The 144,179-nt window shown below is 44.3% G+C and overlaps 1 protein-coding gene and 1 non-coding gene across 6 annotated transcripts; both read left to right on the forward strand.

Annotated features, from left to right (window-relative positions):
- The first annotated feature begins 671 nt into the window (after window positions 1-671).
- Window positions 672-59,397, forward strand: LOC121289795 (tumor necrosis factor receptor superfamily member 6-like). Of its 5 annotated transcripts, XM_041209609.1 has the most exons (14): window positions 681-791; window positions 1,437-1,633; window positions 1,851-1,955; window positions 35,799-35,994; window positions 37,448-37,579; window positions 43,197-43,305; window positions 46,373-46,443; window positions 47,643-47,732; window positions 49,250-49,281; window positions 49,923-49,941; window positions 51,199-51,218; window positions 52,447-52,453; window positions 55,720-56,029; window positions 58,869-59,397. In XM_041209609.1, exons 3-13 carry the CDS (start codon window positions 1,878-1,880, stop codon window positions 56,025-56,027), a joined length of 1,062 nt encoding a protein of 353 aa, XP_041065543.1. In that variant the 5' UTR covers window positions 681-791; window positions 1,437-1,633; window positions 1,851-1,877; the 3' UTR covers window positions 56,028-56,029; window positions 58,869-59,397. The 5 variants fall into 5 exon arrangements, with proteins under 5 accessions (XP_041065540.1, XP_041065543.1, XP_041065545.1 ...); XM_041209606.1 differs by lacking the exon at window positions 58,869-59,397 and having other exon boundaries at window positions 672-791; window positions 55,720-58,110; XM_041209611.1 differs by lacking the exons at window positions 52,447-52,453; window positions 58,869-59,397 and having other exon boundaries at window positions 55,720-58,110.
- Window positions 11,442-11,547, forward strand: LOC121290262. The gene has a single exon (XR_005945741.1). It is a non-coding gene; the product is annotated as a U6 spliceosomal RNA (small nuclear RNA).
- Window positions 59,398-144,179: the final 84,782 nt, after the last annotated feature.

Below are 144,179 nucleotides of genomic sequence, written 5' to 3' on the forward strand. Positions count from 1 at the left end.
TAGTGAACCAGATGGGTTGTTACCACAACCTGGTAGTTTCATGAGCACCATGAGGCAAACTTTCCATTCCAAATTTATTGATTCATCGAATTTAAATTCCACCAGCCACCAGGGTGAGACCTGAATTCATGTCTCCGCAGCGTTTGTCTGGTCCTCTGGATTACTAATCCAGTAATGTTAGCACTATGTGACCATTTCTGTATATTCTCGTACAAAATCGGGGGCTGAGTGAGACTTCCCTGCACCTGTAGTGGCACTCCTGTTCTCCTTGGATACAGCACTGGGGACAGTAATATGTACTTGTAGCTGCCTGAGAGTCAGGCAACGCCAAAAATTTCTATATCAGAATAGCAACTTCCTAGTCTGAATCAATGGGGTACGTTTTCATCTTGAAATTGATGGAGATGAAAATGGACAGCCCATACTGCTTAGGCGGCAGGGTCTCATCCAGTAGAAATCAAAAGCGAAAGGTTTCTATTACGAGCTGCTGATCTGTATTCTCTACTGCAATAAATCGGGCTGGATTTTTGTGTTGGGCTCATAAAACATAAATCGGGACAACTGCCAACTTCGGAAACACAGCACACATTCTTCCACACCCACTTCCAGCTACATGTCATCTCAGAGAGATTAGTGTTCAGGCCTGGGTGTGGACCCGGAAGAGCTTGGTTGGCGAGGCAGGTACTTCCTGTCCTGTGCACAGTAAAAGGACAGTTCATGACGCAGTTCAGGATGTTCCGCCTAGATCCAAGCCTGGGAGGTCACTGGAGGAGAACTCTGACCTTTGCACTGTGAGTACTTACTTTTATGTGACTGCTGGCTGAAAAGTTGTTTCTCTGTGAAAGCTGGTCCATTAAGAGCATTCCCTTAGTGTACTCATTAGCTATCGCTGTGTCCTCTGTTCAAATCAAATCTACCCCTTACTGTGCACCCGGCTGTAACAATCTTTTGTTTCTCACTCCTGAAAGACACAGCTTTTAAAAAAAATCTTTATGCAGCAGCTCACAATGCTCTGTTTGGCCACAGCAGTACATTTCAACTGTTCTACCCCTCACTTACAATTCAGACCCTCTGACACCTACCACACCCATCTGATTGCATGCCCCATCAGATGAGGCAGGACACTGAATATTCCCATGACTATTCTAGAAGTACTGCAAAGCAGGAAAGCACCTCGAAGACCTTGGGCCTTAACTGCATTGGTATTATAAGACATGGCTTACCACCCTGTCCCTTGCCATGCAATGCTGAGACATGGCTTACCACCCTGTCCCTTGACATGCAATGCTGAGGCCACCAAGTCTGTGCTGTGCAATCCCTTTCCTCAAATGGCGCATGCAGAGCAGCAACCCCTCCGCTACCCATAAGGCTAATGACAAGGAACACCATGAGTACCACACATCGTGACTCATGTCCCTTGTATCCCTTTATCTCAGGCTGGCAGACTGAGGAAGTAAGGAGGAATCCCTGGAAGCCTTGCTTCTTGAAGCACAACCTGGACATCCTGTTCCCTAAAGGACCCAGATTCTCTCCAACCATCACAAAAGGAGCTTGGGTGAAGATATCTAAGGACCTGGAAAGTGCTTCAGTGACCTTCTACACTCCGGCAAGGGGAATGAGATGTCCCTACGAGGTATGCAGCCTGGCATTGCTGTATACAGCATGCCAGACATCGGGCGGACAAATGGCGCATGATGGTCAGGAACATGTGCCCATCGCAAAGGTGCAGCAAGCAATGTCAATGATAAAGGATGGCAGTGATGAAAATTAACTGTAGAACACTTGGAATAATCTCCAATCAGCATGGCTCAATGTGCTACCACATCACCATTTCCCTTTTGTCTTTGCAGGAGAAGAGGATGCACAACCCCTGAACAATGGAGGACAAGGAATGGGACCCCAAATCTGTGTGCGATCCAACTTGTGGATTACGGCCATGGAATGTGTGGGTGATGGTGAGTAGCATGCAGCAAGCTATGATGATATGGGGAAAACCAGGCAAGAGTGTATTGTAGAGAACCCCCGAGTGAACGAGCCATCTGAACTGCATCTTGAATAGGCTAATCTGTTCAGTGAGAGCCCTTGTGTGAAGATGGCTTTCATTGTATCTCTGTTTGTGGCCTCTGCAGGGATGTGAGTAACCACCTTCTCAAAGGATACCCTTTATGCCTGAGTATCCATCCATGTAGCTGAGGGGTTTGTGTGAATATTCATGGCAGCCCTGATTCACAAAGACGAAAAGAGTCATGAAAGCAGCCAGGGAAATAAGTGCAGACAAGAAGGAATCTCTTGCAATGTTCACAGAATGCTTGTATATTCACAGAGTGGTAGCCCTTTTTATGTCGCAGTCTGCAATCTGCATGGGAGTCCTTATAGCAATGTGCATGCAGTTATCCATGTCCTGCACCTGTGAAAAACCAGCGAGACGAACCCTGTCACGTTCTGTGTCTGAGATGCTGTGTCAGTGTCACAAAAGATGAACCAGGCCACCCTGTTGAAAAGGGGCATTGGTCACAATGAGAATACACGCTGTGCACAACTGACTGGAAATGCCATGCAAGACAGCCATGAAGCCTTGGAAGGAGCATGTCACAAAAAAGTTAAGGGCCATGGTGAGCTTCAGTGCATGGCAGAGGTAGTGCATGCTTCTGGAGTGACCTTGGCTGAGGGTCTTTGTGGAGAAGGATGCACAGCTTGGGCACGATCTCTCTGGAGAAATGCAGCCTCTTCCTGCATTGTCTCTCAGTCATGCCTAGGTAAATGAGCCTGTTTCTGTACACCCTTTGCGGTGGGTACTGCTTCATTCTGTGGATACTCAGAGTTGAGCTTCCTCCTGTCTGCGGGCTCACGACATTGCTCATGCTGCTACTGCTGCACCTGAGCCTCTATGACTTGGAGGTGACCTGGTGTTGAACCCATAACAAAAGAGACAATTGTGAAGGATTGGCTGATTGTTTTCTGGTAGCAGTGACCTGTTGCTGGCGGGTATGTGGCTGTGCTGGTTGTGGCCTCAACTGACTCCTTGGTCTCCACCCTGCCCCCTGGCAGAGAATTAGTGCTCTTGCAAGCATTCACTTTTAGAAGTTGAAGAAAAAGCTTACAAGGAGTGGTTGACAACCTTTCCTGAACTTTTACCAATCTGGCAGAAGTGTTCATGACTGAATGAAGGAGATGCATTCTCAGAAACCTTCAGAAATGCACACGAGCAAAAATATTGGGGAATGAAAAGGTGATTTCCCATGGGCTTTATCATGGTGATGCTGATATCAGTGGAAGTGCAGGCAGCATCGTGACCCAAGTCTCTTCTGATCTTCTTCCCACCTTGAGGAAATTGTGTGGACTTATTTCTCTTGGAAAAATTCATAATTGCAGAAAAAAACCTAAGTTCTGGCGATTCCCGACCCCGTTCCCAAGTCCAGGAGGACACGAAAATCCAGATGTCAACAAACCCCACACCAGAACTTGAGTACAAAACCTAGACTGACACTCTGCTGCACTGTTAATGATGGTAGAGGTTTCTTCATGCCTTCATTCAGGTAAGACAGTCTGCCTGGAATGATGGTTTAGCTCAAGGGCTCTCAACGTTTTTGCTTTTGAGGCCACCCGCCTTTCCCATATTATAACATTCCTGGGATGCCTGTAACACAAGTGCCTTTTGACTAAAAGTTAGTTTTATAGTTGCAGAGCAACAATTCTATCAATATGTCGCGATGTCTTTGACAAATACATGCACTTGTCATGGCCAATGTTTATCCTGGCTCAATACTTAGTTTTCATTGATGCGATTGCAAAAATAGGTTGCGTTAAATGGGACCCAACACTTTCAGTGAAGCAGTGCTGTATCCATAAGAGCATTCACGGCAAAATGCCTCCAGGGGCATTTCACTAAATTTGATTCTGAGGGATCTGTCTGATGAAATGTCAATGAGCTCTTTTGATAGCTTCAGTGGGACAGAAATTGGCAGCTTAAGGTTTGTAGCAGATTTCTCCATTGTGAGTGCTGGAAAATATGTATTAAATTTGTTTTGTAGACCAGAAAGATTGAGGTCTTGTGGAGCAGTTGTAGTGTCCCTGCTTCTGAGCCAGCAGTTCTAGGTTCCAGTCCCATTCCAGGACTTGATAGTCAAGGAAGGTGCATTCATGGCATAGTCAAATGAGTTGAGTATCAACCTGTAAGTCTTCTCAAAATATGACAACAGCAGGCAGTAAAAGTGGGAGAGATTCCTGGTCAGCCATGTGATGAAAAAGAAAATTGGAGCCTCTACCATCACTATCCATGGCCCTGGACTACAGCATGCATGTAAAAGTGCATGATGCCACAGCAACTCAGACTCCTTGTGGGCAGGATGGATGGATGGTGCAGATAGAATTGATGTCAATAGCATGGGCTGAAATGAATTTGGCTCCTTACTGCTTGTCCTTGTTTGTGGGTTGGACCTAACTTTGGTTGGAGGACTGAAGAAAACCAGAAAGATGTGCTCCCAGTTGTGATTTGATTATGCCCAAATCAATGTTTTCTTCTTGTAAGATAAAATTTCAAACATACCCCCAGTTTCAACCCCACTGCACCCCCCTCCCCACAAGGCAGAACTTTCCAGATTAACAGTTGCCTTTTGAATGTCTCAATTCTTTCATGCCAGGCAAAAAAAATGAGTTCTTCCACCTGGGTGGAGTTTTATTCAGCTTTATTCATTTCATTGAATAGGCCTGTGAGGTAAACCAGTATAGACAGCCACAAGTCATCATTCAGCACCTCAAAGTTTAGGTTTCTTAGCAAGTATGTTTTTCTTCTTTGAGATTATGCAGGTTTGCATTCTGCCTAGAGATAGACATCTCACCTCTGTACGCATGAACATGGGATTGTGCAATTCGAAAATATCATCTGACTTTTGTTGTTGTCTTGAGCCCTTTGCAAAGCTAGAAGTGTATTTTTAGTTCCTCATTCCACACATGCTGAACATGGAGGAGCAGACAGGAACTTTGAGAAATGTCTGTGCAGTCATCAGGTTATACAGCAAATTCATTGTCATACACTTAATCAATGCACTCCAAAACTCAATCCAGCATCTGACAGTGTCATTTGACATTGGTATTTTTATCCTTGGCCTTCTGCTCTTCAAATATTTCCCTTACAATCTTAATAGCATGTGACATTATTAACTCCTAGCAATTGGATTCAATTTTTTTGCTTTGGCAATATTTTGAGCCACTGTGTAGGATGAGACCAAAGATTTTTATCAGTGGTAGTTGGGAGTTTCATTATTGCTTTAGTATCAACCAGTTCCTTAGCTTTTCACTCAAAAATGAATGCTGTTTGTCTTTATATATTTCATGCATGGTAATGAAATGTCCCTGTAATATGATGCGGTGGGGGTTGGTTTTAATGATTCGAATGATTTTAATGATTAATTTAATTAATTGCTTCACTTGCACCTCCTTCAATTTGGTCCATTGCATTTGCTACTCCCAATATGGTCCCCTCTATACTGGGGTGACCACTTTGCGGAACACCTTCAGTCTGTCCGCATGCACGACCCAGAACTTCCTGTCGCTTGCCATTTCAACACACCACCCTGCTCTCATGCCCACATGTCCGTCCTTGGCCTGCTGCAATGTTCCAGTGAAGCCCAATGCAAACTGGAGGAACAGCACCTCATCTTCCGACTAGGCACTTTACAGCCTTCTGGACTTAACATTAAGTTCAACAACTTCAGAACATGAATGCTCTCCTCCATCCTCACCCCTTTTATATCCCCTTTCTTCAATATTCATTTTTATTTTTTAATTCACTTATTTTTATTTATTTTCATTTTTATTCATTGTTTTATCCTCACCTTTTATCCTATTTTTGATATTTTTTCCCACCACCGTCCCCTCACCCCACCCCACACCCACAAGGGCCAATCTGCCACTTGTTCATGTTGTTCTTTCCAAAGTGCTTACCCTTGCCCTGCTATTACCACATTCTGCTTTCTGACCTTAATGCCACCATCTGCACCTCCTTTAGTTTTGTTAGTGACATCGTTGTCAATTTCTCCTTTGCCTCCATCTATCGCTAGCCTTCAATCAGGTTTCACCTGCTCCGTACCCCCCCTTAAACAGTATAAATTTCATCACGTTTTTACTTTTTAGCTCTGAAGAAGAGTCATATGGATTCGAAACATTAACTTTGTCTTTCTCTCCACAGGTGCTCTTAGACCTTCTGAGTTTTTCCAGCATTTTCTGTTTTTGTTTCAGATTCCAGCATCTGCGATAATTTGCTTTTATCTTAGCATTTAATTTACTGCCACTTCTCTTCCAGAAAAGCCTACCTTGAAGTACTGCTTTTCTCCGATAGGATTTCCTCTTGTCTCTTTTGCCCTCTTCACCTTCATTGCTTTCTATTCCCCTCCTGGTGTTTGACAAGGTGTTTACTAAAACTTACTTTCACAGCCATGTTTCCTTCCTCAGCAACTGTCTCCATCTCTGACTTACCCCACGTGGATTCGAACTGAAGTTCCATCCCTCGTATTTTGAATCCACCCAGGATTACAGTTATCTCTGGGACATACAAAGCTCCTCGGACTGCTGTTCTTGTCACATCCTGAGATCCACACTCAGTGTCATGCGCTGCCATACGAACGCAGTCGACCTCTCTCTCCAGCAGCACCGACTCATCCTATCTCAAAGCTGTCCTTGTCCCCAGTTTCATTTTATTCTTGGTCTCATCCGACATCTTAACAAGAAACTTTGTCTCTTCCTTTCAGGTGTTAAGGAATGCAAGCTCCAAAAACCCATGATACAAATGTTCATCCAGGACCCTCCACCCCTTCCAGTCCCTCTGATCCCATTCCATTTTCTGATCCCAGCCCTTGCTGTGTATTCACCATACCCTCTGACCTTCCCCTCTCTAATGCTGAAAATTCAGTACTCAGTAAAGGACTCAGTTTCATACCCTTACGCCCTCACCTCAATGAATTCCGGGCTCGGCACGATGCTGAACTCTTCTTCCGCCGCCTTCATCTCTGTGCTCACTTCTTTGGGCAGGAGTCCTCCCCCAGTTCAATGGATCCTTTCACCCACCTCCAGTATTCTCCCTCCACCTGGACCCCTCTCTCTGGCTTCTTACCTGCTCTTGATCTTTTCATTGAGAACTGTCAGTGTGATATCAGTCGTCTCAACTTCTCTGCTCCTTTCACCCACTCTAACCTGTCTCCTTCTGCGCTTGCTGCACTTTGTTCTCTCAGGTCCAACCCTGACAAAGGTGGTGCTGTTGTTGTCTGGTGTACTGGTCTCTACCTTGCAGAGGCTGAGCACCAACTCTCAGACACTTCCTTCTACCTACCTCCAGGTTCATGACCCCACCATCGAACATCAAGCCATTGTTTCCAGGACAGTCATTGACCTCAATCTCCTCTGGAGATCTTCCCTCCACAGCTTCTGACCCCATGGTCCCCCAACCCCGGACAGCCCGCTTTTACCTCCTTCCTAAAATCCCCAAACAGGGCTGTCCCGGTAGACCGATTGTGTCAGCCTGTTCCTGCCACATGGAACTCATTTCTTCCTACCTCAACTCCGTTCTCTTTCCCCTTGTCCAGCCATTGTTTCAAAGACTGTCACTGACCTCATCTCCCCTGGAGATCTTCCTTCCACAACTTCTAAGCTCATAGTCTCCCAACCTCAGACGGCCTGCTTCTACTTCCTACCCAAAATCCACAAACTGGACTGTCCTGGTAGACTGATCATATCAGCCTGCTCCTGCCCCATGGAACACATTTCTTCCTATCTTAACTCCATTCTCTCCCCCCTTGTCTAGTCTCTTCCCACCTACATCCACGATTCCTCTGATGCCCTACCTGATATCAACAATTTCCAGTTCCCTGGCCCTAACTGTCTCCTCTTCACCATGAACGTCCAATCCCTCTACACCTCCATCCCTCACCAGGATGATCTGAGGGCTCTCTGCTTCTTCCTCGAACAGAGGCCCGAACAATCCCATCCACCACCACTCTCCTCCATCTGGCTGAACTTGTTCTCTCACTGAACAATTTCTCCTTAAACTTGTCTCACTTCCTCCAAATAAAATATGTGGCTATGGGTACCCAGTTATGCCTGTCTCTTTATGGGGTATGTGGAACATTCCTTGTTCCAGTCCTACTCAGCACCACCCCTCCCCCACAACTCTTTTCTCAGTACGTCGATGACTGTTTCGGTGCTGCTTCATGCTCTCGTCTGGACCTGGAAAAATTTATCAATTTTGCATCCAATTTCTATCCCTCCAACCCCCCTCACATGGTCCACCATTGACACTTCCCTTCTCTTCCTTGACCTCTCAGTCTCAATTTCTGGCGATAGCCCGTCCACCAATATTCATTACAAGCCCACCAACTTCAACAACTACCTCGACTACAGCTCCTCACACCCTGCTTCCTGTAAGGGCTCCATCCCATTCTCTCAGTTTCTTTGCCTCCATCACATCTGTTCTGATGATGCCACTTTCCAAAACAGTTCCTCTGACGTGTCTTCCTTTTTCCTTAACCAAGGGTTCCCCTTGACTGTGGTTGACAGGGCCCTCAAACATGTCTGACCCATCTCCTGCGCCTCTGCCCACGCACCTTCCTTTCCCTCCCAGAGCCATGATAGGGTCCCCCGTGTCCTCACTTTTCACCCCTACATTCTACATTCAAAGGATCATCCTCTGCCAATTCCACCAACTCCATCATGATGCTTGCGCCAAACACATTCTCCACCCCCCCACCGCCCCTGTCGGCCGCCGTCAGCATTCCGTAGGGACTGTTCCCTCCAGGACAGCCTCGTCCTCCATCACCCCCTACACCTCAACCCCCTTCCACGGCATCTTCCCATGCAATTGCAGAAGGTGCAACACCAGCCCCTTTACTCCCTCTCTCCTTACTGTCCAAGGGCCCAAACACTCCTTTTAGGTGAAGCAGCACTTCACTTGCACTTCCTTCAATTTGGTCTACTGCATTAACTGCTCCCAATGCGGTCTCCTCTACATTACAGAGACCAAATACAGACTAGGTTTGTGGACCTAGACCTTCCTGTCGCTAGCCATTTCAACACACCATCCTGCTCTCATGCCCACGTGTCCGTCCTTGGCCTGTTGCATTGTTCCAGTGAAGCCCAATGCAAACTGGAGGAACAACACCTCATTTTCCAACTAGGCACTTTACAGCCTTCCAGACTTAACATTGAGATCAATAACTTCAGTCCACGAACTCTCTCCTCCAACCTCACCCCTTTGTGATCTCCTTTTCTCAATATTCATTTTTATTTTTTATCCACTTATTTTTATTTTCATTTTTACTTTTTGGTTTATCCCCATCTTTTATGCTACTTTTGATCTTTTTTCCCACCACCGTCCCCTCACCCTACCCCACCCCCATAAGGTCCTTCTGTCACTTGTTCATGTTGTTCTTTCCAGAGTGCTTACCCTCGTCCTGCTATTATCACATTCTGCTTTCTGACCTTAATGCCACCATCAGCACCTCCTTTAGCCAGTACCACTACCATTAACACCTCCTTTGTCCTTTTGGTAGTGACATCTTTGTCAATCTCTCTTTTGCCTCCCCCTGTTCCTGGCCTCCTATCCAGCTTCACCTGCTCCACCCCCAAGAAACAGTATAAATTTCATCACATTTTTACTTCTCTTTCGCACTGAAACGTTAGCTCTGACTTTCTCTCCGCAGCTGCTGTTAGACCTGCTGAGTTTTTCCAGCATTTTCTGTTTTTGTTTCAGATTTCCAGCTCCGCAGTATTTTGGTTTTATCTTTGGGCTATGCTTATCCACAAATTACACCTTGAAGTTGAGGTGTATTTCCACTTCTGGTACGAATACAAGCAAAATTCATTTAGTTGTCTTCGTAGCCCTATAGCTTTACAGGGTTAATGGCAGCTTTATATTTTTTACCCAAACCTCAAGCTTCTCAGTATTTGGTAGTCCTAATGGTTGAACTTAACGAAGGAAGTTCCGTATCATCGCTCTATTTATTTGCTGTTTTAAAGTGGATGGTCTCATTAAAAATTTATTCGTATCTTGTATTTATTGCGTTTACAACTGTTTTTCTTTTTTTTTTCCCCAATTTTTCACTGCTGCTGAAATAGTTCCTTTAGTAGTGAAGAATTTATTAAGTCCTACATTTATATTATGTGCATATTGTCACCCATCAGCCATTTGCTTAACAGGAAATGAACCAGGAGCAGCAAGCACAGTGCCCCCAAAAGGCCTGTCTTGTGCACACTCAGTTGCTCTGAACCAAGGAAAGAAATCAAAGACCCTGGCGCTTCAGCTGCTTCTGGACCTCTTAACCTTCCCCGTCACATCCCTTGGATGCCCAGAATTGGGAACCGTTGTCACAGTGGGGTTGAACTGGTTTATAGAGCCTTAGCAAAACTTATTGGCTTTTGTACTCTCTGCCTCTAATTATAAAGCTCATCAAAAGCTCGGGTTTCAGTGTTACTTTACAACCATTGTCAGACAATTACACACAACTTAGTCATTCATGTTATACAACCAGCTCCACTTCCTTGAACCTGGCCCTGTGCAATATCTGGACAGTGACATCCAAAAGACTTGACCCTCACAAACACTGCAGGTCCACAATCAACAATTCTATGTACAAATGAGAATATCTTGAACTATCAGTGATGTATTCTGTTGGCACATGACCCTGGTTTCAATTCCAAGTTTAAAAATGGCAAAAAATCTTGCAGTAAATTAGCACCAACCAATTCACCTGCAATAACTTACTATTTCTATCCACTCAAGTGGACTTTGTAAAATATCAATTTTCTGTTAACATTGTGTGATAAATATTTTCTCATTTTAAATTGAAACTTGCCATACTTGCAAATGTCCAGCATGAAACATATAATAGGAGAGCAAAGTATTGAAAACCTGAAACATAAACAAAATGCTGGAAATACTGAGCAAGCCAGGCAGCACCTGTGGAGAGAGCAAAGAGTCAATGCTTCACACTCTGCACTAGTTCTGACAGAGTTACTGACCTCTGTTTCTCTCTGCTCAGATGCTGGCAGATGTGCTGAGTATTTTCAACACTTCTCGTTATGATTGCAACAAAAGTAACCCTTTTTGCTGGCCCACCAAAAAGTAGTCAGTTCTCTTGTGAGCCTCTCCTTCCCCTTCAGCAAGAAACCCAGCAGCAGCTGCCTGAGATCTGGTTCAATGCAACATTAAACATGAATTTCAAAAAAACAGTTAAGGTATAAAGAAAACATGTACAACCTGCTGAGCAAAAAAATCAATGTGAAAGCAGTAAATTGGTAATTTTAAAAAAAGCAATTGATAAAATGGGTAGCACTTGTACCTCTGACTCAGAGTTCAGGGTTCAAAACCCCCTTCAGGACTTGGGCACAAAAGTCAAGGCTCATGCTCCAGTGCAGTACTGAGGGAGTGTCACACTGTCAGAGGTACTGTCTTTGTGCTTGCTTCAGTGGAACATATACTAAATTGGAATGATATAGAAAAGATTAGCATAGCCCCTGTGCAATGATGACATGCAAATTAGTGAAGTGTTCCATATTTTAAAAAAAATTCTGCCCATACTCTCTCATGCATACTCGCTCTCCCTGACACACATATACTCTCTGTCTCACACACACACATGGGGCTGGATTTTTCATTCTGAACGGGAGTAAGAAATTGTGCGATGACTTCGGCCGAGCATCCCAACATCGTCGCGCACTGTTGTGATCTATCGGTTGGTGGGCATGAACGGGTGCCAGAGTGGCACCCGCCACTAATTAACAGGCCACTTAAGGCACTTAACAATGCCATTGTCTGAGATTTTTCATTGCCTGTGCAATTTTCTGCTTGTCACACAGGTAAAACAGACAGGCGGCCGGCCGACATTTCCACAAACCTCAACCACAGCCGGGATAAAAGGATCAGCAGCATTGCCAGTGTGAATATTGAGCAGTTTTGGAGATAGTTTTCAGCTGGTTGCTTATTGGTACTTGGCAGATTCATCTCTGTTCAGGGCTTCATTCTTATGATTTCCAGGACTCATTTCAGGTCTCACTGGTGTCTGCCGACCCCTGGAGGATTCAGACCATGTGGCCCCTTCCAGGTATCAGACAGTCTTCTGTTACCCTGATAATGGGGATTGTGCTCTCTGCTGGGGGCACCTCTGAGAAGGAAGAAAGGAGCAGAAGGGAGTGGAGGCCAGGTGTCCCAATGCAGCCTTCAGGGGAGGGACCTATGGGAGGAGAGGCTCAGGCACAAGGGGTGCAAGGCCAGCAGGTAGTCCAAGGTGGAAGGGGCTGCCAGGGTTTACAGGCGGCAGTGCATTACCTCAATATGTCTGAGATGCAATGCTGAAGGAGGCTCCGCCTCCAGGGAGACCATGACCTCCATTTGTCAGATGATTGGGCTGGGGATCAGCTCCAACTTTGTGGGTGGACACTCCATGTCAGTGGCTCTGAAGGTCACAGCAGCCCTCAACTTCTATGCCTCCAGCTCTTTCCAGGGCTCAGTGAGGGGATCTGTGTGGAGTCTCCCAATCAGCTGTCCACAGTTGCGTCAAGCTGGTGACAGATGCTCTCTTCAGATGGGTACTGACCTTTATTCTTTACCGTACAGATGAGGCCAGTCAGGCTGAGCCTGCCAGAGGCTTTTGCAACGATTGCTGGGTTCCCCTGCATCCAGGTTGCCATCAACTGCACACATGTGGCCATCAAGGCACCAGTGGGTCAGTCGAGTGCCTTTGTCAACAGGAAGGGTTTCCACTCCATGAACGTGCAGATAGTGTGTGACCATAGGATGCAGATTCTGCAAATCTGTGCAAGGTACCCAGGCAGCTCCCATGATGCCTACATCCTCAGACACTCCCAGGTGCCAAGGCTCTTCAGTGCTCTGGTCCGACTGGATGGATGGCTGCTGGGTGACAAGAGCTATCCGTTGAAGAGGTGGCTCATGAGGTCTCTCTGCCACGCAAGAACAGAGGTAGAGAAGCGTTACAATATGAGCCATGTTTCCACAAGGGCGGTGGTAGAGAGGACCACCTTCTCAAGATGCGCTTCTGATGCCTGCGCCGTTATGGGGGAGCACCGTAATACTCCTAGAGCGGGTGTCACTGATAGTGGTTGCATGCTGCGCTCTCCACAATCTGGCACTGGGAAGGGGGGATCCACTGGAGGAAGAGGATCTTTATACAACTGCTCAGCACAGATGATAAGTCCCTCTTGTGCTCATGGTGCCTTCATCTTACGATTGTGGGTGCTACATCCAGGTTCTCCCCCCTCACTCGCACCAGCGTTGGAGACAGCCTGCTGACTCTGATGTCATGTTGGCCTTGATGACCTTGGCAGTTGCCATCTGGCCAGTGAAGCCTGTGATGGCCCCGACTGGATTGGAGCTGCCAGTGCCAACGTTGGCATCTCCCCAGTTGCCACAGCCTTATCAGATGCCATGGTCACTTGTGGAGGGCTGGAGGAGCTGGTGCCATCATCCGGAGTGCCATGAGAGGAGCCCGCAGAGATGACAGGCAGCTTGTGTGCCAATGTGAGGTTGCTGCGGACCTCCCTGCTCACCATTGATTGAAGGGCACCTATTTGGGATACTGGGTGTCTCATCTATCTCCCACACTAACACTGACAACCTAAGGTCAGTGCCTGTGTGAGGGTTTGCAGATCCGAGTGCAACCCCAGGAACATCTGATTCTATCCCTGGAGCTGCCTCACCATGAGAGTCACCACTCTCTCAATGGAGGAGGCAGTGCGCTCGGCCATGATGGTCAATGCAGTGCTCATGCTTCGCATAGACTCCTCCATCATGGAGACCATGGCACGCATACCCTCTTGGATCTCCGCCAGATGCTCCTGCACACCTCGCTGGACACCCAGCCTCTGACGACTCCAGAGGCTCATCATCTATCTTCAACTGAGCATTGTCCTGGTCCCCAGCAGTTCTCCAACTGCCAGTGCCCTGGGCACTCTCTGCCTCCATCTGCATCTCAAGCGAGTGTGAAGTGCCTGAGATATTGGCTACCAATCTAAGGCCCACCGAGGTGCTGGTATCTATGCTGGTGCCTGCTTCAGAGAGCGGGTGTGACACAGGTGCAAGTGAAGCCCAGTGGTCCTGTGGCGTCAGGGGTGGCCCTTCAGGGTCTGCAGATCGGGCACCTGCTGGCGAACCTGAAAGGGAGAAGATGAACATGTCATTAGTTAAAGTCATCACACTGTCACTGTGCATGCCAGGCACCTGGTGAGAAAATGGAAATCTGCATCATGGTGCCATTGTCTTTCAAAGATCACTGGAGACTCCAGGTTTGAGGCTCACATCAATGAAGAGTACATTAGAATGTTTGTACAATCTGACACTCTCACCTCTGTGCACTGCGCTCTTACCTTCGTCTGGCACCCCTGCCTCTCCAGGTGGGGCGTGCTGGCTCCCAGCTCCAGGGCATCTTGCTCGAATCGGGAGAGCAGCAGCAACTTGGGTGGGCCTCCACCTGCTTGTGTCCCCTCAGCTTGGATATGGCTTACCTTCTCCTGAAAGGACAGAGGAGCATTACTGAGTCCACTCTCTACCTGCAGTGTCATTGCAGCCTAGCCAACCCCAGCTGAGGACCAGCTCTCAGGTCACAACTGAGTTACGGCCCTCGAGCCGCAAGGCACTCAGTCCAAGCATCCAGGGCTCACCCCCTTGGCCAGCTCCGGTATCATTGACAGTTGGCACTCAGACTCTTAGGCCCATGGGGGGATGGCCACACCTTAACACTTCTGCACTCTGACCCACACCAGCATGGTACTCACCCTTCCTGAGCGCAGCAGGTCATCGAAGTGCTTCCGGCACTGCACCCATGTACGCTGCACCACATCATGACTGCTCACCCGGACTGCCACCTCATCCCATGTCCTCTTGATGAGGTGCGGTGGTCTCCTCCCATATCTGGGACAAGGGTATCCCTCCTAGCAGCCACCTCCTCCAGCAGGACTGCGAGGCACTCTGAAAAGCTGGGGGCCGAGGGACCACATGACCTGCCCTCCCACCTGGCATTTGCTGCCATACTTGAGTGCATTGTCAGAACGGCAGCTAGACATCCTTCCCTGGCAGCCTCTTTGGGCCTGCCTGGGCCTTCTTTATACCAGCCGCTAGGTTGTCATTGGAACCAGCGGCAAACAGGCCCCCGCTCCCACTTGGCCCTTAATTGGTCCTCCAGTGGCCCAATTGTAGGCGGTGGTCAGTTTCATGGCTGCTGTCAGGCCCACCCGCTGCGCCTACCCAATAAGGGCAAAATCTAGCCCATGCACACTCACACACCCACACTCTCACACATGCACTCCCTCACCCACACACACACACATGGGCACACACACTCTCATACTCTTTCATATTGTCTCTCACTCTCTCTCACATTCTCCTCAATTCCTGTGGCCCCTCCAGAGTTTTCAGTAGCTTCAACTTCCTTTTTTAACTGGCCTGGTTTTTCTTTATCTATGCTACAAGTAAGATGCTCAAAAAACTCCAACAATTTTGTCAAACATGATTTCCCTTTTATAAAACCATGTTGACTCTGCTCAATTTTACCATTCTTTTCTAACTGCCCAGTTATCACATCCTTTATAATAGATTCTAACATTTTCCCTACTACTAACGTCAAACTAACAGGGCTGTAGTTCTCCATTCATCCTTACCCTCCCTTCTTAAATAATGGGGTCACATTTGCTACTTTCCAGTTGGCAGGAATCTAGAGCATTTTGAAAGATAACTACCAATACATCCACTATCTATCTCATCACCTCTTTCAACACTCTGGGATGAAGCTCATCTGGTCCAGGGGATTTATCAACCTTCAATCCAGTTAACTTTTCAAGTACTACCTCTTTACTAATACTAATTTATTTTAGTTCCTCAGTTGAACAAGTCCCTTGGTCACAGAATATTTCCGGGAGATTTTCTGTATCTTCTTCCATGAAGGCAGACACAAAGTAATTGTTTAGTTTCTGCACCATCTCCCCCTTCTCCGTAATAAGTTCTCCTGTGCCCACCTGTAATGGGCCCACATTTGTCCCAGCTAATCCTTTTCTTTTCAAGTATCTAATACTTATCAGCCATGATTGAATGGCGGAGCAGACTCGATGGGCCAAATGGCCTAATTTCTGCTCCTATGTCTTATGGTCTTATGGTCTAAAGAAGCTTCTACATTCTGTCTTTATGTTCCTCGCTAGTTTGCATTCATATTCTGTTTTTCCTTTCTTAATCAGTTTTTTGGTCCTCTTTTGCTGAGATCTAAATTGCTTCCCATCCTCAGGCTTACCACTTTTCCTGACATCCTTATAAGCCACTTCCTTTGATTTAGTGCAGTCTTTAATATCTATTGTTGACCAAGGTTGATTCTTATGCTGAAGACTACCACCCACCTCACCAATGATGTCTACATCCATAAACCTTGCCCTCCTGGTCTTCTGAGAGGAAAGTTGGAGGTTTTCCAATTAGCATGGCTGCAATACAGCCTATCCGTGTGAAGTAGTGCACCCATATTCTCCAAACTGAATCTGGGGACATGCTACCTGAAACTCATTCACACCATCCGAGGCCACAGAGCGTGCTCTGGGACATCTGCACATGCCTCAGCTCCAATTGCCCGTGTTAATCTGTTTAGTGTTTACCAGTGGCTTCATGACTCGGACATTATGGCTCCTGGACCAGTTGCTCGTCAAACAAATTTCACAGGAAGACTGCATGATCCAGGAACTATCCAGGAATTCGGTGGATGTGGTTGGGGATTGGGGCGTTTGGATGGGGGGGTGGAGGTGTGGAGCATGCAGGCTGTCAGGGATATGTGCAGTAGGGTCACGATAGACTAGATAGACTAGACCCAGGGCCACATACCATCAAGTGAGAGGAGGTTGGGAAGGACCAGGCCCAGAGCCACACACCATCTAGCGTGAGGAGGTTGGGAGGGGCAGGGTCCAGGGCCATGCACCATCAAGTGGGAGGAGCTTGGGAAGGGCTATCTGGGGGTGCAGCTGGGGCAGTCGGCGCTTTGCTTTACTTATCTTGTGGTCTGAAGCGATGCTCCAACAGAACAGTACACACATGAAATCCAATACAGGGTAAAAAAGGAGGGACTGGAGAAACTGGCCCATTCCTGCTTGGTCAATAATTGCTGTTCAGAGCAACAGCAGTCATTGGCCGAGTATACTGGCAATTGGGATGCTCTACCCACTGGATTTGCTGCTTTGGACACTGAGCATCCCAACTAAGAGGCTACTTGGCCAATGTGCCCAGGCCCCTTAGAGGGCCCCGGTGATTAGCACTGTCTGCACCCCAGCCTCCGGGGCCCTGGTTGGACTGGCCTAAAATTCTATGTCCAAATCCTTCATTTCAGAAACAGTACATCGTTCTTATTTTGATTCCAAAGCCCAGCTCAGCAGTGAAAGCCATTGATTTGACATGATCACACCAGTAATGATGGAGGCGGCTGGCATATGAGAGAAATGAAAAAATAAACAGGCCCTTGAGCGAATTTATCCACCCAATCTCATCGCCATAAACTCTTTAGTGATAAAGACAGTCCTCCTCTTTCCTTCTCGCCCATCACATAAATGAATAATGTGGTATATGAATTGCAGCGCCGGTGTGATGCCAGTCACGTAGGTCACATGTCCCAACAATTAGTGGATTGTATCAAATAGCATGGCTCTTTGACTGTTCGCAACAGGTAAAGTACTAACCATACTCCAACGAGCCCGTGCTTGCAAAACTCAGAGTATAGTGTCCAATATTATTGTGATTCTGTGACTAGACAACACTTGTTAAACAATCCTGACTGTGTTAAGACTTATACTGATAACCAATTTAAGATTATCAGTCAGGCTCACAGTGTGGCTTACTTACATGTGCTGGAAGTGATATATATTCACCCACAGAGCCCTGTCATTTGCAAACAGAAATAATATGTCTATGCATTGTGCCTTTTTCAACCAAACAAAAGCTTGGGGGGACAGCCACTCCCTGGTTCATTCCCCATAGTAATGCTTGACCAACTAGGATCGACCTGCTTGGTTTGAAATTAAATAAAAGCTTGGCAGTTAACTGTTCCCTGGTGCATTTTCCATGGCAATGACTCTACCAATCAGAGTCCACTTGCCAGCCAATCAGCAAGCTCTTCTTATGCAGTATAAACTGTTGTTCCCTTTAGATTTTTATTCTTGCGGATCTGTCCTGATGAGTGCAAGACGCAAAGCTTTATCAACATGTCTGCTTTTTCACCAATACTCAAGCAGTACTACCAAGTGACTATTTAAAATGAACTCAGTGACCAGGTTATAGGGTACTCTTGTGGTGCAGTGGTCATATCCCTGCCTCTGGGCCAGAAACTCTGGGCTCAAGTCCCACTTCAGGACTTGATGGCCATGGAAGTTATGTGCATAATGTAGCCAAACAGATTGATTACCAGCCTGTAAATCCTTCCAATACACCTGATGGTGAGAGTTTCTGAGTCAGCCATACTTTTTCTTTGAAACAATATACTTTATTCATAAAATATCTGAAAGAAAATTACAAAACATTTCAAAGTGGCCATCACAACAAGAGCAATCATATTCAAGTTTTCCACATAGATCATGTTGCATCCTGATGTGCGTCAATACAATCAAGGAAAATAACAGACATTTCAAAATGGTCATAACAGACAGTCAGACAGTGCAATAGTATTTAAATTGTCTACGTAGATCATATTTCACTCTGAAGTGCTTCAATACAATTGTGATACATGTAATATTCACTGCATACATTCAATGTGAGTCATACAGCCTGAGGGGGTTTATACAATTCCCAGCCCCTCGGTGCACTGTGACTTAAAGGTCTTAGGCAGCGACCTTTCCCCATTGCGCCTTTGCGGCGGTTGCCCCAAGCTTTAGTGCGTCCCTCAGCATGTAGTCCTGGACCCTGGAATGTGCCAATCTGCAACACTTGTTCAGGGACAACTCTTTGCACTGGAAGACCAACAAGTTTCGGGCAGACCAAAGAGCATCTTTCACTGAGTTGATGATCCTCCAGCTACAGTTGACGTTTGTCTCAGTGTGTGGCCCTGGGAACAGCCCATAGAGCACAGAGTCCTGTGTCACAGAATTGCTTGGGATGAACCTCAACAAAAACCACTGCATCTCTCTCCAGCCTTTCTTTGCAAAGGCACAATCTGCAAGGAGGTAAACAATGGTCTCTTCCCCACCACAGCCACCTTGAGGGCAACATGCAGAGGGGGTGAGACTCCTGGCATGTAGGAAGGATCTGATGGGGAGGGCCTTTCTCACTGCCAGTTAAGCTACATCTTGGTGTTTGTTGGAAAGTTCTGGCAGTAAGGGGTTCTGCCAAATGACTTTGACAGTTTGCTTGGGGAACCATCCAACAAGATCCACCATCTGCTTTTCCCTCAGGGCCTCTAGGGTGTTACATGTTGACCACTGCCTGATGGACTTGTGGTCAAAGGTGTTTCTCTGCATAAATTTTCCCATGAGGGACAGGTGGTAGGGCACGGTCCAACTACTTGGAGCGTTCCGCGGCAGCGCGACCAGACCCATCTTTTGCAACACCGGGGACAGGTAGAACCTCAGCACGTAGTGACACTTGGTGTTTGCATACCAAGGGTCTACGCACAGCTTGATGCAGCCACACACAATGGTGGCCATCAGGATGAGGGCGATGTTGGGCATTTTTTCCCCCACTTTATCTAGAGGTTTGTACATCATGTCCCTGCGAACACTCCATTTTCAACCTCCAGATAAAGCAGAAGATAGCTTTGGTGATCACTACAGCACAGGAGTGAGGAATGGGCCAGACCTGCACCATGCACAGCAACACTGGGTGCCTCATGCCTGTTGACCAGGAGAGGGAACGTTGCTCCCATATGCCCAGTTTTTTTTCACCATGGCTACTTGCTCCTTCCATTTTATAACACATGCCCGGGTCCCGCTGAACCATAATCCCCAGCACCATCAGGCCATCTGACCTGACAGTGAAGGGGATAAAGGATCGGTCAGCCCAGTTCCTGAAGAACATGGCCTCTCTCGCTACAATTTACCTTGGCACCTAAGGCCATTTCGAACTGGTTGCAGATGTTGATCAGTCTGCGCAACAACAGGGGATCTGAGCAGAAGACGATGACGTCATCCATGTGCCGGGAGGAATTGACCTGAGCGCCTCCACTGCCTGGGATCATGAGTGATGGTAAGAGCAAAATACAGCAGATGCTGGAAACCTGAAATAAAAATGGAAAATGCTAAAAAAAACTCAGCAGGTCTGACAGCATCTGTGGAGGTAGAAACAGAGTTATTGTTTTGAGTCTGTATGACCCTTCTTCATGCTATAGAGTAGAAATGTGATGAAGTTTATATTGTTTAATGTGGGGTGGAATAGGTGAAGCTGGATAGAAGGTCAGCAATAGGTGGGGGCTAAGGAGAGATTGACAAAGATGCCATGGACACAAGACAAAGGGAGTGTTAATGGTAGTGGTTAGGGCTAAAGGAGGTGCTGATAGTGGCATAAAGGTAAGAAAGCAGAATGTGTTAATAGCAGAACAAGGGTAAGCACTCTGTGAAAGAACAACCTGGAACAAGTAACAGATGGGGGATGGGGTGGTGGTTGGGGAAAAAGGAATGAAAAAGTAATAAAAATGTGACAAAAAGGGGATAAAGCAATGAATGGATGAATAAAAATGAAAATTAGTGGATAAGCAGTAAAAATGAATTTTAAAATATATTATAAGAAAGGGGGATTAAAAAAGGGGTGAAGATAGAGGAGAGAGTTCATGGTCTGAAGTTGTTGAACTCAATGTTAAGTCCGGAAGGCTGTAAAGTGCCTAGTCAGAAGATTAGGTGCTGTTCCTCCAGTTTGCATTGAGCTTCACTGGAACATTGCAGCAGGCCAAGGACGGACATGTGGGCATGAGAGCAGGGTGGTGTGGAAGGTCTGGGTCATGCATGTGGACAGACTGAAGGTGTTCCTCAAAGCAGTCACCCAGTCTTTCTAATGTAGCGAAGACCACATTGGGAGCAGCGAATGCAGTAGACCAAATTGAAAGAGGTTTAAGTGAAGCGCTGCTTCACCTGAATGGAGTGTTTGGGCCCTGGACAGTGAGGAGGGAGGAGGTAAGGGGGCAGGTGTTGCATCTTCTGTGATTGCATGGGAAGGTGTCGTGGGAAGGGGATGTTGGGGACGATGGGGGACTGGACCAGGGTGTCCTGGACGGAATGATCCCCATTGAATGTTGACAGCCGGGGTGATGGTAAGATATGTCTCGTGGTGGCATCATGCTGGAGTTGGCGGAAATGGCAGAGGATGATCCTCTGGTGGGGTGAAAAATGAGGACAAGGGGGGCCCTATCATGGTTCTGGGAGGGAGAGGAAGGTGTGAGGGCAGAGACGAAGTAGATGGGTTGGATATGGTTGAGGGCCTGTCAAATGCAATGGGGGGAAGCCTCGGTTAAAGACAAAGGAAGACATGTCAGAAACGCTATTTTGGAAAGTGGCATCATCGGAACAGATGCAACGGAGGCGAAGGAACTGAGAGAATGGGATGGAATCCTTACAGGAAGCAGGGTATGAGGAGCTGTAGTTGAGTAGCTGTGGGAGTCGGTGGGCTTGTAGAGAATATTGGTGGACTGTCTATCACCTGCATTTGAGACAGAGAGGTCAAGGAAGGGAAGGGAAGTGTCAGAGGTAGACCATGTGAATGTGATAGAGGGGTGGAAATTGGAAGCAAAATTGATAAAATTTTTACAGGTTCAGGCAAGAGCAAGAAGCGGCACCGAAACAGCCATCGATGTACCAACAAAAGCATTATGGGAGGGGGCCGGAGTAGGACTGGAACAAGGAATGTTCCACATACCCCATAAAGAGACAGGCATAACTGGGACCCATGCGGGTGCCTATAGCCACACCTTTTATATGGAGGAAATGAGACAAGTTTAAGGAGAAATTGTTCAGTGAGAGAACAAGTTCAGCCAGACGAATGAGAATGGTGGCAGATGGGGATTGTTCAGGCTTCTGTTCAAGGAAGAAGTGGAGAGCCCTCAGACCATCCCGGTGGGTGATGGAGGTGTAGAGAGATTGTACGTCCATGGTGAAGAGGAAGTGGTTAGGGCCAGGGAACTGGAAATTGTTGATATGATGTAGGGCACCAGAGAATCACAGATGTAAGTGGGAAGAGACTGGACAAGGGGGGAGAGAATGGAGTCAGGACAGGAGGAAATGAGTTCCGTGGGGCAGGAACAAGCTGACATGATTGGTCTACCGGGACAGTCCTGTTTGTGGATTTTAGGAAGGAGGTAGAAGTGGGCTGTCCGAGGTTGGCAGACCATTGGGTTGGAAGCTGTGGAAGGAAGGTCTCCATGGTGAGATGAGGTCAGTGACAGTCCTGGAAACAATGGCTTGATGTTCAGTGATGGGGCATGGTCCAGGGGGAGGTAGAAGGAAGTGTCTGAGAGTTGGCATGCAGCCTCTGTGAGGTAGAGGTCTGTACACCAGACAACAGCAGCACCATCCTTGTCAGCAGGTTTGATAACAAAGTCAGGGTTGGATCTGAGAGAATGGAGTGCAGTAAGTTCAGAAGCAGACAGGTTAGAGTGGGTGAGAGGAGCAGCGAAACTGAGACGGCCAATTTCACACCGACAGTTCTCAATGAAAAGATCAAGGGCAGGTAAGTGGCCAGTGGGAGGGGTTTAGGTGGTGGGAAAATACTGGAGGTGGGTGAAAGGATCTGTTGAATGGGGGGAGGACTCCTGCCCAAAGAAGATGAAGGCAGTGGAAGAAGAGTTCAGAATCATGCCGAGCCCGGAATTCATTGAAGTGAGGGCGTAAGGGTATGAAACTGAGTCCTTTACTGAATACTGAACGTTCAGCATCAGAGAGGGGAAGGTCAAAGGGTATGGTGATTACACGGCAAGTGCTGGGATTAGTAGAAGGGATGAGGCCAGCGGGTCGGGAAGGGGTGGAGGATCCTGGATGGTCGTTTGTATCAATGAGTTGTTGGAGCTTGCGTTCCTAAGCACCTGAAAGGAAGAGAAAAATTTTCTTGTTAAGGCAATGATGCCTTACCCTCCTCACCCCACCATGTCGGCCTTCTGTAGGGACCATTGCCTCCGGGACACCCTGGTTCACAACTCCATCACCTCATCTCCTTCCCATGGCACCTTTCCATACAATCGCAGTTGGATCCAGTTGTGGATTCCTTCTCAAATCCCATTTTGGAGAGCACATCCACCATGTAGGTGTGTGATACTCTGTCAAAGGCCTTCTCCTAGTCCAGGCTGATGAGGCAGGTGTCCACAACCCTGTCCTGCACATAAGCAATCATATCCCTGAGTAGCATGAGGCTGTCAGAAATCTTCCTGCCAGGTACAGTGGAGGTCTGGTCAGGGTGGGTCATCAGCTCCAGAGCAGGCTTCACCCGACTGGCGATAACCTTGGGTTCAATAATGAAATAGGTCATCAATTTCTAATTTCCTCCCTTTCCCCCTTACGCTTGTAGATGAAGGTGATGATGTCTTTCCTCATGGATTCTGACATGCTGCTGGACAGAAGCATACTTTGGTTTACTTGCAGCAGGTCTGGGTTGATCCAGTCCCACAGAGCCCAGCAGAGCCATACTGCAGAAAGCAGTATGCAAATTTCTGTAGTACTTTGTCAAGCATAATCCTGGATCAATCTGATGGAAGTCCATAGTTACCAACAACCTCTTAGCCATGGTACGTGAAGAGGAGGAGGACCAAATTATCTGTTTCAGTGATATTGGTTGAGGGATAAATATTGGTCAGGACACTGGGGGAACTCAACTGCTCTTCTTCAAAATAATGCCTTGGGATCTTTTGCATCAAGCAAGGCTGGTTTAATGTTACATCTAAAAGATGCATCCCCCCACCTCAGCACTGAGCTGGAATGCCAGCCTGGCATGATTATGTGTGCAAGTCTCTCGGTGGGGCGTGAACCCACAACCATTTGACTCTTGTACAACTGTCAACCTTAATCTAACCTAAATGTCTTTGATCAACTATAGCGATATTAAGCCAGTCTTAAAAATACAGTGGTAGTGAAAAAAAAGCGCCTACGTTAATTAACAAAACATATTTGGAAATGCCGCTCCAGAGCGGGTTTTTTTTGAGGGGGTTCCCGTCTAATTTCACTTTCGTAATTTCAGTTTGACTAGCAGTCGGGAAGTGTCGGTCACGCGGGCCTAGAGCTACTTTAATTTCTTCAGGAACATGAAGCTAAAGGGTCACATAGTGCTGGTGTTGGCTTTGCTGGTGAGTGAATGAGAACGCTGACAGTCAAGAGACTGAAGTAAAAGGTTCAGCTGAAAGCAGAAACAGACAGCAGGCTGGGCAGGGAGCCCGATCAGCAGGGCTGTTTGTATCCGCAGTGATCTGCTGTGTGATCTCCAACTGCCGGTGCCGTGGTGCCTTCACACGGGCAGAAGGCCTCATTCAATAAGGACTGCTTTTAGTTTAGCCCGTGGGTTTTTATTCCGAGTATTATAACAAAACTATAGCTGACTGCGGGTTTTACATTCATGCACCTAAGATGTGTTGTGTGGATATGAATATTCCACACATACGACTTTAGGAAGTAATCAACAAATAATAAGGAAATTATTTATATACATGTAGCTCACCCAGAGCTTTAACTGCTATTAGATATTCAGGTCGCAACACCATTTCATATTGGCAGCTATTAGACCAAACAGGATAAAGCAACAGCATATCTTTAACCATGAGCAGTGTCGGATGGTGTTAAGTACTCCTGAAGGGTTCTGTTTTGTATGTGTGTGTAAGTAATCGATGGCGATTGTAATTTTCTTAAATTGTTCTTGGAATGTGAATGTCATTAGCAAGGCCGGTGTTTAATGTAAATGTATGTAAAAAGGAAAAAGATTAATGAAGACAAATGTCTTACAGTCCAAAATGGGAGAATTTATAATAGAAGACAAGGAAATGGCAGAGCAATTAAATAACTACTTTAGGTCTGTCTTCAAGGAAGAAGTCACAAATAACTTCCCAGAAATACTAGGTCTAGTGAGAAGGAGGAATTGAAGGCAATTAGTATTACTGAAACAATAGTGCTGGGGAAATTAATGAAACTGAAAGCCAATAAATCCCCGTGGCCTGATAATCTACATCACAGGGTACAAAAGGAAATGGCCATGGAAATATTGGATGTCTTGGTTGTTATCTTCCAAAATTCTGTATTCTGGAACAGTCCTGGCAGATTGGAGGGTGGCAAATGTACCCCACTCTTTAAAAAAAGGAGGGAGGGAGAAAACAATGAATTACAGACCAGTTAGCCTAAGGATGTGATAACAGGACACTTAGAAAATAGCAACAGGATTAGCCAAAGTCAACATGGATTTTTGAACCTACTGGAGTGTTTTGAGGACATAACTAGCAGAATAGATAAGGGAGAACCAGTGGATGTGGTGTATCAGAAAGCTTTTGATAAAGTCCCACATAAGAGGTTAGTGTGCAAAATTAAGGTACATGGGATTTGGGGTAATATATTGGCATGGATTGAGAATTTGTTAGCAGACAGGAAACAGAGAGTAGAAATAAATGGGTATTTTTTGCAGTGACAGGTGGTGACTGTTGGGGTACCGCAGGGTTCAGTGCTTGGGCCACAGCTATTTGCAATATGTATCAATGATTTGGGTGAGGGAAGCAAATGTAATATTTCCAAGTTTGCTGATGACAAAACTTGGTGGGAATATAAGAACATGAGAACCAGGAGCCCCTCCTTCAGCCCCTCGAGCCTGCCCCGCCACTCAATACGATCATGGCTGATTTCATTTCGGCCTCAATTCCAATTTCCTGCCCTCTCCCCATAACCTTTCAACCTGTTACTAATTAAAAATCTGTCTATCTACTCAAATTTATTCAGCATCCGGCATCCACTGCACTCTGAGGTAGTGAATTCCACAGATTCACGACCCTTTGAGAAAAGTAATTCCTTCTCATCTCTGATTTAAGTCTACCAACCCTTAGCCTAAAACCATGGCCTCTCATTCTAGAATGCCCCAAAAGGGGAAACATCCACTCCACATCTACTTTGTCTATCCCCTTTAGCATCTTATATACCCCAACTGGATCTCCTCTCATCCTTTTAAACTCTAGCGAGTATAGGCCTAAACTGCTCAATCTCTCCTCATAAAACAAGCCCTGTATCTCTGGAATCAATCTAGTGGACCACCTCTGAGCCACCTCCAATGCAACTACATCCTTCCTCAAGTAAGGGGACCAAAACTGTGCACAGTACTCCAGGTGTGGTCTCACCAATGCCTTGTACAGTTGCAACAACACTTCCCTATTTTTATACTCTATTCCTTTAGCAATAAATGCCAAAATTCCATTTGCCTTCCTTATTGCCTGATGTACCCGCATACTAGCTTTCAGCGAGTCATGCATGAGGACACCCAGATCCCTCTGCACTGAAGCGTTCTGAAGTTTCCCTCCTTTTAAATAATAAGTCGCCTTTTTATTCTTCCGACCAAAATGGATAACCTCACACTTATCCACATTAAACTCCATCTACCAGATTTTGGCCCATTCACCTAACATGTCCATATCCATTTGTAAATTTCTTATTTATTCATTGCAACTTACTCTCCCATCTATTCTGGTGTCATCTACAAATTTAGCTATAGTACCTTCTATCCCTGAATCCAAGTCATTAATATAGATGATATGATATAGATAATATAGATAATATGAGCAATGTTGGCGGAGGGGGGGGGGGGCGGTGGTGGTTGTTAGGAGGCTTCAAGGCAATTTAGACAGGTTGAGTGAGTGGGCAAGTACATGGCAGATGTAGTATGATGTGGATAAATGTGAAGTTATCCACTTTAGTAGGAAAAACAGAATGGTAGATTATATATTATATTTTCTAAGTGATAGATTGGGAAATGTTGATGTACAAAGAGACCTGGGTGTCCTTCTACACCAATCACTGAAAGCAAGCATGCAGGTGCAGCAAGCAGTTAAGAAGGCAAATGGTATGTTGGCCTTCTTTGCGAGAGGACCTGAGTACAGGAGCAAGGATGACTTACTGCATCTGTATATGGCCTTGGTGAGACCATGCTTGGAGTGTGCAGTTTTGGTCTCTTTACCTAAGAAAGAATATACTTGCCGTAGACAGTGCAGTGAAGGTTCACCAGACTGATTCCTGGGATGGTAGGATTGTCATATGAGGAGAGATTGGGCCGGCTAGTCCTGTATTCACTGGAATTTAGAAGAATGAGAGGGGATCTCATTGAAACGTATGAAATTCTGACAGGCATGGACAGACTGGATGCAGGGATGATGTTTCCTCTGGCTGAGGGGTCTAAAACAAGGGGTCACAGTCTCAGAATACGGGTTGACTATTTAGGACTGAGAGGAGAAACAGCTTCACTCAGAGGGTGGTGAATCTGTGGAATTCTCCACCACAGACGGTTGTGGAGGCCAAGTCACTGAATATATTTAAAAAGGAAATAGTTAAATGTCAGGACTCTAAATGTGTCAAGGGTTATGGGGAGATAGCGGGAATACGGCATTGAGATAGAGTATCAGCCTTGATCATAATGAATGGCGGAGCGGGCTCGAAGGACTGAATGACCTACTCCTGCTCCCATGTTCTATGTTTCTATATTTCTATGTTAATGCTTGAAGGCGGTGGTGAGCTACCTTCTTAAACCACTGCTGTCCTTGCAGTGTAGGTACACACATAGTCCTTTTTTCCATAGCGCTTTGATACAACTGAGTAGTTAAGAGTAATGTTGCTGTGGTTTGGAGTCTCAGACTGGGTAAGGAGAGCAGATTTTTCCCCCTCAAGAATGTTACAAACAGGCGGGTTTCTATAACAATCTGGTAGTTTCATAGAGTCATGTAGGGCACAGAAAGAGGCCATTTGGCCCATCGAGTCTATGCCAGCTCACTATGGAGCAAGCCACTCAATCCCACTTATTCGCTCAACCCCTGTGACCCTGCAAATTTATTTCTTTCAAGTGCCTATCCAGGTTTTTGAAATAATTGTTTCTGTTTCCCCCGTCCTCGTGGACAGTATGTTTCAGGTCATTACCATACACTGATCAATATTAATGTGCAGCATTTTATCCTAGATTTATTAATTAATTGAATTTAAATTTCTCCAGGTGCCATGGTAGGATTTGAACATATGCCTCCAAGTGCACTAATCTGGGCCTCTGCATTATAGTCCAGCAAAATTACTACGATGCTACTGATGCTAACTGGATCAGTAAAAAGGCTAATGCGAGTTTATTTAAATATCTACTGCTTCCTGTACCAAGTGTTAAAAGGAAGTTTCCATGCTTTGAGAAGGAGACTTTTGTAAACAAAACAGAAAGGAGAACTCATGAAAATTACTTTTGGAATTTAATTTTTCTTTTGAATATTCAGGAGTTCCTCAGGCTAGTGTCCTAGGCCCAACCATCTTCAGCTGCTTCATCAATAACTTTCCTTCCATAAGGTCAGAAGTGGGGATGTTCGCTGATGATTGCACAATGTTCAGCACCATTTGCAACTCCTCAGATACTGAAGCAGTCCATGTCCAAATGCAGCAAGTCCTGGACAAGATTCAAGCTTGGCCTGACAAGTGGCAAGTAACATTTGCACCACACAAGTGTCAGGCAATGACTATCTCCAACAAGAGAAATCTAACCATTGCCCCTTGACATTCCATCATTGAATCCCCCACTATCAACATCCTGGGGGTTACCTTTGAGCAGAAACTAAACTGGACTTGCCACATAATTATTGTGGCTACAACAGAAGTCAGAGGCTGGGAATCCTGCAGTGAGTAATTCATCTCCTGACTCCCCAAAGCCTGTTCACCATTTACAAGGCATAAATCAGGACTTTAATGGAATACTCTCCACTTGCCTGGATGTGTGCAGCTCCAAAACACTCAAGAAGCTGGACACCGTCCAGGACAAAGCAGCCTGCTTGATTGGCACCCCATCCACAAACATTCATTCCCTCCATCACTGATGAACAGTGACAGCAGTGTGTACCATCTACAAGGTGTACTGCAGCAACTCACCAAGGCTCCTTAGGCAGCACCATCCAAACCCATCTAGAAGGACAAGGGCAGCAGATAGATGGGAACATCACCACCTGGAAATTCCCCTCCAAGTCACTCATCTTCCTGACTTGGAAATATATCGTGTTCCATCACTGTTGCTGGGTCAAAATCAAGTGGGTGTACCTACACCACAGGGACTGCAGCTGTTCAAGAAGGCAGCTCACCACCACCTCAAGGGCAATTAAGGGTAGGCAATAAATGCTGGCTTAACCAGCGATGCCTACATCCTGTAAATAAATAATTTAGAAATGCAACAATGGCAAATAATAGATCAATTTGTCATTTAAATTAGATTATTTTAAAAAGGTTTTCTTTCCAATATTCCCTTTCAGTTCTTTCCCATAAAGTTGTTTCCCCGAAGGTAGTGACTCATGCTGGAACTGTTTCTCATGTAGCAACAAGCAGCAGGGAGTTGCCCCAGTGTAAGGCCAACAATGAATTTTAGCAGGGCCTTTAAAAGTTAAATAGTCAAATCCACTCCTCTGCTCACCTACTAGCCACACACACCTGCACATACACATACGTGCACACATGCACATACACACATATAAACACATATTTATGTACACACACACACATATACACAGATACCCACACACACAAACACGCACGCAAACACACATGCAAATGTGCACATACTCACACATACATATGCACACACACACACACATATAGACACACACACAACACACACATATAGACGCATATACGGACACACACACACAACATAGACACATATACACACAAAGGCACGCACATATAGACAAACATATATATACATGTACATACATACACACATATACATACATACATACACACATGGTGATGGCGTAGTGATATTGTCACTGGACTAGTAATCCAGAGACCCAGGATAATGCTTTGGGGACCTGGATTCGAATGCCACCACAGCAGATAATGGGATTTGAACTCAATAAAAAATCTGGAATTGAAAGTCTATTGTTGACCATGGAACTATTGTCAATTGTTATAATTGATTGGGAAGCCTACAAAGACCAACAGAGGACAACTAAAAAAGAAATAAGGAGGGAGAAGATTAAATATGAGGGTAAACTAGCCAGTAATATAAAAGGAGATTGCAAGAGTCTTTTTAGATATATAAAGGGTAAGAGAGAGGCAAAAGTGGACATTGGGCCACTGGAAAATGATGCTGGAGAAGTAGTGGGGAACAAATAAATGGCGGAGGAACTGAATAGGTAGTTTGCGTCAGTCTTCACGGTGGAAGACACGAGTGACATCTCCAAAGTTCAAGAGAGTTGGGGGGTGGGGGGGGAGGCAGAGGTGAGTATGGTGGCCATTACCAAGGAGAATGTGCTAGGAAAACTGAAAGGTCTGAAGGTGGATAAATCACCTGGACCAGATGGATTACACCCCAGAGTTCTGAAGGAGATAGCTGAAGAGATAGTGGAGGCGTTAGTGGTGATCATTCAGGAATCACTGGAGTCAGGGAGGGTCCCAGAGGACTGGAAAATCACTAATGTAACTCCCCTGTTTAAGAAGGGACTGAGGCAAAAGGTGGGAAATTACAGGCCGATTAGCCTGACCTCGGTTGTTGGTAAGATTTTAGAGTCCATTATTAAGGATGAGATTTCAGAATACTTGGAAGTACATGGTAAAATAGGGCAAAGTCAGCATGGTTTCATCAAGGGGAGATCATGCCTGACAAATCTGTTAGAATTCTTCAAGGAGGTAACAAGTAGGTTAGATAAAGGAGAGCCAATGGATGTTATCTACTTGGATTTCCAGAAGGCCTTTGACAAGGCGCCGCACAGGGGGCTGCTCAGTAAGATAAGAGCCCATGGTGTTAGAGGCAAGGAACTAGCATGGATACAAGATTGGCTGTCTGGCAGGAGGCAGAGAATGGGGATAAGGGGGTCCTTCTCAGGATGGCGGCCAGTGACTAGTGAAGTTCCGCAGGGGTCAGTGTTGGGACCACAACTTTTCATTTTATACATTAATGATCTAGATGAAGGAATTGAGGGCATTCTGGCTAAGTTTGTAGATGATACAAAGATAGGTGGAGGGACAGGTAGTACTGAGGAGGTGGGGAGGCTGCAGAAGGATTTGAACAGGTTAGGAGAATGGGCAAAGAAGTGGCAGATGGAATACAATGTGGGAAAGTGTGAGGTCTTGCACTTTGGTAGGAAGAATAGAGGCATAGACTATTTTCTAAATGGAGAGAGAATTCAGAAATCTGGAGTGCAAAGGGACTTGGGAGTTCTAGTCTAGGATTCTCTTAAGGTTAACTTGCAGGTTGAGTCGGTAGTTAGGAAGGCAAATGCAATGTTGGCATTTATTTCGAGAGGACTAGAATATAAAAGCAGGGATGTGCTGCTGAGGCTTTATAAGGCTCTGGTCAGACCACATTTAGAATATTGTGAGCAATTTTGAGCTCCACATCTCAGGAAGGATGTGCTGGCCCTGGAGAGGGTCCAGAGGAGGTTCACGAGAATGATCCCAGGAATGAAAGGCTTAACATATGAGGAACATTTGAGGACGCTGGGTCTATACTCAATGGAGTTTAAAAGGATGAGGGAGGATCTGATTGAAACTTACAGAATACTGAAAGGCTTGGATAGAGTGGACATGGGGAAGATGTTTCCATTAGTAGGAGAGGCTAGGACCTGAGTGCACAGCCTCAGAGTAAAGGGAAGACCTTTTAGAACAGAGATGAGGAGAAACTTCTTTAGCCAGAGAGTGGTGAATCTATGGAATTTATTGCCACAGAGGGCTGTGGAGGACAGGTCATTGGGTGTATTTAAGACAGAGAAAGATAGGTTCTTGATTGATAAGGGGATCAAAGGTTACGGGGAGAAGGCGGGAGAATGGGGTTGAGAAACTTATCAGCCATGATTGAATGGTGGAGCAGAATCGATGGGCCGAATGGCCTAATTTCTGCTCCTATGTCTTATGGTCTTATAAAAGCCTATCTGGTTCACATATGTCCTTTAGGGAAGGAAACCTGTCATCCTTACCTGACCTGGCCTACAAGTGACTCCAGGCCAGACCCACAGCAATGTGCTTGACTCTTAAATGCCCTCTGAAATGGCCTAGCAAGCCACTCTATTGAAACAAATCGCTACAAAGACACAAAAAAGGAATGAAATCGGATGGACCACCCGGCATCGACCTAGGCACTGGAAATGACAACAGAAAACTCAGCTTTGTCGACCCTGTAAAGTCCTCCATACTAACATGTGGGGGCTAGTGCCAAAATTGGGAGAGCTGTCTCACAGACTAGTCAAGCAACAGCCTGACATAGTCATCCTCAAGGATTCATATCTTACAGATAATGTCCCCGACACCACCATCACCATCCCTGGCAGGACAGACCCAGTAGAGGTGGCAGCACAGTGGTATACAGTTGGGAGGGAGTTGTCCTGGGAGTTCCTAACATTGACTGCAGACCCCATGAAGTCTCATGGCATTAGGCAAGGAAACCTCCTGCTGATTACCATATACCGCCCTCATTCTGCACCCTTGCCACCCTCAGTGCTTCCTCCAAGTGGTATTCTGGGTGGGGGACTTCAACATCCATCACCAAGAGTGGCTCGGTAGCGCCACTACTGACCGAGCTGGTCAAGTCCTAATTGACATAGCTACCGGACTGGGTCTGCGGCAGGTGGCGAGGGAACCAAATCTGTAACCCCATGGTCCAGCATATCTCCCACTTTATCATTACCATCAAGCCAGGCAATCAACGTTGGTTCAATGAAGAGTTCAGGAGGGCATGCCAAGAGCAGCACCAGACATACCTAAAAATGGGGTGTCAACCTGGTGAAGCTATAACACAGGACTACTTGCAAGCCAAACAGCATAAGAAGCAAGTGATAGACAGAGCTAGGCAATCCCACAACCCATAGATTGGATCTAAACTCTGCAGTCCTGCCACATCCAGTCATAAATGGTGGAGGACAATTAACTAACTCACTGGAGGAGGAGGCTCCACAAATATCCCCATCCTCAATGATGGCGGAGCCGAGCCCATCAATGCAAAAGATAAGGCTGAAGCATTTGCTACAATCTTCAGCCAGAAGCAGAGAGTGGATGATCTGTCTTGGTGTCCTCCTGGTCCTCACACAAGAAACAGCTGGAGGCATTGGATATTGCAAAGGCTATGGGCCCTGACAACATTCCAGCAATAGTACTGAAGACTTGTGCTCGAGAACTTGCCGTGCCCCTAGCCAAGCTGTTCCAGTACAGCTACAACATTGGTACTTACCTAGCTATGTGGAAAATTGCCCAGTACACAAAAAGCAGGACAAGTCCCACCCGGCCAATTACTGCCCCATCAGTCTACTCTCAATCATCAGTAATGGAAGGGGTCATCAACAGTGCTATCAAGTGGCACTTGCGAATGCCCAGTTTGGGTACCGCCAGGGCCACTCAGCTCCTGACCTCATTACAGCCTTGGTTCAAACATGGACAAAAGAGCTGAACTCCAGAGGTAAGGTGAGAGTAACTGCCCTTGATGTCAAGGCAGCATTTGACCGACTATGGCATCAAACAGCCCTAGCAAAACTGGAGTCAATGGGAATCGGGGAAAACTCCCCGCTGGTTGGACTCATACCTCGCACAAAGGAAAATGGTTGTGGTTGTTGGAGGTCAGTCATCTCAGCTTCAGGACAAACTGCAGAGTTCCTCAGGGTAGTGTCCTGGGCACAACCATCTTCAGCTGCTTCATCAATGATCTTCCTTCCATCATAAGGTCAGAAGTGGGGGTGTTCCCTGATGATTGCACAGTGTTCAGCACAATATGCAACTCCTCAAATACTGAAACAGTCCATGTCCAAATGCAGCAAGACCTGGATAATATCCAGGCTGACAAGTGGCAAGTAACATTTGTGCCACACAAGTGGCAGACAAGGATCATTTCCAAAAAGAGAGTATCCAACCATCACCCCTTGATGTTCAGTGGCATTACTATCACTGAATCCCACACTGTCAACATCCGGAGAGTTACCATTGACCAGAAACTGAATTGGACTAGCCATATAAATATTGTGGCTACAAATACAGGCTAGGAATCGTGTGAGGAGTAACTCACTTCCTGACTCCCCAAAGCCTGTCCACCATCTACAAGACACAAGTCAGGATTGTGATGGAATACTCCCCACTTGCCTGAATGAGTGCAGCTCCCACAACGCTCAAGAAGCTGGACACCATCCAGGACAAAGCAGCTCACTTGATTGCACCACGTCCACAAACATTCACCCCCTCCAGCACTGATGCACAGTAGCAGCATCTGCAAGATGCACTGCAAGAATTCATCAAGGCTCCTTAGACAGCATCTTCCAAATCAATGACTACTACCATCTAAAAGGACAAAGGCAGCAGCAAGGGCAGCAGATAGGTGGGAACACCACTACCTGGAAGTTCCCTCCCAAGTCACTCACCATCCTGACTTGGAAATATATCACTGTTCCTTCCATGTTGCTCAGTCAAAATCCTGAACCTCCCTTCCTAACAGTGCTGTGGGTGTACCTACACCACAGGGACTGCAACGGTTCAAGAAGGCGGCTCACCACCACCTTCTCAAGGGGCAATTAGGGATGGGCAACACATGCTGTGAATGAATAAAAAAAAACATACATACACACACATGCTAAATACTAATCAAGGACAACCGCTGTTTTCTTTGCTTGCTAGCTAATAATTGATCGCAAGTGGTAGAATAATAGAATAGCTTTTGATCACCTCTCATAAGTGAATTTGTGGAACTGGCTGTGCATGACCTTATGAAAATATGTAAGTGAGAATACCAGGGGCTGGATTTTCAAAGTGGTGTTCGAAACCCACCCCCTGGATGATTTCCAGCCCCCGACCCGGCATCGATAATGGTAATGTCCTACTGGGACAGGACGCACGCTTGGCTCCCAATTATTGTTGCCGACTGTGTCCAGGAGACAAAAAATGCGTCCAGCGCGGCAGTGGCAAAGGCAGCAGTTAGCCATGACTGGGTTTACCTTGGCCTTTGCAAAGAGAGCAGACAGCTCCTCAGAGAGCAGGAGCAGAAACTCAGACGTTGCAGAAACTGCAAACGACCAAAAGTTCACGCGACCCGGCACAAGGTAATTGAGAGCCTGGTAAATTTTTATTGTTTTGAAATAAAGCTTCTGCTTCGCCCTGCCTTGAACTTGATAGCTGTGCATCAACACACACACACACACCAGCTTGTGCGGGGTTGCCGAAATCTACTTTGAAAATTACAGCCCCGACCTCACCAGTCTATTAACAAGCTTCTTGGAGACGAGAAGGTTCCTGTTCTGTCCCCCATCACTCTCGCTTTGAAAATTGTACATTGTTACGGAGCTGGTGTAATCCAATGACACTCTCTGGGAGCGCAGGTTTTAATTCCTATCTGTACCCGACCTTCCCGAAAGCTGAAAATCCTGCCCTAGATGTTTCAAACCAACTCGTGAGGGTTAGAATACAATTCTTAAATGTCTGATACTTGAGCAACTGGGAATGAAACAGATCTGATCATCACTATTGCATACGAATGACGATAGGTTTTTGTGTGCTCGATTTTGTTCTTGAAGTTGTCAGTTTATTTATTTTAAATGGTTTAAATGCGATTGTGTTTCACAACTTACCGGAATCTGACCTCTTTTTATTTAAACAGTTTTATTAAGACACCTTTTGTGAAGATCCTACCCATCACTGTTGTATCAAATAATGTTTTGCAGGCGGTAATAGGTGCTTACCCACCCACCTCAGTGGAGAATAACATTGTTCAAAATGGTTTACCACTTGCCAACATGACGGGTTTAGCACATAGAGGCTCTATGATGCAACGTTTCAGAAGACAATCTAAATGTTTGCCTAATCAGTACAGTCCAGATGATCCATCCCTATCCCTATGTTGTGACAAATGTGCGGCAGGTGAGTGTGTGTTAATTCTAAATTAGCGCAATACACTGGTTTGCTGCCATATGCACCAACTGTTTTTAAACAGCACGTGTAAAACCCTGGAGCTATTTTTTTTTAAACAGAAACAGCAACATTCTGCATTTCAGTAACGCTTCACTACACTGAGACACTGAAGGAGTTTTTAGGAAGCTTGATGAAAGATATGGGATTACGGGAGGGCGTTATAGGAGGAAATGGAGATGTGAGAGATTTTGAGATGCAGCTCTACTGAGTGGACAGCTGACAATGAGAGGGGCGAAGGTAGGGTTGCCAACTGTAATTAAATGTAGTCCTGGAGATTTTCATCACACGATATGCTCTCACTCCGGCCATTGGTTGGCTAGCACATCCATCATTGTGACACACTGCCTTCATACACCAATTGGAAAGAAAAAAATCTCATTATCCAATTGGTTGATGCTTGACAGCCAAATAGCTTTTTATTTTCCATTTTCAATATTTTTATATCTGGTAAAGAGAAATGTTCAAAAAATGACCAAAAAAAATCTTCTTTAATATCCCGATTTTTCTCCAGGGTTGCACAAAGAAATGCCCTTCTTCAATATCCTGATTTTTCTCCAGAGTTGCGCAAAGATTGACCTTCAATTCCAGGACAATCCAGGCCAATCCTGAAGGGTTGGCATCCCTAGGTGAAGGCAAGAGGGAGGGGTTGCATAAAATGTTGGAGTCAAAGGAAGTAAAATTTGGCGTGGAAGGGGCTGTCAGGCTGGAGGATGGTTAAGGTCTGAGAGAATTGAATTTAAACACAAAGATGAATGTTTTATATTTAATGCATTGGAGGATGAAGAGCCAACTTAGGCCAATGAAGTTGGGGTTGATGGGTATACGAGACTTGGCACAGGATGAGGTTTGGGCAGCAGAGTTTGAAATGAGTTTAAGTTTATGGAGGACGGGAGAGCAGTGGGGTGGTCAAAAGTGTTTTACTTCAGGTGCTGGAAATCTGAAGTAAAATTTTTTAAAATACTGAAAATGCTCATAGGCCCAGGCAGCATCTGAGGAGAGAGAAACAAAATGAATGTTTCAGGTTGATGACCTCAGTTCTGATGAACGGCCATCAAACTGAAACGTTAGCTTGGTCCCTTCACAGATGCTGCCTGACCTGATGAGCATTTCCAGCATTTTCTGTTTTTATCGGAATAGTCGAGCCTGGAGGTGGAAAAAAAAGGTGCATGGGTGAAGATTCAGCAAAAGATGGAGGGTACAGAGTCGGGTGATTGTGACCAAGTGAGGAGGTCCAATAGGTGGTTCCATTTTCCTGAAGCGTCAGCTATTTGGATATCTTCAAAGTGTTTGAAAATGCTGTAGGCTTTCAAATGCCTTTCTCTATTAATGGTTAGATGCTACATTTTGTTCTAATGCTTATATTTCATATTTTTCCTCAGTATTCTCTATATTTTCCTTTTAGGTACTTACCTGTCGGCTGACTGTACTAATGATCAGGGAAGAAAGTGTGAGCCGTGTCTACACGATACGTATACAGATGCTATGCATCACTTACGTAATTGTCATCGATGCAAGCAATGCCAGAAGGAAAGTGGTAAATATATGTTTTGTAAAAAAAAACTTCTGGAAACTGTTCACAAACTGCACAAGGTTATTTATATCAAATACTGAATCAGAGATTCATACAGCACAGAAGGCCATTTGGCCTTCTCAGCTTGTGCTGGCTCTTTGAAAGAGCTACCAATTAAAAAAGAAATTCTTGGAATGCAGTTGTTGCTGCCAGGGCCGACATTTGTTGTCCATCTCCAATTGTCCAATGTTTGATACAACTGAGTTGCTTGCTTGACTACTTCATAGAGCAATTAGTCCCACTCTGCAATTTTTATATATATAAATTAAATTCCTTTTTGAAAGGTACTACTGAATCTGCTTCCACCACCCTTTCAGGCAGATCATAACAGCTCATTGCGTGAAAATAAAATCTTCACCTCCCATGTGGTTCTTTTATTAGTTTGTTAAATCCTCAGGTTCCTGCCAGTGGCAACAGTTTCTCTTATTTATTCTATTAAAAAAAAGTTTTAATTTTAAACACCTTTATTAAATTTCACCATAATCTCCCTGCTCTGAGAAGTTTAAGCCCAGTTTCTCTAGTGTCTTCATATTACATTAGGCCAGAATATTGCTGTTGGTGTGTGGGAGCAGGCCCGACATGCCCTCGGGCAAAATACCTCCAGGAAAACGGGGTTTGGTGGGGGGGGCCAAGTGCCCAGCTGACCTCACCTCCTGTCTGGTCTGTGCATCATCGTTTGCAGCCATGTCGCTGCTGCAACTCCGACGTGGGTGGCCTCCATGGGGCTGCCTGCGCCATTTTTGAACTGGCTGCCAGGTCGCCATTGGAGCCAGTGGACAACAGGCTCTCGCCGCTGCCCACCCCTTCTCTGAGGTTCTCCAGCCAGTGTTCTCGCTAGGCGGGCCTTAATTGGCCCCCCAGCGTGAAATGGCGGTCCGGTCCTGATCGAGGGTGGCGATCGGCTTTCTGCCCACTCCCACCTGCCCCCACCAAGTTCACCTGTCATTCGGGGGCAAAATTCTGCCCCAGGACCTCACTGGGGTCAACTGGGGTTGTGACCCCCAGTTTGGGAAGACCTGCTTTAAGCAGTTATTGGTTCCTTTTTTGAGGAGTTGGGGTTATTTTTGTCTGCTACCCTTTTGTAGAGTGCTGACTAATGAGCATTTTTGGGCAGATTTTGAGACAGGCCAAGAGCAAAGCCTTATTACATCTTTCTAACAAAACAGCTTAATTGCCTGACATTGCCCTGTTCAAGGTAGAGTCCGGCCATTGCTGTTTAGCTTATCTAGTAAGTGATGATAACTTTCTTAGAGGAAATCGCTAGGATTAGGAATCAGGCCATGGAGAGTTGAATTAAAATATATCTTTGAAATGACACAGTTACTTAAAGAGAATAGAGAATTCCCTTCTAGACTTTTTTTGTTCAAGTATTTACCCTCTTAAAAGTTCATATCGGCATTTAAAACAAAATCTTCTTTTTGCTCAGCAAAGATCTGCTTTTTTAGGCTCCCTTATTTCCTTGTATTGAATGGAATGAACCACAAGCCCCAGAACACCTCCAAAAAGGGACAGAGAAAGAAAGACACCTAGTGATGCAAAGGGGATAGAGTGAATTAGAGTAAAATTAGAGACAGATGGAGAGATAAAGGAAGGGAAGAGAGAGGGTTGAGTGCAAGAGAAAAATGTAAACAAAGGAAAAATAAGAAAAAAAATGAAAAGAGCAAGCAGAAGAAGACATTCTAATCCAATTGTGTTTGGGGATTGTGTTGACCCTATGAGAAGTTAAGTATATTAAGGTAATTAGCCACATTCCACAAGGGACCATAGGCATCTCTCTCCATTAGAGATAGATAAGTGATTGTACAATTTTGGGGGCACCACTCCAAATTGTGTGTGGGGCAAGGCAGGGAGACAGCCCTCCATGAACTACACTGGCATCATTCTGGACCACACTCTAGCCACCTAGCCAACTGACCTCTCAAATTCGCAGTTAATAAAGAGTGAATGATAGGGTAAGTATGCAAAATGTACCAACACTATTATTTGTGTATCCCAAACTTATTTTCTGAACAAAATCTATCTTAATTTGTATTTCGTGAGTCTTTAAACAGATTTGCATTCTGATAATTATTGCCTTCTGACACAAACAGAAGTGTGGATGGCAAGTCTGGTAATGAAATACTGCCAAGACAAATGAGAGCTTTAAAAAAGGGCTCTCAGCACAATGCACTACCTGCTGGAGTGATACGCCACAGCTTCATTTGTTCCTCTTTGGGCATCCAAGGTTGAGCTTCATAACAGGACCATGAATCATTTAGGCATGGCTTAAATGAAGCAGGCCTAAATTACTTGGGGAGAATAATTTGCAATTATGGTGCAAATCTAGTTATTTCATGACGTGTAATAATTTTTCAACAGTTTCTGGGCCAGTATCTGCTTTCTATACATTTTCTGTGGAAGTCCCTTGTGGAAGTGTTATGCAATGTCTTGATATTAACTGTGCCATATAATTGAAAGTCTTTTGTTTTAAATAAGAACACCCTTGTCCCTGCAAGAAAATCTTCAGAGCAGGTGATTTGTGCAATTCACTGCAATTTGTGTGCTTTGCAGTCCACCAATATTCTTGGGCTGGAGGTTCAAGAGGAAAATTAGACATGTTGGCCTGGATTTTGCAGTGGTAATGACAACAATTATTAGGCCGGGATTTTCACTCCCAGGTAGGAAGCACAGTGTTGGGATATTTTTTGGCTCCTCAAACCCAACCAGGGAGGTCCCTCTGCCCACCCTGTGTGGTCCTTCATATGTTCCATGCCACCCTATGCCACTGCCCAACCCCCAACCCTTTATAGCTCCTAAGCTTACTTAGTGCCAATCCATGCTCTCCCACCCAGCACGCTATACCCTCACACCTACCATGCCAACTCACCCAGTATCCACCATGATAGGGTCCCCCTTGTCCTCACTTATCATCCCACCAGCCTCCGCATTCAAAGGATCATCCTCCGCCATTTCCGCCAACTCCAGCATGATGCCACCACCAAACACATCTTCCCTTCACCCCCCTCTATCGGCATTCCGTAGGGATCGCTCCCTCTGGGTCACCCTGGTCCACTCCTCCATCACCCCCTACTCCTCAACCCCCTCCTATGGCACCACCCCATGCCCACGCAAAAGATGCAATACCTGCCCCTTCACTTCCTCTCTCCTCACCGTCCAAGGACCCAAACACTCCTTTCAAGTGAAGCAGCATTTCACTTGCATTTCCCCCAACTTAGTCTACTGCATTTGTTGCTCCCAATGTGGTCACCTCTATACTGGAGACACCAAACGTAAACTGGGCGACCGCTTTGCAGAACACCTGCGCTCTGTCCGCAAGAATGACCCAAACCTCCCTGTCGCTTGCCATTTTAACACTCCACCCTGCTCTCTTGCCCACATGTCTGTCCTTGGCTTGCTGCATTGTTCCAGTGAAGCCCAACGCAAACTGGAGGAACAACACCTCATCTTCCGACTAGGGACTTTACAGCCTTCCGGACTGAATATTGAATTCAACAACTTTAGGTCGTGAGCTCCCTCCCCCATCCCCACCCCCTTTCTGTATCTCCCTTCCTTTTCTTTTTTTTCCAATAAATTATATAGATTTTCCTTTTCCCACCTATTTCCATTATAAAAGGAGAAAAAGAAAAAAAAATTTTTTTTTTTACATCTTTTATGCTCTCCCCACCCCCACTAGAGCTATACCTTGAGTGCCCTACCATCCATTCTTAATTAGCACATTCGTTTAGATAATATCACCAACTTTAACTTTAACACCTGTGTGTTCTTTTGTACTATTGTTGTTGACATCTTTTGATGATCTGCTTCTATCACTGCTTGTTTGTCCCTACAACCACACCCCCACTCCACCTCTCTCTCTCTCTCTCTCTCCGCCCCCCACACACACACCTTAAACCAGCTTATATTTCAACTCTTTCTTGGACTCGAACTCAAGTTCTGTCGAAGGGTCATGAGGACTCGAAAGATCAACTCTTTTCTTCTCCGCCGATACTGCCAGACCTGCTGAGTTTTTCCAGGTAATTCTGTTTTTGTTTTTGTTTTGGATTTCCAGCATCCGCAGTTTTTTTGTTTTTATCTCAGTTTCCACCATGGTTGGACCTCGGGAGTCCATGCTAAGATTAAATAAAATAAAGTTGCAAATGTTTATTGCAGACTTTAAAAAAAAAATACACTTTCATTCATAAAAACCCATTTACTACAATTGCATTCCTTCAACTATATTATCCCTTATAACAACAGACATTTCATTCAATTGTATAATCCCTTCTAAAAACAAGCTTTAGAATTCATAATCCCACTTCAAAGAGTCCATAACCACTTGGAGCTGTCAATCAAACTGTAAAATGGCAGGCACCTACTGTGACAATGGACCATTGTAAAATCAGTATGGAGCACTAATTCAGTGATGGTAACCCTAAGGCTTATGTTAACAGACAGAGTTAAGTAGCAAGAAATCCAGACAGTTTTTTCAAACAGCTAAAGGGCAGAAGTTTTAAATTCCTTGACAGTCTGACAGCTCCTTTGACAGCTCATCTTGACACTTTTGACAGTTATTTTTGACAACTCCAATAAGCTTCATAGTCCCAATGAATTCATTCACTTTTTACACATATTCATGGCTAATTTTAGAAATCCCAAAGAGCACCTGACCTCCCCCAGGTGTGTCCCAGGACCATCCAAAGGGGTACTTTACCTGTCCAAAAGGATATCTTGGTTATCCAAATGAATCCGCAAAGTTCAGGCCTGCTGCTACCAGGTCTAATCTGCACATATCAGGTTTCAGATACCTCTCACACCAAAATCACATTAGTGGAGGCAGCTGTTGATTTCTGTGAGAAGCCGTCTCCATGAAATACGCATGAGCAGATCCCAACCTGGGCCCGTTCCCGCCCCTGGAAAAATGAAGCTCTCCATTGTTGCAAAAATCTAGGTCTCGGAGTTTTCTGTTGTTACCCCACTGAAACTGACAGTAACTTCAGGAATTCCGACATCCCCACTGCAACCAGGAACTGACAAGAACTTAATTCTGGCACAATAAAAATTGTGGAAGAAATTGCACTAGGTAAATGAAGTGTAACTACATTTTGCACTGCATACTAATTTCACAATCAGCCCTGAAAAGTTAAACTTATATGTGTGCAATACAAGATTGTTCTGCAATTCTACATATTTCTGAAAACTTATTCTTTATTAAAAGTCTATTTGCCTGTATTTTAGCTCCTGTCTTAATACAGTCATATTTCTATTTTACTATCTGAAAATTTAAATTAAAAGTAAAGGATTTTAAGTGCCTTTAATTTCTTGGTTTGCTATGCGAATACTTCAATTTGATTGGTAGCCTCCCTGCTCGCTGACATTGCTGCTATAGCACGCCAAATCATCCCCTTGATTTTGTGCCAGATGTAAACTGCCATTGAGAAAGTGGAGAGTTCTCACCACAGAGACCACTAGCTCATTGTGGGCTGTTTTCTTTGAATTCAAAGGCACACTAGCTTCACCACTGACCATAAAATCAGGGTCAACTTTTAACCTCAGTCTGTGCTCTCTAATAAATGAAGACTGTAACCTGTTTATCCCCTTTCAGGTGAAGAAACAAAAACCAGCTGTACAGCAACTCATAACACAGAATGTACCTGCACAAAAGATTTCTTTTGCCCAACTCCTGGATGTAAGCGATGCCAAAGTTGTAAAGTGTAAGTAAGAAAAGTAAGGAATTCTGATTTATTTGCACCTGATGTGTTGACCAGCAAACAAATTATCAAGTGTCAGCTTGGTCCCATTGGGAGCACTCTTGCCTCCTGAGGCAGAAGATTGCAGAGCCAAGTCCTGTTTCAGAGCTTGGGCTGATGCTTTAGCGCAGTAGTGAGGGTTGCTGTCTTTTAAATAAACCATTAAACTCGGGTCTCTTGCACATCTCCAACTTTAATTACTCCACAATTACCAGCTGTGTCTTTGGCTGCCTGGGCAATTAGTTCTGGAATTTCCTCCCTTAACCTCTCCTCCTCACTACCTCTTTCACCTTTTTAAAGATGCTCCTTAAAACCTACCTCTTTGACAAAGCTTTTAATTACCTGTCATCACATCTCCTAAATTTTGCTTGCTAATGGACTTGTGTATTGTCTTGGGACATTTTACTACATTAAAGTTGCTATATAAATGCAAGTTGTTGTCTGTAAAACATCTTATGCAATTTTTCTGAAGAAGGGCAAGACAGTTTAACCCTTAATGAACATTATCAGTTATCTTCTTGCTGTTTCGGGGATCTTGCTATACTGAAGTTGACCGCAATGGTTAACCATAATTGACTATTGCCTACAAAACACCAATGATCCCCCTTACACTTCAAAAGTAATTAATTAGCTGTTAACTGCTTTGGGAAATCTTCAGGACATGGAAGATGCTGCATAACTTTGTGTAAAGTGGAACAGGAATAAATACCAGTGTAACGCAAGAAATCATTTAATTTTCAGCCTGTGATATTCTATGAAACCCAAAGCTTGAAAATTAAATGCACTGTATTGTTTACCTTAGAGTGTGAGCTGGTTTGTGCCTCTCTACTGGCATGTGGTGCCCCGGTTTTTATACATGGATCTGGACAGGAGCAGGGAATCAATTGGATAAACTGCCAAGCTTCAAATATCGTTTGTACACGATTATGTTCAACGTAATTGAGACCACTTTTGTGATAAAGTTGCTTTGCTAACTCTAAAAAGAGCTTGCATTTTTATAGCATCTTTCATGATTTCAGCTTATTCCAAAGCACTTTGAGCTAATTTGAAGTAATTCATTCTGAAGTATTGTCACTATTGTGACATAGAAAAGCTGTAGCCAGTTTACCTTTAGCAACGCCCCACAAATGGTACCATGATAATGACCAGATCATCCGTTTTAGTGATGTTCTTTGTTGGTTGAGGGATAAATGTTGGCCAGGACAACAGGAGTGCTTCATGTTTATTCTTCCCAATAATGCAACAGGATCTTTTACCTCCACCTGAGAGGTTAGGCAGGGCATTGGTTTAATGTTTCATCCAATAGATGATAGCTCGAACAGTGCAGCTCTCCTTTAGTAGTGCAGTGGAATATCAGCCTGGATTCCTTGTTCAAATCTCTGGCGTAGTAGTTGAACCACAAACATCTGACAGGCGAGCGTGCTACCAATGAGCCTCGACTGACACACGGCCTTTCTTTTCTTTCACAAATGTTAGTTAAAATTCTCGGTAAGTGACCATTCACCGCTGTTAGTATCTTATTTATACTGTTTAGCTACAATTTGTAAAGCCACATCCAAGCTGTTTAATTTTAAATGCATTGAGAATATGGGTAGGAACATCTGCATTCTCAGTACGTTTAAAGAAGTAGAAGGCAAGTTTAAGTTTTCGCAACATGCCTAACTGAATTTATACCATTTATCCAGAGCATTTTTCAGATAAGGCAACAGTGCTGTTCAGAACATTAAAATGCTGTTGAGATTTTTCCCAACCTTACCCTCTAGGAGTGTATATCATTGGGTATTCAGGTCCTGGAATAAAATGAATTTTTACAGTTGCACCTCATCTTGCAGTGGTTGCATGGTACAGCTTAAAACTGCACATAATTTGGCACAGTGTGGTTCTGATTTAACAGTCTTACAACAAGGGGCTTTAAGATGTGGCAGCAAGTGTTTCTCTGGAGTTGGTGTGCTTTGAAGCTGAGTACAAGGGGCAGAATATTACGCTCGGCATGCAGGCATGCGCCTGACATGCCCGAGTATAAAATGACATGCGATGATGTCAGGCACGCATCCCAACGTCATCGCGCAGTCTCGTGACATTTTGTTCAGTGGGCGCATGCCGCAGTCATCTGCACACCCGCCGATAATTATAAGACCATTAAGAAGCTAATTAAATTCAAATTTATGCTGCCTGTCCAACCTAATAATTGGCGGGCAGGCAGAAAGGCCAAGCCGCTTTTACATTTTTTAGGAAACCTCATCCACGAGCAGGATGAGGTTTCCTAAAGCAAATAAACATTAAATATAAACTTTATTTTTGAATTAAAAACACATCCCAGCTCATGTGACAGAATCACATGTGGGGACATGTTTTATGAAATTTTTATTTGCTTCATTATTTTTTTTACACAGCGCTTCAGTCTCCCTGAGGAGAGATTGAAGCGCTCTTTCTCGTGCTTGTGCGAACTGCAGGCTAGGCCCGGCTCTCCCTCTGCCCTCATAGGCAGTGTTCAGCGCTACTGCTTGTGATCCATGCTGGGCGGGCCTTAATTGTGATTATCCAGTACCTGCGTGAAATTGTGGTGTGGAGCTGATCGCAGACTGCGGTCGGCTTCCTGAGCATCCCCCACCAAGGGCAAAATCCTGCCCGTGCAGTTTTGCTTTACCTCTGTGCTACCCTAGGAATTAGTTGCTGTCAACTGGGAGCCTCACCTGCGGGCTGCCCGTATTGTGAAATCGCAGGTCCATGGGCGGTGATCTTTCCATCTGTTGCAGCCAACTTGTGTTGTTTTTGTTTTGTGGTTAAACCAGGATGCAGGAGGCTCTCATAGCCCAGTTACTAATATCAATAAAGCAAAATACTGGATAATGCTGGAAATCTGAAACACATGCAAAAAGCATTGGAAATATTCAGCAAGCTAGGCAGCATCCGAGAAAGGAAGGAAAGAGCCTTGACATTTCAGATCTGACCAGCTGAGTATTTCCAGTATTTTATGTTCCTGTTTCCTAGAATCAGCTGTTTCCTTTATGTCTTTCATTTCCTTCCTAAGGTGTAATGCAGATACAGAAGAGATTGCAGAGCCCTGCACATCAACAAATGACACAGTCTGCGTGGCGAAAGGTGTGCCTCCTTTTTCATTCTGTCTGTTGCATGTAGAACTGATTAAACAAATAAAAATAAGGAACAGCGGCAGCCATCAAATGGGTGAACAATCTGCCTAAAGCAATATTACTACTTTTCAATTACTGACAAATTTAAGCAGCTGATAAAATTATGTTGCTATAGTTGCTAACTGGCACCATTCCAATACTGGTTTTCTGCATAAACATAAATGGTGATGCAGAATTTAGATTTAAATATTAGTCATTTTTTGTTGCACAACATTTTGGAAACTCCTTGTTCGAGATACAGTTTCGGAATTGGTGGGCTTCTCTCCAGTACTTCAATAACGACAACAATAATTTCATGCAAGTAGCTATTCCTCCTCATATGAGCCTAGCAGTGGGCATTGGTTGGCTTTTCGACTGCTGGGCTTTCACACAGCTGAACCCATGTTCTGTTTCACCCAAAATCCATGCGTGTGTACGCCCAGTCATGGGGCCTGGACAATTATCCAGGGATGGAAACCTTTTCCCAGTTTCTTTTCTTCCTGCCTTTAATTTGGATGCTACATTCATTTGCAGTTGCTGGTGGTGCTAAGGCAGCTTACCACCTCCTTCTCAAGGGCATCAAGGGATGAGCAATAAATACTGGCCCAGCCAGCGAAGCCCACATCCCGTGAATGAAAGTCAAAGCAGATCAGTTCTCCAGTCTGGGATCCCTGTATTATAAATCAGAGTCAGTAATGATTACCTGGACTAGTTTCCATCACCGAAATGGGTCAGAGAGGAATTTTCCAGAGGGTCTTTTTCCTAATTGGCCTGGGTTTTTGCTTTCCTCAGGAGATCACATGGCTCCTGGTGGGTAGGGAAGCATAATGATAAGGATCTGGCTAGATGGAATAGTCAATCTTTTCCTGTCTGTGGCTTTGCTATGTTTCTGGTCTGTAAGGCTCACTTACTCATTGGGCAGCAATTGCATATGAAAACTGGCTGTTAATTTGCTGCATTGTGTTGTATGTCAACCTTACAGAAACCACGAGGATTAGTCAGAGGGTGACAACAATTCGACTGCAGTGCAAAATATATTGATCATAAGGAGACAGGTTCTCCTGTACTCTTGGTACAAAGTCATGGTGGTAATAATTGGCAAAGTAACTGTAACCCCGTATTGGCTGTCACTTGAATTGTCATGATCATTTATGTTTGTCTATTTTGCAGGTAACAAGTTGTGGATCATTGGTGTGGTGACACCTCTGGTGGCAATAATTGTGTGTGGCATTCTATTCTTCAAAAGAAAACACCTACCATGTAAGTCAAAAAAAAAGCTAGACTTTCCCAGTCTTGTAAGGAATTGTAACCTAATCCTATGTTTTTAATATTGACCAAGAATAATGATTTCAAAGAAAATGATTTCTACTTTTCAAGTCCAGACATCTGATGAGGAAAAAAACTGTTCCTCTGAACTGTCTCTAAGTGACGTAGCAACTCATTGTTAAAGTGTTAGTTCTAAAAGCAGACTTTTGTTGGACATTTTTCTTGTGATCTAAACAAAATATGGCCTGGATTTTAAGGTCAGCATTGAAGGAGTGACGCTCGCCATTCACCTCACTAACAGCTGCCCGCAGGATTTTTGTGGGCTTCTCCAGTGTAGATGTCCTCTAACCTAACCGCAGGGGTGGGGGTCTGTGATGTGTTTGAACAGAGAAAGAAGCAGCTAGGATTGTCATTCAGTCAGATTGAAGAATCTCACTGAGGCATTCAGAGTCCAAACCAGGAAGTAAAAAGCAGAAATATAAATTCTTAATATACAGAAGACTAAATAAAGTTTGGGAAATGCAGATGGGATTAAGGGAGAGATAAGAGACAGACTGAAAAAGCATTTGTAAAAAAATGTAAATACACAGCCCTAACTTTTTCACCCATTTTTAATGTGGAACTAATGGGTGAGTACAGTAAGTTCACAGTGTTGGCTGTCTTTTTCAGTGCTGGATTGCAACAGCAGATGAACTGTATGCGTGTGTATTCCAGAACTTCTTTTCCCATTTACCCAGTAATAATGGTGAGCACTGATAGCCTTGCCATTAATATTCTTCAACCGATATTACAGAAAATATTATCTGGTTGTTATCACGTTTCCGTTTGTGGGAACTTCCTGTGCAGAAATTAGTTGCTACATTTTCTGCATTATGGCAGTGACTAAACATCAAAGGTACTTCACTGGCTGTAAAGTTTTTTTTAAAGAACATGCTGAAGTTGCAAAAAGCACTATATAAGAACAAGTCACCTACAATGCTACTGTAAGACCAGTACAATATGTATCCATTTAGTGTTAATTGAACCTTCCTATAAATGTACAGTCAAGAGATCCTCACAAATTTTTATTTGCTACATTAATGGCATGGTGGGGCACAGCAAATAGTCAGTATGTTTGGGATAAAATGGCTGCCAGCAATTTCTAGCCCACTTTCAGTGAGACAAGAGGTTACTTTTTGACAGGGACAGTGACCAGCCACTGAGGCAAGTCAAACATGGGGTTTGATTCTCTCCATGGTACAATAGCAGACATGACCGCAATAATAATATTGCTGGTAAAAGCTGCAATCATTTCTCCATTGTTACCTACAGTTTGCAGTCTGAACTGGAATTAGAAACTTATTGTTCACTGGCAAAGAGAGTATATTCCAAGATATTTTTTGAAAAGTAATTTAAGCAATGGTAAATAGCTTAGATATCGTTACCTTTTAGCCATCAATAATCCTGTAACTAGTTTCATCTTAATGCGGTACTCATCTGTCACCAGTAAAATTTTTTAAATTTTATTTCAGGCACTAAGAAGCCAAATGGTGAAGAGAATGTGGTAAATAAGAGTTTCATTTTTTATTAAATACAGATAATTAAAAATAATATTTTAATATGTAAAACGCCAGATATTGTTGTATTTTGAAATCCTAATTCAGTTTATGCAGCTTCTTTATGAGGTGAGAGCTATTTCTAAATAAAGTGCTGTATTGCCTTCTTTTAATTTAATTTAATTTAAAAATGGGGAATCTGGAATCTTCAACATTTTAAACATACAGTAGTCTTGACTCTTTTACTGCTTCCTCACACGCCAGCCTATGATTTTCCACCCTTAAGTGGTAATATGTAGTTATAAGTATATTATCTGCATGGCCCAGAATTTGCAGTGCGCTAAGTCTATTTTGCACAGTGTATGATCCATTTGCTGTTTTGTTTTGCACAGGACAGTGACATCACTATTTTATTTGCTACATTAAAGTCTTTGAAACATGCCTGACACACCAGGCATTTTAAAGCCATTTCCTGTGATCCAATGGTGGCCCTATCACCTCTTGAGTCCAACGGTTATGTGTTCAAGCTCCACTGCAGAGACTTGAGCACAAAATCCAGGCTGATACTTCAGTACATCTATTAATAGTTTGATATGTTTTCATCTACTTCTGACATGGTTTTTATTTGATTTGTGTTTCTTCTCCACAGCCATTCAAGCCAATAAACGGTAATTATTGACTGACTCGGAGTTCCTGGTCAGAACGGTTGTCATATAAGTATATTTGTCATCAGCTGATATATTTTCCATAATTGCATGCATATGGAATAAACTCCGAATCTAGTTATTGTATCCTAAGACATTCTGTAGATCTAAAGTGTTGCCCTGCAGCTGCTCTAATCTGTGGGTCTCCCACTCTACTAGAGGATCATCTTCCTTTTTTTCTAGTGTTTCATGCATCAACATACTTAAAGACCTTGCTGTAAATGTAGATGTCGTTGCTTAATCTGCATTCTGTGCCTCATGTCTATTGCAGTATGCCATATACATTGTATCCTAATGTCCATTACATACCATTCAGTCCTATCCCGCTGTCTGCGCATATATAAATTTGTATTTCACTTGAATTAAGTGACAAACATAAAATAGCTACTTTTTCCTCTTTTACACCTTACTTCCATATAAGATACCGACATTGATTTATTCTTATCTAATAATGAGATGCAGATTGGATTGCACTCATATCAATATTCCATTCTTGGAGTGAGTTGTGGCACTTGCTCCTGTAGGGATAGCTGCTGTATGCCTACAACACAGGGTTGGATCCAAGCCTTTGTGGATACTTATGCTTAAAGCAGGGGGGACCATTTAACCCAAAAGGGTGCTACATCTAATTCAAAAGATAAGTTTCTATTTTTTGCTTGTTTTTAATGCTTTTGGGGAACAATGTACGTTGGAAGTTGGTAAATAGCAAATCAATCAAAGGTCATTTATAGCCAGTATTGGTTATCAATGTTCTATCGTCCTTGGATCACAGTTTAGTACTTGTGTATTCTCCATCACTTGCTTTTGGTAAGTACTGGAGATGATGTAAATTTAATAAAATGACTGACCTGTTCCTGCTGGGGTTGGGGTGGAAGGCGGGGGGGGGCTGCTGTTGGGGGCAGGTGGGGTGGTTCAGTTTAAATGAATCCCTTTGTCTTTCTGAATTAGTTGACATTGGTAAAATAATTAAATCTGTGGTAGTACCTATCCTGCTATCTGCTGAGATTGTCTTTTATAAGTTGTTCATTCACAAAGGTTGCAATGGTTAACCAGTTTAATCCACAATGTTTGAAACTTGATCTTAACTTGAAGAGAGGCATTTTTGTATAGTTGCAGGGACTAATTGAGATGTAATGGAAGTGACCTTGCAAATGAAGGTATATTTTGATCTATTTTTTAGCAACTTCCTTTGAGATTTACCTGTTTTTATTTCTATTTCAGATAACAAGCAGCCACAAGAGGTGAGCAATCATTTGTTATTGTACAATAAATAGTAGCTATGTTCAAAACTGGTTAAGTAGCTCCTAGCAATTAATAAAAGCAACAGTGACCAAAGGTCCTCTGCCTGGTTGCAGAGATGTGCAAGGAGAGATTGAAAGAGAAAATCAGTCCAAAAGTATGGACTTGAATTGATAACGCACTGCCAAGTGGTTCACTACCATCTTCCTAGGGCAACAACAGGTGTGCAACAAATGTGACCTTCCCAGTGATGCCCGCTCCCCAAGAGTTAATTAAAAAACTACTGGTCCCACTAACTTCATTAGCACTTTGGGAAATCTGCCCTGTGCAATATTACAATCGAGTATTCCTGGTGGGGAGCACTGCTTAGGAAATTCATAGGCCTGAGGCCTTCATATCCTGTCCATGTAAATGAATGGCTGAAATGTCAGGGGCAGCAGGCCTGCAATTTCCCAACCAGTGTTCCTTGTATGCGTCATTCCTCATTGGGAGTGCTTTGTTGGGCAAATCAGTCTTCTTATGCATGTAAGGTTAGTAAATGTGTGATCAATATTGTCACAGAGAACACTACCAGCTGGAAGTTCCCCTCCAAGCCACTCACCATCCTGACTTGGAAATATATCGCTGTTCCTTCACTGTCTCTGGTTTAAATCCTGGTTCAAGAAGGCAGCTCACCACTGCCTTCTCAAGGGCAATTAGGGATGGGCAATTAATGCGGGCCTAGCCAGCGATGCCCACGTCCCTTTAATGAATAAAAAAAAGTTACAATAGACCAAGGTTCAAAATTTATATTATATAATGAAACTGCAAGATAACTCACTAGCAAATTTTAAATAATATTTTGTCTGTAAGATGCTGTGTGGGGCTTTCCTATAATGTACTGAATTATTTTCCCCTACATTAGCAATATGGAACCAGTGCAGGGGAAGCACTTTCTTTCTGTATTGTGCTGAAATCTTGTGGCACTTTTGAAAACCATAAGAACTACTGGAAATTCCCTTCACACTCCACTAATCTGATGGTAACATTTTGTATTGCTCAATTATATTCTATGAAATGAGCAATATGTATCTGGGATCAGTTTGAGGGGTGAATTGAATCTTGGATCTCAGATGTCCTTGTACAGCCTGACAAACTTGATTTAAAGTTTCAGCACTGCACCTTGTTCCTAGTTATGGCTCTCTATTGTAGATTAACTCATTCTAATTATTTTCCTTTCTATTCCTGCAGGTACCAGGTACTGTATGCTGCCAAACAGTCAGTGCACGTAACCTTTTTCATAGTTCTGTTCCGGATCCAACTTAGACTATATATCCTTTCAAACAATCACACAGAGACATGCAGGCCTGCAAAGCACTATTGCTATTCATAATGAAAGTGAATTAACGTCATTCAGTTGTGTAGCGTTCATGATGTAGCATTTAGTGTGCTTTATTGGTCCATTTACCACTGGTATTGTGAACTCCCATACAGTTTATACAAAGGCAACAGGGTTGACGCCAAGGGGAGAATTTCCTCCCCGTCGGGTGGTGGGGGAGGGTGGGGGGGGGGGGTGCGGGGGTGGGAGCAGGCAGGCATGCAGCCGATCCGCTCCCCAGGTCGGCTGGGTACCGCCATTTTACGTAGGCGGGCCAGTTAAGGTCTGCCCAGCCTGACACGCACCCGGAAGTGCTGTGCGCTCTCTGTGTGGGCGGGAGCGGTGCCTGAGTCGGGAGTGCGCGAAAGAGTGCAGAAATCTCCCTGAGGCACAAAGGTGCCTGGGGGTGGGATTAGTTTTAAGTTTAAACCATTTAATATAATGTTGAAAGAATTTTTGATATGTCCCCTCATGTGAAACTGTCACATGAGCTGGGATGTGTGCATTACTTTTAATAAAACATTTTCTGAAAATTTTAAATCCTTCATGAAACCTCATCCCACCCGTGGATGAGGTTCCATGAAAAATGTGAAGGCCGCCTGGGCTCTTCGCCTGCTCACCAGCCTTAAGGTTGGACGGGCAGCTCAGCTGTTTGCCTTAATTGCTTTTTAACAGGCCTTAATATGTCTTTGACAGGTCAGCTGCGCGTCCGCTGGACTGAAAATCTAACTGACGCGCAGTGATGTCGGGACGCATGCCTGACGTCACCCCGTCTCATTTTATGCCTCAGCAAGTGGACCCCACTCTTTCTCCATAGCCCTGTGTTCTTCCCTTAAAATATTTCCCTGCTTCTCCCTTAAAAATGCAAGGTCTCTGCTTCAGCTACTCTTTGTCCCTAGCCATTTTATGTTCATAGGAACATAAAAACAGGAGTAGGCCATTTAGTTCCCTCAAGCCCGTTCTGCCATTCAGTGAGATCACAGTGATCTGTAACCTAACTCTATCTAACCACCTTTGCCCCAGATGCCCCAACAGGCTCCTGCATAAAGATGATTCTCCTAGACTCTCTCCTCTGTGTGGTCATTTTAAATTGCTGACCCCTGGTCACTGACTCTTCATCCAGAGGTAATAGCTGTTCTCTGCTTGATACTCTTGTTACAGCCTTGAGATTTACTGCAGCATTAAAGTCTGTCTCCCAAACCATCTCCAAAGAGCATTCTGGACGTTTGCCCAGAGCTAGCAAGCCTCTTATTACTGTTACCCCTGACTATTGGGGACCAACGGTTTGATGCTTTTTGAAGATGACTGTCTATTTAAAGTGTGAGTAGCTGTGCTGATGGATTGCCCCAAGTGGAGTTGGTGATTGTTGGCACCCTGCTGCCTTTACGATTAAACCTAAGGGCACTTGTTCTTTTTAAAGGGTTGTACATTATGAATAAGTAAGTCAACTTATCCATATAGTCTGCTGCCATTATGTACTCTATTGTATTGTGAACACATTATCATGATAGGTGAGTAACTCAGCTCCTGATCCCCCAAAGCCTAATCACCATCTGCAGGGCACAAGCAGGAGTGTGATGGAATACTTTCCGCTTGCCTAGAGTGCAGCTCCAACAACACTGTAAAAGCTTGACACCATCCAGGACAAAGCAGCCCGCTTGATTGGCACACCATCCATCATCTTCAGCGTCCACTCCCTCCAACACTGGTGAACAGCAGTGTGTACCGTCTACAAGATGCACTGCAGCAACTCACCAAGGCTCCTTCAACAGCACCTTCCAAACCCACGATCTCTACAACCTGGAAGGACAATGGCAGCAAATGCATAGGAACCCGACCACCTGCAAGTTCCCTCCAAGTCCGACTCACCATCCTGACTTGGAAATATATCGCTGTTCCTTCACTGTCGCTGGATCCAAATCCTGGAACTCCCTTCCTAACAGCACTGTAGGTGTACCTACCACGTGGACTGCAGTGGTTCAAGAAGGCAGCTCACCACCACCTCCTCAAGGGCAATTAGGGATGGGCAATAAATGCTGGCCTAGCCAGCAATGCCCATGTCCTATAAACAAATTAAAAAAAATTGATGATTACTCTTCTGAACATTTACTCGGTTTCCACTTAAGCTTCATCCTACGAGCTCTTCACTCCCCTTCCCTCAGTACACTAAAATAAGGCTCATTGTAGCACCTTAACCCTAGCTCATTCTTTCACAGGCTCTCAAAATTAGAACTCCATACTATCAGCAGTTTTTATTACAAGCGGCCTGCAGGAACAATGCAAGCTTGGTGTTATCTAATTGTTGCATCATTTTATCATTCTTTTTGATCTTAATTGCAGCACAGAAACAGGCCATTCAGCTCAACTGCTAATGCTCGTGAGCCTCCTCCCACCCTTAATTATCTAACTAAATCAATTGCCCCAACAAATACATCTTCCTTCCTTTTCAGCATTCCAAAGATACCATTCCTGCCATGACACCCTGGTCCACTCCTCTATCGCCCCAACACCCCATCCCCTTCTTATGGCACCTTTCCATGCAAACATAAGAGATGTAACACCTGCCCTTTTACCTCCTCTTTCCTCACCATTCAAGGCCAAAAGTACTCCTTCATTGCTTTCTCCCTTGTGCTAACCTAGCTTTCCTTTAAGTGCCAGTCATCTCAACTACTCCCTGTGGTTGCCAATTCAACATTCTAACCACTCTCCCCGAATAGGGTTCCTCTTGAATTCCCTATTGGATTTATTGGTGACTATCTTAATTTGGGCCCTAATTTTGGACTCTTCCCCCCCAGCCCTCCACAAGTGGAAACACCTTCTCTTCATCTGTTGTATTAAACCCTTTTATAGTCTGAAAGATCTTTCATCAGGTCTTATCTGTACTTGAGAAAAGAGCCCCAGTCTGTTCAGTCTGTGTTTTCTTTCTGTTTTGTCACTATTATTGTTTTTTATCTTCCTTGGTGGGGTCTATACCTTGGCGCTTCATAGTGGGAGCGGGAAGGGAAGTGGTTTCTAGCTTCAACAGTTTTATAATATAGGTGATATTGTGAATGTAAAAAGTATGTACTCAGTGGAATTTTACTTGCAATCTTCCTCCCTTCAGGTTTGGTATTGAATAAGTGATCTCTTTTTCCTTTCTTGAACAGACATTGAGCTTTCTGAGGAGCATTTGTATTTGATTGTGACGGAAATTGAACCAAAAAAGTTCCACAACATTGGAATAAAATTAGGGCTTGGTGAACCTAAACTGCAACAGATTGAAGCTGACTACCATGATGATGTAAACCGACAGGGTTACGAAATACTGTCTTCCTGGCTCCAGGGTCATGGAAAGAAAGGAGCATTTCCTGAATTGATTGACACACTCAAAAAGGCAAAATACATCGTCAATGCTGAAAACATTATGAAAAAAATTATTCCCACAGTAGAGATACAACTGGATATAGCAAACTAAATGTGAGTGAAAATGGTGGAGCAACAGATTCGGTGTCTGTTTAGATACTTTTCTGGAACTCAAAGACCCACCCGGGTTGTTCTGTACTTTCCGGGTTTGTTATCGTGGTCAGGCTTGTGTAGTTCTGTGCTCAACGACAGGCTGATTTGCTATTCCAGGTATGACAAGATAAAGTAAATTTAAAAAAATCAGGATTCCAGCAAAGATTGACAAACAATTTAAGGAGATATTAGTGTCATAGATCTAGGGAGCTGTTCTTATCATCTGAATGAATCATTCTGAATGAATCCTTTGCTAAAACCCCTTTATTCAGGTGGTGGAACTCCTGCTGCCATGTTACCATTTTGTCAGCTGATAACACTGGAAAGGGAGAAGCTCATTCTGTTTACCATGATGACCATTTGTAGATTAACATCAGAAGAATGTCTTAGATTCAAGCTGGGAGGTGCAAAGTGGAACAATCTTCACACTAAGTTTATCATGCAAAAGATTAGACATTAAGTCAGAAACACCACATCTTTTTTACTACAGTATATTAAACAAATGGATACCAATGTGTTAGTTTGTCCATTATTGGTATGGGTTTACCTATGTTCCAGCAAAACTGTTTCTCTCAAAAGATCCATAATGTTGGCTCTTCACTTCTTTTGTGCATTTCTGGGCCTGAACTGGTAGAAAAGGAAGCTAATGCAGGTTTAAGTTCAAATGATGGAAGTGGCTATGTAATGCATTGTGTGCCATTTTCTGGACCCAGTATTGGTTTGGCAGATGGAATTAAGGAAAGCCAATAGTAACTGGGCATTGGGGGATTCTAGTCTGCATCTTAACCCAGAACCAATAACTTCACCCTTATTGCCGAAGTGACCTTGGGTTCTCCAGGCCTGTATGCTGTGCTGTGTTGCTCGTCTGACAGAAGTAGCATCTCCAATTCCCCCTTACAGTGCTGCAGATTAGTGCCCAGATACTGCCCTGACTTTGAGTGAGTGCAAAACTTGAAACCCACTCCTACTCAGTGCTCACAAGACTCATCTAAACTGAACCCAGAAGCACAGCTTGGCACATGTTAACTTTGTGATGATGGACTAACTCTGGGATGATTGAAGGTGGGAGGAATAATGGCTCATGTGCTTTGAGGAGAAACATAGTACAGGCCCTTCCGCCCTCCCTGTTTACTGATTAGCTCTGATTAAAATCAAAGAATGTGTCTAATCTGAGATAATATAGCTCTTTGTGCATCGGTGCCAAAACATAACATCAGTTTTATGTGACCAGCTAATCCCAGCAATACTCCCTTTTCGGCATTTTTTCTACAAAACTTTTTTATTGGTTAGATAATTTAAGCCATTTGGCTGACAGTTTTTATTGCTAAATATTTTAACAACTTTGGGGCTTGTAATGGGATTTTATTACTTCTCAGAATATGAATATCATTGCATTTAATTTAGCTCAAATTGTTGACAGTATTCAAAGGGTAAATACAGTAGCACTTCAGTGCGGGTGAGAAATGTTACATTTTAACCCAACACATAGAGAATGTAGAGTAAATATTAAAACACAGAAGATGCTTTAGAATATGCAAAACATGAGATTTGTGTCCGACTGGTGTAAATGACTGATGTAGATCTTATGCCAATTCTACAAGAGTAAAGAACAAAGTACATTTGGTTAGCTGTTGAATAGTTCCCAACTCGCGCAGAATTTAACGGAAATGAATGCATCTGTTTAATGTGTCAGGGTGGATTTTTGCTGCAGCACCTGGATAAAGCAGACAGGTACATAGGGGACGAGAGGATCACAAGATTGTAACATCGCCCTCCCTATTTTCAATCTCTTTCAATGAATGGAAGGGAAAGGCTTTATTAGGAGTTTGTAACATTCCCTTCCAAGTTTTCCTCCGCACTCGAGTAAATTAATAATTTATGCCCAGGTGTTACAGACGAAAATCTACCCTGCCATCTTTTTAAACTGGTATTTGTAGATTTGGGAAAGCTAATACTTAAGAGTTCTATTTGCTATCAAAAACGGGACAACGTTGATATTTTTTTCCTGCTGTAAATAATCATAATTAAAAGGTTTCTTTGTATTGAGTTTCCATTTGTCCTGGGTAATGGCTGGGGTAATTATTTTTTTAGATTTGATTTGTATACTGTAATTCTGCCAGCATTGAACAACGTAGAGAATGTGGAGCAAAAGGATCAAAAAAAAACTTACTTGCATCTCTAATTATTCAACAGTTAAGTGCAACGCAGTAATACTAGCCCAGTTTTTGCAGTCAGTAGTAAGGCAACAACTGACCTATAAAAAAAAGTTGCCGACAAAAGCTTCGCAGACTCTTGTGGCGGGAATTTCCCCTTTTCCGAAGGCAGTTTAAATCTGACACCAAGTCATGGGGCTGTCTTGGCATGCAGCAGCAGTGATGTCAGCAAGCAGACAGGCTGCCAACCGCATTCAAATATTCACACACAACAAACCAGGAGTTAAAAATATCCCTCGCTTTTAATTTTCATTTTCAGCTAGTGACTAAATGATTATAATTGGATTAAGACCGATGCTAAAACAAACAAACTTAAAAAAATTATAGAAGTGTGTGGAATTTGTAATCTTTTTTGGGGGGGGGGGGGGAGGCTGGAATTTTGACATTCAATAATATGAAATTAGCTTTTCAGGGCTCTTAAGTATGCACAACAGTAAATAGGAAGTTAGTGCACGTTTAAAAACTGATGTACCTTATTTAACAAGGTGCAGCTTTCCTCGGGGTTCTTTTTCACAGTGAAACGAACAGCGAAAAAGTGGAAATTCTTATCAATTCATGTGAACTGTAGTCTGTGGATGCTTCAACAGCTTTCTTGGAGAAGCGTGGAATCGCTGATTGACTTCGGGGTGGCTGAGTTATTCTGGGCATGCGTGGATTCCAGGAATGGCTGTCAGCTTCAGCGGAGTAATGATGCCAAAAGCTACAGCTTCATTGTTATTATCTGAGCAAAATGTGAGCCATTGTTCCAGTTGTCATCATCCTGCTGTGAAAGTGCCCTGTTTATGAACAAAAGCGTGAAATGAGCTTGTCCTGATATTTTTGTATTCACATAATATAGGCAAAACTATGGATTGCACACTGGGCGAAAATCCTTACAATATGTCACTCTAAGTTTTAAATACTTGAGCAGAGTTAATTGTTGATGAATATGTTTTGTGCACAGTAATCCTAAGAACAATTAACTGCTATTAAACCAGCATTGCCTCATTGTTTTACAACTGTTATTCAGTCAAACAAATTGCCTGTTCAGATTTATAAATCACTGTGGTTTAATGAAAGTGTATCATCACAAGCAATGTTTTTACACTTTATGATAAAAAATGACAACTGGACTAACGACTCTTGTTGACATTTTCTGCACTACTGTTGTCAATAACTGTTGTGAATAAGAAGGAAAAAAAAGTAAAAACAAATAATTGTTTGCATCGGTTTTTCTGCTCCAGCATTTATAATTGCTCAATAAATAAGTTGGAAGCAGAATAGACCATTCAACCTCTTGAACCAATTCTGCCATTCAGTTAGATTAAGGCTGATTTGTATCTTAATTCCATTCCCCCATCTTAGTTCCATAAACCTTCACATTCTGGCCTGACAAACAGCTATCAATCTCAGTTTTGAAACTTTTAATTGATCCCCAACTGGCTGACAGCTTTTTGGGGGAGAGTGTTGCAGGTTTTTACTATATTTTTGTTTGAAGTGCTTCCTGACGCCACCTCTGAATGGCAAAACTCTATTTTAATTGTGTGTGTATTCGCAGAGAAGGCAATATTAGAAAACACTGCCTATAAATAGAACTGCAACAGAAGTATTATGTACAATCTGACTGATTAATTAAGGGTGACAACACTGGAATGTTCACATTGATGTAAAGCTACTTTGCAAAGATAAGAAACTAGCAGTGTGAATCTGCAGCCAGCCTTACACAACAATTCTTTCAACTTCTTAAGCAGTTAAAGTACATATTTTCCAATCTCCCAATCGACTTTTGCCTTCTCAACCTATGGTGATGACCCACAGTGGAGAACAACAAGAAAGGAGCAACTCAGTCCATCAGATAATCAGTTTCATGTGTCTCTCTAATGTGCCAAACATCAGATTGGCTGGCTAGTCAAGCCCGCCGTCTGCAATGTACCAGCCTCCCTGTTTGGCCTAGTCTCCTATGCATTCTGTTATCACTTCGAATTTGTCCTCTCCTCCTCTGGTCTTGGTCCTCTCCCTGGCATTGAATGTCTTCTGATCCTGCATGACAAGTCGAGAGTTAGTGGCATGTCAAGAGACACCTAAGTGTCCCCATGCATCCTCATGCCTTATACTAGCCACAGATTCTACCTCGAACGCAATCGCCTTATCATGCACAACTATCACACAGTCTGGCTTCTTTTGCCATGTGGTGCTGATGATGGCCATGCAAATCCTAGTCTGGCATCTCTCCCCATCTGCAAAGCCTCCTTGCTCGAAACCCTCATGAGAGGTCCTTTGAAGCAATGCCACATTGCAACTCACGCTGGCTCATTCTTTTGGAGCTGGACCCAAAGCTGCTCACCTCTTCTGTGATCTTTTTCCCGGCTGCCTAGGTCAAGTGAGAGGGGCTCCTGTTGCCATCCCTAGAGAAGAGCATTCCTGGACAGCTTACTGCCTTGGGCAGTCTAAGACAGTACTATAAAAGGTTGCAAGTGTTCACTCCTTTTATCCACCATTGGTCATATACACACATTCTAATCTTGTTAATTTACAATCACCTGCTTCTCCAGTCTCAGTTACTTGTTTCCCGTGTGTACATACATCAAGCATTGTTCTCATCCACGGAAGACCACCATATCTTGCTGATTGTGCAGGAGGCTGGGCCTCCCTGATCTCAATACCCATTCCCTGGCCTTGTTCTTTGTTCTGCTAGCTTGTTTGTCTCATTCTGAAGTGTTTTGTCACTTCTGAACAATTAAGAATACACACACACACAGAGCTATCTGCTTCTGAACCCCAACTTCTTGTGTAAAAAATAGAAGGTTCCTTTATTCCTTATTCTACACCAGAGAACAATACATCCAGGACTTAGTGCACCCTATATGCAAGTTTTTTATTTAACACTTCTTTATAACTAAAACATCCATGTACAAAAAAGCATAAACGTTAAACACAAACATCACATCTCCTCTCCCTTTAGCCAGGAACAAATCGGTCAGGCGGTTTGCAGATTTGCTTTGGTCTAGAGAGGAGTATTGGCTTAGGTATCTCAATTTGTTTGCTTAGAAATGGAAAGTTTTGTTGTTCCATTTGTTTCTGTTCATGTTCAACGGTTGCAGCTACAGGTATTACAGATTTGTCAGTTGAATCAAGTTGGCTTTCACCAACTGGAGCAGGTGTTTCCCAGAAATCTTCCACTGTGACTGGAATTTGATTCCTTGGATTGGCTTCTCTAATCTGGTTAGTGTATCTCTTCAAGATTCCACAGGAAGATTCAATGTCCTTGGTCCTTGATGCTTGATGATTCTTCCCAGGAGCCACTTTGGTGTTCCACAGTAATTTTGGACAAATAGACTGATCCAGATTAAACTCAAGAGCTGGTTTACTTGTGTCGTGTGATCTTTTCTGATCAAGTTGCCTTGAACCAATTTTTCCTTTCAAATCCAGACACAGCAAATCCATTCTGGTACATAGTCATTTTCCAAACATCAGCTCAGCAGGAGATACGCCTGTTGAATGTGGAGTGTTACGATACATCAATAAGTTCTTCAGCTTCATCTTCCAATCTGTTTGCGTCCTCCCCTTCAATATGGCCATTTTGAATGTCTGGATAAAACGCTCGGCTTCACCATTTGAGGATGGGTGGTAAGGCGAGATGAGAATCTGCTTGATCCCATTGCTTTTCAGGAATGTTCGAAGTTCACATGATGTGAACTGTGTGTCATTGTCAGACACAATCTGCCATGGCAATCCAAAAGTAGTGAACACATTCCAGAGAGCATCAATGGTCTTTGCTGAAGTAGCCAACTTCATGGGAATAGCATGAGACACTTTGTGTGGGCATCCACCACAATCAGGAATGTATGTCTGAGAAGTGGTCCAGCAAAGTCCACGTGAAGCATCTGCCATGGGTGGTCAGGCCAAGCCCATGGATGTAATGGGGCAGGTGCAGGAGAAGACTTCATTTCTTGGCATAGAAGGCAACCACTGACCATGACTTCGATGTCTTTATCCTGGTGTGGCTACTATATATGTAGACGAGCTAATGCTTTCATTTTGATGATTCCCATGTGACTGAGGTGAAGTTCTTCTAACACTTGAGTTTGGAATTTTGGAGGAATAACAACTCTGATTCCCCACAACAAACAACCGTCTTGTAGAGTCAGCTCAAATCTACACATGTAGTAAGGTTTAAGCTCTGTAGTCACCTCATGAGGTACACACCAACCCTTCTGCGTGTACCGGTAAACTTTGGAGAGTATAGTATCCCTCTACGTTTCAAATCGAATTTAATCCGCTTAAACAAATAACACATCTATCTGGTTCACACTGGAAGCAGTGACTTCACTTTGGGTTGTGGTGCTGTGATGTAATGGAAGTTTGGAAAGTGCGTCCACATTTCCACGATTCTCAGTGGAGTGAAATGTAATTTTGTATGGAAATCAGTGCCCATCATTGTAGGCGTGCAGCGGCAAGTGTTGGAGTTTGTGACTTCGGGCTAAGCAACCAGGTCAAAGGTTCCTGGCCTGTAATTAATGTGAATTTATGCCCATGCAAATATTGGTGGAACTTCTTGACTCCATAGATGAGTCCAAGATCTTCCTTCTCACTTTGGGCATAATTTTGTTCTGTCTTGGGCAAAGTGTGTTCGGAATATGCAATGGGGCTTTTCACAACCACTAGGAAATATTTGGGAGTTGAGATCTCCTACACCATACCCAGATGGATCACAAGCCAGGCTGACAGGTAACTCTTCATTGAAATGTGTCAAGGTTTTAGCAGAAGTGAGCAGTTGCTTGAGTTCCTTGAAAGTTTCCTGACAGGCTTGTGGCCAATCCCATCTTGCATTCTTCTTCAGCAGATTATTTAGTGGTGCTGCCTTGATAGCCAAACTGGAAATGATGTTGTCATAGTAATTCACAAGTCCCAAAAACGAATGAAGCTCCTTAACATTTTTGGGCTGTGGTACATTCACCATTGCCTCCATCTTTCTGGGTGAGGTCGAGAGCCAGTTTTGTCCCAGGCACTTCACTGAGGGCTTTGGGAACAAGCATTTGGATTTCTTACAGTGGATGCCATATTTTTTCATTTATGTAGGGACCTGCCTAGGTTCTCTAAATGAGTTGGGAGGTTTTTCCTGGTGATGAGCATGTTGCCTTGGAAGCAGATTACATTAAGGAGGCCCTGCAGTATTTTGTGCTGGAATAAGGCTGGTGATGAAGCGATTCCAAATGGTAGTCGTTTGTATTGATATAGACCTCTGTGTGTGCTGATGGTTGTACACTTCCTGGAATCTTCACTCAGCTGCCTTTGCAAAAATGCCAGTGATAGGTCAAACTTTGTGAATAATTCACCTCCATTCAGAGTAACAAACAGGTCCTCAATTTTCAGTAGGGGATACTGATGTACTTGCAGGAACGGATTAGTGGTGATTTTGTGGTCACCACTTATTCTGATAGACTCATCATCCTTCACTACTGGGACTATTGGAGCTGCCCACTCTGCATAATCAACTTTCTCACTTATCTGAGAGTTTTCAAGTTGTTCTAGTTCCTGCTTGATTTTCTGTTGCATTGAGTAGGGAACTGAATGTGGTTTGAACCTTGGAGAAGTTTTAGCCTCCACAGCAAGTTTGGCTTCAATGTCTTTAATAACTCCAAGATATCAGTATGCTAGTCTAACAGGGACTACAACATAGGGTTGCAATGCACTTTATTTATTTTGTTCCAGTCTAGCCAAATTTCTTTTAGCCAGTTCCTGCCCTTAAGCAATGGACAATCCCTTTTCACAATGATAAGTGGCAAACTTGCTATTTGATCTCTATACTTAGCTTGGATGGACATTTTTCCAAGTATATTCACAGGCTCACCAGTGTAGGCGCTAAGCTGGAGGAGGGTTTTTTTTTAATGGGCATATCTTGAAAATTTTCTCCCATGTCTTCTCTGAAGCAGCAGAAACAGATGCTTCAGTGTCAACCTCCATTTCAACCTTTTACCATTTAAGGCAATGCCAACTTTTAGTGCTCCATCTAGTTTCAGATCAGACTGATTGTGATACAATTGCTCTTTTGTATTGTCACTGTTAGTTTCACTATCTCGTTTTGTATTTTGTTTCCAAGTACTGCACCTTTTTAAACTACCTGTTTATTTTTCAATTGCGACTTGTCTGTGTGCTCCTCATGATGCTCTTTTCTTGGCGGTACTGCTCTACTGTGATCAGTCTTTGATCTACATGCATGCTGTATTTTTTTCCACAATAGTGGCAATCAGCGGTTTTCCACTTACAGGCTTCTGCTTATGCCCTATTCCATTACAGCGGTAACATAATTGAAAGTGAGTATACCCTGACTTTACTATTTTAACTTCAGCATCATTAGAATGTACTTTCAAATCTCCAGCTTATTTCTCTGCCATTTCTATGCTTTGCGCAATCTCGAACACTTTCTTCAGTGTTAACTCTTGCTCCGCTAACAGTCTATGCTGAATTCTTTCATTTCTTATCCACAAACTAATTACGCAGTGCTTCTTCCAGGTAACCTTTGAAGTAACAATGTTTCACTAATTTTCTCAGCTCAGCCAGGAACTGGGGAACTGACTCACTCTCATGCTGCTCTCTTCAGTGAAACTTGAATCTCTCAGCAATAATTGCTGGTCTGGGATCAAAGTGCTTTTTCAAAATGTCCGCAAGCACTTTAAAGCTTTTATCTGCTGACTTGACAGGAGCAATGAGATTACTCAGTAAAGTGAAATTTTTCATTCCGATGACTGTAAGAAGCACTGAGGCCTGCTTTTCCTCTTCAATCTCATTCACGATGAAAAACTGTTCCATTTGCTCGACATAAACTACAAAGTCCATAGCAGCTGGATCAAAAGCTTCTAAAGCCCCTAATAATGATGATCCCATCCTCATCGTCGTTTGAAGTGTTTTGTCACTTCTTAACAATTAAGAATACACACACAGCTATCTGCTTCTGAACCTCAACTTCTTGTGTTAAAAACAGAAGGTTCCTTTATTCTTTATTCTACACCAGAGGGCAATACTACTGGGACTTAGCACACCCTACTGTCAGGTTTTTTAGGTAACACTTTTTAACTAAAATGTCCTGTTACAAAAAAGCATAAATGTTAAACACAAACATCACACATTCCTAATCCTGTCTAAAGCACATCTGCTACTCTCCAGTTCCAGTTTTTTGCTCATGTTTTATTTTTACTTAAATATGGTTCTAACTAAAATCATTTAACCATTTCAGTCCGTGCTTTTGACCCTTGGCCTAGCCCAAGGTAGCCAGCTCACTGGTATAGCCACTTTCCTTATGCTCTGCTACCCATTGATACTGGCCAGGTATCGAGCTTAGGGTTATAACAGTATCAGGTTATATCATCTGTACAGGTTGGCCCTGCAATATGGGTACTTGCCTCTCTTGTTAAGCCCCCATATTCCTGAAAACCCATACTCTTTACCATCTCTTTTGTGTCCTTTTGGTGTAGTGGACCAAGTATGTTAAGTATAGAACCAATACTAACTGGGGGATAACCAAAACATGGGAGATGATCCTAATCCATGTCTGCACCTGGACATTCAGTCCCCAATTCCACAAGCCTTACCACCACATGGTATTATCTATCTGTTCGATCTCGTCTATTAGTGTTTTAACCTTTTGTTGCAACGTGTAATAATTTCTGTGCATTGACTAGGTCTCATCACGGATACCTGTAAGGTGTTCAGGTAACAGTGGGATTACATAAGAGAGCTGGCTCAAATACTGTGTCAGGTTTTCTTTTATGCCTTCCTCTGCATGCACAGTAACTATTTCCCTCTTGTAGATTTCCACCAGTTCTACCTTTCCCAACCTGGCTGGCACCTATGGGTGTAGGTACACCACAGGGTTGGTTATAGGACAAGATTGATTGTTCCCATATTGGTATTCTCATTGTGACTGGTAATACAATATCTCCCTGTACTGGGTATGCAACGTGAATTGGTTCCATTGTAGCCCATGGAGCTTCTATTGTACAATTGTGTGTTTTTTTTTTAAAAATATATTTTATTCATAAAATATCTGAAAGAACATTACAAAACATTTCTAAATCGCCATCACAAAAAGTACAATAGGTTCAACTTACATATGGATCATGAGGTGCTTCAATACAATCAATGAATATTACAATCATTTTAATATGGTCATTACACACAGTCAGACAGTGCAATGGTATTGGAGTTATCAACATACATCATGTTGCACTCTGAGGTGCTTCAATACAATTATAATACAATTAGCATTCAATGCACACATTCATTGTGAGCTGTACAGCCCGAGGGTCTATACAATTCCCAGACCCTCGGTGCACTATGGCAGAAAGGCCTTAGACAGCGACCTTCCCCCATTGCACAATCCACAAGGAGGTGAACAACGGTCTTGTCCCCACCACAGCCACCTCGAGGGCAACATGCAGAGGGGGTGAGGCTCCTGGCATGTATGAAGGATCTGACTGGGAGAGCCTTTCTCACCACCAGCCAAGCTACGTCTTGGTGCTTATTGGAAAGTTCTGGCGATGAGGCATTCTGCCAAATAACTTTGACAGTCTGCGCGGGGAACCATCCAACAGGATCCACCATCTCCTTTTCCTGCAGAGCCTCTAAGACATTACGTGCCGACCACTGCCTGATGGATTTGTGGTGAAAGGTGTTTCTCTGCATAAATTTTTCCATGAGGCACAGGTGGTACGGCACGGTCCATCTACTTGGCGTGTTCCATGGCAGCTTGGCCAGACCCATCTTTCGCAACACCGGGGACAGGTAGAACCTCAGCACATAGTGACATTTGGTGTTTGCATACCGAGGGTCTATGCATAGCTTGTTGCAGCTGCACACAAAGGTGGCCATCAGTATGAGGGCGATGTTGGGCATCTTTTTTCCCCCCTTATCTAGAGGCTTGCAGATCGCATCCCTGTGGACATGATCCATTTTCAACCTCCAGATAAAGCGAAAGATGGCTCGGGTGATCGCCATCGCGCAGGAGCCTGGAATGGGCCAGACCTGCGCCATGTACAGCAACAGCGAGAGTGCCTCACACCTGATGACTAGGTTCTTAACCGCAGTGGAGAGGAAGCGTCACTCCCACATGCCCAGTTTTCTATCCAACATAGCCAATCGCTCCTTCTAGTGTCTAACGCATGCCCAGCTCCCTCCGAACCATATCCCCAGCACCTTCAGGCTGTTTGACCTGACGGTGAAGGGGACAAAGGATCGGTCAGTCTAGTTCCCAAAGAACATAGCCTTGCTCTTCCCACGATTTATCTTGGCTCCCGAGGCCAGTTCAAACTGGTCGCAGATGAGGATCAGTCTGCGCACCAACAGCGGATCCGAACAGAAGACAGCGACATCATCCATGTACAGGGAGGCTTTGACCTGAGTGCCTCCACTGCCTGGGATTGTCACTCCTCTTATGCCAGGATCCTTCCTGATGGACTCAGTAAAAGGTTCTATGCAACTGACAAACAGGACAGGGGAGAGAGGGCAGCCCTGCCTGACTCCAGATTTAATAGGAAAGCTATCTGATTCCCACCCATTGATTTGAGACTGCGCTACTGATGTTAGTGTGGAGCAGTTGGATCCAGTTGTGAATTCCCTCCCCAAACCCCATTCTGGAGAGCACATCCACCATGTAGGTGTGCGATATTCTGTCAAAGGCCTTCTCCTGATCCAGGCTGATGAGGCAGGTGTCCACACCCCTATCCTGCACATAGGCAATCATATCCCTGAGTAGCGCAAGGCTGTCAGAAATCTACCTGCCGGGCACAGCGCATGTCTGGTCAAGATGGATTCCCAATTCCAGAGCTGACCTGACCCGATTGGCGATGACCTTGGACAAAATCTTATAGTCCACCTTCAACAGTGAAATGGGTCGCCAATTTCTAATTTCCTCCCTCTGTTGCATTAAACCCACACTTCGCTTCTTCTGTTTCATATATTGGGTGTGGATACATTACTGAGGAGGTCTCTAAACTGCATGTCTCTAAAGTGATGCTTACTATACTATCCTCTATTTCTACTGCATGGTGGTATGTTATGATGCCTTACATAATACGTCCCTCTAATTACCCCAATATTTTCTACTCTGTATAATGTCTTAGTGGGTGTTGAGTCTGGTATAACTGGGATTGCAAAAATAATGCCAATTAACATATTATTATTCACAACACACATAGTACCAGTTCCATATACATGTGTTGGACCCCTGAGCTGGCAACTGGCCAAACCATGATTCTCGTGTCATGACAGGTTAAACAAGTGTGCATTTGTTATTCACAGGGGCACCTCGCCCTCATGAATTGGTCTCAAGTTTTCCCATGCCTGCTCGAGCATCCATGATCCATAGGTGCTGCAGACGTCATTCCTGATTGCATCATCTGAGAGGTTTCTATCTACATTAATCAATGTGCTAATGTTCCAAGCATTGCTCTCTAGCACAGTGGCCAAGCTCTGAATTATCTGTGTCAGGCCTTGGTATGTACTGAGTTGCCTGTCCTGATTCCCTTGTCCTTCTTCAGAATTTTCTTAAGTTGAGAGCTTAAGATTTGGACTTTTTGGTCCACGGTTGGCAAATCAATCGAATTTACTATTGAGGTCCCTGTGTTAAATGCTGTGACAACGTCATTAACCAGACCACGTTTTAGTCGACCTTTTCCCTGAACAGGGGCTGCAGCCATGAGGCGCCCTCTGCCATTAGACCAAGTCATCTGTGTTGTCACTTGTTTTGCCAGAGTTGCATACAGTGCTCGGGTCTGACCTGAGCATCACTCAGGCAAGTCAATATCGGAGATGTTTAGGAAGATGGTTACCAGCTCATGGTGTACATTATCATACAGAGTTTTGCCCGCTTTTATCAACATTAGTACATTCTCTGGTCCAGGGCTCAATGCTGGACAAGGGGAATCAGTTAATTGTGGCAGTGGCATTTTGCTTCCACTTGTTCAGTCAGCTGGACCTGTTGTCATAGCATCGTTCCTGCGGATTCAAGTACGAGACCTCTCAGTCATCACTGGTTGGTTATGATTAGTTCTGTAAAATAAGATCAGTTAGTAACATGCTTCAATTGCGACCAATGTTTCCAGAATGCCTTTCCTTTCATATCCACACCGGCGCAATTATCACTAATCATTATTACCTCATAAGGTCCTATCCACTTGGGTGCAAAACCTGGTTTCTCACCGTTACCTTCACCATTACCTTATCCCTCACTTCTGGCATGTCATAGGGGAGCCACCCCGCCCCTCACTTCTTTCCTGGTCCACTATCTCCTGCTGCTGTCTCACCTCGGACCTCAATTCCTTAAGCTGTCTACACAACTCTGCAATGCATCTTCCAGTGGTTCAGTATCTTCACTTCCAGTGACGGTTCTCTCTGGGACTTGCTTAACTCTGCCTATCACCATGGTGTTAATGCTGTGGTCTTACTTTTTGTAGCTCGCAGGCACATTAATATAGTCATAATACATCTAATTAGCCTTTTTCCAGCTTTCCTTTTACTTGTAACCATCTTGTAGTAAATTGTTAAGTATTATTTCTCCTTACCCTTTAATTGCCTCAACTACAGAGCCTTTTATCTTTTAAGTTTTTATTTGATCCCTCTGACCATGATCATCCTAATATTCTCTTAAAGTCACTTTCTCTATTGCCTTAATCATTTAAAATGTTTCCTTAATTTTTAGGCCATATTAACCATTCCATGTCGATGGGGATCTCTGTCTCTAGATCTTTGCTTATCTCCCTTTGTGCAGTTCCAATGTCTCAGGTGATGGCCAGATTATCAAAGTCAGTTCCCTTAAAACAGTTTATTGTCCCCTTTCCCTAACTCCATCTCCTACCCTTAATCATTTTCTCATACCATTTTACACATACAATAGCTACCATCTTATCTCATTAATGTTGCCTAGAGAGATTTTACAGCCCAAAAAAGTATTCTCATAACATTTTTAAAACAGAAATCAAACATTTTTACTTGATTCCAGGCATTAACATGTTTTGCTTCCTTATCTTCTTCTCTTCAAGCAACATTTTATTTTCTCAAAAGTAACTGAACTTTTTTCATTTTAAAATTTTCCCAGATTCATTAACTCTGCCGAAAATTGGGTTTCTGCCAAACTTTGTCAAAATCTTGAGCTTAACTTTATATTTTGGGAACAGGCTTACAAATACAAAATGCTTGCATATCAATTGGTGTTAATTGTTGTCAAACAAAAATTCCCTTTTGAGAACTTTAGCAGGAACCAAACCTCAAATTTTTAAATTTTGTAAGAATTGTAATTTACACTATCAAAATTAAAACTATCTCTTTCTCATATGTATAAATTTGTATCTAGATTAAAAGTCCCACATGTTTATCAACATATTTTTAAAATCTTGGATAGCATCCTAGTTATTCAATAGTAACCTTCTAAATTACACTGCACTTTTCACATCTTAAAGTTGTCCCAAATTGAAATAACAATGCTGTTGGGCTGCAGATGTCCTTTCATATTTAATTCATCTCTTCTTCAAAAGAAACCCCTTTTATCCATTTAAATCACCTAGACCATGTGTTTATGTATTTTGGTTTTCCTAGAATCCTTCTGAATTTCAGCTAATTATTTTTCCTCAGAATTTTCAGAATACCAACTTGTATGAACTAAAATTAACTCATCAATACCAATCAGCTTGGAAGCTGGTGGAAAGAGTTATTCCCTGCTAGTCTGCAAGGGGGTGGTGCAAAGGCTGGTTCATCTCTGTGGTAATTATGGTTTTATTTAGTATGTAATGTAGTTCTAAGAATGCTTGTTAAGGAAGATCATATGACCTTTAGTACCCAATAGGAAAGTAACACGGGCTACCTCAGTGGTTAGTGGTTAGTAGTGTAGAGATAGAGTTTGAAGTGATAGTACACATGTAGTTGCTGCTGAGTATCTTTGTAAATAAACTAAAAGTTTCCACCTAAGAAGAACTCCATCAATAGTACCAACTCAGCCACGATACACAACAATCTCAAACAATGGAAAACCCAGTTTCATCTTTACAATAACTCTGAATTGTGAGTTTTGCCTGAAATCTCAACTCAAACATTATACTCAAACATTGGAATGTTTCAGTATACTTTTCTTTTAATCTAACATGAGGCTTTTCACCCTAAAGTCCTGAACTCCACACACAAATGACGATTCAAGGAAGAAAGCACATTAAAGCTCACAAACACTTCATTGCACACAAACACACACATATAAAAGTATCTACTTCCATTCTTATAACATTTATCTTAACAACTTAAGGCTTTCATATGCTAAACAAAACTTCAAGTAGCAGCGGGGGAATAAAAGGATCTTCGAGGCTCCAACTACAGGGGCAATCGAACTGAAGCTCACGATTCTTCTGCTCCTGCCTTTCACTGCTTATTAACCCCCCTAGGGGTTCCCTCCCCCACCTCTCCCTCTCTGCCTGACTCTCTCTCTCTCCCTCTCCCTTGCTCTCTCTCTCCCCCTCACTCTCTTTCTCTCCCCCACTCTCTCTCTCTCTTTCTCTCGCTCTCCAGGACAAACAGCTCTTGTGACTTAGATCAATTTGTTTTTACTTTATTTACCACAAATTCAGCATGGGACCTTTAAGGCCCCACCCGTCCTTCTGCATTCTCTGAATCCGTTTTTTATGATGTTCTGCTATGATTCCTGGTAATGGAGCCTTCCAATCTCCAGCTGAGGTCCATGGTACCCTCCATCTCCTTCTGCTCTCCCAAAAACATGTTTTTTCGCCCGCCCTGAGCAGCCTTTTTCACTCTGCGCGACATTGGCTTATTCCTCCCGAGGGGTCCGGCCTACCTGTGCAGCTTTGGCTTTTAACCTGCCAGTGCAGTTCCGCCTCCTCTCCCCAGCACCTCTTGTCCTGAGTTCTCCTTCAAATTCTTTGGATACTCGGCTGGACCTTTATTCGGGCAGGCTTACTGCTCTAACAATGGGAGGTAAATAAAGGTATTCACCCGGTTGCAGTGCTGCTCCGATGATCCGGTACGAGTACACTTCTCGCAGCACCAATTGTTGTAGCTCACCTCGAAAAACCACCAAGAGGCTCAGGTACAGATTTTGGTTGTTTATTATTGAAGTGCGAGTAGGGAGAGACAGCGTCAGGCAGTCCAAGACCGAACTCTAAGAAGTTACAAGTGTTTACTCCTTATGTACACCCTTGGTCATTGTTGTGAGTCGTGATTGAATTGGGACTATTGATAGAGTGGTTCAGCAGATACTTCTTAGCTGGAAACTTTTAGTTTATTTACAAAGGTATTCAGCAGCAACGAACCATGTGCTTTCACTTCAAACTCTATCTCTACACTACTTACTACTAACTGCTACCTGCAAACATAGTCCATACTATTCCCCAATTGGGTACTAAAGATCATGTGATCTTCCTTAACCGCATTCTTCTTAAAGGTTTATTACACATTTGATAAAACTGTAATTACCACATCCCTTCCCCTTTACTCGGATATGCATCTTAAGTTTACAAGTACAATTTTCTCAAGACAACAAAATATTTACACTTGTAAGTAACTTACAAATTCAGTCTTTCAGGTGGTTTCCTTATGCGTGTAGAACATCTCAGCTCTACAACTTCAGGAAGCCCCTTTTCCAGAGTTGCCTGAACATCAAGTACTTTGGTGGGCACCTGTAGATCTGTATCCTCAACTCTTACAGGAATATCAGACATGTCATGAGTACTGTCAACAGGAAACGCTGAGCCAGCCGTGAACACTGGTGGAATCAATTCTTGGTGATTTGTTTCTCTCTTCCTTAGGTGATCCACATGTCTCTGTATGACTTGGCCTTCCACTTCCATGTGGTAAAATAGAGGCCCAGTCACTGCATTTATTTTACCCAGTAACCACTTTGGTACTTCTCCAAGGTTCTTCACGTATACCATCTCTCCCACTGTAAATTTCCTCTCATGAGTATGCCAGTCATGTCTAGCTTTCTGACTTCCCTGACTCTTTCCACCTTCATCCCTATATTCGGCACTATTAAGTTTAATCTCGTCCTGAGACAGAGTTTCATATATAACTGCAGGTGTGACACCTGTTGTTGTGTGAGGGGTGGTCCTACAATGGAAGAGAAAGCGTGCTAGCTTGGTTGCTAAGGAATCTCTAGTTAGCTTCTTCATGCTAGTCTTGAATGTTTGAACTGCTCTTTCGGCCTGTCCATTTGAGGAAGGATGGTATGGTAAAGTTTTTGGACGAGTGAGGCTGATAAACCACCGAAACTCAACACTCGTAGATGCTGTGCCATTATCAGAAATGACTACTTCTGGTAGTCCTTTAATGGCAAAACTTTGAGATAGCTTCTTAATTGTGGCAGAAAATGTTGGTGACTTCACCTCATATATGTCCATCCACTTTGAGTCAGCTTCAACAATGAGCAGAAACATGGTTCCCATGAAAGGTCCCACATTATCAATGTATAATTGTACCGATGGCCTTCCTGGCCACTCCCAAGGGTGTAACGGAGATGTTGATAGTAACCTTTGCAGTTACTGACATTGCACACAATTCTTCACTAAACTTTCTATTTCACCATCTAACCACCAAAGGTGTATTATGGTCTTCATTTGAGATATTCCAGGATGTGCACTGTGTAGTTCAATTGACAATGGCTTTCTTCCCTTTGGAGGTACTATCACTCATAAGATGCTATCCTGGCTGGTTATTTCATGTCTACTGTTAAAGTAAGGTTTTGTTTCATCTGATACGGGCTCTTGTGACCAACCATGAAACACTTGTTCTCATGCTTGAAATAGGACTGGGTATCAACTTGTCCAGTCTCTGATCTGTGGAGCACATATCAGCGAGGAATCTAAGAAATTTAACAGTAAAACGAGTTCCTGTGGAACTGGGACATCCTCATCATTTTCTTGTAAAGGCGAATGACTAAATGCATTGGCATTTGCGATTTAACTGCCAGGCCTATGTACAAAAGAATACTCGTATGCTGCCAGGATTAAAGCCTTATTTGTGTTTCTGTGCCTTCTTTCTAAGTGCCTTCTTCTTTCTAGCACTGACGTTAATCTTGCCCTTCTTTTTGACTTCCATTTGGCCAGGCTACTGTCAGATGTAAGCTCGACTTTAGTGAACTCAGTGGTTGGGTATCCCAGAATTTCATCGTCTGTCGGCTTCTTAGAAAATTCTGCAACTTCTGCCTCCAAATCCTCTTTGGCTTCATGCAGCTGATTCGTCAGCTCTTCCATCTCTTTTTTGTATTTGTTTGCTGCCTCCTGGAAAATTGAACGTTGTTGTGTTTTCTGTCAAATCATTCTTCAGAGAAATGTTGAATTCTTTCTGTTTCTCTTCACACTTTTCCAGTGGAACAATCTTAGACCGGAGGGAATCCTGTAGTGTGTGAAAGTCTTTCAGCAGGTTTTCTTTTTCCTTTTGGAGGTTACTCACCTTGTCTTGAACGCTGTCATCAAGCATGGTCTCTTCGAGTTCCTTCTGCTGTTCTTCCATGTTTTGGCTTAAGACAGACTGTGTTTCTTCAGGTTGCTGAGTCCTTACACACACCTTTTCCAAAATAGGAACGCTTCCAGCTTCCTTTTGGTATCTCAGCGGCCAGTCAAGATCAATTTCCTTTAGCTAGTTTCTCCCGAGGAGGTTGGGTCCTCTGCGTCTCAATACTAACACTGATAGCTTTACCGATTGGTTTCCATAATGGACAGTTACTCTACTTATGCCTTTGACTTGGATGTCTTCACCTGTGTATGTTTTTAACTGGGCAGTTGTTTCTTCTAAATTTAATTGATGTTCCCAATTATTCAGATATCTGAAGGTATGTTCCCCCATTGCTGTAGTGGAAGTTCCTGTATCTACTTCCATTCTAACAGGCCTGCCATTTACTTTCACTGTTATATATATTGTTCTGTTGTTCTAAACTTCAAATTAAACAATGAATAAATATCTGAATTTGTTGTTTCAGGCTCTTCTACATTGTAGACTTCATTGGGTTTTTTCTTTTGTTTAAAAGCCTGCTTGAAACTTTCCTTGCACTGTCTCATTATATGTTCATTTCTGTGACAATAATAACATTTGATTTTTTTAAACTGCCAGTCGTTAAAAGACTGTTTGTTTCCACCTGTATTGAAATTATTATTTGTTTTCACTGCCACGTCATTTTTTCTCATTTTCCGGCTAGCTTCCTGCTTCTCAGTAGAGTCTTGCATTTTTGTGCCCTTTTTGGCTGCGGTTTCCCGCCCAATGTGGAGGATGGTGTCATTTTGCACGCCCTGTATGGCTTTTGAATATCTTACTGTGCTTTCCATGGCCAGTGCTGTCTCTAGCACCTTCTTGAAATCCAAAATTGTTTTGGGTAACAATCGCTTCTGAATCGTGTCCTCATTCACACCGCATACTAAACTAGCTCTGAGTATGTCGTTTAGAGATTTAGCAAACTCACAATGTTCTGTTAACTTGCTACATAACATGCAACTGTCTCCCTTATTTCTCGAGTTAAACTTGAAACTTTGCAACATTACTGAGGGCTTTGGTTGATAATGACCTTTCACGAGGTCCACCAATTCATCAAAACTTTTTGAATCTGGGGCACTAGGTGATGTCAAACTTTGAATGAAGCCTTAGGTTTTATTCTCACATGTACTTAAGAGGATCACCAGCTTTTCCTCTTCCCCTGTGATCTCATTCATTTGGAAAAAGAACGTGAAACGTTTGCTGTAATGAGACCAATCGTCTGTTGCTGGATTGAAAGGATCAATTCTTCCGAATTGCGGCATTCTGAGAGGGAATTGTTTTGTCAATTCGAATCGAACTTCTACTTACAATTACTGTGTGAGGTACAGTGCCGATTTCGTTTCACTTGATTTCTTCTGTTAAACTCCTCTTATCCTCGTCACTAGTTTATTGTGAGTGATGGCTGAGTTGGGACTATTGACGGAGTTGATCAGCAGACACTTCTTAGGTGGAAACTTTTAGTTTATTTACAAAGGTACTCAGCAGCAACTAAACATGTGCTTTCACTTCAAACTCTATCTCAACACTACTAACTCCTAATTACTAACTACAGAGATAGTCTGTGCTACTCTCCGATTGGGTACTAAAGATCATGTGATCTTCCTTAACAGCATTCTTCTTAAAGGTATATTACACGTCAGATAAAACCGTAATTACCACAGTCATGCGCACATATTCTAATCTGCTCAGTCTACAAACACATGATTCTCCGGTCTCAGTTACTTATTTCCCGTGTATCAAGCATTGTTCTCGTCCACGCAAGACAACCATACCTTGCTGAGTCTGGGCCTCCCTGATCAAATACCCACTCCCTGGCCTTGTCCTTTGTTCCACTAGCTTGTTTGTCTCATTCCTTATCCTGTCTAAAGCACATCTGCTACTCTCCAGTTCAGCTTTTCTGCTAATATTTTAATTTTTACTAAAAGACAGTTTTAACTAAAATTGTTTAACCCTTTCATGGTTGAAGAAGATGGAGTTTCAGATGGAAGGGGGTCGTGATGTAGGACAACTGATGGAAGGTTTCAAGAGAGATGGAGGTGGTGAGTTTCACATAAATGCTCTAAATGGCCCTGCAGGTGGAAGGTTTGTTTTCAAACTGCCATAAGTTCTCCCTGCCTGTAGAGACAAAATGCTTGCAGAGGTAGCCCTTTTAAAGCCTGCCCTGCCCTATAATTCGGCCAGCTGATGGCAGAGCCAGTCATCTCCTGCCTGCCCCCATTGCGTGGGACACATGCCCACTATGCGCACTTACAATTTGCATCGTAATTATGTGCATTGCATCTCGTGACACGTGAACGAAAGTAGCGTCCACTACAGGTCCCGCTGTCAGGACCCACTCTCCTTTCATTAAATTCCTCCTCATCTTACTGAGGCATATAAGATTCTGAGGGGGCTTGGCAAGGTAGATGCTGAGAAGATGTTTCCCCTTGTGGGGGAATCTAGAACTTGGGGTACAGTTTAAAAATAAAGGGTGACCCCTTTAAGATGGAGATGAGGAGGAATTTCTTCTCTCAGAGGATCATTAATTTTTGGATTCTCTTTCCCAGAGAGCAGTGGAGGCTGAGTCACTGAATATATTCAAGGCTGAGTTAGACAGATTTTTGATTGACAGGGGAGTCAAAGATTATGGGGCAGGTAGCACTGTGTAGTTAAGGCCATAATCAGTTCAGCCTGGATCTTATTGCATGGCAGAACAGGCCCAAGGAGCCAAATGACTTACTCCTGTTCCTATTCCTTTTGTTTTTATGCGGTGGTGGACAGGTAGAATTGGGTGTTGTCAGTACATTTAAGCAAGTTGACCCCATGTCCACAGAAGAATGTAGGGGCAGAATATAGCTCAAGAGAGGATAGGGAGAAATCCTTTGGGAAATAAATCCATCCTGGAGATGCCATGGCTACAATTGGATAGGTAAGAGTGGAAGTAGAATGAGGACAAGTTACACTATGATGGAAAATAAAATGTGGCCTATGTTGTTGTTGTTTTTTTATTATTGGATAGCTCTGGATTCCACAGTCTTGCAGATACAGCTATGGAAGGAGTACCCAGCAACAAAACACTTTGATTTTTTGGACATTTAAGCTATTTGCAACTCTTGATGGAGAAGCTGATGGAACAGGAGAAGTCCTGATGAAATTCGTTTCCGCTGTGTTTTACTCCAGGTATCCTCCTCAGTCTTAGCATCTCAGTCCCACTTTAATCACTTTCTTTTTTTAAAATCATTCTTCGAAAACCATTAATTGCTGAAGTGCTCAGATCAAGTCTCGTTAGGCTATTTGGACAGTATAGAGAAGATGGAGCAAAGGGATTTTTTAAAAAGCCTCAACTTTTGCATCTCTGATTATTCAGCAGTGACGATCTTTTTCGCCCAATGGAATTACTACGTTCCATTTGCCCTTCATCCATCTATGAAAGTGCCCTGTTTTTAAAATCAAGGTGTGACATGAACTTGCCCTAATTTGGTCTATAAGAAGCTTTTAAAATGTGTGATTGGAAGATGGAATACTTGTAAGCAGAGTAGTAAATTTTCAGTGTTCTGAACAGTAACCTAGGAAACAGGTGCCTTTATGCTCAGCACTGTTACATTGTCGCACTGCCAACACCTATTCATCCCCATGAATCCCCCCCCCGCCCCAGATTTATAAGTCATAGCAGTTTGCTAAAGGTGCATCATCACTACATTTTTTATGCTTTTAAGAAAGCTTTTGAAAGTATCTACTTGTCCAACTATCCTGTTGTTGATACCTCTGCACTACTATGTTCAATAAATCATGTTAAATGGAGAAGGCCATTTGTTTTGGATTTTACTCCAGGTATTTACCTTGGGTTCAGTATCTTAATCTCAGTCCATTAGTAACCTGTCATTCCCTATGACCCACGATGTGCCTTTACCTGCCCAATATCTGGGTTATCTATCTGCAGTGGGTCCAGGGGCTGAACGGAAAACTCTCACTATTTACTGTGGCTCACTTTCTGTATAACGTGTCCTCTACTTCAGAGGGAGGGAGATGAAACACTATTTGAAACCATGGTTTAGGCTATAAACTCTTAAAACGTTTATGAAACAATGAATGAAGAAGTGAACAGTAGCATTGATACATTGTAGATTCATAGCCTTCACTATCATTCCTTAGAAGACAGAAACCGGTGTGTCTGCTGCACTAAATATTAATGTGAATTGTACTAAATATCAATTTGATTTGTACCAAATATCAATGTGAATTGTACTAGGCTTGAGGTTTGGATAATGAGTTAACAAAGGTGTCAACAAAGTGGAACTTTGGATCTTTTCGATTGAGAAATTTTTTATTAAAATTTACTTGAAGTGATGCAACTGCATGCCACTGACAATGTTTTGCTCCGCCTTCTTACTAAACAACACAGGAGTTCTGAAAACAGTTGTGCTTTTTCTCAATTCAGCAATTTGTATTGACAATGTTTAGCTCAGCCACGATAAAAGTGGGTTTGTCTGGCTGCCAGGTTTGTGACTGCAGGAGCCATGGGCATATCAGGCTCCTCCTTCCCCCTCCCCTTCTCCCTCCTCTGAGATTGCTGGCCACTCTCCACCTTCCTCTTGTTGCATTTCCACTCCTCTCTGCTGCACCATGTTGTGAAAGGCACAGCAGATCAGTACGATCTCAAAAGCCCTAAATAGAGCATACAAGCTGCACTGCACGGGTTTGCTTGTCCTGGTCCCCATATGGTGAGACCCTCACCCACTATTGGGTTATACCAGTGGCAGCTGGATGAGGCCCTTAAGCAGGTATTAGTTGCCCACTTAAGGGCCTCCATTGGTGGTGGGGCGGGAAGGCTGTCCATGAGCCTACCCACCATGAACTTAATCCGGGTGGAGATGGGAAGGTGGCAGGGTCCACACCCACCACACTTTCACTGATTAAATGCCCCCCTGCCACCAAACTCACAATGAGGAATGACATTTAATTCTGTTCAATATACCTTCTAGTGAAAGTCAGGAAAGAGTAGATAAGAAGAATACATTGATAGCTTTCCTTTGGAGATGTTTGTTTCCTTGCATACGAACTTTTTAAGAAAACTGCATTTGATAATTTGGCTACTACTTGAAACATTGGGACCATGAAGGGAGAGATGAGCAAAGATCTCCAGGCACCAAACCCCACAATCTCTTGATAAGATCATATTAAAGATCCTATGACTTTATTCCTGAAAGCCTAAGAATGGCTAATATGGGATGGCACAGAGGGCATGATTGGGATGCCTGTGTGTGTGTTTGCCAATGTGACTAGCATGCAGAAATGTAGAGTGAATTTGAACTGAAGAACAGAACTCAGTCATCAGCAACACCAAGGAGAGCGAAACAACTTTGTATATCATAAAAGCACTGACAAAAACCCCATAGACTTTGAAACAGTCAGGATAGAGTTAAACACAAACGTCTTATTAACAGGATTAAATCTAAAGTTAAAAACAATATGGAGTTTGGATTAGAACAATATAGATGAAGAAGAATCATGAAGGTGGATAAGGGTAAAGGGAGAACTGGGATGTTTTTTAAAATCCACAATCTCTTGATTATATGGTAAAATTTAATTTTCCATACAATACATTGTGATTTTTCATTATCTGTATCATGCTGTGTTGCTCAGAAGATTTGATCGACATGCTGATAACTTAGAATTATTAGGTCTCTTGCAAAAGGATAAGACATAAATGAGTCAGAGGCAGCTCATATTCCTTAAGGCAGGGTCTATAAGAATATAGGCTGAGGAGGGTAGTCAGAGAGATTATATGTGAAAGGATTAAATAACTAAAATTTAGGCTGGAATGACTTTTCTGTAGAAATTGACACCTTTAGGCCATCAAAATTAAGTGACAGAAGGGGGATGATATCTGATTTGTAAAAGAATGTTGTTATTGCAGGCTAAGGGAGGGAGGAGGAGTTTGAGAGATAAAGCAATCTTCATTGCTATCTCTTATTACTCCAAGATGTACTCACACGTACCAACCTTTTTATTATTTTTCAGTACTAAAGCTTTGATAGGTTGCAGTTTAATTATAAGTTTGCTCGATGCAAGTTTTCTATCTTCTTCATTAAAATTAGTGAAGAGAATGCTGTTTAAGTTAGGATTTCATTATCTTTAGAATGGTCATTGGATTCAAAGTCTCTATTAACTGCTAACTGAAGAAAGCTGGCAGGGATGCTAGAAAAGAGAAAAGGAGATAGAGGCCTTGACTCTACCTGTACAAGGGGCTATGGCTGTATACTAATCAGTTTATGAGACAAAGGTAGGAGACAAGAAGTCCATACCTTAAAGGTTCAATAACGAAACATGGATCCTAGGTGACCTCCGTGAGGAAGCAGCGGACCTTAAAAAGGTTAGGTTTCAACACCCAATCCCGTTGTTTCCATTTAGATTTAAATCAGTGATAAAATGAAGCATAATCTCTCTAAAGAAGCTGCTACATATGCACATATGCAACAGAACAATCAAGAGATTGAGAGAAAACTACAGGAATTGGGAAAACATACACTGGCCCTCCAGTGTCGGGAGCTGCCAGCGAGCCTACTCTCTGGCCTTTATTGGCTGAGGCATTAAAAATTGCAATGGGGGCACCTAAATGGGGTCAGGACATGGAAATGGCCCCCTTGCCCAGTTCCCAGAACCTGCCTAAGACTTCAGCACACAGGGTCTGTATATTATAATACACTTATTTTTGTTCAGGTTTTTTGACTATGATTCTGATCATGATCATCTGTTTCTGTTGATTGTTACAGAATGCAAGAACATTATTGCATCAAACCCGAAAGTGATACAATTGCTGAAAAATATCAAAAGGGAAAATCAGTTTTAAATATTTCAAACAACTAGAAGAGGTTTAATGCAAAAGAGATCTTTAATGATGACTAATCTGTAGGACACTGCAAACTGAGAAACCATTGTCAATGTGGAGTTTGTGCACACGTGGAAATTCTAATTCTCTATCACCGTGGCTGGATCACTGACTTGAACATTGGGAAACCAACAATGATAAAACGCCTTTAACAAAGAGAGAAAAGCAGAGAAAATGGACACAAGCATTTTTCAGGAAACTAGGGTAAGTGATCAAAAGCATGGTCAAATCCGCATGCTTTGTCAAAGTGTTTGAAGGATAGAGGAGCTGAGGGGTGGGCCTGGGTTCCTGAGAGTAGGGCTGAAACAATTCTTTGCTCAGCCTGCTAACAGTACACTGCAGGAGGAATGGCGATGTGCAGGAGGCTACAAGTCAAGGAGATAAACCCTTACAATGGGGCACATGGTTGGAAGAGCCCATGGAGTCGGGTGAGGCAAGACTCTAATGAAATCTGTGGATCAAGACAGGGAATTTGAATTTGATGTAGTGAAGTTAGACGACGGAGATGTGGAGTGCTGGGTAAGCAGGACAATACCATTACTCCACCAACCCCACCTCAACCCCAATCACCCCTCCACCCACAGGAACAGCATTTTAGCTGCACCAGAGTTTAAGGAGGTAAGGGCTTTGGGAGCCTATGTAATAGTTTAGAGAATTATGTTTAAAGGTGAGAAAAGTGAATGAATTTCCAACTATGGTGAGGGTAAGGGTGAGGGTGTGGGGTGTGTTGTATGTTGTTGTGGTTTTCTAAGGAAGAGGGTCAGAGGCATAGGACGGAGTTTTCCATAAATGAGACTAAGTGCGGTGGCGGGTGATTTTGGCAGGGCCCATCCCCCAGTCCGGAATGGTGGGAACTTGCACCCGAATCTGCACATGGAGCCTCATTAATTATGCAAAGACACACATCAGTCCAAATCAGGACCAATCAGGCGGATCGGGAATTGATTCATGTGGCCAACGCCAGCTAGCATGTTCGAATGTCTGGGAGCCATATTTAAAGGTCAGTCCAATACCCAATCTCACTCTCTCCAGCCCACCAGAGATGTCTAGCAGCCAGAGGAGGAAAGCAGCATTCCACTTCATGTAAGAGGCTACTCAGGCCTTGATCAGAGGGGTACAGGCGTACAAGCAAGCACTCTGTCCCAGAGATGGCTTCAGGAAGCGCAGCAGCCTCACCCCTCCGGCCTGGGGGACCATCGCGGAACAGTTTAGTGTGGCTGGCACTCAAGCCCAAAGTACCACCCAGGGCAGGAAGAGGATGAATGATCTCATCCGCTCTACCAGGGTAAGTCATCCTTCAACACCCTCCAATATCAGACTCTCATCATGGCATCATGTACTCAAATGACTACTCCCTTCAGGGGTCTCACACAGCCATTTGTGGGGGACACATACCAATACTCATTCTCTCACCGAGACTTTCACATCATCATCATCCCATCTATCATTTTGCTCACACTCCATCCTCTGGTCCTTCTGGGCAGGGCTCACCACACACAGGAGACATGCACCTCACCCAACCTCTGCTTCATCCCTTCTCATCACCTGCCTTTCTTTCTCCTTCATACAGGCCAAGCTGGCAACAACAAGCGTGACAGATCACAGACCAGGGGAGGGACGGCTGACATCATTGCCCTCAGCGAGTTGAGGAGGCTGCAGCTGAGCTGGTTTGGGAGGACAGGGATTGCTCCTGTGGGGAAGGGATTAGCCTCTCCCACCAACCTAGTACGGATCACAGCTCCATCACTTCATCAAATCCTGACAGTCACAGTGAATCACATGCAGTCTTATTTAGCTCATGCTCATTAACTGAAACTCTCTTTTCTATTTTCTAGGCACCCGCAAGGTGCTGAGTGCCACGGGGACCCCAAGCCTGCCCAGTACCACCAGTGTGAGCCCCCAGACTTCATCTGAGGAGGAAGCTGTGGGAGAAACATCATGGTGCTCACACGCACCCTCCACCAGCTCAGAGACACACGTGTCAGTCAGGCACAGCTGTAGATCAGACTCGGGCTCACTTTCTGGGGAATGCCTCACTGACAGTCAGAGGCAGGGACAGCCCGGGTCTCTGGCACTCAGAGGGCTGCTAGAGACCAGCCACCTGCTTGGTCCGAGTCAGATGATGAGCCTCTGGAAGCGGCCACTAAACCTATGCTGGAGATGCAATGACAGGCGACAGAACATCAGACAGAGGTTGAGCAGTCACTCAGCAGGCGAGAGCAAACAATGGAGGAATCTGTCTGCATTCTGTCTGATGCCTTGGCTCCAACATGCAAGCACCTCAAAGTCACCATGGGAAGGCTGGCAACCACCATAGAGATCTTGGTCCAGCATTTGGTCAGATTTGTGCTCAGCCCTGTACTCCATGGCCACAAACCCTTGTGGGCACCATCAAGATGTAGGCGACATGGGAATGAGGCACCTTGACCACCCTCCAGATGCACCATCTCCTGCAGGAGTCAGGGCAGCCACAGGGAGGATGTGCATCAGCCGGACACCCCAGGGCCCTCCTCTCAGGACATTCTAAGGGTGTGCATCCGCTCACAGCCTCCTCTGCCTGGGACCCCATCCTCAGGTCGCCGAGGACATTTCTGCTCCTGAGCAGATGACCCTTACCAGGCCAGGGCCCTCCAGGACTTGAGGACCAGAGGACGTCCGCTAAGGTCATAGCAGACATCAGGATGTAGCGGTCAGCAGGCTGCCTCCACCCCTGCTGCAGATGTCGGTGCTGCATCCAGGCATAGCGCTAGAGTTAGGAAAGTTAAGAAAAAATCATGTCACTTTTGGGTTACAGGTGTGCTGGACATGTGAAGAAATTGCACAATTGTGAATACATTTGATGGTTGTGTGAATGTTCCTGCCAACTGAAAACTTTGTGATTTTGCAATTTGGAATCCTCTTATTTTGAGGTTTAGCCTTCCTCCCACTCAGTGAGTGTCCCACTGTGAGATCCACATTCCTGTGATGTCAACCCCAGTTGAATTGGTATCCGCACCCTTGTGTGGTGTCAGCGATTTGTGCTTAAATCTTTATTGGTAGTGTGTGATGTAATAGTTTCTAACCCTTCTTCCTCAAGGAACACCATTGAATGAGGGCAGCTCATCTAGTGGCATTTCTGTCTCCCCAGTGGCAGTGGCAGAAGAAAGGACATGCGCAAGAGGAGGAGGAGATCCCTAGGCATGTCCACATCTCAGTCCTAGCAGTGTTTGCATCATTAGATGGTGGCAAAGTCTTCAAGTTTTCTCTTGCATCACTCTTGTTCCCAAATGGGCTTTCAGTTCCCAGAGTGAGCTCACTCACAGGGCTTTCGGTAATCACACACTGGTTGTAAGCTGATGGAATGGTAGCCTTTGTGCTTTATAAATATTAGGGGCTGCTGCCATGGAGCCTGGATAGCCACATGAGTGCAGTCTATTGCACCCTGCACTCTTGGGAAGCGGCTGTTATAGCTTGGCCGAGCTGCCTATTTGTAATAGAGTTGATTTGCAGACAGCTTTCTAAATGGAAACAGGTTTATTTACAATGCAGCCAGCAGCCACTACACGTGTTCTTTCAACTCCATTTCTATCTCTACACTGACTGTAGAGGTAGCCCACACTGCTAACACATCGGTTTTCACAGATCATGTGATCTTACATCACAGGACTATTCTTAAAGGTACAGTCCAACATTTAACAAAACCAGAATTACTACAGTGGCGAAACCAGAGAATCTTGCAGCCTGGCTATCTTCATCCAGAGCAAGCCTGTGAAGGGAGTGTGAATGTATGTGAATGTGGACTCGTTCTCACTGCAAGTGGGTGGACATCCCCTGAGTTGAAAGAAAATGGCATTGAGGGCTAGGAGAGATATGGCCATATTCCCTCACTTGACTTTACCATTCCTGGAACCCGTCAGCGATAAACGTATTGCAGGCATTTTTCCCATGTCTTCCTTCCTCCATGGTGAGATTGCGCTCATACTGTCCCTCAGCAGCCCCTTGAGGTTCTGGGGCCTCTGGATCTTCATCCTTTGATGAGCTCTCATCCTCTTCCAGTTCATCCTCTGGCAGGTTCACCCCTTTGCATTGCCAGATTGTGAAGGACACAACACACTGCAATGATGTGGGAAACCCTGTCGGAAGTGTATTGGAGTGAGCCAACTGAGTGGTGCAAGCATCTGAAGCACATCTTCTGAAGCTCTATGGTCAGCTCTATAAGGGAGTGTGAGCAGCGTTGTAGCTCTCCTCGGAAAGATTCTGAGGGCAAAGCACTGGCGTCACCAGCCAGCGTCTCAGCCATCCCTGAAAATGTTGTGGCCCCTCAAAAATCTCAGGCACCTGGGAGTGACTCAGGATGTAGGAGTCATGGCAACTCCCAGGGTACCGTGCACCTAAAAGAGCAGGAGAGCGGAGGACCCGGATACAGACAGCAGCATCTAAAAGAGAGGGAGAGAGGAGGGTATGGGCAGCAGCACCTGAGTGAGCCACTCTAATCCAACCTGAGGCTCCAGAGAGGACCGAACGTATTCTGAGGATAAACCGAAGTGAGTTGTCACAGGAAACAGGTAGTTCATTGGTTGGTGAGTAGCTTCCTGATTTATCATTCAAAACTTCAGTAACTTTAGTAATTGTAATGCTTTATTAGCAGTAGTAAGGTTTACTAATAGTAGGAAAGCTTATTAGATTGACGGTGAGTATTTCCTATTTATCTTAACTGGGGAATTTCAATCTGGGTAAGTAGAACATTTAAAATAAAAGCGCAGGCAGGGCTAGCGACATTAATTAAAATTTAATCAGTAAAATAATTAATTAATTAAATACTATTAAGATGGCAGGCAGTTGAAGTGTGGCAGCTGCAGTATGTGTGAGCTTGTGGGCACCAATATGACCCAAGGCAAACACATCTGCAGTAAGTGTCTGTGGCTGGAGGAACTTTGGCTCAGAGTCATTGAGCTGGGGGTTGACCTGCAGACACTGTGACACTTCAGGGAGGTGGAATATTACCTGGGTACCTTGTTCCAGAAGGCAGGCACACCCCTTAGGATAGTCAGGATAGGGTAGTCAGATTTGGTCCATAGCCAGGGACAGGTGGATGTGACTATGGGTGTGACAGGTATGGGGATCCAGAATGTAGAAGTGGAGGAGCCTCAGCCTTTGCAATTGTCCAATAGGTATGTGGTTCCTGTAGCCTGTATGGAGGAAAGCAGGGCTGCAGGATGGATGAATGCATTGACCATGGCACCATAGTACAGGAAGCCACCCAAGAGGAGAGGGGATAATAAGAATGCAGTGGTAGTAGGGGTCAATATAATCAGAGGGATGGGCTCAGATCTCTGCCAATGAGAATGAGAGCCCAGGCGGCTGTGTTGCCTGCCCAGTGCCAGGTTTCAGGACATCTGCTCTGGGCTGGAGAGGAACGTGCAGTGGGAGTGGAAGGATCCAGTTGGCGTGGCCCATGTGGGTACCAATGATATAGGTAGGACTAGGGAACAGGTTCATCTTAGAGATTATGAGCAGCTAGGGGCTAAATGAAGAAGCAGAACTTCAAAAGCCACAAACGAGTTGGAATAGGGTGCATAAAATTAGAGATTTACATGCATGGCTCAAAGATTGGATGGATTTTGATTCATGAGGAACTATCATCAGTGCTGAGGATAGTGGGAGCTGTACCACTAGGACAGGCTTCACCTCAACCATGCTGGGACCAATGTTCTGGCAAGTTGTATAACTAGGGCAATAGAGAGGGCTTTAAACTAAATAGCAGGTCAAGGGGCCAAGTGAGGGAAGATTTGATATATTAAAGAGAGAGGACAAGGCAAGAGAGCAAGGTAGCAATAAGGGTAATGATGATCAGAGGGAGGAAGGAACAGAGCGTACAAACTAAAGAGGCTACAGGTAGTGGAAATAATAAAAAGACAGAATTAAAGATACTATATCTGAATGCAGGCAGCATTTACAACAAAGTTGATGGATTAACGGCATAAATAGAAGTAAACAGGTATGGTCTAATTACCATTAAAGAGACGTGGCTGCAGGGTGACCAAGGCTGGGAGCTGAATGTTCAAGGGTATTTGACATTTAGGAAGGATAGGCAAAAAGGAAAAGGAGGTGAGGTAGCACTGTTAATAAAGGATGAGATCAGTACATTAGTGAGAGAGGATCTTAAATTGGAAGATGAAGATGTAGAATCAGTTTGAGAAGAGCTAAGAAACAGCAGGGGGCAGCAAACTTTGGTAGGAGTTGTTTATTGGCCACCAAACAATAGTGGTAGTGTAAGACATGGTATACATCAGGAAATTAGAGGTGCATATAACAAGGGTAATGCAGTAATCTTGGGGGACTTCAATCTACTTATAGACTGGGTAAACCTAATTAGCACTAATGCTGAGGAGGATGAATTCCTAGAATATATAAGCAATGGTGTTCTTGGACAATTTGTTGAGCAATAAACTAGAGAACAGGCTACTTTAGATCCAATATTGTGCAATGAGAAAGGGCTAATTAATAATCTCATTGTAAAGGAGCCTTTAGAGAATAGTGGCCATATCATATGATAGAATTTTATATGAAATTTGAAAGTGATGTAGTTCAATCCGAAACTAGGGTCTTAAATCTAAATAAAGGAAACTACAAAGGAATGAGGGGTAAGTTGTCTGAGGTAGATTTTGTGAAACCACATTAAAAGGTATAAGAGTAGACATGCAATGGCTAGCATCTAAAGAATTAATACATGGTTTACAACGAATATACATTCCTTTGAAGGACAAAAACACACGAGAAAACATGATCTGACCATGGCTAACAAGAGAAGTAAAGATTGTATGAGATCAAAGGAAGAAGCTTATCAAGTTGCCAAAAATGTAGAAAGCCTGAGGATTGGGAGCATTTTAGAACCCAGCAAAGGAGACCAAGGAATTGATAAAGAAATGGAAAATGGAATATGAAAGTAAACAGGCAAGATACATCAGAATGGACTGTAAAAGCTTCTACAGGTGAAGGAAATGATTAGCAAATACTTATGTGGGCCCATTACAGACCCACATTCCAGGAATAAGAAAATGGCAGAGAAACTAAACAAAGACTCTGGGCAGAATTCTCCGTGTCCTTAGGCATTGGCCGGCTTGACGGATGTGAATGGAAAATATGGCAGGAAGGCCAAAACTCGGCTTCACAACATCATGAAACCAGTTTGCAATCATCCGCTCCACCCGTCAATGGCGGGCCACATTTCCTGCCACCGGGAACTTCATTTTAATAAATCTGCATAACATTGTAAGACCAGCTCGCCAGAATCACCCCCCCACTCCACCCCTCACCCCATGCTGGATCATCCGGGCACACGCCAATGTGTTTCACAACAACATTTATAAGGCGTGCACCTGGTGAGCTGCACTTCATGGGGAACTCTGAAGGCTGCACAAAGCATTGGGAAGAGGCCCTGGTCTGAGACACCTGCCTTTATTTTGTACAGGAACCAAGGTTTCACACCTGAGTGATACGAACACTGCTCATCAGACAAAGGAGCCATAGGCAGGGAGACATTCTTGGGAGTTTATTGACAATAGTGAACATCATGTACAAATGATTAACACCCATGCCCAGGCTCTGCAACTACATCTTCTTAACATTCCTAACCCTGCTGCTATGTCTTTGTCCTCCCCCAACATCCACAGCGTAGTTGGAGGCAGCCTGCTGAATGCTACGCCCTGTCTGTGATGACCTCGACGGGTGTCCTCTAGAGAGCCAAGATCTGGAGGGCCCTCACCTGCTTTTGTGGTCCTGCTGTGTGGCAGTGGCACCCAGTGACCCTGGCTGGGGTCAAAGGAAGAGGGGATTCGGATGCCCCTGACACTCCCTGAGTCACCTTGGTGGATGGCCTCATGGTATGTACCTGCTGAATCCCGTCCCTGTGGGTGCCTGAGGGTTCCTGGCTGACTCCTTGAAGAGAATGGGGAGCTGGAGTGTGATGGAACAAGAGAAGTTAAAGATTGTATGAGATCAAAGGAAGAAGCTTATCAAGTTGACAAAAATGTAGTAAGTAAATGTATGCCCCACACCCCTCTTGCGTTGACATTGTTGAAGGCCAACTATGGTGTCAGTGATGGAGTTCAGCCCACACAGCAGTGCAGGCTGGATGTCCTGGACCAAGGTCTCCATTGTGGTCGCCATCCTAACAGTGTTGACCTTGGTGCATTGGTATGCAGCACTATCACCTCAGAGTGAAGGTGGATGTACTCCTCCATTAGGCCTTGCAATCTGATGAGTACACCGGACATTCTTTCTGCTTTTTTAAAAATTTGTTCATGGGATGTGGGCATTGCTGGCTTGGCCAGCATTCATTGCCCATCCCTAATAGCCCTTGTTCAGAGGGCATTTAAAGTCAACCACATTGCTGTGGGTCTGGAGTCACTTGTAGGCCAGGCCAGGTAAGGATTGCAGATTTCCTTCCATAAAGGGTATTTTTTTTTCTGATCCAATAGATTATTTTATTCTATACAGATGTTTGCTTCTCATCTGATACACTAGTTACAGCCCACCCAAAGTGGAAAAGTGAGGAAATGCTGAAAGTTCCACAGAATTTCAATGCTCTCAGTTTTCATTCTCTAGTGATGTCCTCCATTCTTCTTGGGAGAAAATAGTGCATATTCAACACCCAAAGCCACAACAAAAGTTGCAAATCCCCACCTGAAGCCTCGAAAGAAGATATTGCTGAAGGCAATTGGTTTAGCAAAGCCTCCACTGAACCGCCAGGCCTCATTGTGAGCCCAGGGGTCCCTCAGGTCCCGCTGCTGCTCCTACACAGGGGTCCCCATTAATGAACCAGATGGGTTTTTATGTCAATCAGCTATGGTTTCATGGTCATTATCAGGTTTTTAAATTGATTTCAAATTTCACCATCTGCCATGGTGAGTTTCAAACCTGGGTACCCAGAGTATTACCCTGTATCTCTGGAATGCTAGTCAGAAACAATACCACTATGCCACTACCTCCTCTGATGTTCCCAAGCTTGCCTCTGCAGCTCAAGCAACTGTGGTATGACCGAGTATGGAGGCTTGTTATCTGACTTGGACTCAGCAAATTTCTGGCCTCCAGCAGTCCTCCAAGTGTTGGAGAGCTGGGAAGTCCCTGCCCCCATCGCCTGCTGTGGTTCAGACAGTGTGATATGCTCACCAGATTGTGACACTGAGGCTACTCTAGAACTAGGTCCCACTGAGGTGTGAATCTCTGTGCTGGTGGAGGGTGTGGGTGAGCGCTGTGATGGGTCTTCAATGAGCGTTTCAGCAGATTCATCTTCAAAGGTTTCTTCGGGGCTTGATTGGAAGCCCTGGGTCATGGACTCCCTTGTCTGCTTCCAAGATGTGCCTGTGAAAGCAAGGGGAGATAATTAGTGAAACAGAACACATCACTCTCAGCATGGTTGTCTGATGGATGTTCCACTGCTGGATCCTCACTTGGTTGAGGATGCTGACCTCACCATTAGCACAGGAGTGGTCCAGATCCTCGCCGGCCAGCTGGGTGGCTCTGTTTTCAAAGCCTGTTGGGCCCTTGATTTCAGGCTTTCCTCCACCAGTCTGTGACCTCTCCCTCTTGTTGTGTGCCAGCTTGTCCTGCATAAATACAGATGGAGACAGTGTAAGCAGGATGCCTGCCAGGCCAGCTGATAAGAAAGCTGGTATGTGTGGGTGGTGAGTGGTCCCATGGGCAGGATGAGGACAATGAAGGTTTATGAGAGAGAGAGAGTGAATGATGATGTCCCTTGACTGGCAGTGAATGAGGGCTGTGTGATGAATTTGTGAGTGTGTGAGTTGAGTGATGAAAACAGTGACCTCCCCTGGTGGAATGGAGGAGATCGTTCATCCTCTTACAGCAATGGGTGGCTGTCCTCTTTTGTAGAGCGTTGGCGCTGACCACCACTGCCACTGCCTCTCATGCTGGATTTGGCACCTTGCCAGGGCAGGGTCTTGGCCAGGGTAGGTGTAGAAGACATCATGGCGGGTCCCCACAGCATCCAGTAGGTGCTCGAGGGAGGCTTAGGTAAATTTGGGGGCAGCATGTTTCCTCCCTTTGGCAACCATGACTTTGTAGCTTCTCCCTATCCCTTGAAGAGTGCTCTCTCTGTGCAGGGGTAATCTTTAAATATGGCGCCTGGTTTGCCGAGGGCCTGATATGATGGTGAGTCGGGCAAATGCATTCTTGGGAATGCATGATTAATGAGGCAGGATTGGGACGATATGGCATGAAAAGCTGTCATTGCAGCTGATGGGTAAAATGTCCTTTTTCCTGCCCACTACTGCACATAGTGCCAATGTAGGATGATTCCGCCCTTTGTGTCCGGCTTCATGGAGGAAACTACAAAAAATCTCCCAGGAATACTGGAGAACCAAGGGACTTGTGAAAATAAAGAACTGAAAGAAATTAGTATTAGTAAAAAACCAGTACTGGAGAAATTAATGAGACTGAAAGCTGAGCAATCCCTTGAGCCTGATGATCTACAACCCAATATTAAAAGAGGTGGCTGTAGAGATAGTGGATGCTTTGGTGGTCATCTTCCCAAAATTCTATTGACTCTGGAATGGTTCCTGCAGATGGGAAGGTAGCAAATGTAACCCCACTATTTAAGAAAGGAAGGAAAGTGAAAACTGGAAACCACAGACCTGTTAGCATGACATCAGTAATAGGCAAAATGCTAGAATCTATTACAAAGGATGCTATAACCGGATACTTACAAAATAATGGCAGGATTGGGCAGACTCAACATGGATTTATGAAAGGGAAGTCATGTTTGACAAGCCTTTGGATTTTTTGAAGATGTAACCAGTGGAATAGATAAGGGGGAACCAGTGGATCTGGTATATTTGGATTTTCAGAAGTCTTTTGACACGTTCCCACACAGGAGGTTCGTAAGCAAAAGTAGAGCACATGGGATTAGGGGTAATTTGCTGGCACGAATGGAGAATTTATAATGGACAGAATTCTCATATTGGCAGGTTGTGACTTGTGTGATACTGCAAGGATCAGTGCTTGGGCCCCAGCTGTTCATAATCATTTTCAATGATTTGGATGTGGGGACCAAATGTAATATTTCCAAATTTGCTAATGACTCAAAACTAGGTGGGAATGTGAATGTTGAAGAGGATACAAAGAGGCTTCAGGAGGATTTGGACATACTTAGTGAGTGGGCAAGAACATGGCAAATGGAATATTATATGGAAAAAAGTGAAGTTATCCACTTTGGTAGGGAAAGCAGAAATGTAGAGCATTTCTAAAATGATGAGAGTTTGAAAAGCATTGATGTCCAAAGGGACCTGAGTGTCCTTGTTCATAAGTCACTGAAAGTTAACATGCTGGTGCAGCAAGCAATTAGGAAGGCAAATGGTATGTTGTTCTTTATTGCAAGAGGATTTGAGAAGTGAAGAAGTCTTGCTGCAATTGTATAGAGTCTTGGTGAGACCACACCTGGAGTATTATATGCAGTTTTGGTTTCGTTACCGAAGGAAGGATATACTTCCCATAGAGGGAGTACAGCGAGGGTTCATCAGACTGATTCCTTGGGTTGGTGGGATTGTCCTATGAGGAGAAATTAAGGAGATTGGGCCTGTATTCTCTACAGTTTAGAAAAATGAGAGGCAATCATTGAAACATACAAAATTCACAATTTCACAATCCTTTATCGACTCCTGTCGAGCAGGGGCAGATGCAGGAATAATGTTATCCCTGGCTGGGGTTTCTAGAACCAGTGGTCACCGACTCAGAATAAGAGGTAGGCCATATAGGACTGAGATGAGGAGGAATTTCTTCAGTCAGAGGGTGATGAATCTTTGGGATTCTCTGCCCCAGAGAACTGTGGAGGCTCAGTCATTGAATTATGTTTAATACAGAGATTAGTAGATTTCTAGATATTAAAGGTATCAAGGAATATGGGGGTAGTGCTGGATAATGGCATTGAGGTAGAAGATCAGCCATGATGGTAGTTGAATGGTGGAGCAGGTTCGAGGGGCCGAATGGCCTACTCCTGCTCTTTCCTAATTTCCTGTGTTCTCTGTCATTTAAAACACTCTTTAAAATTTACTTCTTTGACTAAGCTTGTGGTCACCTGTCCTACTATCTTCTAATGGGTCTAGGAACCAAAAATAGTTAGATAATGTCCCTGTGAAGCACCTTGGAACATTTTACTATATTAAAGATGCTATATAAATGCAAGTTGATGTTGTTGATAATTGAAATAAAAATGCTTGCTGCAGACAATATGTGGCGCTGTTCTCCCTCATTTAAAAACTATCCTCCGAGCATTTGTTCTGGTGAAATTTTCATCTCGCTCTTTGCAAATTTGTGCTTCACCTTCAAAACCACAAGATGGCCCCATAGCATTTTGACCGAACTGAAGATGATGTGAAAATAAGGGGCACAGCAAATCATTCTGAGGATCAAAGGGAATTGCTGGGAATGTTTCATTTGAAGTAATATAAAGAAAGAATTGTACCCTTGGGCCACAATCTTTGGGTTAGCATGTGGTGGAGGCCCTCGCTCATCATGCATAAAATGACGCGCAGTGACGTCGGGCATGCTTCCCAATGTCTCTGGGCGCGTCACTCAGATCTTCAGTTCGGCAGGGACATACCGGAGTCGGCTGTATGTCCGCTGAACTGTCAAGGCCTATTAAGGCCATTTAAACATCAATTAAAATAATTAACAGAGCTGCCCGTCCCAACCTTAAGGTTGGTGGCGGGGTGGGGGGGTGGTTGCGTAGAACCCAGGCGGCCTTCACATTTTTCATGAAACCTCATTCACGGGCAGGATGAGGTTTCGTGAAGGGTGTTTAAACTTTAATAAAAAATTTTAATAAAATTCATAGACATGTCCCAGCTCATGTGACACTGTCACATGAGGGGACATGTCTTAAATTTTTTTTTTCTCTTTAGTTTGATTTTGAAAAATGTAAATAATCTCCCTGATGTAGCTTGAAGCAGAGACCAATTTAAACCCTGAGTGGGATTAGGAGGAAGGGTGGGGGCGTGGTAAACGTGAGATGCTCACAAGCCTATGTTTCAGGCCTGGGTATTTTAAGTCCTTTAGGTCCACTTTTCACAAGGAACAGTTGGGAAGAGGCTGGAGGGTGGCTGCTGACAGAAAAATCAGGCAGCCATTGGTCTCCCTGCACATCCCAATCCCACAAAAGAGAAGTTTTATATTTACAGAAAAGGATCTGTTCTGTCTGCAATTGCAAGCCCATTTCAATCTGCTAGGAGAGCAGTTCCCAATCTACGTAAATTTGTCAACCTTTCTTGTTTTAATCCTGCAGGTTAAAATTGGCAATGGTGGAAAAGGTCAAGTTCTGGGCAAATGAGTAACTGCTTATTTTTGGCTGTTATCCACCCACCCTTTTTCTGTTGGGTGTATAGAATTAAACTGAACCCCATACAGCAACATTTAAGAATATGTCAGCTAAGTGATCATCGGAAAGAGACATAAAGTATAATAGGAAGGGGGCGGGTACATGGGACTCAGGCAGTTGCTTGTGTGGAGGATAGATCTCATCGGAGACTGGATGGACCAAAACACACTGCTGGTGTGTTGAAATTTCTCTACAATTTACATTTATGAAGGATTCACATTGCATTTACATCCCAAACCCACCTATTCTTGGGATTAGCATGAGGTTGAAGTTTGCTCTGATGGAGTTGAGTTTTTATTCTGATGGGTTTTCTGCCCATTGGCAATTTGGTACTGAGAAACCCAAACCTTCCCAGAGGGGCTGTGCAGGAAGTGACTGACATGTAGCCAAGCTGCTGCCCATCCTGCATGTTAGTAATTGTCCGTGCATCATGCAGCTGCATTGTGTTACAATGCACCTATGGGAGCAGGCCAAGGCTTTCAGCTGTACATTGTATTTTTAAGGTGTCTCCTGCTGGTGTATGGGGCTGCATGGTTAGTAATGGAAGAGGAGTAAGGCTTCATGAGAATGGGGTTACAGGCAAACAAAAAAATGCAGAACTAGCTGGTGGGCAATAATTTGTGACATACATACTTGGGCTGTGTGACTGGTTTTGTTGGCTCATTCTCAGTTGAATGATGCTGTCAAGACAGGCAAGTTCTTTTACATCTGCTAACCAGATACTGCTCATGGGTGCACACTATGTAGACTCCGACCACCGCCTCCTGCAGGGAGTATGGCACCGCTATCCTTTGGGAAAGGTCCCTGGAGTGCCAAAGGAATCAACAGGCCCTGCAGCCACCTCACACCGCAGCTGTTATCCTTCATAAAGCAGGCTCAGGTATTCTGCTGCTCCCTCCCTTGCTTTCAGGCACTTTCTCAGCTTCCACATTTTTTTTGCAGAGATTGTATTTTTTGTTGCCCCCATGCACATTTTGCCCAGTGTTCTCTTTGCAAAGGCTGAAAAATTATGTTTTGCCTGTGTGGCATCTCAGTAAAGACTACAATATATTGCAGATACACTCTCAAAACCATCAGCTTTGGGACCAAGTCTTTTGGATTTTGCCGGATTTCAGGTTGGATTCTTTGGGCTGCGGGCAGTTTGTGTCAGTCCGGGTGGGTCAGATGAGTCAAGGCTTTGGAGCACGGGGATAGATTGGCATGCAAGTATTGAAGCAGAGCATAAGTCTGGTGCCATGCAGCGCCTAGCCAAATTTTCCAAGTTAGTTAATTTTAATTGAGTAAAATGAGAAATGATGAATGGCACATTCCAGAAATGCCTGGTTTTTGGACAACTCTGAATTTTGGACAGATAGTTTTGAGATAGTGTATCTGTACTTTTGACACCTATGTTGAGTTTGGAGGTCTTGTGGTACAGTGGCTAGCATCCCTGCTTCAAAGCCAGAAAGTCTAGTTTCAAGTCCCACTTCAGGAGTTGATTAGCTGTGGGAAGTATTTTTGTAATGTGCCTAAGCCGGTTGAGTATTAACAGAATAAATCCTTCTGTTACAAACAGGGGAGAGAAGCAAACTGAACACCTTTGTTTTTCTCGCCACCTGACTGTAAGCAGAGGTGTTTTAATTTTGGTGTGGTGTGTTTCCCTAAACCTTTGTTTGTGAAGTCACTTTTAAAGTGACTCTCATTAGGGTTAAATCAGAAGTATTGTTTATTCATACATCAGGGGCATGGTCATTGCAACAACACACACACACACAAGCATACAAGGAGAAGAAAAGAGTTTCACAACTCAGAATAACTTTCAAAAAAGGACCAACGATATGGATATCAATTCACATGAATGTTAGAGTCCAGAATGTCAGTGTCCAGCGAAGGTTCCTTCATGTAGGAGTTAAAATTCAGGCAGGTTCAGCAAGCTAAGTGCAGGAGTTGGTGATGATGCAGCAAACTGAGGTTGGTATCCAGAGGCTTGGTCCGCCTACAGGCAATGGCAGGAAACATCTAGAGAACCAGGCTTCAAGTAGGTTTAGAACGGAGGTAGGCTTTTTGTTCACCTGGTGTCCTGCTTTGGTGTTGACAAGATGAATGTTTAATAGAATACTACCCTGGGAGTCCAGGATTGTAACATTAAAACTTTCCAAAGGCCAAAGGAGCTTAGGTCATGTGGTGTTGGCCAATGATGGAACAATTTCAGGATAACAATCAGTTTCTATGCCGCTGGTCAAAATCCATTGTTCATCTTAGGAGATAGATGATAATTATTAGTGCCTCCACAGGAATAATGAGTTTCGATGGCTCTCTCTTTGTTAGAAGTCCAGACTGGGGAGACAGACCATAAGCTGGTCCCTTGTTTCATTGATTGTAATGGGTCCACACAACGATAAGTGTGAGATTTCAAAAGGGTTGAGCTTTGTCCTGTAATAACTGTTGGAAGTTTCCAGAGCTGTAGCCAACTTACAAATCATGTGAGCAGTGGCAGCCATTTTTTCGTTCAGCAAAGTCCAGTACTCAGAAAGTCAGGTTTGATTTTAACATTTTATGACTTTTATCATGTCTTGGGACATGAGGTTTCCAACACACGCCAAAGGCAGGTGGTGAAAGTGGGAAAGATTCCTGGTCAGCCATACGTAACAGAAAGAAATTGAAGCCTCTACCACCTACCTATTATCCATAGCTCTAGCCTACAACATGCATGTAAAAGTGCATGTTGCCACAGCAAATTGGACTCCTCGGAGATCAAGTTGACTCAGTTGGTTGGATATCTGGTGTGGATCAGGTTGGTGCAGTCAGCACAGGGTTTCACCTCTGTTCCAGCTGGGGTGGATTCAGGACCTGGCTACTTGCCCAACCGGGTGGTAGGAATCATAGTGTTGTGGGTTGAAAATGCATTCAGGCAGAGAACTTAAGAAGGTTATGGTGCTTGTGCAAAACTATGTGCCATTTCCTGTGGCAACCTCCCAGATTCATGCTGCAGCTTGAAAACAGGCCCTGTTATCTTGCATGTCAACCAATCATGGCAAAGACACTTCGCGTGAAGTTATGAACTTTTTTCTGCACAGCCTTATTCCTCTTTTTTTTGTACAAAATGCAAAGGACATTAGTTCACAAAAAATGTGAGTATATGCTATTTCTGGAATTGCAGTTAAAGGCCCTGATAGTGAGAATGGTAGCATCATTTCAAAGCTGCTAGATTTCTGAAGCATTCTGTGCCTTTGTGTTACAACACCAACTACTTATATTTATATAACAGCTTTAATGTAAACATCCCAAGGAGCTTGCCAGTAGCATTGTAAAGCTAATTTTGACACTGAGCCAAATGAGGAGAAATTAGGACATGTGACCAAAAGCTTTATCAAAGATGTAGGTTTTAAGGGGTGGAGAGAGGTAGTGAGGGAGATAGGTTTAAGGAAGGAATTCTAGGGTGCAGAGTCTTGATCGCAGAAGACGTGGTCAGCAGTGGCAGTGATTAAAATTGGGAATGTGCAAGAGGCCAGAATTGCATGAGGGCATACAGCTCAGGGAGTTGGAGGGCTGAAGAAAATTACAGAGATAGCGATTGGTCAGGAGGGGTGCGCCACATGTTCTAGCACTGCCAGTTCCTTTGGTGTATTCCTGATATTGGAATAACATTTTTCCTGGGGGAAGTCTCTCCTATGTTTTTCTTGAAGGAAGAAGAGGTTAAACTGATCAGAGTGTACCAGGCACAGACTGTGGCTAGCTGGTGCCCTCTTACCAATTTACGCACCTATCTGATGGCGACCCTGCAGAATTGGCTCCATGAGATGTGAGTCAGCAGATGGCCATATGCTGAGTTATGTCATCTACTATAATAAAAACAGAAAATGCTGGAAAAACTCAGCAGCTCTGGCAGCATCTGTGGAGAGAGAAGCAGAGTTGACGTTTCGAGTCCGCATAACTCTTCTTCAGAGTGAAAGAGAAGTAGAAGTGTGATGGATTTTATACTGTTGGGGGGGCGTTGGCGGGGGGGGGGGGGGGGGGGGGGGGCGGCGCGGCGGTGAGTGGAGCAGGTAAAGCAAGACAGGTGGGGACTAAGGAGAGATTGACAAAGATGTCATTGACACAAGACAAAGGGAGTGCTAATGGCAGTGGTGGAGACTTAAGTAGGTGCTGATAGTGGCATAAAGGCAAGAAAGCAGAACAAGGGTCAGCACTCTGTGAAAGAACAACATAAAACAAGTAGCAGATGGCCTTGTGGGGGGCATGGGAGGGGATTGGGGAAACAGGATAAAAAAGTATATAAATGAATAAATGAAAAATAAAAGTAAATAAAGAAAAAAGATAAAGAGGTGAAGACATAGGAGAGAGTTCATAGTCTGAAGTTGTTTAACTCATTGTTAAGTCTGGAAGGCTGTAAAGTGCCTAATTGGAAGATGAGGTGCTGTTCCTCCAGTCTGTGTTGGGCTTCACTGGAACATTGCAGTAGGCCAAGGTTGGACATGTGGGCATGAGAGTAGGATGGTGTGTTGAAATGGCAAGCGACTGGAAGGTCTGGGTAATGCTTGCAGACAGGCTGAAGGTGTTCTGCAAAGCAGTCACCCAGTTTGCGTTTGGTCTCCCTAAAGAGAGCTGCTTCACCTGAAAGGAGAGTTTGGGGCCTTGGACGGTGAGGAAAGAGGAGGTAAAGGGGCAGGTGTTGCACCTTCTGCGATTGTATGGGAAGGTGCTGTGGAAAGGGGCACCTCCTGGCCCTAACCACCTCCTCTTCACCATGGAAGTCCAATCCTCCTACACCTCCCCCCACCAGAATGCTCTGATGGCTCTCGGCTTCTTCCTTGAACAGAGGCCCAAACAATCCCCATCCACCACCACTCTCCTCCGTCTGGCTGAACTTGTTCTCTCACTGAACAATTTCTCCTTAAACTTGTCTCACTTCCTCCAAATAAAAGGTATGGCTACGGGCACTTGCATGGGTCTCAGTTATGCCTGTTTTTTGGTAGGGTATGTGGAACATTCCTTGTTCCATTCCTACTCAGGCCGCCTCCCACAACTCTTTTTTACCGAAAAATTATGCCTATATCAGTGCCGTTTCATGCATTTGCCTGGGCCTAGAAAATATTATCAATTTTGCTTTGAATTTCCACCCCTCTATCATCTTAACATGGTCCATCTCTGACACTTCCCTTCCTTGATCTCTCTGTCTCCATTTCTGGTGATAGACTGTCTACCAATATTCATTACAAGCCCACCAATTCCCATGCTACCTTGACTACAGCTCCTCACACCCTGCTTCCTGTAAGGACTCCATCCCATTCTCTCAGTTCCTTCATCTCCGTCGCATCTGTTCTGATGATGCCACCTTCCAAAACAACGCTTCTAGCATATCTCCTTCTTCCTTCCAAGGGTTCCCCTTGTCTGTGGTTTACAGGGCCTTCAACCGACCCATCTCCCGTGCCTCTACCCTCACCACTTCCCCTCCCTCCCAAACCATGATAGGGTCCCCTTTGTCCTCACTTTTCATACCACCAGCCTCTGCATTCAAAGGATCATCATCTGCCATTTCCGCCAACTCCAGCATGATGCCACCACCAAACACATCTTCCCCCCACCCCCACCCCCGTCAACATTCCGTAGGGACTGTTCCCTCCATGATACTCTAGTTCACTCCTTCACTCCGGCCTTGTTTCTTTCTTCCACTTTCCCTCCCCTTATCCCAATACTATCAATATGCTTGTACATCATTTAGCTGCCCAGTTTAGCAGATGGCCCCAGAAAATAACACACTTATCCGATCTCGCCCAGTGCTGATTCACCTAGCTTGTTTCTGATTTTGTTTCTGATTTCCAGCATTTGTTGTGATTTATTTTCGGATCTCCACTACAGTGGAAAATTAGCAATGCCCAACAGCCAAAACAACAACTTACATTTATATAGTGCATTTAATGTAGTGGAATGCTCCAAGATGCTTGACACAGAAGGAGATATCAGGACAGGCGGCTTAAAGCTTGATCAAAGAGGTAGGTTTTAAAAGGCACCTTAAAAAAAGAGAGATAGAGAGGCAAAGGGGTTTAGGTAGGGAATTCCAGAAGTAAGAGTCAAGGCAACTGAAAACAGGGTCACCAGTAGTGGAGCAACTGAACTCGGGGATGTGCAGTATGCCAGATTGGGAGAAGTGCAGAGATCTTGAAGGCCTGTAGGGTTGGAGGAGGTTACAAAGATAGGGATTTGAAAACAAGGAGGAGGATTTTAACATTGAGGCATTGTCGGATGGAGAGCCAATGATGATCAGCAGGCACAGGGATGATAGATGAAGGAGACTTTGAGCAAATTTAAGATAAGTGCAGCAGAGTTTTGCAGAGGACAAACTTATGTGGGCTGGGAGGTAGGAGATTGGCCAGGAGAGCATTAGAATAGCACAATCTCAAGGTAACAAGTTCATGGATGAGGATTTCAGTAGCAGCTGATCCGAGGCAGGGCTGGAGTGTTTTTGCTCAGCTAATCAGGTATAAAAATGGTGGACAGGGAATGGAGTTTATAGCAGAGAACAAAGACAATGGTTTCAATCTTCCCAATATTTAGTTGGACTAAATTTTTTCCCAACGTATAGTGTATACATGTGGAACCAGATGATACCTCTGACAGGTAGCAGGCAGATGAAAATAGAAGTGGGGGCAAGGATAGATTCTTGAGAAACTCTAGAGGTAACGGTGAAAAAGTGGGCAGAGCAGCCATTGCCATAGTGATTGTCTCACTATAACTAAATAGAATTGAACCAAGCTGGGGCAGTTCCATACAGCTGGACAATTGAGGAAAGGAAAGGAGGAGGGTGTTATGGTCAATGGTGTGGAAGGCAACAGGTAGGTAGAGAAGGATGAGAAAGGAAAGTTCATCACGGTTACATTCACAAAGAATGTGACTTTAACAAGGGCCGAATCAGTACAGTGGCCTTGCCAGCAACCTGATTGGAGCGACTGAAGTATGGTATTGTGGGAAAGATGAGCACACACTTGGGGAGGGCTGTTTGAGGACTTCGGAGAGAAAGGGACGTTGGAAATGGGTGGGAGTTACAGAAGGATCAAGAGTGGGTTTTTGTTTTGAAGAAGGGGCGGTGATGGCTGATTTGAGGTGGGGAGTAGGTAGGTAATCAGTTCCTGAGGAGAGGGAATTGCTAACAATATCTGCTAACCTGTAAGAGAAGCTGAGCGGTTAACAGTTTGATCGGAATAGGATCGAGGGAACTGGAGGTGACTCTCATGGACAAGATGAGGTTTGAGAGAGCATTACCAGAGGTGGGGTAGAATCTAGAGAAAGGTGTGAGTTCAGGACTTGGGCAGTAAAGAATATTTGGGGAAGTTTGTTCTGAAGGCCTAGGAGAAGGGAGGGAAGTGGCAGAACCAGCTGAACTAGTCTCAATATTTGTGACAGATAAGTTCCATGAGATTCTCACACATTGGCTGGAATTTTCCAGCCCCTCACACTGGTGGGATCTTCTGGTCCAGCCGATGTGAATGGAGATTTCAATGGCTCACTGGCCCCATCATGGGCGGACCTGCTGCATGGGTGCTGGAAAATTCTGGCCATAGTGTGAGAAGTGAGGATGGAAGAGAAAGGGGATGGTGGTTTAAGATAGATTGTAGTAGAGAAAAGAAGTTGGGAAATATTTTTGCATTGTGAGGTGATCTTTGATTAGCGAGTTGTTCTAGCCATTTAAGCTGCAGGTTTGTCATCTCCTAATTATTTCTCGATCCTGACCCTACTTCCCACAGAAATCACGCAGAATCAGACATGGTATTTTTTTTTGGAAATAGGACATTTTCAATGGATGAAATCAGTTCAAACTCCAGATAAAGCCGTCAGGCTCCCAAAACCCAGCAGTTTTGCTTTACTGCCAGGCTTTAGTCATTGTAATGACAAAACTATCAAGGTGGCAAAATCCAAGAAATCTGAACGATAAGTGGAAAGTACTGGAAATACTCAGCGGCCCTTGCATCATTTATTGAGAAAGAAATAGTATTAATGTTTCAGATTGATGACCTTTCATCAGAACTCACTGATAAATCTAAGGCCCCGAATTTCCTCAGGCTTTCTTCTTTTTTAATTCATTTATGGGGCTTGGGAACCACTAGCAAGGCCAGCATTTATTGACCATCTCTAATTGCCCTTGGGAAGCGTGTGGTGAGCCGCTTTCTTGAACACTGGTATAGGTGCGCCCACAATGCTGTTAAGAAGGGAGTGGTTAGATTCTGTTCTGTTAGAGATGGTCATTGCTTGACACTTGCAAGGCCTGAATGCTACGTGCCTCTTATCTACTCAGCTGATTCTTAAATGCCCTCTGAAATGGTCTAGCAAGCCACTCAGTTCAAGGAAAATTAGGGATGGGCAACAAATGCTGGCCTTGTCAGAAACGTCCACATCCCACAAAAGAATAAAATTTTAAAAATCTGAATTTTGTTCATGTCTTGCTGCATTTAGGCATGGGCTGCTTCAATACCTGAGGAGTTGGGGATGGATCTGAATACTCCATCAGTGAACATCCCTACTTCATTCATCATAATGGAGGGAAGGTCATTGCTGAAGATGGCTGGCCCTAGGACACTAGCCTGAGGAACTCGTGTAGTGATGTTTCTGGCTGAGATGATTGACCACCAACAACCATAACCACCTTCCTTTATGCTAGGTATGATTCCAACCAGTTGCTAATGCTCCTTGATGCCACACTCAACCAAATATTCTGTTGATGCCAAAAGCAGTTACTCTAATCTCACCTGGAGTCATAGAGTCATTTAAGGCACAGAAGGAAGCCATTTGGTCCATCAAGTCCCTGACAGCTCCCCACAGAGCAATCCAGCCAGCTCCACTCCTCTGGTCTCTCTCTGTAGCCCTGCAAGTTTAATCGCTTTGAGTGCCCTTCCAACTTCTTTTTGAAATCATTGATTGATTTTGTATCTCCAACCCTCATGAGCAGCAAATTCCAGGTCATTACCCCTTGCTGCATAAAACAATTCTTCCTCACACTCCTCCTGCATCTCTTGCCCAAAATCTTAAATCTGTATCTCTTAGTCCTGAAAAGCTTTTCCTTGTCTACCTTGTCTAAGCCTGTCATAATCTTGTACAGCTCCGTCAGATCTCCCCTCAATTCCCTTTGCCTCAAGGAGAGCGATCCCAGTCTTTCCAAGCTAACCTTGTAACTAAACCCCTCCCCCACCCCGCATGCTTTCAAGGACCTTCACATCTTTCCTAAAGTGCGGCAACCAGAGCTGGATGCAAACTCTAGTTGGGGCCTAACCAAAATGTTATAAAGGTTCAGCATTACATCTCTTTGAACTCAATGTCTCTATTTATGAAGCCCAAGATCCCATATGCTTTTTGAATTCAGCTTTTTTATCCATGTTTGCACCAAAGCTGTAAAGAGCTCTGGAGTCAAATGTCTTTGGTAGAACCAAAACTAAACATTGGTAAACAGATTATTTGTGAGTAAATGCCACTTGACAGGATATTCCATCATTTTTCTGATGAGCATCCTGCTGGGGAGGCAATTGCCTGGATTGGATTTGTTCTGTATTTTCTGGACAGGCCATACAAGGGCAAGTTTCCATATTGTAGGCTAGAGTCAGTGTTATAGCTGTACTGGAAAAGTTTGGCTAGAAGTGCAGCTAGGTCTGGAGAACACAACTTTAGTACTGCAGCTGGGGTATTGTCAGGGCCCATAAACTTTGCTGTACCCAGTGTGCTTAGCCGCTTCTTGATATCACATGGATCAAAAGCATTTGGCATCTGTGTTGCTGGTGACCTCAGAAGGAAGCTGAAATGGTTCTCCACTTCTGGTTGAACATGGTCATTGCTGCTGCTTGGCTAATTACCATAAGAATTGCGTTTAAACCAATTTCTAGTATATAAAAAGCAACATAAACTTACTCACTCTGGATCTATTTAGTCATGAGCCCAGAGACTGTAATTCTTCCTCTCTCACATGCTATACACCATCATCTTTCCAAATCATCCACTGGATGATTTGTGTCCCAGGTTGTTGAGGGAGGCAAGGGAGGAGATTGCAGGGGCTCTGACCAAATCTTTAATTCTTCCTTGGGGAGGTGCCAGAGGACTGGAGAACAGCTAATGTGGTTCCACTATTTAAGAAGGGTTGTAGACAGACGCCAGGGAACTACAGGTCAGTGAGTCTCACATCAGTGGTAGGGAAACTATTGGAGAAAATTCTGAAGGAGCGAATCTATCTCCACTTGGAGAGGCAAGGTTTGATCAGGGATAGTTAACATGGCTTTGTCAGAGGGAGGTCATGCCTAACAAATTTGAGTGAATTTTTTGAGGAGGTGACCAGGTGTGTAGATGAGGGTAGTGCGGTTGATGTAATTTATATGGATTTCAGCAAAGCCTTTGACAAGGTCCCACGTGGGATACTTATAAAGAAGGCAAATGCACATGGGATACAGGGTAATGTGATAAGGTGGATTCAAAATTGGCTTAGTTGTAGGAGACAGAGGGTGATGACAGCAGGATGCTTTAGTGACTGGAAGCCAGTGTTCAGTGGTGTACCACAGGGATCTGTGCTGGGTCCCTTATTATTCATCATTTATATAAACAACATAGATGACTATGTGGGAGGGAGGATTAGTACGTTTGCGGATGACACAAAGTTTGGTTGGGTGGTTAACAGTGAGGTTGAGTGTCTTGGGCTACAGGAAGATATAGACAGGATGGTCAAATGGGCAGATAAGTGGAAGATGGAATTTAAACCTGAAAAGTGTGAGGTGATACACTTTGGAAGGAGTAATTTGACAAGGAAGAATTCAGTGAACGGCATGACACTAGCAAGTTCTGAGGAACAAGGACTTTGGCACGTGTGTCCATAGATCTCTGAAGGCAGAGGGGCATGTTAGTGGGGTGGTGAAAAAGCCATATGGGACACTTGCCTTTATCAATCGAGGCATAGATTACAAAAGTAGGGAGGTCATGTTGGAGTTGTATAGAACCTTGGTGAGGCCACAGCTGGAGTAGTGTGTACAGTTCTGGTTGCCACATTATAGGAAGGATGTGGTTGCACTGGAGGGGGTGCAGAGGAGATTCACCAGGATGTTGTCTGGGATGAAATATTTAAGTTATGAAGAGAGGTTGGATAGACTTGGGTTGTTTTCATTGGAGCAGAGAAGACTGAGGGGCGACCTGATTGATGTGTACAAGATTATGAGGGACATTGACAGGGTGGATAGGGAGCAGCTGTTCCCCTTCGTTGAAGGGTCAGTCAAAAGGCGACATAAATTCTTGGTGAGGGGCAGGAGGTTTAGAGGCGATGTGAGGAAAAACGTTTTTACCCAGAGCGTGGTGACAGTCTGGAATGCACTGCCTGGAAGGGTGGTGGAGGGGGGTTGCCTCACATCCTTAAAAAAGTGCCTGAATGAGTACTTGGCACTTCGTAACATTCAAGGCTATGGGCCAAGTGCTAGTAAATGGGATTAGGTAGGTAGGTTAGGTGTTTCTCACGTGTCGGTGCAGACTTGATGGGCCGAAGGGCCTCTTCTGCACTGTGTGATTCTGTGATTCTGTGATCACCCTCACATGGGTCTCAGGGTCTATGCGGAGGTCACAACAGAACATATCTGTAACTTGTAATGGAGAAGGAGGGGTCTTAGCAGACCAACCAGTAAGAAAGGTGTTGGAGGGAGAAGTGGAGAATTAATTTAATAGAATTTCACTTGAAAAACCTATTCTGCCAATGTGACCACCATCAACCAACATACAACAATCTATCAATTAAATAAAGGCAACAAATAATATTGTTTTATTTTACAGTAAAGAATGTGCTATGTATAACAAATCATAAATGGTTTTAAAAAGCGTTTGTAAGATTTCACTATACTGATTGTGCAGAATTAACCTTTGAGTGGACAGTCAGCAAATAAATTTGATCTAACATTTTGATGAGAGGCTGGCTAGCTCAGTTGGCTTTTGGGTAGCATATGGTTCAGAATAACACAAACAGCTTAGTGCTCCTGCCCTGTAGCAAAGTCACAGCGCAAACTGTGGTTCAGCCATCCTCAAATAATTAAGGATGCTACCAGGAGAAGAATATATTTCCTGCTTTGATCATCACCCAGAATAAACACTTTCTTTATGTACAGAATAACCAAAAATGACCTAAATGCAATCGTAAGAGTCCAGGGATATCTGACTTGAAGGGCCATTATACATTTAGGCAGTAGCTATTAGCAGCCTTTAGGGATGTTGCAAACAGTTACTTAAATGGACGTCAGCTGTGATTCCGTGATAGCATTCTCACCTCTGAGTCTGAAAGCTGTGTGTTCAAGCTCGAAACCAGAGATCTGAGCATATAATCCCGAGATGACTCTTCAGTGTGGTACTGAATGAATGCTGCATCGTCAAAGGCGCAGTCTTTCGAATGAGGAATTAAACCTAAGCCTCATCTGCACTGTCAGGTGGATGTGAAAGATCCTATGGTGGAAGTTCTCATGGTGTCCCAACCAGCTGGTATTTATCCCTCAACCACATCAGTAGAAAAAAATCTGGCCATAAGTCTAGTTGCTATTTGTGAGATCTTGGTGTGGAATTTGTGCTGCATTTTCTACATTACAACAGTGGCTATACTTCAAAAATACTTCATTGGCTTTAAAGCATTTTTGGGACATTTTCAGGCAAGGAAAAACACTATATAAAAGCAAGGTTTTTCTTGAATCCGCTACTTGCCAACTGGTTAGATTGAATTGCTTGAAACTATTATCTGAGTGAGTGATCTGCTAATAAGTTAGAACTAATGTTAACACATTCCAACATTGTATTGTGGCTAAAAGTACATCATACAGTGATGACTGAGATGACACAGTCTAAATCTCAGGGATTAATCATTATCATTGTTAAGTACCTCAACAAGCAGCTAAAGAGGTTTTGAATAATAATTCAAAAATAATTACAGTGGAGCTGAGACAGGGAAAAATGCCCTTCATTTCCCAAAGAATCGATTATAACAGGGAAGGGTTGAAGATTAAATGAAGGGTGCTCCCACATTCACACTGTAAGCAAATATCATGATCGCATGTTTTATGCTTACAAGCTTCCACGAGAAAGCATTTCAGTGAAGCCTATGATGTCCTTTTCAATAGACCACAGAATGACGTGTTGCTGTTGGTTCCGTTGTTGGTTTTACATCATCTTATTGCTGTTGGCTGAGCCTAGCAGAAGTTAATTGATGGCGTACAATGGTGAGAGAGCCCTGCATATTTCTAACGTGAACTGGTTTGACTTTCCTTTTAAGAACTGAGAATGGTGCACGTTTGGGTTTTAAAGGAAGCAGTGTTTTTTTTTTACATAGCTTTCCAGATTTTAGATCTTGTTTTGTTCCTGGCCTCTTTGTTTCAACCTCATCGACTTCATAAAGAGAAAGGGTTTGTATTCAATTAATGTTCAGTCAGAATCAGAGTAGGGAAACATTGGGAGTAATTTCAATCTAACTCGTCGGACGGGTAACCCATAATGTCGAAGAATAATATCAGTGGGGCATCTGATATTATCAGTTTCCTGGCAGTGGGGTTAGATTCAAACGGCACCCATTGTTGTGCAGGTTTGTGGGTGTTAACCAGCATACGGACATATGAATTAGGAGCAGGAGTAGGCTACTCAGCTCCTCGAGCCTGCTCCACCATTCAATAAGATCATGGCTGATCTGAATGTAACTTCAACCCAACATTCCTGCCTACTCCTGATAACCTTTCACCCCCTTGTTAATCAAGAATCTACCTAACCCTGCCTTAAAAATAATCAAACCCTCTTTCTCCACCACCCTTTGAGGAAGAAGGTTCCAAAGACTCACATCCCTCTAAGAAAAAAAAATTCTCCTCATCTCTGTCTTAAATGAGTGACCCCTTATTTTTAAACAGTGGCCCCTAGTACTAGATTCTCCCACAAGAAGAAACATCCTCTCCACATCCAATGAGGCCTATAGGGCAGCACACCATGGTGCAAGTCTCAACTGAAGGAAAAAACAAATACCCAGTTTCAAAAGACAGAGCTACCCTCTGTGTCCAAGGCTGCTGATCCATTGAAAAACCCCCTAACAGCAGGGGAACATGTCAGCACAGATGGCTCAGCATATGTTTCGTGGTTGGGCCTCTACCTCCAAGGAAAGTGGTGCCTCATCTTTACACATTGAAGAAGTACGTATGAAATGTTGAGGGTTGTTATAAGGTTTATAAGATAGCCATTTACCCTTACCTTGAATAAAAGTTTGAGGCATAGGAAATACTGAGAGAACTGGATTAATATTCTTTATTTATCAAGTCAATGGTACAGCCCATTACGTGAAATGCCCAAGAGACAGGTACCGAAAGTACCTTAAATGAAGCAGTCGCCAGGGGCCTAATTTTAACCCATTCAAAACCCATCTACCTGCATAGTTAAAATCATGCCATAAGCAATTGGCTAGATTGTTCGTTCTAGCTAAAACAAGGTGAGATGGAAGTCCTTGAGGGACTCCTGTGCATCGTATATTCCATAGAATTAATTACTTCCTCCTAACGTAATGCTATTAAACCAATTCATCCTACCGATGTCAATCTAACTTGAGTTTCTTAATCCACTGCTTCACTCTGCAAGTTGTTTTCCCCTTTTGGTGTCTCTGGGCAATATCACTATCTTTTATCATTGTGACCTCTCCGCGAGAAACCATGGATATCAGTCATAGCCTTCAGTTCTGTATATCCTTTCAATACATCTTATAGCTAGCTCCTCAAATGGTGAGCTGCAGACAAGTACTGCTGCAGAGCACACTGATGAAGAACTTCAATGGGGCAGCATAGAGCATTGAGGGGCATTCTCACTGAGATTCTGGCATTAATGGCTGACCTGCCAGACAGCCTTCTGTCACCGTCAAGGAACATGGAGGAGTCAGCTCCAAGTTGGCAGAGGAAATCATGCAGAGTTTGCTCTCTCCACAGCCTCTGCTCCAACTCTGGCTGCAATGTGTCTCTGTCTTCCTTAGAAAAAGTGCATGTCCTAATTAGGCCTTGGTTACGGGGTGGGGGCTTCTCCTCCTCTTTGCAATGCAAAGTTTTTAAGATGCAGTGGGCGACCATGATCTTGGAAACTTTGGAGGGGCTGCAAGTAGATGAATTTACTGTTCTATTGAGCATCTGGAATGCAGCTTCCAAATTCTAATCGTATGCTCAATAGTGGTCTTGGAAACTGCATGGGTCTCCTTGTAAGCATTTTGTTCTTCTGTCTGTGGCTACTGCAAGAACTAACCATGGCTGATGAAAAGAGCTTTGTTCTCCTTGGAGTCACCAAATAAGGGTAACATGGGTGAGTGCCTTTAATGAAATGATTGCCTGGAGTTCACTGAGTTTTGAGTAGCTAAATGTTAATGAGGCAGAGTTCCTTTTAGCTTGGGAGTCCTGCTTCATTGTGTCCAGAAGCCCAGAGAGCCACATGGGTGTTCCTAATGAATTGTTGAAATTAGGAAAATTCAGCAATGCAGTGAAATTGGGCAGTTGTATTATGCTGTTGTCACAATTCAATGAAAAAGGATCTTCAAGTGTTGGTCTCGCTGAACAATGCATCGGTCACTTGTTTGATATGTCAATGAATAGAAAATTTGCTCTATTCTGGATGATATCTGTTATGGCCTGGAAGGAGGCAAGCCCAAAAAAAAATACATGTTGTGACTTTAGCTGCACTTGGAAATATTATTCTATGATATAGATTGCCTGCACTCTCCATACAGCAGATGGCACAGTCCCAGCAATTACCTGGAACCTTCGGAGGCAATTCCCCTCGCTCATTGCCTGGAAGGTATGTTGACCCTTGGATTTACTGTACTGTTGACACAATTCTGGGTGACTGTGGTACCAGCTGTATCCTGGCATGCCTTCTTTGATCCTCTTCATCTTGCATTATTCAAACCTATAGCGGGACACTTTGTATGCAAACTTCAAAAATTATGCAACAATGGGAAAAATATGTGTGTGCCCCCTTAAGAGCTTGCTTTCCTACATAACACTAGGTCAAACTTCTGCCAAAAACTGATTAATGAAGTTCTATACGTGTATAAAAGCTGCACTTGTTGGCAAAAAAACTTGGTGGGAAATGGAGTGACATGCATTCGGAGATGGCAGAAGAGGGTATGTAAGAACAATATTGTAGCCTGGTAGTACAGAATTTCTTTCAGCAATATTTTACATCTGGTTACACTATCAGTACTTGGATATTGCTGAAAAAAAGAGAAATATTTGTCAAAGCTTTTCGTCTTGCACTCATCAGGACAATTTGCAAGAATACCAGTAGCAGGGGAAATAACATATTTATACTGTATGAAAATAGTGCTGATTTTCATACAGTATAAATATGTTGTTTCCCCTGATATTGCTATTTTCTTGTGAATTGTCCTGAATCAAAAGGCTGGGGTTTTAGTTCCAACTCAGGGCATGAATCCATAATCTAGATTGGCACTGCAGTTGCAGTTCTGAGAGTCTGTCATGTTGTTGAGGATGCTGACCTTTGTTTGAAACATTAAGCCAAAGCACTATCTGCCTGTGCATGTAAAAATTCCCAATGTGTTTTGGAAAGAAGAACAGGGAATTTACCTGCTGACCTGACCAACATTGCTCCCCCAACAACCACCAGAATAAATGATCTGATTATTCATTAATTTTCTGTACGTGAGATGTTGATGTACACAAATTGAAAACGCCAACAGACGCTCATATTTTAAAACAAATCCTTTAATCTATTGGGAAATAAAATAAGATTGTAATTCCATTCTGATTTTGTGTAATTGGTGTCAGGTCTTTTGTTGGCAAGCCAAGAAATATTTAGTTCTGGAACCTCCCATCATCTGGTGCATGCCTCCCATGAATAAGTAATGAATAGCTTCCGTTATTTATAAAGTAGATAGACAAAAATGGCCATTTTCTAGTAACGAATTAGAGTGGCAAAACCAAATATCATGTGACTTATTACTGCCACTGAGATTCAGGAGGAGGATTAAAATAAGACATGAAAAGGACCAATGAGTAATAGTTGGAATGCTATTGGCAACAAATTTTTGCTTTTATCATTTGAGACCACAATGAAACAAGGGAGGGAAGGCAGTCTGATGTGAGCAATAGCTTATCTGCATTTTGAGTAATATCTAAAATTCCACCCTAATACTTAAGATAACAATGATGACTCTTGGGAACCGGGCAACCATGTTAGTCTCGATTCAGTTGTTAACACACTCACCTCTAATTCAGAAAGATTGTGAGTTTAAACTCCATTCCAGAGGCTTGAACACAAAATCTAGGCTGTCACTCCTGTACTGAGGGAATGCTGCACTGTCAGAGGTGCCATCTTTCAGATGAAACATTAAACCAAAGGCCTTTTAGGTTGACATAAATGTTCTCCCAGCACTATCTGAAGAAGTGCATGGAATTTCTCTCCGCTGGTCAATTGTTTCCCCTCAACCAACATTACTAAAAACAGATTATCTCATCATTACAAAAGAAGCAAAATACTGCAGGTGCTGGAGATTTGAAATAAAAACAGGAAGTGCTGGCAAGACTCAACAGGTCTAGCAACACCTGTGGAGAGAAAAACAGAGTCAACGTTTCAAGTCCAATATGATTCTTTTTCGGAACCTCATCATTATCGCATCATTGTTTCATTATGGTTTGTGGGAACTTGCTGTGTGCAAATTGGCTGCCACATTTCCTACATTACAACAGTGACTCCATTTCAAACAACTTAATTTGGTTGTGAAGCACTATTGAACATCCTGAGGCTCTGAAAGATGCTATGGAACTACAAGTTCCTTCTTCTAGGCACCCTGGCCAACAATCATGCTTCAACCAACATCATCAAATAGACAAACTGGCTATTCACTATAAATGCAAGCTTTTTGTTTCTTCCTTCTGCTGGGGGTGATTATTACCTTACCCATCAAGTAGGTAATTTATGGCAGAGGCATCTGACTGATGCTCATTGTGCCCTTTAACTGTCTTGATGCCATCATTGCGTTGATTGCATTTTGAACTCTGGCCTGACTGGGAAAGCTGCTGCGAAAACAGTGGAAAGACGATGCAAGTTCAGAAGAAGCCATTCAAGTAGGGATGTCTTGGTAAAGTGTTGTGCTTTCACATGATGCTGCCACATTCCCCGGAGGAAAGGATGAAAGAGTTTTCCCTGTCTATTACTATATTAATACAGGAGTCATTTTTTTCTCTGAGGGTCGTGAGTCTTTGGAACTCTCTTCCTCAAACAGTGGTGGGAGCAGAGTCTTTGATATTTTTAAGGCAGAGATAGATAGATTCTTGATAAACAAGGGAATGAAAGGTTATTGGGGGTACATGGGAATATGAAGTTGATGTTGCAATCAGATCAGCCATGATCTTATTGAATGGCGGAACAGGCCCAAGGAGCTGAGTTGCCTACTCCTGCTCCTAATTCATATGTTATGTGTACATGGGAGCTCAGCTCATTTGGCATGACCCAGTTGTGTAGAAATTCAAGACTGTCATTATTTCCCTGGCCATCAGCAAAGCCCTCCCTGTCTGAGGTCCAATTTAGTTTCTACCTTTGTCTTAAAGTGTAAAGACTCCTCTGACACCTCCAACAATGTAGTACTCTCTCAATGCTGCTCTGGAGTGTCAGCATAGATTATGTATTTAGGTTTTCTGGAGTGGGTCTTGAACTCACAAGCTTCTGATTCAGAATGTTTGTTGGGCAAGATCAGCCGCTGGTATATCCATGCTGCCTCTCTCTTGCCTCTTTTTCAAGATACCTTTTAATACTTTACCTCCCTGGCTTGTAATTTCCTTGGCTGGCTCTATGCCTCTCTTTAAAGGTTAATCGTTAACACCAAATTCTCAGACTAGTGTGTTACTAAAGATAGGAGAAGGGATGCAGTAGATTTTGCTTGTCTTTTAGTAGAGTGTATGAAGTGCATGCCCACCTGATCCTTCAGCTTCCTCTAATTTCCTTCATCTAAAAGTGACTATCTTAATGTTTTATTTCTGGTGGCACTCCTCTTCATGCTGATGTGGACACTGCCCACAGTTTCCTCTGTAATCATACAATGGAAGACTTATTTTGGTACATTTAGTAACCCTTCATCACGTGATATCATGTCAACTCAGAATTCTTCAACAACCCCACTCTTTCCTTTCTCATCTGTATCTGTGATTATATTGGTAGAAGGTCTAAACAGTTCCTTTACCGTTCCCTGCTAATTCATTTTCTATTTAGGCACAATTTCTTAACCTCTTTTATTTTGTTTAGGAATTGATCACCATCAACCTTTTTACTTTATGCTTATGGAATGCACTGTTCCCATATCAGCATTTATCAACTGTTATACCACCTCCGCCCAATCTACTTTCCCAAATACCATTCGGTTTTGCAATACATGATGCACTCTTCCTTAGAAAATGTTATAACATTCCAAGAAATACTTACCCTCAGCATTGTTCTTAAGTAGTGTGAATCAGTCTTCAGAATGTCCCCTATTTACATTACTACTTGAATATATTCTTAAACAAAAGGAACATTGTTTGTGGGTAGCTTTTTCGTGCTGTATGTACTTGTGAGAGATGATTAATTGTTGTTCAGAGGTCACAGTGGAAAGCTGCAAAAAATAGATTTGAGTGGTAAAGTAAGAAAAGATAAATGTCACCCTTATCAAAAGACTTGAACAGTTCAAATGATTAATTTCCTTTGGTCTGTATAGTCCCCAGAATCAGCAAAGGTGTTGGTCGCTGTTCATTCTTTCTTTACCCATGTGTCAAAACAGAAGTTCAATCCTTTGCCTTTGTGGGAACGGGATATAATGCATTAAAAGTGTGAAGAAACAGACACTTATTTTCTGTATCTTACCAGCTACACAGGATAGATTTCATTTTTTCTAACTTTGTCACGCTGATTGTTTTAATTACGCATTTAATTTACACTAGGGCAACTCCTTGTTTAGCACTTTGCACATCTGCCTTTTATCCCTATGATCAATAAGGTTATGGGAAGACACACACATGGAACACCATGCTGAGCCCTAGGTCTGATTTCTTAACACCTCAGTATAACAAATCATCTGAAAAACTACACTGATCTCAGACCTGAGTTGCATTTCCAATTCCCATTTGCATTATATGCAATACAATCCCTCCTGTTACTCTTGTGTGTCCCAATCAAATGTCACTCCAGCATTTAGGTTGTCATGCATACTTTGGTCCAGCTTTACTGTTGTCAGAACCTATGCCTTGATCGTCTTCCTAGCTTCAACTTTTATTCTTTATCCAGGTGCACGGTTAACAACTCACATAATGTTGCTGTTAAGTTGTCACCATCATGGATCTTACTGTACATATCATCACATCCTTAACATAAAATGCCTCTAAGACCATACTCAACATGCAATTTGGGGACCCATTCTCTCACATCAGTAATTTTCTCTCTCATCCCAAATTTCCATGATAGTCAAAAATCTACTATGTTTACATAGAATTACATTGAATATATTGTACAGACAAGTGCCCTTTGGCCCCAGTAAGTCTACACGTGTGTCTATACTCTGCACAAACCTCTTCCCACCCTGCATCCTGAATTCCTGTATTTCATGGGCAGAATTTTCTGCTTGACATGTGGGGGGTGGGCCCCGCAAGTCAGCGCGTAAAATGACATGCGGTGACGTCAGGCGAGCATCCTGATGTCACCGCAGTATTATGCTGGGCAGGTGCGTGATAAAGTTTGACGCGGCCCGCCATTAATTAATGGGTTAGTTAAGGCCCTTAAATCGTTAATCGACGCTGTTTTTCAGGCACCCATGTGATCTTCGGGTTGGCGCACAGGCGCAATGGGCAGGCGGGTAACAGACTTTTTAATAAAACTCATCCACGGGCGGAATAAGAGGGCTCAGTGGGGTCGTCAATCTGGTCTGTGACTATTTATTGCAGAAAGTCGGAACGAATTCCAGCAGCTTTCTGTATACTTTGAACCTTCAGGCCAGCACTCTGCAGTCAGTAATCTTTATTGGGCCTGCAGCTTTCCAGAGGCCTGCTTTTAGCCTGGGTGTGGGTGCTGACATGTCCACTGGGGGTAGCTCTCTGAGGAGGAAGGGAGGGATAGAATAAGGAGGAGGCTAGGAGTGCACAATCAGTCTCCAGGGGAGCCACCTTTGGGAGTACAGGCACAGGCACAAGGGGCGCAGGGTCAAGAGGTAATCCAAGGCAGAAGGGGCCGCAGAAGATGCCACTATCCTGCTGCCAGGGTATACAGGTGGCGAAGCAGCTACCTCAATATGACTGAGGTGCAGTGCGGAAGGAGGCTCTGATTGTCAAGGGAGACAGTCAACTATATCTGTCAGATGATTAGCCCTGAGATCTCCGCTAACTGTGTGGGCGGACACTCCATGCCAGCGGCTCTGAGGGTCACAGTTGCCCTCAATTTCTATGCCTCTGCCTCTTTCCAGGGCTCGGTGGGTGATCTTTGTGTTGTATCCCAATTAGCTGTGCTCAATTGTGTCAAACAGGTCACAGACGGTGTGCCTAGGCATGCATTGACCTTCATCGATTTCCGTTAGGACCAGGCAAGTCAGGCACAGCGAGCCAGAGGTTTCGCGGCCATTGCTGGCTTCTCCCGTGTCCAGGGTGCTATAGACTGTACACATGTGGCCATCAGGAGAGCCCGGTGCCTTCATCAACAGGAAGGGCTTCCACTCCATGAACGTGCAGATAGTGTGTGATCACAGGATGCAGATTCTACAAGTCTGTGCAAGATATCCAGGCAGCTCCCACAATGCCTACATCCTCAGACACTCCCAGGTGCCGGGACTCCTCAGTGCTCCAGCCCGGCTGGATGGTTGGCTGCTGGGTGACAAGGGCTATCCCCTCAGAAGGTGGCCCATGACGCCTCTCCGCCATCCAAGAACAGAAGCTGAGCAGCGTTACAATAGGAGCCAGGATGGAGAGAACCATCGGCCTTCTCAAGATGCGCTTCCGATGCCTGGACCGCACAGGGGGCGCACTCCAGTACCCCCCAGATGGTGTGTAACTGTTAGTGGTTGCATGCTGCACTCTCCACAATCTTGCGCTGGAAAAGGCGGACGCAGTGGACGATGAAGATGTTGACGCAGTGGATGCAGCTGCACACGATGAGTCCAGCAGTGATTCTGAGGATGAGGAAGCACAGGGGAATGATGAGGGGCAAACGCTGACCCAGGACTACACCAAGGAGGCAGGGACACCCGGGAGACTTTAATCCAACAAACCTTCAGCTAGCTCCACACAACTGGATCAGGAGGACCAGCCTTGCCTGGCGCTTCCATGCTTAGCACTTAAGTGCTACATCTGACATGTCATCAGCTGCAACTGGAGTGGACATAAACCTCAATGTCCACTCAAACACTCATGACATGTACGTAAAACATAAAAATGCAGCACAAAGGAGCCACCCACCACCATGGCAACACATGATGGATTTATCCATCATAAGGCCACATAAAGTCAAATCAAAACATTTTCAAGCGTAAACAAATAAGAATTCCCTAATCTAGGGCAACACAAAAGCACCAGTGAGAAGCCCGTGGTTTGCCTAAGATGCCTTATGCTTACATTTTCAGGCGCTACGTCTTGGTGCTGCCCCATCGCTCGGAGTGGCTTGTGAGACAGCCTGCTGACTCTGCTGTCCTGTTGGCATTGATGATCTTGGTAGCTGTTCCCTAGCCCATGGAGCCTGTGCTGGCCCTGCCTGGGAGGGATCTGCCAGGTCCACAGCTGGCATCTCCCCAGTTGTCGCAGCCTCACCTGATGAAACGGTCACTGGGAGAGGGGCGGAGCAGCTGTTGACCTCATCCAGAACGCCCTGAGAGGTGCCCGCAGATACGCCAGGCAGCTGCTCCACTGACGTGAGATCATCCCGGACCTCCCTGCCCACCATTGATGGATGGGCAACGGGCTGGGAAGCTTGAAGCCCACACCATCTCCCACATTGGCACTGACCAGCTGTGGCCACTGGCGCTGTGAGGATTTGCAGGTCCGAGCCTATCCCCAGGAGAAGCTGCTTGTTCTCCTGGAGGAGCCTCTCCATGACAGTCGCCATTCTCTCCATGGAAGAAGCATGAGACTCTGCCATGAGGATCATTGCATCAGTGATGCTCCGCGTGGACTCCTCCACCACGGACACCAAGCGAAGCATAGTCTCATGCAACACTCCCAGATGCTCCCGCACACCCGGCCGGATTTCCTGCAGCTGCTGCATCCTGAGCAACTCCAGAGGCACATCATCATGTCCTGACTCAGCATGTGCCTGGTCCCTACGGTCCTCCAACTGCTGGCGCCATCGGCACTCTCTGTCTCTGTCAGCTCCTCCAGTGACTGTGAAGTGCCCTCTCCACTGTGCTCCGGGACACTAGCCGATGTTGCAATGCCCACCAAGGTGCTAGTATCTGTGCTGGTGCCTGCCTCGCAGAAATGGTGTGATGCAAGTGAGAGTTGAGGGCCCTCAGGTGTGAGAGGGGGCATCTGGAATTGCTCCTGGTGGACAGCCTCTGATGATGCTGAAAATAACAGCAAGGACAGTGGATCATTAAGCGTGCACACAGTGACACACTTCATCCCTTTCCCCCTGGCTCATTATGCGCTTAACCTTCCAGAATCTATGGAGACAAATATTGGCAGGGTGACAAGTAGTCATGAGTATACCCAAACATTACAGGCGGATACTAGACGGGCTGGTCAGATGGCCTAAGGAATGCCAACTGGAATGTTATGTGGATAAGTGTGAGGTGATGCACTTGGGCAGGAGAAACAAGGCATGGGAATACACGAGGAATGGTAGGACTGTGGAAAGTAAGGAGGATCAGAGGGACCTTGCTGGGCATGTCGACAGGCCCATTAAGGTAGCGGGACAGGTACATACAGGTTTAAGAAAGTAAATGTCATATTTGCCTTTCTTAGCCGAGGAATAGAAGTTAGGAACAGGGAGGTCATGCTGCAAGTGCAGAAAACACTGCCTAGGCCACAGCTATAGTTCTGTGTGCAGTTGTGAAATGTGCTTCACAGGAGGGATGTGATTGGAGTGGAGAGAGTGCAGAGGTCGTTGAGCAGGATGCTGGCTGGGCTGGAGAGTTTGAGTTATGAGGAGGTTATTTCCCCTGGAGCAGAGGAGATTGAGGGGTGACATTATTGAGCTTTATAATATTATGAGGGGCATAGATAGGGTTGACAGAAAGGAACTTCTGCCCTTGGCGGAGGGATGAGTAACCTGGTGGCATTGATTTAAGGTAAGGGACATGAGGTTGACAGGTGAGGTGATGAAGAACTTTCTGCACACAGTAATGTGGGACGCACTGCCTGAAAGGGTGGTGGATGCAGAAACCCTCCTAACATGTAATAAGTATTTGGATGTGCAATTGCGATGCCATAGCATACAAGGCCATGGGGACAGTGGTCAAAAATGGGATAAGGTGACTTTGGAAGGTGGTTGACACACGCATCTTCGAAGGGCCGAGGGACCTTTGTCTATGATCCACACGTCTGACTCTATCAGTCTGTGAATGAGAAATGTTGCAACAATAACAAATCAAACAATCATCAGTGCTATGGATGGTGGGAGGACATAACGGATGTCACTGTTAGCCTCAAATACATGGCCGCTCCACCCCAACATCACCGACACCAGTTGACCTGGGCGCATGGCACCTCTCATGCTCCAGGGCCTCCTGCTTGAAGCGGCTTAAAATCATGAGCTAGGTCTGGCCGCCTCCAGTCCACGAACGCTCAGATGCATTGTGAGCATTCTTTTCCTGAAAAACAGAGAAGACCATTCATTGTGGTATTCACACATGTACTCTGCATGCGCATCCCGCACCCCATTTCAGGCCTCCAGTGCCTCCTCTCCCTGCTACTGCTGATCACTCACACAAAGATAGTATGTCTGCTCCCAACACCCCACACGCCCCCCCCCACACACACACAACAGCCACTTTGGACACATTCTGTGTCCATCACTTTAGGAAACACACGTTCTTAGCGCCCATAGCAAGGAGGTGCAGCTACATGCAGCGTTGAGGGCAGCAGATGGTTCTTGGCCACGAGACCTTGAGGCTCCCCTTCCACAATCTCATCACCATGAATAGGACATCTGTTGGAGTTCTGAGTATGCGCCTAGCTGCATCTCCTGCAGGTTGCCCCCAGACTAGTCATGTGTGACTAAGAGCAACACGTGGTGCGGGGTAGAACCCATCTCATGAACCACTCAGGCTGATCTTAGCATGGGCATTATCTGCTTGCCCACCCAGCGTATGAGAAATGCCCAACATGATTCGATGCAGTCACGACAGTAAAACTGGGGGGCCTCAAAGGCGAAGGCTACCTGCTGGGTTAAATGCCCAACAACAACATGTACTCACTCTTCCAGAGTGCAACAAATCATTGAAGTGCTTACAGCACTGGATCCAGGTGCACCGCACCACGTCGTGGGAGCTCACCACCTCCGCCACCTCCTCCCAGGCACGTTTCGTCATGTGCGGGGGCCTCTTCCTCTCATCCTGGGGGACCAGCACCTCCCGCCGTGCTGCCACATCCTCGAGGAGGGCAGCAAGGCAATCATCAGAAAAGCGAGGGGTGCATTGGCTAGCCTACCCTGCAGCCTGCCCTGCTCCTGTGGCAGACTCTGCAGCCTGGCCTGCTCCTCTGACCTTCCCTCTAGCATGCCCTGCTCAGCCGACCCTCTGTGGTGTGACCTGGAAGTGGCCATTGTGAGCAGCCTACAGGAGGCTGCCAGGCCTTCCTTTAAACAGACTGCCAGGTCGCCATTGGACCCAGTGGCCTGTGCATGCCCACCAAAACCCACACAGTCCCATTATCCACAGGAGTCAGAAATGCGCTGAGTGGGCCTTAATTGGCCCGCCTGCACAAAATGGCAGCGCAGCCCTGACCGCAGGCGTCAATCAGGCCTGCGGCCGCTCCTGCTCTGCCCACCTGACAGGCTGAAAATTCTGCCCCATGAATGAGTATCATTGTGGAAGCTTTCTCAGTATCAACATTCAGCATCTGAAAAATTGTTTTCCATTATTTTCTCCAAAATTGCCAAGCTATTTGATGTGACCTAAGTGATAGAGCCCCTGCTCCTGAATTTTTGATGGTTCAGGGTTTAAACAGGACGTTTCTGTCTGCAGTGATTGGAATTTGTTGAGAATGTTTTGCTACATTAAAGGCACCATATAAGTTAAAGTTATTGTTCTTGTGAAAGATCTGCTGCTTTTAGGTTTTGCTCTAAATTCTGATGGGAGTGAAGAAGAGTGTAAGGTGATCCCCTGTTAACTATGATGCAGCTATGCAAATTATGGATTTGGACCAAAGTGACTGTAGCAGGCCTAAATTCTATCACTTATCTGCTCTAGGATCCACCTGCCTAACTTATGGGCAAGCAACCCACCTTCTGACTCCCCAAAGCCTGTCCGCCATCTACAAGGCACAAGTCAGGAGTGTGATGGAATACTCCCCACTTGCCTGGATGAGTGCGGCTCCTACAACACTCAAGAAGCTGGACACTGTCCAGGACAAAGCAGCCCACTTGATTCACTCCCTCCACTATCAACGCTCAGTAGTAGCAGTGTGTACCATCTACAAAATGCACTGCAGGAATTCACCAAGGCTCCTTCGACAGCACCTTCCAAACCCATGACCACTACCACCTAGAAGGACAAGGGCGGCAGATAGATGGGAACACCACCACCTGGAAGTTCTCTTCCAAGTCACTCACCATCCTGACTTGGAAATATATCACCGTTCCTTCACTGCCACTGGGTCAAAATCCTGGAACTCCCTTCCTAACAGCACTGTGTGTGTACTGACACCGCATGGACTGCAGCAGTTCAAGAAGGCAGCTCATCACCACCTTCTCAAGGGCAACTAAGGATGGGCAATAAATGCTGGCCCAGCCAGAGAAGCCTACATCCTATGAATGAATAAAAAAATAAAATATTGATCAAGAAGGCTGATACTGGGATCTTAATGATATACTTCTCTGTTTCTTTGTGCCGTCATATGGAAGCTCACAATTTTACTTTCGATTGGTCTTTTGCTAGTTTCTTCTTGCTTTCCTACTTTTGCCTGCCAGTCCCCATTTAGAAGTCTCCTTCAAGACTGGGTCTGTATTTGGGGAATTTTATACTGAAGTAAAGGGAAAGGCCGCAAAATATTTTTTTCCTGTGGGGAATCCCCCATGTATGATTTAATTGTTGGATCAGAAAGCAGAGAAAGATTAGCAGGCAACACAGGAAGCCAGACTTAAGAATCACTTCCTCCTGCTACCATACATTCCTTGGACTATTTCTAATCTTTTGCAGCATGATGGAAGATTGTTGCTTTCTCTCTCAGTGGCAAAATTCCTAATTTAAAGATATTTTGGAATCACGTCTCCCTTGTCCCCTATCTGAAACTTGAGACTTCATTCTTGCAAGATGCAGAATTGGCAACATCTCTCTCCGTTACTCCACAACCACCTCACCCCACCTCCTCACCCACCGCCACTCTGCCAAATTTAACTGAGGCCTGAGCCTTAAAACCACAGGGCACCTTTGCTGCAAGAATCAGCTGCTGGCTGTGAGGCAAAATGTATTGTCCAAAATGTACAAAATCTCCATTAATGGCAAATGGCAGAATTAACTGAGTTACTGAATTTATGAGATTATTAAACCTCACGCTGCACAGAAGAGGGGCGGCCTGGTGCTCAGGGAGTTGCCGCCCACTGCCGGTACCAATTCACTCTTCATGCCTCTGGCTGCTGTATTGGCAGGCTTCTAACCATCCACTCTCACTATTGCGGCTCTCCCCTGTCTAATTTCAGCTAGAGGAATATTTAGGTCAAAAGCAAAATATTGTATGTGCTGAAAACCGAAAGAAAAACGAAGTGCTAGAAATATTCGGCAAGTCTGGCAGCATCTGTGGAGAGAGAATCAGAGCTATTGATTTACATCAATGGCCTTTGATCAGAACATTTCATTTTTCCAATTAATTTTCCTACTTTCCTATATTAAGGAGAAATGAACTCTTCAAAGAGCTCTGATGAAAGGTGATTCACCAGGTGGAGATCCTCCACAGTATAGAACAGGTGCAGTGGGCATGTTAAACCTTAAAATCAGGCTGACTCATCTACCCTTAATAATGGAGCTGAATAGAAAGCAGAGTTAAATTGATGGAGCTCTTATTAACTAACTTCCTGTGACCACATGAAGATGGTTATCTTGTCCCGTGGATGCAAAGGGGGTCTTCTTCACCTCATGGCCTCTCGAACTCGGGGTGCTGTCCAGGTGGTCTAGCTATAGGTCTCCAGCATCTGTTTGCTCCGTTGACACTTCCTGGCTCCCCAACCACCATCAGAAGCCACGGTCTGCCCTATTCGTGGCCTCAGCTCCTTGACAAACTGGCTTACCAGTCTTGAACTGCTGCTCCAGCTCCCTGCTCTAGCCCTGCTCTCTCTCTCTCTCTCTCTCTCTCTCTCACTCCCCCACTCTGGTCCCTCCTTCTTTTTCAGGCTACACTACATGTTCAGGCCCTGCCCCAGCTTGCTGAGAACTTTGGCTCTTGTACCAAGGGGAACCCCCAGGGCTAACCAAATCCCCTGGCTGTCGTCCTCCTGGCCCAATGAGCTTCTCTGGTGGGGGCCTACTGCCCTATAGAGAATGTGGTAGTCAGGGCCTGGCCTTCAGCTCCTCCCTGATGTTAGAAGCTGGAAGTCGGGATGCTGAGGGCCCACTCACCTCCTTATCTACACTATGGCAGTTTTAAATGCTGCAAGTTCACTTCAAGCCCATGATGGGTGTGAGCTGTGTGCGAAACGGCTGCCAGTCACCACGTAAGTGAGAGGGGAGATGAAACAACCAAATTCACTGGGTGGGAGCTCTTTATGTGCCATCTCTGGGCTTGACTGAAAATTGGTTCAGGGGTTCAGATGAGTTATATCTCCTGGACGCACCAGAAAGAATAGTTCCAGAATTTCCCTGAGGGCTTCTTCTGATCAGTAAACATCTCTGCTTCTGCCTGGCAGGAAAGCTTCCCCACAGGCCATGGTTGAAACTGCTTTAGGGCCTGGTGCTGATTTGCATAAATTTGTGAGGTCTTTATCTTAGGATGGTGCATCAATCACCTGTCGCACCTTGAGAAATTAATTTCGAAAAACTCTTGGGTTCTGAGCAGGTGAGAAATTTGCCCATTTTTACCTGCAGGCAGCTGCCTGGTTTTCACCAGGGCAGGGATGGTTAAAATCAACCCTTAGTGACCAGCTTTGTGGCTCTTCTCTGCATTGTCACCAGTGTTTGAATGCCTCCACTTTTGTGACCAGGGTAGAACCGCATGCAATGCTCAGGACATACAATCGGGCGATTGTTTTGTGCCACATGATTTGACATTCAGTTAGTTCTTTTTTACTGCTCTGCTGTAGTTGGGCATGTTAAACACTGGGACTAGGACTCCTTCTATTTCACCCTTAACTACTTCAACACAGTCACACAATACGCAGGTTTCCCTTTTTATCCATTGCCACTTGCAGTATTTTTCACTTGCCTACACCAAATTTCATCTCTCACTTTATGCCATTTACACTCTATTTTTCCAATTCATTTTGTACTTCCCCACATTAAGAAGAAAGGAATCTATCAAAGCATATAAAAATATGTCATGACATTTACTGCATTTGGTCCCCTATTTACAGGAAGAAAATTACTTTGTGCGGACTCAGCATCTCTAATCGAAAAGGTTCCCCTCCCTCATTAGTTCTTTTCTTTTAATATTAGTCAGTGGAATAACAATGTGTTTGAACATGCACCTTACTGACAACCTGGGGAATTTGATGAGAAATACTGCAGTTACATTGACAAATTAATCTAGAAGAGGTTTAATCTAACTTTAACCTCCCCCGGCCCCACACACTCCTGCCCAGCCCATCTGCCATAGGAAAAATCCTGGCCCTAGAATTGAAAAGAAAGCTACTGTCAGCAATAGTGACCACAATATTTACTTGACGCTTATAAACACTCATCTGGTTGACCTTTGTTTTTCTGTGAAAAAAAAACATCTGCTTCTCCACCCAGCCTAGTCTTTATGTGAGTCTAGAATCACCAGACTGCAGTTGACTTCCAGGAAAATGACCTCTCACTCACAGTGCATTTATGAAAAACAAGCCAGACATTGTTCAGTCAAAAACAAAAACAGAATTACCTGGAAAAACTCAGCAGGTCTGGCAGCATCGGCAGAGAAGAAAAGAGTTGACGTTTCGAGTCCTCATGACCCTTCGACAGAACTTGAGTTCGAGTCCAAGAAAGAGTTGAAATATAAGCTGGTTTAAGGTATGTGTGTGGGGGGGCGGAGAGAGAGAGAGAAAGAGAGAAGTGGAGGGGGGGTGTGGTTGTAGGGACAAACAAGCAGTGATAGAAGCAGATCATCAAGCTTGATCTTCAGTCAAGTTGACCTCACGTTTAATTAGTGAACAGACATGTTAACTGAATGCTTCCCTTGAGTTTCATTTATATGAGTAAAGTACATGTCTGGTTGCCATTACAATTGTAATTTGTGAAAGTTAAAGAAATGGCTTATTCTCTGCCAATGCCATGTTGATTAACTATCAACATATCCTGTGTTTAGATTGTATTACTAACTGTGTTGTTTCAACAATACTTAGAAATAGGTCCTGAAATAATGGCATTGAATTTCAGGCCTTTACAGCTTGTCTGTTGATAATCTCCTCCCATTGGCATTTGTCTGTCAACTTCCCAGCAAGACAATGGAGCAGATTTCCTTTTGCACTATCTGGATGATGATCTGACCTGATCACCAGCCCATTAGAAAACCTGTTTGATTTTCAGTCCAGTGAAACTGGTGGGATGATGATCCTGTACTGTCTATGGTTAGCCACTCGGCTCTGCCAGATCACTGCCAGGATGTGCAGATAGAAATTTACCCCAGAGCTCCAGTAGGAATGTAGGCGGGCCAATTAAGGTCCGCCCAATGTAAGATGTGAGCTGTAGCACTCTGCATTACCTGTGCCTGGGGTGTGGCGGGGGGCGGGTGGGGGGGGGGGCGGGGGGAAGGCGGTGGTGGTGGGAGGAGGGAGAGGCAGGGCCAGCACTCTTTCATGTGTGTACTGAAAGGGTGCTTCAATCTCCCTGAGGCACACAGCTGCCTCAGGGAGATTGAATCACTATTGAAATTATTAAATAAATGATTTAAATATTTAATTAAACACGTCCCCTCATGTGACTGTGTCTTATGAGATGGGACATGTTTTTATATTTAGGAAAATTTTCTTATTTAATTAATAAAAGCTTTAGGGAACTTCATCCCACTCGTGGATGATGTTTCCTAAAAAACGTGAAGGCCGCTTGGCCTTTTCGCCTGCCCGCCAATCGTAAGGTTGGATGGGCAGTGTTAACAGTTACTTCAATTACTCCCTATATGGCTTTAATAGGCCGTTAACATATTAGGCCGTTAACATATTGGCGGGTGTGCAGCCGACTCTGGCACGCACCCGCCGAACGAAACATCGCGAGACAGTGTGATGACGTCGGCACACACTCCCGATGTCATCACATGTCATTTTATGTGTCGGCATGTTGGGCCCGCAGACCAGGCAGAATTCTCTTAGTGCTGCCCTGTCACTTGAGTGCAGGGAGATTGTGATGGACATTAGCCTGAGAGCTATCTCTATCATTGATGCCAGTCTGTGCCATTCCCTAGCTGGTGGGCATTCCCTTAACATAGCTAAGCCTCTGTGTGGAAACAACTCTCTGGAGGCCACAGAAGTAGTTAAAGGCTTGCATTGTGACGGCCTCAATGTGACTTTCCCAGGGTAGTTCATCCAGAAGACACAATGTGCAATAGATTGCAACCTGTTCTTCATAGAACAAATGCCTTTGAGCCTATAATCTCAAATAAATTGTAAAATTACCGAGTGACCACAATCTGCCTTGAAGTTGGCCAGCCATGAAGCACTGTACAATTGCAGCTACACTGCTCCAATCTATGCAGGCTATGTGATACAATATTGAATAATCCATGGGGCAACATTTTCCCCCTGTTGCGGGGGGGATGTGCAGGAGCAGGCACGGGTGGGCGGGTTCCCGATCGGAAGGTCACACTGCCATTTTATGCGGATGGGCCAATTAAGGAGAAGATTCCCTGAGCCGGGAGTGTGCTCTTTCGCGCATGCGTGTGAAAGAGCGCACAGGTCTCCCTGAGGCAACGTGCTGCCTCAGGGAGATCGGCTCAGATCTGAAACATTAAATAAAGATCAGGAAAAAATTTCGCTGCCATGTCCCCTCATGCGACACTGTCACATGAGTTGGGAAACGTCCATAACTTTTATTTTAAAATATTCTGAAATTTTTAAATCCCTCATGAAACCTCATCCCGCCCCCGCTCACCGATCAGAAGGTACAGCCCCATGAAGTGCCCATGTTGTGCTACCTAAGAATGTTTTTACATGGCTCTGAGAAATTCAAATAAGGGAGGTCTCATATCTGCCTCTGAAGAGGCAGTTGTGTGGCTCCTCCAATTCCCCTGGCATTTTCCCTTTCACTCGTGCTCAGTATTTCACCATTGCACCCGCTCTGGCAGTGTCCCCCTCCCCCCCACCCCATGTTTTAGGGTTTGTGGTTGTGGAACTGGATGACATGGGGTTGGTTTGCTGAACAGGCTGTATGGTTGGAAGCTGGAGGGCAGCCAAAAACTTGTGGAGGCTAGAAGTAATGACGTTAGTGCACTTGTGATGCACTCAGAGAACTACGTTGCATTATATTAATAAGCTTACTTTGCATAATGGAGCAAGGTCAGCTTGGGTCATCTGAACAGCGCTGACCTCTCTGTTTTTTTATGTGATATTTTAATGTATATTTCCCCCAAAACCATTTGTTTATATGTTATTACAAACCCATAGAGCCATAGAGCTTCAAAAGAAAGGAGTCCCCACAATGCCAACAGAAGTGACCGAATGACAAGATTTCACTTTTTACGACTTCTAGTTTAACAAACTGAAATCAGCATAGATCAAATATTAATTAATGGACAACTGGTGCATCAAAATAAAGAAAAAGTTAAGTCTTACAACCAGAAAATGCCTTCCGAAATTTTTTCATCAATGCCACACTACTGGCAGATTTATGGCATTAAAGGGACAGTCGCAAAGTCACTCCTAGTTCCCCGGGAGTGATTTACCTCTCCCTGCCACACCAGGTCAAAACTTAGAGGTCCATCATTCCACTGTGCCGGAGTTTTCAGGATCTGATTATCACCAGCAAGGCGTGCCTCGATTAAACCCCACCCACCCCAACCTCCTCCCTCAGGTCATGATAGTTTTGATGATTCAGAATTCCAGAGATTTCCTAAAATAGTTCAATCAGCTCTGATAAAATAGTTTTCCTCAAGGGGATTTTAACTTCTGCTCCCCATTATTTCCTACAATTCAGAGAAGGCCTGTTTCTGGGAGAGTCCCACTTTTCTCCTCCCTGTTTCTCAGCAGCAGCAGCAGCTTTTCCTTTATTCGCTGAGCTCCTGTGAGAAGTGCTAAAAACTACAGTTTGACACCTCAGTGGATTTCCATTTGAGTTTCCCTCTTTTCTCAAACCTTGTCCCCATGGCAGCCTGAAGCCCCATGGGCACTTCTCCGAACTGAGGTGTTTACCAGGAATTCACCACCCACCCTTTCAGGAATACTTGTTTTACTTTAAGTTAAAGGGACATTTCAAAACGTAATAATCTTGCAAAGTTCGGCGTTCATGTCGGGGTACATTGTGTTTAATTTTGATTGTGAATGGTGCTTTGCTCTGGACGATCCTACTGACTTCAGCATCACAGCGTGCAACCTTAAGCAGTTTATCCTCACTCTGACTGAAGCGGTAGCAGCAGCTGCCAGGATTGTTGAGCCTGACACTTTTCATAACCATGGGCTGACTAAATGCTTGGCTGACAGATGCAGTCTTGAGATTTGGGCATTGCTAGCAAGGCTGGCATTTATTGTCAATCCTTACTCACGCTGAGAAGGTGGTGACATGTCTAAGTAGCTTGCAGTTAAGAGTCAACCACGATGGTGTAGAGCTGGGATCATATATAGGTAAGGTCAATAGGTTCCTTTCCCCAAAATCATCAGCAAACCAATTGCAATTATATAGCATCTTGAAAGCTTCTGAGTCATCATTACTGATATCAGATTTTGGAACCAAGGCCAGGATTTTATGGCCCCTCCAGCCCCACGGGATATTATGGTTGCACCGAACAGAATGGAGATTTAAATGGTTCGCCACATTCGCTGGGGGTCAGAGGGCCAAATGTCTAAACTGGTGCAGTGGGACTTGTACTCGCATTCTCTGCATTATTAGTCAATCCTTTTTCACTTCCTACGTTTAATCCAAAACTCTGGGTTATTATGCCGAGGTTTGAGTCTCGGCAGTTCTTTAAGCAAAACCTGCTTCTCCCCCAGGCTGAATGGTACATGCTTAACTTTCTCTATAATTTTCTCAATTTCCTCCTCCTCTTCCCATCCCTCGGCCCCGCTTTTCCCTTCAGGTTTTGATTCGCCTCTCCTGACTTTACTTTTCCTAACAGTTACTGCCATAGGGGCCATGGGGTTCAGTGGGTACGGTGGGGTGGTCTCAACTCTCTCATGGGTTTCTCCTTCAGAGCTCTCCTCCTCTTGATCAGTATCACTACAAGCTGCTGCTACTGTTCTGATCTGTCCTGAATCTGACTTTGTCTCTCTCTCTCTACTTCTCGACTGGAATTTAGCATTAACCCGTCTGCACAACTGCAGGTACAAGGTAATGATGACCAACATCCCTTTCTTTTCCTTATCCTTTTTCTGTTCTATCCACCACTGTTTTTGTTCTCCGGACGTTCCCTGTGGGTCCCACCCCTCCTGCTGCATGTTTATGATTAGTTTCAGCTGCTGTTCCGCTATGAACCTCGTAATGGAGACTGTGGTACCCCAGTTGAGTTCCATAGCACTATTTTGTTTCCCTGATAGCATTCTGTTCCTATTTTCCTATCCCTGCGCGGTACGTCCGCATGGTCCGAACAACTTAATGCGGTTTCACTGGGTCTGGCCTGGCGCGGCTTCCACTATGGTTATCTCTCAAACCGTAGCATGCCAGCGTGGCTCTGCCCACCTCTTACAGGATCTGGCCTCCCTGCACGGCTTCAACTATGGTCATCTCAAACCATAGCTCGCCAGCTTGGCTCCGTCCTCTTAATGGGGTCCCACTCTCTTTCTGGTAAGCGTCTGGCCTCCCTACGCAGCTTTGGCACTGCTCGCCCACCTGCGTGGCTCCGCCTCTTACCCTTGGGCGCCTCCTGTCCTGAGTCCTCCTTCTGATTCTTTTGATACTTGACCCGGACTGTTCACGGGTAGGCTTACTGCACTAACTACGGGTGGTAAATGAATATACTCACCCAGTTTGCAGAGCCGTCCCGAGGATCCGGTCCAAATACCCTGCTCGCAGCGCCAAATTGTTGTGGTCACTTTGACAAACGAACCACAGGAGACTCGGGCATACATTAAGATCATTTATTCGAGCAATTGCAAGGAGAACACTGTCTCAATACAGCCTGAGACAGCAGTCTGCTAAGCTACAAGCGTTCAACATATTTATACGTTATTGGTCATGTACAAGGACATCCTCCAGATTCCGATCTTGTCAACATATAGGTTTACATTAAGCAGACAAATCTCTGGTCACATCATCTGTGCCTGCCTACACCCTGGCAGAGACCCTCCCTCCTATCTCCATTAGGACCATCTGTTCTTCCCCTGTCTATTATAAAGAAGCCTGATCTTGGTTGTTTTCAACCTAAGACTCCAGACTGACTCCCAAAACACTCAATCTATCATATTTGCATCCAGTGTGGCCTTGCTGATACTCAAGCCCTGAGAATGTGCAAGGTTCAGCATTGTCTTGGTCCCAGCCTGACCTTTAACTGTTAACTACTTAGCAATTGTGGTTTTGCATACTAGGATATTTTAAGTCAAGTCCCTTGACCATTACTGTATTCCTTTATTTCCCCCCTAACAAAGCCTCTGGGTTCATTATCCAACAATATAATCATGATGGCACTGTGCCCATTTACACATAAGCTGCGTGAGCCTTCTGAAAGGTTCAGAGACTCTGAAATGAATGTTATGCTTTGCCTATTTCAAAGAACTATGTAGCAAGTCTTCACATGTGTAGATCTTGTTTCGCTGTTGGTTGTTTGGGATTTGCTACTAATTGGGAAAACACAAAGGTATCAGGAGCTAAGAGGCAAAGAACTCCTTCTAGATTGAACTCCTTGAAGATGACCTTTTGATCTAAATGAACTCAACATAAAGGCTCTGTAATTATATTGTGAGGGATACTGACCTGTGAATGCTTACCAGCTTCTTCTGATTTCCTTCTGCTATTTCATTGGATTTGACAGCTCATTTACTTGAAACACCTCTGCTAAACTAGCAAAAGGAACAATGTCAGAGGAACATGTTTATAATAAGCTTTCACATTCTAGTAACCCACAGCCTTTAATGTTCCTTATCGTAAATCTTTGACATGATGAGATAGATGAGAATCAGGTTACAGGAGGAAGAAGAGAAGTTGGCCCACCCTGCAGATGCTTAGCATAACTGTGACGCTAGCTTAATATGGGGGTCATTCCAAACCTTCTTGTTAATGCATGTAAAACTCGAACATTTAAAATGTCAAAGAGGAGTGATGCACAGCTGAATTATTAAAGAGTGGTTAGTGCCAGCCAATTTATAAACACAACAGTTTAAGCATTTTCTTTTCAGCACTTCTCTGATATTCTTCAATAGACTTTGTGTAGCACAAAGTAAGCGATGTGGGAAATTATCATTTGATCACTTTGTTTCCGTCCCTAACAAATACAAATGACAACGATGGCAAAATTTTCCCACTAGAGATTGACAGTTAACTAGTACGCAGCACAAAATAAAATACTTTTATCTCGAGCTGTGTTTACGTTGGCTGTAAAATTTGATTCCATTGTGCCTGTATTTTCTGTGCTACTTATGCCATTTCACGTGCAAATGGCGTCTGCACCAAGTGCATGGACATCTAATATGGACGCCATTTTGTTTAGGCCAGGTGGCACCAGTGCTAGAAGCTTGTGCTGAAGGTATGCAGACATCAGTCAGTGTAAAACGCTGATTTGATTCTCACAATGCCGTTTTCAACATCAAGGTTCCAGCTAATGCCGCCTCTTAACTTAACAGTGCTGAAGATATGTTCAGCAGCAGGAAGGCCCACTCACCAGCACTACTGAATAGATCATCAAGCACTCTCAGGTTAGCTGCTGATTGATTTCTACTTGCTGTTACTGAGTAATGGGCCATCCACTATCCCCAGACTCACCCCAATTTGTTGAAACTCCAGGAGGGATTTGAACTGTGTCCAAAAGATTAGATATGTTGAGAATGTGGCATAATATATAATTGTGGTGGGAGTTCTCGCTTATGTTAATTAGTTAATAATAGTTTTTCTGTAGTTTAGTGTATTAGTTGCCTATTAAAGAAATGTTTACTCAATGTGATTTGTTAGTTTGTCTATTCCAGTAAAAGTCTTAAAATGTGAAATCTTGTTGTGCAATTTTTCCATTGGTCACTGAGATATTCATATCTCTTTTTAAAGATAATTGGTCTCTATGGGGGTCATAATAATAGGACGATGAAGCAGTAGGTGCTGAGATGGGAAGCTCAGCACAATAATTTCTGCCAAATTGGAAACAAACCCCTCCATGCTCCTTAACACAGCCGGTCAACCAATGTATCCAGCATCTTGACGTGCATACTCATCAGCTTTCTCCTACATGCTGGCCCATCGAGGTGTTAATTTGAATCCTTTGCAGCATTACGTACTTGTGGCCTCGCCCTCCAATGAGTTGGCACACAAACTACCCTTTATTCTAGTCTGGTTTGGGCCCCAAAATCTCAGCAAGTGTTGGTTCCAAATCTACAATCACCTCTAAGGTAAGTGCAATGCCAGCATCTGAGCTGGCAGCTGTCAGTGTCAGGTCAAGCGATGGGGCCTCTTTGTCAGTGATGTGCTGCTGTCCTCTCTCCACCTGGGGCAGGCAGGTGCTCTTGGGTGGCTGAAAGCAGAAAACCTGAAGGGGAATGTTGGTGTGAGGGAAGAGGTAGGGAGGAAAGCAAGGCATCTGGGTACATAGCAGGCCAGGCAGCTAGATAAAAGTGAACTGGGAGTTGAGACGAGGCATATTGCAGGAACGTACCCTCATGCTCAAGGTTTTCAGTGACACTAGATGCCACTGGCTCCATTACCATCTCCTCTGTAATGTTCAGAGAATGCAAATGTCCTTGTCCCCTGTCAGTTCTGCTGTGCTCCCTTCTACTTTATGCCATCTTGTCACACAAGATAGAGGGAAAAATGTTAGTGCTTGTGTTTCAATGTGGATGCATGATGTGCTTACCATAGCTGAATACCTGGAGGTCTGTTGGGGGAGCAAGCAGTGAGTGTGAGTCTGGCATCATTAGTAGGCATGTGAGGGTGATGTGAAGTGTGTGGTTGCTAGGCATGAGTCCTAAGTGCCATCACTGGGAGAGTGTTGGGGTGTGACGCGACAAGCAGTGTAAGAGTTTGGTGTTCTGGTGACAGGAGATGCCATGTTAAGATGCATTCACTGACCTTGACCACCTGCAGGAGCTCATTAGGCTTATTGTGGCACTGCTGCCAGGTCCTCAGGGCCAGACATTGGGAGATGCCCTCCTTGACCACATGCTCCCTCTTCCTTCTGACAATGCTCCTTGAGGGCTTCCTGGTCCCCCACAGAACCACAACATCTCTCCTCATGCCCAGCTGCACCACTAATACCTGCAGTGCCACATTCGTCACTCTGGAACCTTCTCTTTGCCCTGATGTTCACTTTCCCATCATTTAGCTTGAAGGAATATTCAGTCCAGCTTCCCCTTAAGAGGGACAGTCTAGCAGACAGTTTAACGTCTCAGCTGTAAGATGACACTTCCAACAGTTCTGCACTCACTCATCATTTAGGGCTCTCCTGTCTTTAGGGGCCCTGTGCCACAGCATGGTGTGTTTCACTGAAAGTCCGCCCCTGCCCCCTCCTTCCTCTTTCCTGCAGCTTGTCCTCCTGTGTGTAACCTTTGCTCATTCTCCCTGTCATGCTGCAGCCAGACGGATGGTAACTACAGCATGCATGACTGAGGACAAGCTGTCTGAATCCTTGGCCTCCTCGTTGCACAACAGTGCTCCCTGCATAGTCCAACAACTTGAAATGACAATATAAAAGTCTTCTAAAGGCTGCCTGTATACAAAAAATCTCCTGGCAGCATCCCCCCTCTCAAGATGCTAAAACGAAACATTAAGTGACTTGCGAGCTTGATGTGGCTGGAGCAAAGAGGAAGGAGAGGAAGAAGTGGGGGTGGGGAGAAAGCATTCTCCTCCACATTTGTTTCTGTTAGCATTGAATAAAGTTGTAAATAGGTTTTCCTGTAAATTGTGAGCGATAACATTGTATCATTGGAATAATTGAGCGAGGCAGCTGTCCGGGGATAGTGGACGGTCCATCCCAGGCCCCCAGATTCTTCAGCTCTAATTGTTAGCTTTAGGCCAACATTTAGCTGCAGTTTGGAAAAATGAAGAGACTAAAGGGTCGATTCCTCTCACTCCCCTTACCATTCTTGTCCAAGGAGTGCCAGTCCAACTGTTTTCCATGACAGACATTGGTTAGTTTGGGGTGTTAAGTGGGGGAATTGATGGTTGAGGTACTGCATATTGAGAAATACCTCTTGCAACTTCTCACTCTAGTCCTGGCCTGCTTGTCTCTGTAGAGCACAGCAAGCTCCATTTCCAAACCCCAGCTGCCTGAATTACCAATTATCGCTCTGTCAGGGGACTCCCCACCACTAAATACAGTCAAGCACACCAGAGCCATGCTGCATGTCTCAGTGAGCGAGCCAGTGAGTCAGAACCCTGATTAAAGCAATCCACCTTAAAACACAGAATTCCAACTCAAATACCAAATGACTGTTCACATGTCAGGAGCAGTCTCTCAATAGCTACACACTGTAGGGACTACTCCACTTCTGTAAACTGTTGGGACTACCAGTTTTACATAGTGTGGGGTTAGCCCAGATCTATAAACTGTTAGCGTGAACCCAGTTTGACACAACACAAGTATAATTCTAGCCTGATCCCCTGAAGGGAATATCCCAACTTTGTAAAATATTGTGACTATCCCCATCCCTATACCAGAAGGGATTAGCCCATCCCTATATTCTGTAGGGACCATCCTAGCCCTACACCCTGTAGGGACTATCCCAGGCGAAGTGGGGTGGTGGTGGGTGGGTGGTGGTGGGGGTGGGGGCGGGGGGGGGGGGGGGGGGGGGGGGGGGGGGGGGGGGGGGAGGGGGGCGGTGGTGGGGGGGCGCGTTGATGGCGCTGGTGGGAGGAGAATTCTGGATAAGCAGAAACAAAGAGGACAATAGTGATAGATTTGATAGTTATGTGGACAGACAGGTGTTTCTGTAGCCACAGGCGTGAATCCAGGATGGTATGTTGCCTCCCTGATGTCTGGGTCAAAGATGTAATTAAATGACTGCAGAGCACCCTGAGAGGGGAGGGTGAACAGCCAGCAGTCATGGTTACGTTGCTACAGATGATGGATGCAGAAAGAGAAATGTGATCCTGCAGCCAGAATTTAGGGAGCTAGGTAGGAAATTGGCAAGCAGGACCTCGGAAATAGCAACCTCCTGATTATTCCCTGTAAGTGACTATAGAAATAGGAGGATAAAGCAGATGAATGCGTGGCTGGAAAGACGATACAGGAGGGAGGGCTTTAAATTCCTGGGACACTGGGATCAGCTTTGGGGGTGATAGGACCTGTACGGTTCGGAAGGATTGCACCTAAAAAGAATCGGGATGAATTTCCTTATGGGGCAATTTGCTGTGCTATTGGGGAAGGTTTAAAGTAACTTGGCAGAGGTGTGGGAACCTGGAAGTAATACTGGAGAGGGATACCAAGATGCACAGAATACTGAGAGAGAGAGACAGCACTAGATTAGGAAATAATAAATTGTTAGTTGGGTTCAGAGTAAAGGGAAATGTAATAAAGTCTAAATTAGGGTTACTGTGCATGTATGTGAATACATGGAGTGTGGAAAATAGGAATGGTAAGTTGCAGGTGCAGATAGTCACATGGAAATATGACGTTGTGGCGATAACAGAGACCTGGCTCAAAAAAGGGCAGGACTGGGTGTTAAATATTCTTGGATACAAGCTATTCAGGAAAGGTAGGAAAGGATGGAAAGGGGGAGTGGTGACAATATTGATTAAGGAGAATTTAAGGAGAACGTTTTAGTTCAAGAGAAAGGATGCCCCAGAGGGGTCAAGAATAGATTCTATTTGGCTAGAGCTAAGGAGCAAAAAAGGTGCATTTACATTGCTTGGTGTAGTTTATAGGCCACCAACTATTGGGAAAGATGATGAAGAACAAATTTGCAAGGAAATTATAGAGTAGTTATAATGGGGGACTTTCATTATCCAAATATGGACTGGAATAGTGGTAATGTAAAAGGCTGAGAGGGGCAAGAGTTCCTAGAATGCGTTCAGAATTTTCTACAGCAGTATGTTTCCAGTCCAACGAGAAAGGAGGCATTGTTAGACCTGGTTTTTGGGAATGAGGTGGGCCAAGTGGATGAAATGTCAGTAGGGAAACACATAGGGGACATTGTTCAGGGTATCATAAGGTTTAGTTTGGCATAGGAGTCGTGATTTGTGACTTGCCCACAGCCAATCCAATTAAGGTGCGCAGCATGCAAATTTGGCACATCCAGCTCACCTTTATGAGTGTAGCATGAGGCTGAGTGGGTGCCATGCTGTTGGCATCCTCCCCGCACTTCCAGAGAAGGTTCCAGAGTGACGAATGTGGTGTTGCAGGCATTAGTGGTGCAGCTGGGCATGAGGAGAGATGTTGTGGTTCTGTGGGGGACCAGGAAGCCCTCAAGGAGCATTGTCAGAAGGAAGAGGGAGCATGTGGTCAAGGAGTGCATCTCCCAATGTCTGCCTGAGGACCTGGCAGCAGTGCCACAATAAGCCTAATGAGCTCCTGCAGGTGGTCAAGGTCAGTGAATGCATCTTAACATGGCATCTCCTGTCACCAGAACACCAAACTCTTACACTGCTTGTCGCGTCACACCCCAACACTCTCCCAGTGATGGCACTTAGGACTCATGCCTAGCAACCACACACTTCACATCACCCTCACATGCCTACTAATGATGCCAGACTCACACCCACTGCTTGCTCCCCCCACAGACCTCCAGGTATTCAGCTATGGTAAGCACATCATGCATCCACATTGAAACACAAGCACTAACATTTTTCCCTCTATCTTGTGTGACAAGATGGCATAAAGTAGAAGGGAGCACAGCAGAACTGACAGGGGACAAGGACATTTGCATTCTCTGAACATTACAGAGGAGATGGTAATGGAGCCAGTGGCATCTAGTGTCACTGAAAACCTTGAGCATGAGGGAACGTTCCTGCAATATGCCTCGTCTCAACTCCCAGTTCAACTTTATCTAGCTGCCTGGCCTGCTATGTACCCAGATGCCTTGCTTTCCTCCCTACCTCTTCCCTCACACCAACATTCCCCTTCAGGTTTTCTGCTTTCAGCCACCCAAGAGCACCTGCCTGCCCCAGGTGGAGAGAGGACAGCAGCACATCACTGACAAAGAGGCCCCATCGCTTGACCTGACACTGACAGCTGCCAGCTCAGATGCTGGCATTGCACTTACCTTAGAGGTGATTGTAGATTTGGGACCAACACTTGCTGAGATTTTGGGGCCCAAGCCAGACTAGAATAAAGGGTAGTTTTTAGCCAACTCATTGGAGGGCGAGGCCACAAGTACGTAATGCTGCAAAGGATTCAAATTAACACCTCGATGGGCCAGCATGTAGGAGAAAGCTGATGAGTATGCACGTCAAGATGCTGGATACATTGGTTGACCGGCTGTGTTAAGGAGCATGGAGGGGTTTGTTTCCAATTTGGCAGAAAGTATTGTGCTGAGCTTCCCATCTCAGCACCCACTGCTTCATCGTCCTATTATTATGACCCCAATAGAGACCAATTATCTTTAAAAAGAGATATGAATATCTCAGTGACCAATGGAAAAAATTGCACAACAAGATTTCACATTTTAAGACTTTTACCGAATAGACAAACTAACAAACCACATTGAGTAAACATTACTTTAATAGGCAACTAATACACTGAACTACAGAAAAACTATTATTAACTAATTATCATAATTGAGAACTCTCACCACAATTATATTTTATGCCACTTTCTCAACAGGTATCTGATTTTTTGGACACAGTTCAAATCCCTCCTGGTGTTTCAACAGACTCCCTGCCTATTTGAGGTGAGTCTTCCAGTATCCTTTTGAAACTTGCATGACTCAGTCTTCCAGAACTTCCAGGAGCAAGGCAGCCTCTGGCAACTCTTTATAATCTCCACAGATTCTGTCTCTTCAGAGAAGCATCAGTCACCAACATTCTGCTTGGGCTAACATAGCAAATGTTCCCCTATTTTCCCCTCTCTTCTCCCAGCATCTCCCTCTCTCACTCGCTTTCCAGGGTCTCTGTGTCTGAGAGTCTGTATCTAGAAACACCAGTTGCCTTCTTTTGTGGCAAGGGGTTGTCATGACTACAGCCGATGTTAATTATTGCACAAACAATTCTCAGAGGGAAACTTGGTTTACAGGCCATATCCTTTTTTTTTGTATTCTGAAAATGAGAAGAACACCGATCTCAACAGTAAGAAGTCTAGTAACACTTTTGGGATTTTTAAAAGTTAAAAGTAAAAGTTTTATTAGCAAGAGTAAAGGAAAACTTAAGCACACAAAATTACAGTTGTACAATTAAGATCAGTCTTACAATACATCCCCCCAAAAAACTCTCTACTTGGTTAGACCCATAAGTTAATACCTTCCAGGCAACACTCCCATATTGATGTTTAATTATAAAAATCCAGTAATATTACTCAAGGCAAACTACTGTCACTTTAATAGAGACATACCACATGCCTTCTCAACTCTCTCCCATTCTATTGTGGAATCCAAACTTCAGAATAAATCTGCTTGTTGCAGCCCAAGATTTTTCTGGCTTGACCGGATGGCTGGTTCAAATGGCATCTTCCCCCAGCCCAGAGCCACAGCTCAGTTCAACAGCTATAGTCCAACAGCTCAAAACAGCTACTATAAGCTCTCCACAGTAACTCCAAAATACCTTATTTCACCTTTTCACTCAGGTTCCATTGTTTTCACACCTTTTAGAAACTTAACTCCTTCCCAATATAAAATCTTTCATGTCTCGATCTTATCTTTGCTTTTGGGCCAATAAAGTATAATATCCCCACTTCTTATTTGCTTATGGAACTCCTGCAAGATGCAAACATATTTCTTTTTACCTCTGACTCCCCTTTGATATTCAAACAAACTCTTAACTTATCTAAAAATTCAAATGTTAGATCTAACCTACTTACTTGTACCTCAAGCCTAACACCTCTATCCCTTTCATGTTTCAACCTCTCCAGACAACTTGTCTCCTGTTAATTTCTGCTCAGCTTAATTAAATCATACACACACACAAACACACATGCACAAACACATACACACACAAACAGACTTTTCCACAGAATAACATAATATTCCCCAAAAAATATTTTTGAAAATACATCAACTTCTCACAATGTGAAAACTAGCACTTAAGTTTCTGTGAGTTGTTACAAAAGTCAACTTACCTTCTCATTGAGAGTAGAGGTCATAAACTCCAAGTCCCAGCAGACCTTGGAGTGTCCGTGCATGCACAGACAGGGAACGGGCTGCACATACACAATATTTTGAGCTTTTTGGGCCGACAATGGGCCCAGCACACCTGAGCGGCAATGGAAAACAGTGCAAAAAACCAAATCAAGTGACTGGGAGCGGAGCGACATTGAAGAGCAGTGTCCTTGGCAAGGGACAGGGAGAGGTCCCAAAGGGAGAAGGGACTGGGGGAGGCCCCAAAAGTAGAGTCTGTGACAGGGCATGGGAACAGGAAGATGTCCCAGTTAAGGTTAAAAAGAGAGGAACAAGGAAAGAGGCTCTAAGCAGGAAAAGGGAAGTCTAGGTAATTGAAGTGGGCTTGGGAGAAGCTCTAAAGACCCAAGAATACAGCAGAAGGTTGGTGACTCTGCTGCAGCCTGGTGGCAAGAAGGTAACCATTTGGAGCAGTGCTGTTCTGCTCAGCATGGCTGAGGAGCTGAAGTTATGCTTTTAAGTTGACGCTTCAGTGCGGATTCAGGAATCCAGGGGAACGGAATCCTGGGAAATGAGAATGAAACTCTGCAAGGTGGGACATTATTGATGCTAACGAGTTGGAATGACTTTTGGAGAGAATTCTGAGATTAGATCTTTGAAGATGAAGACTAGTCCTTGTGAGAGACATAGAGTTTCAGGGAGATTGGTTGATTCACAATGTTTACTGACATCTGTGGACTCTACCTTGGTTGCATTTGCCATTTAGTGTGCAGTATGATGTGTCTGACCACAGTTTACTCGTTAATTCACATGTACCTCATATTAATCCTGAACATTAGAAAATGAGATAGATATTGTAAAATGTCTCCATGCTCACTGGTACATACGGTACTGCCCAATACTCCACTGACCCTGAGTGCAGGTCATGTGCTCTCTAACATCACTTTGTGAGTAGTACTATACTCAATCCCACATTAACCCTAAATATGCCAGACCCTTATACTACACCTCCTGCCAAGTTTTTATCCAGTGTATTTTAAGGGATTGTAGTTTACCTTATGTCTTACATTGTTATTGCTATCATGCGTTTACATTGTCATTACTACATTGTCACTACCCCATCTCTCCACTTCAGGTTCTTGAATTCAAAGGTTCAGGCAGTCTTGAGGCCTTATAACCCTTTCATTTTTCACTCACACTACTGTCGGAGGAGTGGTAGGCTCTGGTGCAGCTGGTTCTTCCTTTGGGTTTAGAGGTTGATCTGGCACCTGGGCATGTTTTCATCCTTTCCTTCCATTCTTTCATGTTGAACCTCACTTGGTCGGTTCGACTGTTGCATTGGTTGGTGGTTGCTACCCAGTTTGTTTCTTGTGGGGTGAATGAACATTGGACTTGTCTCCTTGTTGCTTCTTTTGCTTCTTCCGTCGTCATGTGGGCCATGGTGATGTTCTTTGTGGCGGAGGTTGAGCATTCCCGTGACTGGAATGAAGTTTAGTGGCACTAAGCCACTTTAGTGGGAAGGCAGTAGCATTGTGGTATTGTCACTAGTATTCTAGAGACCCAGGGTAATGTTCTGGGGACCCAGATTTGAATCCCACTATGGCAGATGGTGAAACTTGAATTCAATTAAATTCGGGAATTAAAAATTTGATGATGACTATGAAACTATTGCTGATTGTCACTAATGTCCTTTAGGGAAGGAAATTTGCTGGCCTACATGTGATTCCAGACCCACAGTGATGTGGGGTTGATTCCTAAATCGATTAGGGACGGACAATAAATGCTGACCTAGCCAGTGACACCCGCATCCGATGAATGAATAATAAAAAAAGCGCTTACTTCCACATTTGCTGTTGGCAATGGGAGGCTGCTACCAGATTCCAGCATCTTTTGTGGCTTTGGCATGCTTGCTGGGAGCTGCAGCGTATGTTCGGAAGTTACAGTCTTGGCCTGCTGCACTGTCATCAGAGCCGGAGGTTGTGGCTCATTGGACTACTGCTTGCCTTCTTTTGCATCCTCCAGTGGAGGCATCATTGTTACCTCCTGGGTGGTTGGCTGGTCTGACCATTGAAAGTTCACCAGCACCTCTAACAAGAATGGACAAACCTGCTCTGCAAAGAGAGAAGACATTTCAGAGCTGATGTCCCAGTCAGGGTACTCTTTTTTGTTTGAGTACTTGGGAACTCACAGTTCTGTATCATTAACAATAGTTGTTGTCTTGACATCTTCTGCAGTTTTGAGGGCTACAGAGGCATCTCTGCTCAAGCGAGAATTAGGCTTGTTATGGATAATGTACAACAGCTCAACGATTTGTTTGCTGCCATACCTTAGTGGCTCCAGAATTGTGCCTTTGGCTGGAAGCCAGATTCCTCTGGGCCATAGAGTGGTGTGTCTGTTGTTCGAAGCCAGACGACTTTTAGCTATGGCTCCTTGTCCAACAGGATGGTTATGCTGGTTCCTGTGTCTGACTTAAATTTTGTTAAGTGACCATTGATGAAATGTTCACATTCCAAAATGAAAAACCAAGATCACTGACCTCATCCAAGAGGCATGTTTGTGTGTCTTCTTGTTTTGCAGTTTCGGCCTTGTGGACGATCATTGGGTCTACTGTGCGTTTCACAGTTTTTGCCTTGCACAGTTTGCCGTAGTGTCCAATCCCATTGCACTGAAAGCATTGGGCTGAAATTGCAGGACACTGATCTTGCCTGTGGGAGCACTTAGCTCCACTGCATTGGCATGGTTGCTCTGTTGGCTGGCTCGGTTATTGCTTTCCTTGGCTTCAAGTGTCCCTATGTCTTTGTTGCAAGGTTTATTTTCTCCACTTAAAATGGTTCTGTGCTGCTCACTGAGTTCTGACTACCTAAATCTCACCATGACAGATGGTGACATTTGAATTCAATAAAAATCTGATGATGATCATGAAATTATTGCCGATTGTTGTAAAAACCCATCTGGTTCACTAATGTCCTTTAGGGAAGGAAATATGCCATCCTTACCTGGTCTGGCCTACATGTGACTCCAGACCCACAGCAATGTGATTGACTCTTAAATGCCCACATCCCAAAAACAAATTTTAAAAACTTCATGTAGCACCCATTTAATGCCTGTATTCATCCTGAGGGCAGTATTAACTCCCTTAATCTCTTCATGGTTCGTTTGGTTCGGTCCTGTGATAAACTCTCTTGTCATTTTTATCCACTTCTTCCAACCTAATGTGACACAGCAATTGCATAATTGAACAACATGATGCTACAGATACTCAGAATAGACAAGAACTTTTATATACAAATACATTATGGGCAGAATCTTCGGCTCAGCGAGCGGGGTAAAATGATGCACGGTGATGTTGGGCATGTGCCCCGATGTCACCTCGCATCATTCAGATTTTCAGTTCGGCAGGCATGCACCTGAGTCGGCTGCGCGCCCACCGAACTGTCAAAGGCCTGTTAAAGCCAGTTCACTCTCAATTAAATCAATAAACTGAGCTGCCCATCCAACCTTAAGGCAAAAGGCCCAGGCCGCCTTCTCATTTTTCATGGAACCTCATCCACTGGCGGGATGAGGTTTCATGAAAGTTTTTAAAGTCTTGTAAAAATTTTTAATAAAATTAATAGACATGGCCCAGCTCATGTGACAGTTTCACATGAGGGGGCATGTCTTAATTTTTTTTTCCCTTTATTAAATTTTTTTGCACTTAAACTAATCTCCCTGAGGCAGCTCTGTGCCTAGGGAGATTTCTGCGCATGTGTGGAAAAGAGCAAGCCAGACTCAGGCAAGTTCTGTCGAAGGGTCATGAGGACTCGAAACGTCAATTCTTTTCTTCTCCGCCGATGCTGCCAGACCTGCTGAGTTTTTCCAGGTAATTCTGTTTTTGTTCAGGCAACCCGCCCCCACAGGGAGCGCTCAGTGCTTCCAAGTGTATGTCATGCTGGGGCGGGCCTTAATTGGCCCATGTAAAGTGGCTGCGATCGGCTGCGCACCCACTCCTGCCCAACCCCTCCCCAGATGGGGAGAAAATTCGTGGAAGGTCCCAGGTTTCATTTGAACCTCTTATCTGGCCAAGATCCTGACTGAAATATTCACTGCAAGTTGTAGTATCCCCAATCATTATATATAGAACAATACATATTGTACTTCTTCCAAATCTATAAAAAGAGGCATTGTCTGTGTGAAAGACGCATTGCTTTGTTCAAACTGTCGACTACCCTTCCTAATAGGTTATGTTTTGGCTTGGCTGCAATGTTCTGTCAGTGAAAATCTAAGCCGAAGATACTTTAACATATTGCTCTGCTATTTCGTGTCATTTATGCAGGTAAAATATAGGACTCAGTCCATGCATATAATCTCTAGACTTGTGCTCAAACTGCTGTTTTACGGGGCTTTGAGCATTCAACATTGAGTTTC

The sequence above is a fragment of the Carcharodon carcharias genome, chromosome 17, assembly GCF_017639515.1.
Source record: "Carcharodon carcharias isolate sCarCar2 chromosome 17, sCarCar2.pri, whole genome shotgun sequence".
Taxonomy (NCBI): Eukaryota; Metazoa; Chordata; class Chondrichthyes; order Lamniformes; family Lamnidae; genus Carcharodon; species Carcharodon carcharias.

Excerpts from the sequence above, each read along its gene's own strand:
- LOC121289795 (XM_041209606.1), top strand. The coding sequence starts at position 1,878 with ATGGAGGACAAGGAATGGGACCCCAAATCTGTGTGCGATCCAACTTGT. Across the intron at positions 35,995-37,447 it reads TTGTGACAAATGTGCGGCAG|GTACTTACCTGTCGGCTGAC; the intron begins GTGAGTGTGTGT and ends TTTTCCTTTTAG. Across the intron at positions 43,306-46,372 it reads CGATGCCAAAGTTGTAAAGT|GTGTAATGCAGATACAGAAG; the intron begins GTAAGTAAGAAA and ends TTCCTTCCTAAG.